This window comes from Panulirus ornatus, chromosome 50, assembly GCF_036320965.1.
Source record: "Panulirus ornatus isolate Po-2019 chromosome 50, ASM3632096v1, whole genome shotgun sequence".
In the NCBI taxonomy this organism is placed as follows: Eukaryota; Metazoa; Arthropoda; class Malacostraca; order Decapoda; family Palinuridae; genus Panulirus; species Panulirus ornatus.
The window spans coordinates 27,558,394-27,702,572 of record NC_092273.1 but is presented as its reverse complement, the minus strand read 5'-3'; the positions used below and the strand labels follow the sequence as shown (position 1 = coordinate 27,702,572).

Genomic DNA, 144,179 nt, shown 5'->3' with positions numbered 1-144,179 from the left:
TTGTTCACGGTGGAGTAGCTCGTGTTTCGGTGCTCCACTTCGTACGTTGGCCAGAACGGGATCAAGGTGTTCACTGCGACCTGTCGGAGGGGAGAAGTCAGGCGAGGGGGTTAGTGTTTTGTTTACCCACCAGAGGGCAGACAGGATATACGATACTAGCACACACACACACACACACACACACACACACACACACACACACAAATATAGAGCAATGAGCGCGCAATTCCACAGAACGCGTTAATGCCCTCTACCGGCAATGATTTGAACTACTACCAATAATTTGTTAACGTACCCAGCTCCCACACAAATGGTAAAGGTTCGAATCCTTGTTGATGGAGGGCATTATGTGATATATATTTACATATGAGCCAGCCTAATACTGTCACGTACTATGACACCATTACAGAAAAATATTACGTGCTTTGGCCCCAACTTAGACCCATAACAACTGGCTTTAAAAAGATATTGAAATATACATTCGACAATACATAAACCCACATGAAGCCCTGAAGATATGCCTGAGACAAACAAACAGTATGATAGGCTGCACTGAAAGCATTCACTTCATTCACTGCCTGAATTCACCGGGTCGGTCAATCGAGGTTGGTGTACACACGGTACCCACCGAATAATCCGTGGCTTTGTACAGGGTCTGGACGTACTGTGGACGGACCACTTCCGTGGGCGGCTTGGTCCTCTGTTGTTGTTCGGCCGTCAGCACGTGGGTTGGGGCTATCTCTTGCCCGCCCGCTGCCAGCACCATCGCGAACACCAAAGCCACAGCCGACCACATCTTTCCACTCTAGCAGAGCCTAAAAGTTAGAGAGAAAAGATCGTCACAATAAGCATCATATGCTCAATTAAAAATAAAAGGTCTGTTAATACTTTCAGTATTTGAGTGTGTATGTGTGTATATATACATATTTTTTATATCTTATCATACTTTGTCACTGTCTCCCGCGTTAGCGAGGTAAGTCAAGGAAACAGACGAAAGAATGGCCCAACCCACCCACATACACAAGTATATGCATACACGTCCACACACGCACATATACATACCTATGCATCTCAACGTATACATATATATACACACAGAGACATAAACATATATACACATGTACATACTTCATACTGTCTGCCCTTATTCATTCCCGTTGCCACCCCGCCACACATGAAATGACAACCCCCTCCCCCCTCATGTGTGCGAGGTAGCGCTGCCATGTATAATGCACCGAAACCACAGCTCCCTTTCCACATCCAGGCCCCACAAAACTTTCCATGGTTTACCCCAGACGCTTCACATGTCGACACCACGTCGACCCCGGTATACCACATCGTTCCAATTCACTCTATTCCTTGCACGCATTTCACCCTCCTGCATGTTCAGGCCCCGATCACTCAAAATCTTTTTCACTTCATCTTTCCACCTCCACTTTGGTCTCCCACTTCTCCTCGTTCCCTCCATCTCTGACACATATATCCTCTTTGTCAATCTTTCCTCACTCATTTTCTCCATGTGACCAAACCATTTCAAAACACCCTCTTCTGCTCTCTCAACCACACTCTTTTTATTACCACACATCTCTCTTACCCTTTTATTACTTACTCGATCAAACCACCTCACACCACCTATTGTCCTCAAACATCTCATTTCCAGCACATCCACCCTCCTCCGCACAACTCTATCTATAGCCCACGCCTCGCAACCATATAACATTGTTGGAACCACTATTCCTTCAAACATACCCATTTTTGCTTTCCAAGATAACGTTCTCGACTTCCACACATTTTTCAACTCTCCCAGAACTTTCGCCCCATCCCCCATCCTATGATTCACTTCCGCTTCCATGGTTCCATCCGCTGCCAAATCCACTCCCAGATATCTAAAACACTTTACTTCCTCCAGTTTTTCTCCATTCAAACTTACCTCCCAATTGACTTGTCCCTCAACCCTACTGTACCTAATAACCTTGCTCTTATTCACATTTACTCTCAGCTTTCTTCTTTCACACACTTTACCAAACTCAATCACCAGCTTCTGCAGTTTCTCACCCGAATCAGCCACCAGCGCTGTATCATCAGCGAACAACATCTGACTCACTTCCCAAGCTCTTTCATCCACAACAGACTGCATACTTGCCCCTATTTCCAAAACTCTTGCATTCACCTCCCTAACAACCCCGTCCATAAACAAATTAAACAACCATGAAGACATCACGCACCCCTTCCGCAAACCTACATTCACTGAGAACCAATCACTTTCCTCTCTTCCTACATGTACACATGCCTTACATCCTCGATAAAAACTTTTCACTCCTTCTAACAACTTGCATCCCATACTATACATTCTTAATACCTTCCACAGAGCATCTCTATCAACTCTTACCATATGCCTTCTCCAGATCCATAAATGCTACATACAAATCCATTTGCTTTTCAAAGTATTTCTCACATACATTCTTCAAAGCAAACACCTGATCCACACATCCTCTACCACTTCTGAAACCACACTGCTCTTCCCTAATCTGATGCTCTGTACATGCCTTCACCCTCTTAATCAATACCCTCCCATATAATTTACCATCCCCTTTGCCTTTGTACAATGGCACTATGCATGCATTACGCCAATCCTCAGGCACCTTACCATGAGTCATACATACATCAAATAACCTTACCAACCAGTCAACAATACAGTCACCCCCTTTTTTTAATAAATTCCTACGAGTCCACGGGGGAAATGAAACATGATAAGTTCCCAAGCGCACTTTAATAACCACATCACACATACACACGCATACATATTTTATATATATATCCAAAAAAGGCCCAGTCCTCTGTTCTTAGCGCTACCTCGCTAACGCGGGAAATGGCGAATAGTTTAAAAGAAAAGAAAGAAATATATATATATATATATATATATATATATATATATATATATATATATATATATAGATAGATAGATAGATAGATAGATATTTTTGACGATCTATGCGCGATTAGGGTAAAAATAGATGTCCTTATTCTTCTTTCCTTCAGTTCTAATATCACTTGGTTCTGAAGTTTCACACAGAGAGAGAGAGAGAGAGAGAGAGAGAGAGAGAGAGAGAGAGAGAGAGAGAGAGAGAGAGAGAGAGAGGGGGGGGGGGGGGAATCTAACCACAAGGCGGGGCTGGCGCAGTGGCGCTCACCGCAGGGACAATTTTGCGGTTTACGAAGACGAGTCATGTGAGTAACGTGTTGTTAAAAGTGTTTACGTGTGAAATCGAGAGAGAGAGAGAGAGAGAGAGAGAGAGAGAGAGAGAGAGAGAGAGAGAGAGAGAGAGAGAGAGAGAGAGAGAGAGAGAGAGAGAGAGAGGAGGGGGGTGAGGCAGAAGGAGGTGGGGGAGGGGGGGTTGAGGCAGAGGGAGGGGGGGAGACACCTTCCCACCTACCTGGGCCAAAAGGCAGAGTGTGACTTTGACAAGTCACACTCGAGACGCCGGCTAAGTGCGCAGCCGTCGCTGTAATCCTCCGGATCACCCAGGCAGGAGAGAGATACAAGAATGGTTTATAACGATTTATGATGGTCGAGCGGAGCGGAGGGCAGCGATGCATGAGTATGCGCATTTGAAGGGCAGATAACAAAGAGACCTGTTCGGTTTTATTACGAGGACATCAGACAGTAATGGAGATTATATATATATATATATATATATATATATATATATATATATATATATATATATATATATATATATATATATATATGTGTGTGTGTGTGTGTGTGTGTGTGTGTGTTTGTGGAAAGAGCATGGTAAGCATACGGGAGCAGTGCAAATGGCGACTAAAAAAGTCGACTGGAGAGAGAGAGAGAGAGAGAGAGAGAGAGAGAGAGAGAGAGAGAGAGAGAGAGAGTTGAGGGAGTGGTGTGAGGACTGCAAAAGGAGCCATATTAACTGGGGAGGCAAGAGGTCGGTGCTCGACCCCCCACTACCCCCACCCCCACGCAATTGTGGTATCACCCGCCTCACGTTTTCTCTTTCTTGCTGTTTTGTTTAAGGGGTTACTCAATATATACATACACACACACACACACACACACACACACACACACACACACACACACACACACACACACACACACATATATATATATATATATATATATATATATATATATATATATATATATATATATATATATATATATATATATAATTTTTTTTTTTTTTTTTGCTTTGTCGCTGTCTCCCGCGTTTGCGAGGCAGCGCAAGGAAACAGACGAAAGAAATGGCCCAACCCACCTCCATACACATGTATATACATACGTCCACACACGCAAATATACATACCTCAACAGCTTTCCATGGTTTACCCCAGACGCTTCACATGCCTTGATTCAATCCACAGACAGCACGTCAACCCCGGTATACCACATCGATCCAATTCACTCTATTCCTTGCCCTCCTTTCACCCTCCTGCATGTTCAGGCCCCGATCACACAAAATATTTTTCACTCCATCTTTCCACCTCCAATTTGGTCTCCCTCTTCTCCTCGTTCCCTCCACCTCCGACATATATATCCTCTTGGTCAATCTTTCCTCACTCATTCTCTCCATGTGCCCAAACCATTTCAAAACACCCTCTTCTGCTCTCTCAACCACGCTCTTTTTATTTCCACACATCTCTCTTACCCTTACGTTACTCGACCAAACCACCTCACACCACACATTGTCCTCAAACATCTCATTTTCAGCACATCCATCCTCCTGCGCACAACTCTATCCATAGCCCACGCCTCGCAACCATACAACATTGTTGGAACCACTATTCCTTCAAACATACCCATTTTTGCTTTCCGAGATAATGCTCTCGACTTCCACACATTCTTCAAGGCTCCCAGAATTTTCGCCCCCTCCCCCACCCTATGATCCACTTCCGCTTCCATGGTTCCATCCGCTGCCAGATCCACTCCCAGATATCTAAAACACTTCACTTCCTCCAGTTTTTCTCCATTCAAACTCACCTCCCAATTGACTTGACCCTCAACCCTACTGTACCTAATAACCTTGCTCTTATTCACATTTACTCTTAACTTTCTTCTTCCACACACTTTACCAAACTCAGTCACCAGCTTCTGCAGTTTCTCACATGAATCAGCCACCAGCGCTGTATCATCAGCGAACAACAACTGACTCACTTCCCAAGCTCTCTCATCCCCAACAGACTTCATACTTGCCCCTCTTTCCAAAAGCTCTTGCATTCACCTCCCTAACAACCCCATCCATAAACAAATTAAACAACCATGGAGACATCACACACCTCTGCCGCAAACCTACATTCACTGAGAACCAGTCACTTTCCTCTCTTCCTACACGTACACATGCCTTACATCCTCGATAAAAACTTTTCACTGCTTCTAACAACTTGCCTCCCACACCATATATTCTTAATACCTTCCACAGAGCATCTCTCTCTCTCTCTCTCTCTCTCTCTCTCTCTCTCTCTCTCTCTCTCTCTCTCTCTCTCTCTCTCTATATATATATATATATATATATATATATATATATATATAATGGGTATGTTTGAAGGAATAGTGGTTCCAACAATGTTGTATGGTTGCGAGGCGTGGACTATGGATAGAGTTGTGCGCAGGAGGATGGATGTGCTGGAAATGAGATGTTTGAGGACAATGTGTGGTGTGAGGTGGTTTGATCGAGTAAGTAACGTAAGGGTAAGAGAGATGTGTGGAAATAAAAAGAGCGTGGTTGAGAGAGCAGAAGAGGGTGTTTTGAAATGGTTTGGGCACATGGAGAGAATGAGTGAGGAAAGATTGACAAAGAGGATATATATGTCGGAGGTGGAGGGAACGAGGAGAAGAGGGAGACCAAATTGGAGGTGGAAAGATGGAGTGAAGAAGATTTTGTGTGATCGGGGCCTGAACATGCAGGAGGGTGAAAGGAGGGCAAGGAATAAAGTGAATTGGATCGATGTGGTATACCGGGGTTGACGTGCTGTCAGTGGATTGAATCAAGGCATGCGAAGCGTCTGGGGTAAACCATGGAAAGCTGTGTAGGTATGTATATTTGCGTGTGTGAACGTATGTATATACATGTGTATGGGGGTGGGTTGGGCCATTTCTTTCGTCTGTTTCCTTGCGCTACCTCGCAAACGCGGGAGACAGCAACAAAGCAAAAAAAAAAAAAAAAAAAAAAAATATATATATATATATATTATTTTTTTTCATTTAATTTTGCTTTATCGCTGTCTCCCGCGCTAGCGAGGTAGCGCAAGAAAACAGACGAAAGAACGGCCCAACCCACCCACATACACATGTATATACATACACGTCCACACACGCAAATATACATACCTATACATCTCAATGTATATATATATATATATATATATATATATATATATATATATATATATATATATATATATATATATATATATATATATATATAAATATATATATATACACACACACACAGACATATACATATATACACATGTACACAATTCATACTGTCTCCCTTTATTCATTCCTATCGCCACCCCGCTAAACATGGAATAACAACCCCCTCCCCCCTCACGTGTGCGAGGAAGCGCTAGGAAAAGACAACAAAGGCCCCATTCGTTCACACTCAGTCTCTAGCTGTTATGTAATAATGCACCGAAACCACAGCTCCCTTTCCACATCCAGGCCCCACACAACTTTCCATGGTTTACCCCAGACGCTTCACATGCCCTGGTTCAATCCATTGACAGCACGTCGACCCCGGTATACCACATCGTTCCAATTCACTCTATTCCTTGCACGCCTTTCACCCTCCTGCATGTTCAGGCCCCGATCACTCAAAATCTTTTTCAATCCATCTTTCCATCTCCAATATATATATATATATATATATATATATATATATATATATATATATATATATATATATATATATATATATATATATATATATATACATATATATACATATATATATATATATATATATATATATATATATATATATATATATATATATATATATATATATATATATATATTTGCTTTGTCGCTGTCTCCCGCGTTTGCGAGGTAGCGCAAGGAAACAGACGAAAGAAATGGCCCAACCCACCCCCATACACATGTATATACATACGTCCACACACGCAAATATACATACCTACACAGCTTTCCATGGTTTACCCCAGACGCTTCACATGCCCTGACTCAATCCACTGACAGCACGTCAACCCCGGTATACCACATCGATCCAATTCACTCTATTCCTTGCCCTCCTTTCACCCTCCTGCATGTTCAGGCCCCGATCACACAAAATCTTTTTCACTCCATCTTTCCACCTCCAATTTGATCTCCCACTTCTCGTTCCCACCACCTCCGACACATATATCCTCTTGGTCAATCTTTCCTCACTCATTCTCTCCATGTGCCCAAACCATTTCAAAACACCCTCTTCTGCTCTCTCAACCATGCTCTTTTTATTTCCACACATCTCTCTTACCCTTACGTTACTTACTCGATCAAACCACCTCACACCACACATTGTCCTCAAACATCTCATTTCCAGCACATCCATCCTCCTGCGCACAACTCTATCCATAGTCCACGCCTCGCAACCATACAACATTGTTGGAACCACTATTCCTTCAAGCATACCCATTTTTGCTTTCCGAGGTAATGTTCTCGACTTCCACACATTCTTCAAGGCTCCCAGAATTTTCGCCCCCTCCCCCACCCTATGATCCTCTTCCGCTTCCATGGCTCCATCCGCTGCCAGATCCACTCCCAGATATCTAAAACACTTTACTTCCTCCAGTTTTTCTCCATTCAAACTTACCTCCCAATTGACTTGACCCTCAACCCTACTGTACCTAATAACCTTGCTCTTATTCACATTTACTCTTAACTTTCTTCTTTTACACACTTTACCAAACTCAGTCACCAGCTTCTGCAGTTTCTCACATGAATCAGCCACCAGCGCTGTATCATCAGCGCACAACAACTGACTCACTTCCCAAGCTCTCTCATCCCCAACAGACATCATACTTGCCCCTCTTTCCAAAAGTCTTGCATTCACCTCCCTAACAACCCCATCCATAAGCAAATTAAACAACCATGGAGACATCACACACCCCTGCCGCAAACCTACATTCACTGAGAACCAATCACTTTCCTCTCTTCCTACACGTACACATGCCTTACATCCTCGATAAAAACTTTTCACTGCTTCTAACAACCTGCCTCCCACACCATATATTCTTAATACCTTCCACAGAGCATCTCTATCAACTCTATCATATGCCTTCTCCAGATCCATAAATGCTACATACAAATCCATTTGCTTTTCTAAGTATTTCTCACATACATTCTTCAAAGCAAACACCTGATCCACACATCCTCTACCACTTCTGAAACCACACTGCTCTTCCCCAATCTGATGCTCTGTACATGCCTTCACCCTCTCAATCAATACCCTCCCATATAATTTACCAGGAATACTCAACAAACTTATACCGCTGTAATTTGAGCACTCACTCTTATCCCCTTTGCCTTTGTACAATGGCACTATGCACGCATTCCGCCAATCCTCAGGCACCTCACCATGAGTCATACATACATTAACTAACCTTACCAACCAGTCAATAATACAGTCACCCCCTTTTTTAATAAATTCCACTGCAACACCATCCAAACCTGCTGCCTTGCCGGCTTTCATCTTCCGCAAAGCTTTTACTACCTCTTCTCTGTTTACCAAATCAATTTCCCTAACCCTCTCACTTTGCACACCACCTCGACCAAAACACCCTATATCTGCCACTCTATCATCAAACACATTCAACAAACCTTCAAAATACTCACTCCATCTCCTTCTCATACCACCACTACTTGTTATCACCTCCCCATTTGCGCCCTTCACTGAAGTTCCCATTTGCTCCCTTGTCTTACGCACTTTATTTACCTCCTTCAAGAACATCTTTTTATTCTCCCTAAAATTTAATGATATATATATATATATATATATATATATATATATATATATATATATATATATATATATATATATATATATATATATTCCTATGAGTCCACGGGGAAAATGAAACACGATAAGTTCCCAAGTGCACTTTCGCATGTTTACCAAATGGCGTCCTATCTTCGTCTCTTCGATGTATATCAACTGACTGTTATATTTCTCTCTTGTGTCTCCCCTGATGATGTGATTATTACACGAAAGTGCACTTGGGAACTTATCCTGATTCATTTTTTTCCCGTGGACTCGGAAATATGTTGATCACGCGGAAAATTGTGATCCTTTCCAATATATATATATATATATATATATATATATATATATATATATATATATATATATATATATATATTGGAGTTGGGGTGAGAGAGTATCATTAAATCGTAGGGAGAATGAAAATATGTTTTGGGAGGAGGTGAATAAAGTGCGTAAGACAAGAGAACAAATGGGAACATCGGTGAATTGGGCTAATGGGGAGGTAATAACAAGTAGTGGTGATGTGAGAAGGAGATGGAGTGAGTATTTTGAAGGTTTGTCGAATGTGTTAAATGATAGAGTGGTCGAGCTAGTGTGCGAAGTGAGAGGGGTCAGGGAGAATGATTTGGTAAACAGAGGAGAGGTAGTGAAAGCTATGCGGAAGATGAAAGTCGGCAAGGGGGCGGGTTTGGATGGTATTGCAGTGAAATATATCAAAAAAAGGGTGTGAATGTGTTGTTGACTGGTTGGGAAGAATATTCGATGTATGTATGGCTCATGGTGAAGTGCCTGAGGATGGGCGGAATGCAAGAATAGTGCCACTGTTCAAAGGCAAAGGGGATAAAGGTGGTGTGTACAAATTACAGAGCTATAAGTTTGTTGAGTATTCCTGGGAAATTATATGGGAGGGTATTGACTGAGAGGGTGAAGGCATGTATAGAGCATCAGTTTGGAGAAGAGCAGTGTGTTCAGAAGTGGTAGAGGATGTGTGGGTCAGGCGTTTGCTTTGAAGAATGTATGTGAGAAATACTTAGAAAAACAAATGGATTTGTACGTAGCATTTATGGATCTGAAGCAGGGATATGATAGAGTTGATATAGATGCTCTGTGGAAGGTATTAAGAGTATATGGTGTGCGAGGCAAGTTGCTGGATGCAGTGAAAAGTCTTTATCGAGGATGTAAGGCATGTGTACGAGTAGGAAGAGAGGAAAGTGATTGGTTCTCAGTGAATGTCGGTTTGCGGCAGGGATGCGTTGTGTCTCCATGGTTGTTTGATTTGTTTAAGGATGGGGTTGTTAAGGATGTGAATGCAAGAGTTTTGGAGAGAAAGGCAAGTATATAGTCTGTTGTGGATGAGAGGGCTTGGGAAGTGAGTCAGTTGTTGTTCGCTAACGATACAGCACTGGTGGCGACTGAGTTTGGTAAAGTGTGTGTAAGAAGAAACCTGAGTGTAAATGTGAATAAGAGCAAGGTTATTAAGTACAGTAGGGTTGAGAGACAAGTCAAACGGGAGGTAAGTTTAAGTGGAGAAAAACTGGAGGAAGTGGAGTGTTTTAGATATCTGGGAGTGGATTTGGCAGCGAATGGAACCATGGAAGCGGAAGTGAGTCACAGGGTCGGGGAGGGGGCGAAAGTTCTGGAAGCGTTGACGAATGTGTGGAAGGCGAGAACATTATCTCGGAAAGCAAAAATGGGTATGTTTGAAGGAATAGTGGTTCGAACAATGCTATATGGTTGCGAGGCGTGGGCTATACATAAGATTGTGCGGAAGAGGGTGGATGAGTTGGAAATGAGATGTTTGAGGAGAATATGTGGTGTGAGGTGGTTTGATCGAGCAAGTAATGAAAGGGTAAGAGATGCGTGGTAATGAAAAGAGTGTGGTTGAGAGAGCAGAAGTGGGTGTACTGAAATGGTTTGGTCACATGGAGAGAATGATTGGGGAAAGACTGACAAAGAGGATATATGTGTCAGAGGTGGATGGAGATCAAATTGGAGGTGGAAGGATGGAATGAAAAATATTTTGAGCGATCGGGGCCTGAACATGCAGGAGGGTGACAGGCGTGCAAGGAATACAGTGAATTGGAACGATGTGGTATATCGGGGTCGACGTGCTGTCAATGGATTAAACCACGGTATGTGAAGCGTCTGGGGTAAACTATGGAAACCACGCCCCCTTTTCCCACATCCAGGCCCCACACAAATTTTCCCCAGGGTTTTTAACCCCCAGCCCCTTTCCCACATGCCGGGGTTCAACCCATTGACGGGCACGTCAAACCCCGGTTTAAAACCACATCTTTCCCAATTCACCCCTATTCCTTCCCCCTTTTCACCCTCCGGCATGTTAAGGCCCCGATCATTTTCAAAATCTTTTTCAATCCACCCTTTCCATTTTTCCCAAAAATATTATTTTTATATATTATTTTATTTTATATATATATAAAATTTAAAATTTTAATAAAAATTTAATATTACTATTAAAATATAAAATAAAAAAAAAAGTATAAAAATATTTTTTTTTTTGCTTTGTCCCCTGTCTCCCGCTTTTTGCGGGGGTAGCGCAAGGAAAAAAAACGAAAGAAATGGCCCAACCCCCCCCATAACATGTATATAATACGCCACAAAACCGGCAAATAACTTTACCTAAAACAGTTTTCCAGGGTTTTAAAACCCCCAGCCCTTTTTACATGCCCTGACTAATCCACTGACAGCACGTAAACCCCCGGTATACCACATCGATCCAATTCACTCTTTTCCCTTGCCCCCTTTTCACCCTCCTGCTTTTCAGGCCCCGACCCACAAAAAAATCTTTTTCACCCCAAACTTTCCAACCCCAATTTGATCTCCCATTTTCTCGTTCCCACCTTTTTCCGGGGGGAAAAATATACCCCTTTTGGGTCAATCTTTCCTCACTCATTTTTCTCCTTTGGTGCCCAAAACCTTTAAAAAACACCCTCTTCTGCCTATCAACCAGGGCTTTTTTTTATTTCCACAAAATCTCTCTTACCCTTAGGGTTACTTACCGATCAAACCCCCCTCAAACCACACTTTTGTCCTCAAAATCTCTTTTTCCCCCGGGAAAACATCCTTTCCTCCTGCCAAAAACTCACCCATAGTCCAAACCCCCTTTCGCAACCATAAAAACATTTTTTTGGAAACCAAAAATTCCTTAAAGGGCATACCCAATTTGTTTTCCGGGGTAATGTTCTGACTTCCCCCACATTTTTCAAGGGCTCCCAAAAATTTTCCCGCCCCCTCCCCCCCCATGACCCTCTTCCGTTTCCCATGGCTCCCAATTCCGTGCCAGACCCACTCCCAGTTTCAAAAAAACATTTTAATTTTCCCCCGTTTTTCTCCATTAAAATTTACCCCCCAAATTAAACTTGCCCCCAAAACCCTACTGTCCCTTTAATAACCTTGTTTCCTTAAATTTCCATTTCTTTAATTTCTTCTTTTACAACCTTTCCCAAAACCCCCAGTCACCAGCTTCTCCAGTTTTTTTTCAAATAAAATCGGCCACCAGCGCTGTATCATAGCGACAACAACTGCTCACTTTCCCAACCCCTCCCACCCCCAACAAAACTTCATATTTTCCCCCTCTTTCCAAAAGTCTTGCATTCCCTTCCCTAAAAACCCCATCCATAAGCAAATTAAAAACCATGGGGGACACACACACCCCCCCGCAAACCTACATTCACTGAAAAACCAAACCCATTTTTCCTTTCTTTTCACGTACAAACCCTTTTAAAATCCCCCTTTTTAAAAAACTTTTAAACTGCTTTTTCAACCTCCCTTTCCCAAACCCCTTTTATATTCTTAATACCCCACAGAGCCTCTATCAACTTTTTAAATATGCCTTCTCCAGACCCAAAAAATTGCAATTACAAACCCATTTGCTTTTCTAATTTTCCCCTTTCTTTCTTCAAAGCAAACCCTGACCCCACAAAATCCTCCCCAAACTTCTGAAAACCAACCCTTTTCCCCCAAATTGATGTTTCTTTCTCCTTCCCCCTTCCAAAATCAATCCCCTTTCCCTTTTAAAATTTTTCCCGGGAAATACCAACAAATTTTATACCGCTGAAATTTTTAAAGGCATTTAAATCTTATCCCCTTTCCCTTTGTACAAGGGAAAATTTTGCCCCTTTTTCCCGCCAATCCCAGGCACCCCCACCTTGAGTCATCCCATACTTTAAAACAAACCCTTCCCAAACCCCGGTCAAAAATTTCAGTCACCCCCTTTTTTTTAAAAAAAATTCCACTGCAAACCATCCAAACCTGCTGCCTTCCCGGGGCTTTCATTTTCCGCAAAGCTTTTATACCCTTTCTCTTTTACCAAATTTTTTTCCCAAAACCCCTCTAAATTTGCACACCACCCGCCCAAAAAAAACCCTATATCTGAACTTATCATAAAACACATTCACAAACCTTCAAAATACTACTCCATCCCCTTCTCAACCACCACAAAACTTGTTAAAAACCTCCCTTTTTTGCCCCCCTTAAACGAATTTCCCCCATTTGCCCCCTTGTTTTTACGCATTTATTTACCCCCTTTAAAAAACTTCTTTTTATTCCCCCTTTAAATTTAATGATTATTTTAATAAAAAATTATTATATATATATATATATATATAAATATAATATAAATATATATTTATAAAAATAAAATCCTAGGGATCCACGGGGAAAATAAAAACACGAAAAGTTCCCAATGCACTTTCGAAATTTTTAAAAATTTGGGCGCCCTTTCTTGCTCTTCGTTGATATAAATTTGATTTTTAAATTTTTTCTCTCTTGTGTCTCCCCGGGATGGGGTAAATTAAATTACACGAAAGTGATTGGGAAACTTATCCTGTTTTCTTTTTTTTCCCGTGGACTGGAAAATATGTTATCACGGGGAAAATTGTAAACCTTTTCCCCAATTTTTTTAAAAAATTTTAATTTTTAATTTTTATAAATATATATATTTTATATAAAATTATATATATATATATTGGGGGTTGGGGGGTGGAGGTATAAATTAAATTAGGGGAATGAAAATATTTTTTTGGGAGGGGGTGAAAAAAGGGTGCGAAAGAAAGAGAACAAAGGGGAAAAAACATCGGTGAATTGGGCAAATGGGGAGGTAATAAAAAGTAGGGGGTGATGTGAGAAGGAGTGGGTGGTATTTTGAAGGTTTGTCGAAGGGTTTTAAAATTTGATAGAGGGGTCGAGTAGTTTTCAAAGTGAGAGGGGCCCGGGGGGAGAATGATTTGGTAAAAAAGAGGAGAGGTAGTGAAAGCTATGGGAAGATAAAGTCGGGGGGGGGGCGGGTTTTTGGAGGGTTTGCAGGGGAAATATAACAAAAAAAGGGTTTTGAATGTTTGTTGAGGGTTTGGGAAAAGAATATTCGATGTATTTTATGGTATGGTGAATCCCTGGGGAGGGGCCAAAATTGAAGAATAGGGCCATGTTCAAAGGAAAAGGGGAATAAAGGTGGTTTTAAAAAATTCCCGGGGCTATAATTTTGGGTTGAGTATTTGGGAATTTATAGGGGAGGGAAATTTGACTGAGAGGGAAGGAATGTATAGAGCATCAGTTTTGGAGAAGAGCAGTGTGTTCAAAAAGGGGTAGGGGTTTTGTTTTGGGTTTTTTCAGGGCTTTTTGCTTTGAAGAAGTTTGAAAAAATATTTAGAAAAAAAAAAATGGATTTGTACTTTAGCTTTTAGGGATTTTGAAGCGGGGTTTATGATAGGGGTTAAATTAGATGCTTGGGGAAAGGTATTAAGGGGTATATGGTTTTTGGGAGGCAAGTTGCTGGATGCAGTAAAAAGTTTTTTTTCGAGGATGAAAGGATGTGTAGAGAGGTGGGGGAAATGTTTGGGTTTCGTAAAATGTTTTTTTTGGGGAAGGGATGGTTGGGGTCTCCAGGGTTTGTTTGTTTTGGTTTAAAGGATGGGGTTTAAAAAAGGTGGAATGAAAAAGAGTTTTGGAGAGAAAAAAGTATATAGTCTTTTGTGGTTTGAGAGGGCGGGGGAAGTGAGTCAGTTGTTGTTCCTAACAAAATACGAACGGGTGGGGGATGATTTTTTGGTAAAGTGTGTGTAAGAAAAAAAACCTGAGTGTAAATGTGAATAAGGCAAGGTTTTTAAAGTACGTGGGGTTGAAGACAAGTCAAACGGGAGGAAAGGGTTTAAGTGGAGAAAAACGGGGAGGAAGTGGAGTTTTTTTAGATACTGGGAGTGGTTTTTGGAGCAAAGGGAAACCCGGGAAAGCGGAAGTGAGCACGGGTGGGGGGGGGGGGGCGAAATTTTTGGGAAAAGCTTTTGACAAATGTTTTGGAAGGCGAGAAATTATCTCGGAAAGCAAAAAGGGGTTAATTTTTGAAGGAAAAAGGGGTTCAAACAATGCTATAGGGTTTTTGCGAGGCGTGGGCTATACAAAGATTGTGGGGAAAGAGGGTGGTGATTTGGAAAATTGAATGTTTTGAGGAAAATAGGGGTTTTTGGAGGTGGTTTAAATCGAGAAAGAAAGGAAAAAGGGTAAAAAGATGCGTGGTAATAAAAAGAGTTTTGGGTTGGAGACGGGAAAAGTGGGTGTACTGAAAGGGTTTTTGGTCCATGGAAAAATTGATTGGGGAAAGACTGCAAAGGGGATATTTTGTGTCAGAGGGGGTTGGAAAACAATTGGAGGGGGAAGGTTTGGAATGAAAAAAAATTTTAAAGCGTTTGGGGGGTTTGAACAGGGAAAGGGGGTGACAGGCGTGAAAGGGAATACGGGAAATTTGGAAGGGATGTGGGTATTTTTGGGTTGGTTTTTCCGACGTGCGTCAATGGTTTTAAACCACGGTATGTGAAGGGTCGGGGGTAAACTTTGGAAATTTTTTGTGGCCCCTGGAGGGTGGAAAGGGGGGCTGGGGTTTCGGTGATCTACATGACAGCTAAAAACTGACTGTGAACGAATGTGTCTTTTGTTGCCCATTTCCTAGCGCTACCTCGCGCGGGGTGGGGGGAGAGGGGGTTTTTTATTTCATGTGTGGGGGGGACGGGAATGAAAAAAGGGCAGAAACCCTTTCTGAATTTTTTCCCTGTGTATTTTTGTATATGTCTTGGTTGTATTTTAAAATTTTTAAATGTAAAACTTTTAAATTTGGGTTTTTGGGGTATGTATATGTGGTCTGGGGGGGAGTGCAGTATATAATGGTTGTAGGGGGGGTTGGGGCCATTTTTCTTTTCTGTTTCCTTGCGCAAAACCTTTTGTTTAAAAGGGACCAGGAAAATTTATAAAAAATAAAAATTTAAATTAAAAAAAAGTATATATAAAACCCCCCTCCCACGAATATCAAACTCTCCCAATGACCCCCGGGCTTGGGTTTAAATTCCATGCACTAAGTTTCTGAAATTTTTTTGATTATTATTTCTTTTTTTTTATCATTTTTAAAATTTTATCTTATTATTTTTATTCCTTTTATTATTTTCATTAATATATCATTGCTGTTTTTTTAAATGTTAGCTAAACGCACGGGAATTTTATGGCGGGGGGGAAACGGGAATTTGGATGAAGGAAAGAAAGTATAAATTTATGTACATGTGATTTTAGGGTGTCTGTGTAGTAAAAGTGTAAAATGAGTGGTTGGGTCATTTTTTGCCCTTTTTCCCCGGGGTCAAACCTCGCTGCCCGCAAAAACCCGGTTTAAATTTATAACAAATAACAAAATTTAAATTTTATTATATATTATATTTAAATAAATATATATAAAATTTTAATAATATTTTAAATTTTATATATATTTATATATATATTCTTTTTTTTTCCTTTCATACCTTTTTCCCCATTTCCGCATTAGCGAGGTAGCTTTTAAGAAAAGGGGGGACGGGGCCCTTTGGGGGAAAAACCCTCACCGGGCCCCCCTTTCTCTTTTCCCTTTTTTTTGGAATTTTTAAAAAAAAAAATGAGGGGGGGGGTTTTTCCACCCCCCGCCCCCTTCCCCCTTTTAGTCGCCTTAAACGACCGCGGGGAATTTACGGGGGAATATTTTTTTTTCTCCCCTTTTCCCGGGGGAAATTAATATATATAAATAAAAATATTATATAAAATATATATATATTATTTATATATTTAAAAATATAAAAAAATTCCCTGGTAAAGGGGAAAGGGAAGAATACTGCTCACGTATTCCATACATGTCGTAGAAGGTGAGCGAGGAGCTGGAAATCCTCCCCTTCTGTATCACTGTGCAAAAAAAGGAACAGAGGAAGGAGCCAGGTGAGGATTTTTAAATTTTTTCCCCCGGGGGCTCAGTCATTTTTTTGGGCCGACCTCTTTTAAGCAGGAAATGAAATAAAAATATATTTTGGTGTGAAACCCAAAGTCCCTTTTTCGTTGATAAAAAACCCTATGAGGGATGAACTGCTGGGTTGACTGTGAACCGACCGCCAAAATCAAGATTCGAACCTATGCGATCGGAACCTGTCACGAGCATCATCGCCATCTGCTACACCACGGCCTTGAGGCAAATCAAGGGGGCGAAATCCCCCCCCCTGTTTTGGGGAACCCAAACCCCCAAAAAAACAGAGAAAAAAACCCAGACGCGCCCCCTGAAGTAAACAGGCTGGGTAAGAGAACCTAAATTTCCTTTTGGGGGGCTCGTACCAAAACCTAAAAGCATTTTCCCCACTTTTAAAACAAAAACACAGCGAATTAAGGCTTGACTAATTAACTCGTTAATTAAACCCCAAAATTAAAACCGTTTTTAATTTTTAAATTTAAGGGTTTACTGGGGCCCAAAGATCGGGGGCGAGGCGTGGCCTACCAAGATCCAAATTGGGACATTTAAACCCTCTTTTCCATTTTTAGAAAAGGACGCAAACGCAGGTCAAAGATTATCCCCTTGGTCGGTGTTGGAGGTTATCTACTTAAAAAATTGACGTAAAGTGTAAGTAATGTCAAGTCCTTCAGTACACTTTAGGTATTCGCCCATTGTAAAAGTGTCATTTCTCAAGGTGTAAGAGACTTGGCATTATTTTACACCTGAATTTACGATTTACACTTTACGTACAACACCACAAGTCCCCGAAAATTATTTAAAATTAACTACCCAAAAACAGTAGGCTAAAAACCAAGACAGGTTTTTAGTCACCAATAAGCAAAACCCCAAAGAAGGGAAAAGTCACCATTTAAGCTATAACCAAGACGGGTGTAGCCCACCCTTTAAGGGCTTAACCAAGACAGGGTATTTCCCCCCAATAATTTTATAACCAAGGGACAGGGGTGTCCCCATAAGTTTTAAAACCAAAAAAGGGTGAATCCCCCATAAGCATAACCAAGACAGGTGTAGTCACCAGTAAGCTATAACCAAAAACAGGTTTTAGTCCCCATAATTTTTAACCCCAAGCCCAGGTGTAGTCCCCAGTAAGCTATAACCAAGACGGGTTTTTTGTAGTAAAACCATTTTCCCCTTAAAACCCAAACAAGGTGAAGTCCCAAGAAAGCTAAAAACCAAAAACAGGTGTATCCCCCAGAAAAGCAAAAACCAAGACGGGTGAGTCCATAAGCTAAAACCCAAGACAGGTGTTGTTGTCCCGCCCTTGTAAGCAAACCAAACCAAGGGAACAGGTGTAGCCCACCAGTAAGCTAAAAACCCCAAAAACAGGTTTGGGCCCACCAAAAGTTTAAAACCAAGCCCGGGGGTGCACCGAAGCAAAAACCCTGACAGGTTTTGGGGGGGGCCCCCCCCGAAGTTTAAACCCAAAAGGTGAAAGCCCCAAAAGGGCATCCCCGACAGGTGGCCCCAAAAAAAACTATAAAACCCCGGGAAGGGGGTGGCCGAAAGCTTAAAAACCAAATCAATTCCCCGTAACATCCGACGGTTTTTCCCCAACACAACCAAAATTTTCCCCCCCCAAGGGTTAAAAACCGACGTCTACAATATATTCAATTTAGTTTCAAACCAAACCCAAACTTAAAATGTTATTAATTTTTAAACGTACGAAAAAAAAAAAGTTCATATTTATGAACTGTGACGAGAATAATATTAAAGTATAAATATTGAAAGTATATTCCCGTATACCTTTTCCTCAAAGCTGAAAGTATAAAATTCCCGTATATTATCCAGCAATGCTAAAGTTTAAAACCCTATAAATTAAACCACAATGGGGTGAAAGTATATACATTAAAACTTATCCAACCTGTGAAGTTTTACCCGTTACTTATCCAGCAATGCTTAAAATTATTTCAGTATACTTATCCGCAATGCGAAAATTTTTCCCGTATACTTATCCAATTTTTGAAAGTATATACAGTTTTTAAAAAATTCCCCCCCAATTGGGTGAAAATATATCAGTATACTTATCCCGCCCAAAGCTAAAAATATATCCAGTATACTTAAACCAGAAAAACTGAAAAATTTTATCCCGTATTCTTTTCAGCAAGCTAAAGTATATACAGTATACTTATCCACAATGGGAAAATATATCCCTTTTATTAAACCCGCAATGCTGAAAATATTACAGTATACCCTTTTGCAGCAATGCTGAAAATATAATATAATTTTTCTACGCAATGTGAAAGTATACCCCGTATACTTTTCCGCAAAGAGAAAAAAGTATACTTTTTCCAGAACCCCTGGGAAAGATTTATAAATATAATCAGTCCCTTTAAATTTTTGCTGAAAAAAAAATTAATTTCGATTAAAGGGGGGGGGGGGGGGGGGGGATTATCAAAACTGCATGGCATTCTGGAAAATTTTAGTCTCTCGATTTACTCGTGTGTGGTGCAGGTGAGTGACTGGGCCCCGCTATTGGGGAACAGAAGGCGGCAAACTACCCCGGTGACGGTGTGGGGGGGGTGAAAAATAGTTCTGCTGTAGAAATTTTAATTTTCTTCCCCCCGTTTATAGCGAAGCCCAAAAACACGTTTTTTACAGTGGATATATATATGTAAAGTAAAATTATAAAAATTAAAAAATAAAAATTTTATATATATAATTTTTAAAAAAATATTATATAGTTTCATTTTTTTAATTTTATTTCACTTTGGGCGCTGGGCTTTTTGCGGGTTTGGGGAGGGGGGGGGCAAGGGGAAAAGACGGAGAAAATGGCCCAACCCACCCACAACACTTTATTTACATACCTTTCCCCACACCCACATATACATACTATTTTACCCTTTTTCAACTCAAAATATACATATTTAAAATACACCCAGGACATTTTTAAAAATATACACAAAGTACATAATTCAATGTCTGCCCCTTTTTCATTTCCCCTCGCCACCCCCCACACTGAAATGAAAAACCCCCCCCCCCCCACAAAGTGCGCGAGGGAGCACTAGGAAAAAAAACAAAAGGCCCAATCGTTCCACCCCAATCTTAGCGTCTTGTTATGACCGAACCACAGCCCCCTTTCCAAATCCGGCCCCACAAAATTTCCATGGTTTATCCCAGACCCTTTTTTACTATTCCCCATTTCCCGCGTTAGGACGCAGCGTTAGAACGCGAAAAAACTGAGCTTTTGGGGAAAATTCCTCATTTGGGCCCCCCTTTCTTGTTCCCTTTAGGAAAGCAAAAAAAAAAACGAGAGGGGGAGTTTTTTCGGCCCCCCCCTTCCCCCTTTTAGTCGCCTTTCTACGCACGCGGGGGGAAATTTGGGGGAAGTATTCTTCCACCCTCCCCGGGATAATATATATATAATATATATATATATTTATTTTAAAATATATAAATTTATATTTATTAAATCCATCGCCCCAAATTCGCTCTTTTCCTTTGCACAAACAGGACGTATTTTGGGCCCCCAAAACACTCGGAAGTATTATCGCTTCATCCTTCCACCCCCCCTTCGAGCCCCATTTCCCTTTTTCCACTTTAACACTTCCCCTCTCCATTTTTTAAACCTTTTCAGCAATTTTCTACGCCCCAGAAAACCTCCCCCCTTTTATACCACATCTCTATTTTTTTTCTTTTTTGGGTCAAACCTTCCACACACAAAAACAATTGGAAAAATTTCCCTTTTTAAATTACTCCCCCTCTCGTACTTTACATTTGGAAATTTCCGTTCTCCCCATACAACCCTTTTGGGGAAAATATCCCCATAAAACAAACAACATTTCGCTCTTTTTAGAGACCTCTCTCTCTCTCTCTCCTCTCTCTCTCTCTCTCTCTCTTCTCCTTTTTTTCCCTCTCTCTCTCTCTCTTTTCTCTTTTCTCTTTCCCATGCAGCTAAGCCTTCCTCCTCACCCAGCGTTAACTCATTTTTTTTAAACCCCCAGGGCTCCATTCAATACCTGTCCCATCCAAGGTAACGAGAAAGCCATTTTCTCCAAGGTCTTTTTTTTAAACACAACCCCACTAACTTGTTCTGTCCACGGTTTTAAAACTTTTTGTAATTTTTGTTGTTTTATTTTACTTTATTAAAAAAACTACCTTTTTTCACAACACAAAAACTCAGAACACATTTTCTGCATTTCTCACCGAACTCCCACCAGCACGTGTCACAGCAAATATTCGATCCCCCCTTTCCCCCCCACACCCCGACAGACCGAAAAAACCCTGGCGTTACTCCCCACCCCCCATTCATAAAAGATTAAAACCCATGATGCATCACACACCACAACAACAACACACAACACACACAAAACCAAAACCACCCATGCAGACTCATTCCCCGGGGGACACCTTCCCTCTCCCCCTTTTCGCAACATGCCGTCTGCCCAAATCCACACACAAAAACAATGAAAGCAACTATGTATCGTGTATTAAAGATCAAATGATGTCTTTAGTACTAAAAAGATAGTTTGTCAAGGATGAGCAAAAAATTTAAAAAAAAACTTCAACGTTCTTGCATTACGGTTCTTAAAAACACACCCGTGTGCCTTTGTTATGGGGTTTGAGAAAAGGTGGTGAGGGGAAATGTGTAGACGCAAGGGGGGCCCAGGGAGGGGGATGGGGGGCGGAGGCCAGTGGGGTGGGAAGAAAAAAATGCGAATGACAGGGAGGAGGGGAGCGAGGAGGCCAATGAATGACGGTATGGAAAAGGGTACGGGGGAGGAGACAGAGTTTGGGAAAGTAAAACCCTAAACTATAAAGGTCTTTCACGAACCCCAGCCTGGGATGATGGAACCGAGTGAATCCAGCTGGCATGAGGAACCGAGTGAAACCCCGCCTGGCATGATGGAACCGAGTGAACCCGCCTGGGGATGGAAAAAAGAGTAAAATCAGCCTGGCATGAAGGAACCAGAGTGAACCCCAGCCTGGGATATGGAACCAGATGAACCCCACCTGGATATGGAACCAGAGAGAACCCCAGCCACCATGAAGGAACCAGAGTGAACCCCCAGCCCCGGGATGAAAGGAACCCGAATGAACCCACCAGCCTAATTTAAGGAAAACCCCGAAAAGAACCCCAGCCCGGCATGAAGGAACCGAGCATGAAAACCCCCGCCTGCAGAAGGAACCAGAGTGAACCCCGCCTACCCTGAAGGGAACCCGAGTGAACCCAATGGCATGAAGGAACCCCAGTGAACCCCCCCTGGCTTTAAGGAACCAGAGTGAACTCCAACGGCATGAAGGAACCAGATTGGGAAACCCAACCTGGGAAAGGGCCCGAGTGAACCCCCCCTGGTAAGGGAACGAGTGAAAACCCAAATGGCTGAAAAAACCAAGTGAACCCCCCCTGGGATGAAGGGAACCCGAGTGAACCCCCTGGAGAAGGAACCCCAGTTTAACTCCCAAACCCGGCATGAAGGGAAACCCGAGTGAACCAAACCATGAAGGGGCCGAGTGAACCCCAACCTGGCTGAAGGAACCCGAGTGAACCCCAGCCTGGCAAAATGGAACCAGGGGGGAACCCCAACCTGCTGAAGGAACCCGGTGAACCCAACCTGGCGATGGAACCCCGTGAACCCCCCAACCTGGCATGAGGAACCCGATTGAACCCCAACCCGGCAAAGGGGCCAGGTGACCCCCCCCTGGCATGATGGAAAACCCGAGTAACCCCCAAACCCGCATGAAGGAACCAAGTGAACCCCCCCCTGGCATGATGGAAACCCGAGTGAACCCAACCTGGCAGAAGGAACCCGAGCGGGGTAATACCTCATTGATATCCTCTCTGGGTCCTGGTCTCTCTTCGCCTTTTCCCCGCGTTAGCGGGAGCGTTAAAACGGAAAAACTGGCTTTTGGGGAAATTCCCCGGGGCCCCCTCTCTTTTCCCTTTAGGAAAAATAAAAACGAGAGGGGGATTTTTCCAGCCCCCCTCCCCCCCTTTTAGTCCCTTTCTACGCCGCAGGAAACTTGGGAAGTATTCTTCCACCCCTATCCCCAGGGATAATATAATAAACAAAAATATTAAAATAAAATAAAATAACAAAAAAACCCATTGCTCCTTTCGCTCTATCCTTTGCACACAACGGCCACTTGTATGTTCAGGCCCCAAACACTCGGAAGTATCTATCGCTTCATCCTTCCACCTCCTCCTTCGAGTCCCCATTTCCCTTGTTCCTGCCACTTGTAAAACTCTCCTCTCCTTTTTTAATCTTTTTACAATCTTCTACAGCCCTCAGATACCTCCTCCTCTTACTACCACACCTCTCTATTTTTTTTCTTATTTGGTCAACCTTCCACACACAGAACAATGTCGGCAAACATTCCATTTTCCCAAAATCCACCCTCTCTTTAAATCAACATTTGGGGAATCACGTCTCTCATCCATACAACACCGTCGGGAGAAATATACCATCAAACATAACAACCACCTTCGCTCTCTCAGAGACCTCTCTCTCTCTCTCTCTCTCTCTCTCTCTCTCTCTCTCTCTCTCTCTCTCTCTCTCTCTCTCTCTCTCTCTCTCTCTCCAATGCAGCTAAGACCTTCGCCTCCTCACCCAGCGTATAGCTCACTTTTTTTCAACTCCCAGGGCTCCATTCAATACCATGTCCACTCCAAGGTAACGAGAACACGCCATTTTCTCCAAGGTCTTTTCATTTAAACACAACCCCACTAACTTGTCTCTGTCCACGGCTAAACTTAGTAATGTTGCTTTTATTTTACATTTATTAATAACTACCTTCTTTTCACAACACTAAAACTCAGAACACATGTTCTGCAGTTTCTCACTCGAATCTGCCACCAGCGCCGTGTCATCAGCAAATATTAATCGACTCACCCCTTCCCCCACACACCGACAGACCGAAGACCCTGGCGTTCATCTCCCTCACCAACCCATTCATAAACAGATTAAACAGCCATGATGACATCACACACACACACACACACACACACACACACACACACACACACACACACACACCTCATGCAGACTCACTTCACCTGGGACACCTTCCTCTCTCCCTGTTCGCACACATGCCGTCTGACCAAAGCTCCACACACATAAAACAATGAAAGCAACTATGTATCGTGTCATTAAAGATCAAATGATGTCTTTTAGTGCTAAAAAGATAGTTAGTCAAGTGATGAGCAAAATATAAAGAACAACTTCACCACTGTTTTTGCATTACGGTTCTTAAAATCACACCCGTGTGCCTCTGTTATGCTGTGGTGGTATGAGAGAACAGGTGGTGAGGGGAAATGCTGTAGGCGACAAGGGGAACCCAGGGAGGAGGGATCGGGTGGCGGAGGCCAGCTGGTGGATGACAAAGTGCGAATGACAGGGAGGAGGGAGCGAGGAGGCCAAGTGAATGACGGGTATGGAAAGGATACGATGGAGGAGGAGACAGACGTTTGGAAAGGTAAACATACACTATACTAGCGTCTTATACACGAACCCCAGCCTGGCATGATGGAACCAGAGTGAACCCCAGCCTGGCATGATGGAACCAGAGTGAACCCCAGCCTGGCATGATGGAACCAGAGTGAACCCCAGCCTGGCATGATGGAACCAGAGAGAACCCCAGCCTACCATGAAGGAACCAGAGTGAACCCCAGCCTGGCATGAAGGAACCAGAATGAACCCCAGCCTGGCATGAAGGAACCAGAATGAACCCCAGCCTGGCATGAAGGAACCAGAATGAACCCCAGCCTGGCATGAAGGAACCAGAGTGAACTCCAGCCTGGCATGAAGGAACCAGAGTGAACCCCAGCCTACCATGAAGGAACCAGAGTGAACCCCAACCTGGCATGAAGGAACCAGAGTGAACCCCAGCCTGGCATGAAGGAACCAGAATGAACCCCAGCCTGGCATGAAGGAGCCAGAGTGAACCCCAGCCTACCATGAAGGAACCAGAATGAACCCCAGCCTGGCATGAAGGAACCAGAGTGAACCCCAGCCTACCATGAAGGAACCAGAATGAACCCCAGCCTGGCATGAAGGAACCAGAGTGAACCCCAGCCTGGCATGATGGAACCAGAGTGAACCCCAACCTGGCATGAAGGAGCCAGAGCGGGTAATACCTCATTGCATACTCCTCTCTGGTCCTGGTCTCTCTTACGTTTGGATGTGAACTGGACATTGCCAGGACCAAAGGTGACACACATTACTACTTCAGTCTCCTTTTCAACATCCCTGCTCCTCTGATGTCCCACACTCGAAAACAGACTGAACACAATTCTGATCAAGCCACACATGCCTATAAAGTAATCACATTCAGCTACTCCTACATGTGAATTTCTCACCGAAAACGATAGGTACATAAATCTTGGAAGAGACTTTTCAAGAACTATCAAACCTACAATCCAACCATAGTTTCCAATCCCATTATCGTCTACGTATCTAGGTATACTACTGCATAGGTGTGTGAGTACTTATTCTTCTATAATGACAAAGACAACAACCAAGCTTTATACTTCAGCCCCAGCGTTATCAATACTACTTCCAAGTGTCTTCTGCTTGAGCTGTTTGTAGCATCTGATAGCCTAACCACTCGCCCAATCCTCTCAACCGTTACTGTAAGCCTTCCAGTTCATCTTGCATAACACGGAGTCCTCCGCTCGCCTCATCCCTTTCATCTATCGTCCATATATATATCGCTCAAAACCAGTTTAATGTCATTTTTTTAACCACTTGACACAGCATTCTTAGCACACATCCCCTTCTAACATAGCCTCTTTCGACGTGAAGCATATTCTTCGTGACACATCAGAATATATACATATATATATATATATATATATATATATATATATATATATATATATATATATATATATATATATATATATATATATATATATCCCATATATATTAAGTATAATAATAATAATAATATATATATATATATATATATATATATATATATATATATATATATATATATATATATATATATATATATATATATATATATGTTCAAGAAGTGCAAACCTGTAGAGTATATACACCTGGAGTGTTTGGGGAGAGCAGTGCTCGAAAGGGTGTTGACATGACCAGAACAACTGACTACGAAGGAGTACTGTGGCTTCAGGAAAGGTGAAAGTTGCGTGGACTAGTGTGTCTTGCTTCGAACTCTCCTCATAATCACCCATGACCATGTCTCATAATCATCCATGTCTTGTCCTCATAATCACGCATGATCTATCCTCATAATCACCCATGACCATGTCTCATAATCATCCATGTCTTGTCCTCATAATCACGCATGATCTATCCTCATAATCACCCATGACCATGTCTCATAATCATCCAAGTCTTGTCCTCATAATCACGCATGATCTATCCTCATAATCACCCATGACCATGTCTCATAATCATCCATGTCTTGTCCTCATAATCACGCATGATCTATCCTCATAATCACCCATGACCATGTCTCATAATCATCCAAGTCTTGTCCTCATAATCACGCATGATCTATCCTCATAATCACCCATGACCATGTCTCATAATCATCCATGTCTTGTCCTCATAATCACGCATGATCTATCCTCATAATCACCCATGACCATGTCTCATAATCATCCATGTCTTGTCCTCATAATCACGCATGATCTATCCTCATAATCACCCATGACCATGTCTCATAATCATCCAAGTCTTGTCCTCATAATCACGCATGATCTATCCTCATAATCACCCATGACCATGTCTCATAATCATCCATGTCTTGTCCTCATAATCATCCATGACCTTGTCACATAATCATCCATGTCTTGTCCTCATAATCACCCATGACCTTGTCTCATAATCATCCATGTCTTGTCCTCATAATCACGCATGATCTATCCTCATAATCACCCATGACCATGTCTCATAATCATCCATGTCTTGTCCTCATAATCACCCATGACCTTGTCACATAATCATCCATGTCTTGTCCTCATAATCACCCATGACCTTGTCTCATAATCATCCATGTCTTGTCCTCATAATCACCCATGATCTATCCTCATAATCACCCATGACCATGTCTCATAATCATCCATGTATTGTCCTCATAATCACCCATGACCTTGTCTCATAATCATCCATGTCTTGTCCTCATAATCATCCATGATCTATCCTCATAATCACCCATGACCATGTCTCATAATCATCCATGTCTTGTCCTCATAATCACCCATGACCTTGTCACATAATCATCCATGTCTTGTCCTCATAATCACCCATGATCTATCCTCATAATCACCCATGACCATGTCTCATAATCATCCATGTCTTGTCCTCATAATCACCCATGACCTTGTCTCATAATCATCCATGTCTTGTCCTCATAATCACCCATGACCTTGTCTCATAATCATCCATGTCTTGTCCTCATAATCACCCATGACCTTGTCACATAATCATCCATGTCTTGTCCTCATAATCACGCATGATCTATCCTCATAATCACCCATGACCATGTCTCATAATCATCCATGCCTTGTCCTCATAATCACCCATGACCTTGTCTCATAATCATCCATGTCTTGTCCTCATAATCATCCATGATCTATCCTCATAATCACCCATGACCTTGTCTCATAATCATCCATGTCTTGTCCTCATAATCATCCATGATCTATCCTCATAATCACCCATGACCATGTCTCATAATCATCCATGCCTTGTCCTCATAATCACCCATGACCTATCCTCATAATCACCCATGACCATGTCTCATAATCATCCATGTCTTGTCCTCATAATCACCCATGACCTTGTCACATAATCATCCATGCCTTGTCCTCATAATCACCCATGACCTTGTCTCATAATCATCCATGTCTTGTCCTCATAATCATCCATGATCTATCCTCATAATCACCCATGACCTTGTCTCATAATCATCCATGTCTTGTCCTCATAATCACCCATGACCTTGTCACATAATCATCCATGTATTGTCCTCATAATCACCCATGACCTTGTCTCATAATCATCCATGTCTTGTCCTCATAATCATCCATGATCTATCCTCATAATCACCCATGACCATGTCTCATAATCATCCATGTCTTGTCCTCATAATCACCCATGACCATGTCTCATAATCATCCATGTATTGTCCTCATAATCACGCATGATCTATCCTCATAATCACCCATGACCTTGTCTCATAATCATCCATGTCTTGTCCTCATAATCACCCATGACCTATCCTCATAATCACCCATGACCTTGTCTCATAATCATCCATGCCTTGTCCTTATAATCACCCATGACCTATCCCTATAATCATAAATGACCTATCCTCATTATCAACTATGACCTATCCTCATAATCATGAACTCTAATCAACTATGACCTATCCCCATAATCACCCATGACCTCTCTCCATAATGAACCGAGTTTAACTCTTCCATTAACTACCGCTCAGGTCACGTGAAACTCCTGCGTCGCCTTCGTCAGCTAAAGCCAGTCACAGCTCTGGGGAAACGTTCACGTAGAGGTAGGGCAGGTATTTCTTGGTACGTTCATATTTAGAAGAATCTATCAATTTCGTGTTCATATATGCTTATGTAGAGGATCACAAATGTCTTAACTCTGAAGTTGCTTTTTCAGATTTCTTGGGGGGCGGGGGGGGCCTCACAGCGCCATGGTTACCAAGTCGTATCTTCACGAGACCCGTGGTGGGCAGGCGGTGAGGGGCGTCAGGTGTTCAAGGTGCTGAGGAGAAAGGCCAATATGCCTGTACAGTTCCGGGTGGGCGTCGCCCCCACACACACCTGCCGATCTCGGCTGGCAGGCCAGGTTGACACACATGAGACATTATGTTGTTACCCGAGACGCAGCAAGTAACTGCATGCCCTCACAAAGGCCATACCATTGATGATAGCTATCTATATATCTATCAGTCAATCTATCCATCCATCTATCTATATATATATGTTGGGGTATAAAAATCAAGAGTGTGTCATTACTCGTTACCTGGTAGTTGAGGATCAAGTAAGATTACCATGGGGGCCCGTGAGCCATGGTGTAAGTCAGACCCCGTAACGAGAACATTAATGACCCAACTAAGCTGATGGACTGCCAAGCATACTGTGCTAACCACTCAGGATGAGAGGCCGCGAATATTCTTAACATTAAATATCTAATCGTAACAACAATTGAAGAAATAATGTGACATGCATCCTAACACACCTGCTAATGATCATTAAAACACTGTAACTTACAGGTGTAATGGGAGTTTAGTTAATGAACCGCAAACACTTCAAAACATGCAGTTCACTTATTCCTAAAGCACAGCTGACTAGCGGCTCCGCTTAGTCTCGGGTGGTTAAAGTTCACTTGAGGCAACACATCAACTGGTTTTACCCGTCCTTAGAGTACGGTCTTAGCTATATAGACAACAGGGTGCATGGGAGTCCCAGCTTGTGGGAATCCTTGCTTGGTGACGAGCCACATCCTTCCCGTCAAGTCGGTCTGTACGTACACAGGGGATCCGGGCGTGCGGCAGTCCTCGCTAAGCGTTGGCCAACGTCCCCCACGTCAGGGCGGCTTGTACGTGCACTATTCACATGCATCATGGTGCACCCAGCGTACGTCCTTGGTACAAGTCACTGTTTCCCTCTACACACCACTGCTAAGATTCGTTCCGGACTCATGGACCCTGTAGAAGGCGACATCGCCAGCGAAGGAGAGCTAGGGTTCGAGACAAGGAAAGCAACACCAGTAAGACTTTCCTCCAGCTATGGAAATCCCTGGAAGACCTGGACGCAAACCTGTGCTCGGAAATCATTCCGGACTCTGGAGCGACCAGCATGGAAGACCATGAAACAGCACCTGTACGTTCCACCTTCTCCACTCAAGGATTCAAAGGCTCTCTCAACCGCTAACGTACTGGACTATAATACTTCTCCATAAATAGCCAAACTTACTCGCCTGAGCCCGTAAAACTTTTACACTTTCCATGTGGTAATCCAGATATCACTATATAACCATGATGCTTTCTTCACTGTAACACCAAGGGATTATTTGGGAAGACTCTTTGGCGATAAGTGGTTGAGCGTGCTCGGAGTATAGTGGTGAGGGCTTGGGCAAGACAGGCTATGTGAACATTTCAGTTCGTGGCGAGCACTCTAGATGCATTTCGAATGCTGACTGGATAAAGAAGCGCCAGTTCTAAGGAGAAGAAACACCAAGCAATGAATGTACAGTAAACGTTACGCAGTGTTGAATACCTCCTTCTGAAATGACTGCAAAATATCCAAAATTCTGTAAGCAACTGCGGTCCATATCTCTCCTTCATTTCCAGTTTCCTGGACCTGCTTTCCAGACGAAAATGTTCCACTGACCAAGTCCTGTCATACAGAAATCGCACAGGTTCCAATCTCAAAAAAACTGATCGGTCACCCCTTAATTCCTCAGAAAACGATATACTACATCCCTAGTAGATATATTAAAGGAAACATAATATTTTCCCCCATTCATCATCTTGGTATGTTTCATCACTAAAGCCAGATTATATCTTTGGACATTGTACTGTCAGAGAGTTTTCCAACTTTGGAAGAAATCTTCCTTTTTATATGTACATAAAAAATGGAAATTTGACTTCAAGGGAATTCCAGGACATCCAATGCCCACCAAACGCGTCAGTTCACCATCTCATCAAAGGCAGCCTGTACACAGGTCTGTTATCACTAGGTTTTACTGTTTGCTGCTGTTAGACTCGCCAGGAGACTAAGGGGTCACTGCCACACCCACGACCCAACCTCAGTCCATGGTGAGCTGCAGGGCATCAACCCTGGAAAGAACATGCAAGTCATGAAATGCATCATTACCATATGGAGCTTTTAATGGTCACGCACACATTCTCCTTCCTCCCCTCACCCCAAGACCATTCCTTTACTGACTCGCCTTGCGAGGTTTAATAACACTGCCGGGCTGTTTCAACAAGGAAGGCAACTGCAACATTATAAGGAAGGATGGACTTCAGAATATGTAAACCCCACTGTCAGTGATGTCATGACTGCTGCACAAGTCTATCGCATCTATCCCTTCAAGTGCATCCCAATAACTCGGGTAACGGAGTACCTCTTGATCAAAGTCTGGTTGTATTTGCAGCATCTACCACTCCGTGAAATTTATAAGGCACAAGTAAATAATGTCACGTATCTTTTGATATTCTGAAAACGCCTCCTTGCCAAATGTTTTCCAACGCCAAATACCAACCTCTCCATTCCAGTGTCACTGTATTACTTAATCTGAAAATTATTACTGGTAAAGTACTAAACCAAGATTGGGTTGGCCATATTTTAAAGAGACTCGACAAAAGCCTTGTGTGGAGAACTTCAAGGTCTACAGCGTACAAAGATACAGTGTCTGAAGATGATGATAAAGTGCCCCATTCTGCAAGTGCTTATATTTAGTCTTACCTGGTTTTCTCCTCATATGCAGCAGTATAAAGGACACCTTCATGCTGAAACTAATAGGATATGACAATACATTTCTCGATTATATTGGATTATAGAGTTTAGGCTTATAAGCCAAGCACTGGAGCCCCTAAGGCTATTCATCGTTCTTATACCATCCTCGATCCACATACACTGACGGCAGAGATGCCTTGTCTTCTGGAGCTGTTGATGGCGACTTTGGACTTGAGAATACTGAGCAGTTCTACACGGCAAAATACCAATGAGGTACAAACGATGGTTTTAATAAGCAAGTGTCTCGTAGTACACAAACCTATACAGACATGAAAACTGGCAACAGTTTTGATTGTGTGGATCATACTGACCTAAAACAATGTTATTTGTAATTGCTGTACAACTGGTGAACACATGGTGAGGTTTTCGGCGGGGTCTTCTACCCACCTCAGTTCCAGATGGTCCCCAGACTGCTGGGTAGGGTCTTTGGTCGACCAAGATTTTGGAAGCCTTACCTCACAGGGCCACACGTAGCTTCTGATGATATCTTTCTTCCAACTGGCAGAGACTGAATTCATCTAATATCACATGTGTGCCTCTTTCATACTCGCATATACGAGTCGGACGGACACTGCCACACACAAGACGGCTTCCACAAAGGTTCACTAGTTCCCATCGAACACCTACAACGAACAATAGCTAACTGAGCAACACACACACACACACACACACACACACACACACACACACACCTGATGCACAGCTCTTCCAGATCACCGAGTCTCTGGCGAGTCGACCCCGCGAAGCACTTGCAAGACAACACAAAGAACGATGGTGAGGGGTGTGTGTGTTTTTGGGGTGGGGGAGGGATAATTCTTAAGAAAAATTACTTTTTCTGGAAAAATCAGAGAGAGAGAGAGAGAGAGAGAGAGAGAGAGAGAGAGAGAGAGAGAGAGAGAGAGAGAGAGAGAGAGAGAGAGAGAGAGTTAATTATAGAAATAAGGGACACAGGAATCCTTGAGAGGCTAACAGGTGAAGCACTGAAAGGCCTCGTTACGGCGCACGCGCGGCTGGAATTTGAACTTCCCCGAGTCGTCTCCTCCACCACCAACGGCCACAGCCGCCCCAGTGGACGGACCGGTCTGCCCGGGAGTGTTCGTTGCTTCACATTGTATTGGTGACGGTTGATGCATACGATGACTTGTGTCTGGGTCGTGGGGAGGGAGGGACCATTTGGTTAACACCCTCTCCCCCTAATCCAGCGATATTCCCCGTGTGTCCGACTTGCAAATTAACCCTCGAAACATTCATCGGGTTGTACTGTGATTAATGTATACGGATGATTAGTGTGTCTAATCTGTCTTGGTGGATTGGTTGAGGATTAGGTCCAGTAATGATTGGGTTGGGTGGGGTGTTTGGAGGGTGGAGCTTTCTGGTTACGGGGGGAATGATTAGGTTAAGTAATGATTGGGTTGGGTGAGGTGATTGGAGGGTGGGGCTCCCTGATTAGGGGGGATGATTAGGTTGAGGTTAGTTTTTCTGTTGACCAAATCACCCGGTCTCACATTTTCTTCTGGGCTTCTAAAGACATCCAAATTTGGTCAGCTGAACGCTGTTAAAACCTTCTGATCTTTTTCGAAGTATCCATATCGGGGTGTATAAGCGTCTTCTACTTAATTCTAATACGTTTTCAGTCGTAAAAAACTGGATCTTGCTGACAGCGGGAGACCAAAAACAGACAGGCAAAAGGTCTCAGAACACGAAAGTCACACTGTTCCAACACGTTCCACCTACTGGAGCCACAGTGACACCGTGTGAAATACAGGGGAGACAGCGTGTCATTATCTAACTGTATCCTTACTTTCACTTCGTCAGTCACAGCGTCGCGTGCGAAATCGAAAGGACACAGGCGTGTCCAAATGGGTTTAAACGATCATAATTACCATAACGAAGGCCATGGAAAAGAGAAAATTATTTCCTTTCACATGAGCGGTGCTACGCCCTAATTTTGGAGCCCAGAGTTGATCCGCTGCTCAACACCCGCCACTTGGGCAAGCTTTCAATTGTTCCTTCTTGATCTCTCTCTCTCTCTCTCTCTCTCTCTCTCTCTCTCTGGGAAATGCCAGTGACTGGTAGCAACTTAAGAGCAAACGCGACACAAAAGTTTTACCAAAACCCATCACAGCTATAGATTTTTCACCCTATTCTCCGTCAACCAAGGATTTGACACCCAAGAGATGAACGGCTGGTCATGCAGGGCCTGTTTGATGAACGGCTGTTACCGCCTAGGACCACTGTGAGGCATTCTCAACCGCCCATGCTAGAAAGCTAGTATAAATATACCGTCACCTGACGAGTACATGTTATTTCGTGCATCGTATTTTAGTATAAGATTAGAATCAGTTGACTGGGGGTTTTCCAGATATATACTACATTTAATTCATCTTTACTTCAGTAACGTAAACTTTCCATTCAACTTCACGATGGAAGAAACACGTTCGCGTTGAAGGATATGAATGTAAGGAAGAGAACTATTTCGCATGATGTCCTCGTTTCTAAACAACAACTACAAAAACCACCCTGCCATCTTTTACAGCTACAGCCTCGTCTGTTGGGTATGTACACTCGCTTCCCACACAACTCGAGGTCTTTTCCTCTTCTAGAGAACAGTTCCATGCGACTCTGGTGCCTGTATCTTCTTTGTCAAGACGTGTAAACACGAATGTAGAAAAAAAAAAAAAACCACCCACCACGGGTGTCCGTTCTCGTGTGTGAGTCCTGACTACTTCCTTGGTCAAACGGGTCCATTGCTAGACTACCTTGAGCAGTCTCTCCCCCACCCTACCTTCTGGAGCACGTCCTGGCAGGCGACTGGCGACTTCCGTTACCCCGAAATTCAGGGAAATAATCTGCGTCCATTAGTCGACGAACGACCAGCACACACACAGAGAGAGAGAGAGAGAGAGAGAGAGAGAGAGAGAGAGAGAGAGAGAGGGGGGGGTGGAAGGAGGGAGAGAGAGAGCTCAATGCCGCAGCTAATAATACCGTAATGAGACCCTGGGCGTCGGTCGCCTGCTTGGTTTAGGAGCGTGCACTGTTTATATATATACTGACCAAACAGGTGTATGTCACAATGCGGGAACTGGTTCATCACCCATAACGTCTGGAATACATTCATGGCGGATGATGTGTGAATCTGGGACGTGGGTTTGTTGAGAAAGGGTTTCTGTGGTGGAATAAGGAAGTTTAGCTGACAGTCAGAAAAAAAGAGATACACAAACGGTAGCACCAGGGAAGGTAAGCAAGTGTCTGGGAGCCATACAAGAGGAAGCGGGAGAGGAGCAAGAGTGCAAACGGGTTTAAAAATGGAACAAACGGGAAAGGGTGAGAGGAGAGAGAGAGAGAGAGAGAGAGAGAGAGAGAGAGAGAGAGAGAGAGAGAGAGAGAGAGAGAGAGAGAGAGAGAGAGAGGCAAACCTCAGGAAGAATAAGGAAATTTTTGGAAGGAGGATGAACAGTGTCAGAACAAGAAAATGAATTGGAGCTACAGTGGGGGAAGCTGACACGAAAATGGAAATAGGTAAAAAAAAGCGATGAAAGAAATGGAGTGAATAATGTGAAGGACTGCTGAAGGTGCCTGACTGCATGATGGTAGATGTGGTGTGTTTGGGATCAGGTGGTATGAGGGGCAAAAGAATCATGGCGAGTGGTTTAGCGAAAACAAATGTTGAAAGCTTTGTGTACGATGAAGTGCGGCAAAAGAAGATAAGGATTGCTGCTAAGCTCAAGAAAAGGGGTACCTGTTTTGGTCACGGGTTAATCTGGTATTTCATCGTGCATATGGCCCAAGATGAAGTGCCTGAGGACTGGCAGATTGCACATATAAAACCACTATCTATAGGCAAGGGGAGGCGGGAGCGAATGCTCAAATCTAAGAGATATATGACTTGAGTATTCTAGTAAGATGTGTAGAAGCGTGATTGAAAGGATGGTGCTCCACACAGCAACAGACTGGGGAGGAACAATGTGGCTTCATCAGCGGCAGCAAATGATGGACAGAGTGTTTGTTCTAAAACAAAAATGCATCAGAAATATTTAGAGAGAGGGATCTGCATATAGTATATAAGGACCTGGTAAAGATGCATTGATTAAGATGTCTTGTGAACGGTGTTAGGAACACATGGTGTTGGAGGAAAGCCACTTAAAATGCAGTAAGGAGTTGTTCTCGGAGTGCTGCCAGTGGGTGAGTAGGAAGGGAGGGCGAGTGATTGCAAGCGAGTACGAAGGGAGGGTGAGTGATTGCAAGCGAGTCGGAAGAGCGAGTCACGCTACATCATATCATACGTTCACGGACGGGGTGGTAAGGGGAGTGCGATGGAGGTGAGGCGAGGGGAAAGCTCAGGATGTTGGTCGCCGCTGGACGGATGACACGACCCTGGCGGCAGACTTGAGGGAGAAATTCTAGAAGCAGGTGTCTTGAGATTGGAAGAGTGATAGTTCATATGAACAAACGCCAGGTAACTAGGTGTAGCGTGGGAGTTGGGGAGAAGAGTGTGTTTGAGAGGAAGACCGAGATAAAGCTGGGAGCTTTAGGTACTGTGGGAGGGCCTTGGTAATGCATGGGAGGTGAAGCGAGTCATAAGAAGGGAGAGGGGACTGATTAAGGCCCATGGTGTATTTAGGAGAGGTCTCCGCTTGGGCAGTGATGGTGAAGTTAGTTCCGACGGTACTGTACAGGTGCGAGTCTTGAGCACCTGAATGAAAAAGGACTTACGACACACACACACACACACACACACACACACACACACACACACACACACACACACATATATATATATATATATATATATATATATATATATATATATATATATATATATATATTTTTTTTTTTTTTTTTTTATACTTTGTCGCTGTCTCCCGCGTTTGCGAGGTAGCGCAAGGAAACAGACGAAAGAAATGGCCCAACCCCCCCCCCCCCATACACATGTACATACACACGTCCACACACGCAAATATACATACCTACACAGCTTTCCATGGTTTACCCCAGACGCTTCACATGCCTTGATTCACTCCACTGACAGCACGTCAACCCCTGTATACCACATCGCTCCAATTCACTCTATTCCTTGCCCTCCTTTCACCCTCCTGCATGTTCAGGCCCCGATCACACAAAATCTTTTTCACTCCATCTTTCCACCTCCAATTTGGTCTCCCTCTTCTCCTCGTTCCCTCCACCTCCGACACATATATCCTCTTGGTCAATCTTTCCTCACTCATTCTCTCCATGTGCCCAAACCATTTCAAAACACCCTCTTCTGCTCTCTCAACCACGCTCTTTTTATTTCCACACATCTCTCTTACCCTTACGTTACTTACTCGATCAAACCACCTCACACCACACATTTTCCTCAAACATCTCATTTCCAGCACATCCATCCTCCTGCGCACATCTCTATCCATAGCCCACGCCTCGCAACCATACAACATTGTTGGAACCACTATTCCTTCAAACATACCCATTTTTGCTTTCCGAGATAATGTTCTCGACTTCCACACATTTTTCAAGGCTCCCAAAATTTTCGCCCCCTCCCCCACCCTATGATCCACTTCCGCTTCCATGGTTCCATCCGCTGACAGATCCACTCCCAGATATCTAAAACACTTCACTTCCTCCAGTTTTTCTCCATTCAAACTCACCTCCCAATTGACTTGAACCTCACCCCTACTGTACCTAATAACCTTGCTCTTATTCACATTTACTCTTAACTTTCTTCTTCCACACACTTTACCAAACTCAGTCACCAGCTTCTGCAGTTTCTCACAAGAATCAGCCACCAGCGCTGTATCATCAGCGAACAACAACTGACTCACTTCCCAAGCTCTCTCATCCCCAACAGACTTCATACTTGCCCCTCTTTCCAGGACTCTTGCATTTACCTCCCTAACAACCCCATCCATAAACAAATTAAACAACCATGGAGACATCACACACCCCTGTCGCAAACCTACATTCACTGAGAACCAATCACTTTCCTCTCTTCCTACACGTACACATGCCTTACATCCTCGATAAAAACTTTTCACTGCTTCTAACAACTTGCCTCCCACACCATATATTCTTAATACCTTCCACAGAGCATCTCTATCAACTCTATCATATGCCTTCTCCAGATCCATAAATGCTACATACAAATCCATTTGCTTTTCTAAGTATTTCTCACATACATTCTTCAAAGCAAACACCTGATCCACACATCCTCTACCACTTCTGAAACCGCACTGCTCTTCCCCAATCTGATGCTCTGTACATGCCTTCACCCTCTCAATCAATACCCTCCCATATATATATATATATATATATATATATATATATATATATATATATATATAATAGAAGATTCAATGATATTTCTCGTGGTAATAGAGTTAATAACCGAGATGGCATTACTCCAGTCAATACAATTATCATAGTTTTTAACGTGATTAAACAAGGCATTTGATTCTTGTCCCGTTCTTGTACTATATTTAAGTGGCTTACGTCGAACAGAAAGATCCTTACCAGTCTGCCCAACATAAAACTTATCAATTTAACTTATCATTAATTTCTACAAGGCACTTGATAGATGCACCAAGGAGAATTTTCTGGTGAATTCTTGACTTTCTTTATAGTATTATTGTTGTTGAATGCAACATTTACATTAAAGGATCTAAGGAACATGGGAAGTAAAATTATTGTTAAAAGGGAGAACTAAAAGATTCTTGGTGTCACTGGGAGGTTTGGGCTCAACTCTATAAAATGATTTCTTTGCTAACTTGAGGGATTTCTCAATGAAAGATCTAGGGTACTTTAACTTTGATCCAATAGAATATATCTTCTCAAACTCATCATCAATATACTCTGGACTGCAAATACGTAATGCCCTTAGGAACATAGATTGAAATGAAGATAATTTAACTGTCATGTTGAGATGAGTAATAATGGATATGTGAGCATATATTGGTAGGTTTTCTGTATATGCTATACTTAAACTTGTATCCTTGCCTATGGATCATGCAAACTAAAAATGGTAACGTACCATTATTTTCATTTTCTACAGTAAATTTGATGGAAGGTACTAAATTGTTAAATAAGGGGAGAAATATTTGAGGTTCTTTGTGTTTGGCCAACAAATAGAAATTTACAAATATTTCTCCCCTTACTTAGTAATTTAGTACCTTCCATCCAAACTTGTAAAATTTGTAAACAATTCACCTCCTTGTCCACATAATAAGTTTATGATACGCTCGTCCTAGCTACGTTTCTTCGTTGTATATCAACTGACTTATATTTCTCTCTTGTGTATCCCCCGATGAGGTTATCATTACACGAAAGTGCACTTGGGAACTTATCGTGTTTCATTTTCCCCGTGGGCTCACAGGAATATACACGATCATGCGTAAAATTTTAATTCTTTCCAATATATATAATAATAAAAAAAAAAAATATATATATATATATATATATATATATATATTTTCTTTTTTTTCATACATATTCGCCTTATCCCGCGTTAGCGAGGTAGCGTTAAGAACAAGAGGAGTGAGCCTTAGAGGGTATATCCTCACTTGGCCCACCTCTTCGTTCCTTCTTTTGGAAAATTATAAACGGGAGGGAAGGATTTTATTTGCTGTACACGTAACAAACACTACTGCTTATGCATGGTGAGGGATACGATGCAAGACGTTATAAGACGGTTCTCTGGGTGTGGCGAGCATGTTGGGTGTGGCTGGGTGTGGCTGGGTGTAATCGTGCATGTTGGGTGTGCTTGCAGGGCGCCACCTGTGAGCCATTTTGAAAACCACTGCTGTTATTTATGGACCTGGGGGGAAGTTACGAAACGTCGGCAGCTTTTCCGTGACGTGTTGACGTTGACCCCGATTTCACGTGACCTGACGTGACCTGCTACTGTTTTGTACTCAGTCGGATCCGGCGGTGGGTTCGAACCCACGCGTCTATCACTGACACCCCCATGAGGGCGTGCTGAACCGACTAGGGGTCATGAGGTTGGCATGGGTGAACACATGCCACTGTAAGGTACCGTGGCTGAGGGGTGAGGCTGCATGGTGTTTGGGGAGTCTTGTGTCGCTGTTGTAAGTGTGGTGAGGGTGTGTCACACCTGGCTTTCTTTTCCCTCCCTCACGTCTTTCCCGTGTTGCAAGCCATCCACTGCCGTAGCCAGTGGGATGGGGGTAGAAGTTGCACCCACCGCTTGGCCAAGCACAACTACTTACTTTCCAGTGGTTGATGTACAGCGCTTCGTGTCAGTTATCAAGCAGATTGCAGTTGGAATTACATATATCCACTGGATAATAAACCCGTAGCCACTGTGAACCGTGTTACGAACATACAATTACATGCATCCACTGGATAATGTAACCAGATCCACTGTGAACTGTGTTAGGAGCACATATAATTATATATATATATATATATATATATATATATATATATATATATATATATATATATATAAATATATATATATATATATATATATATATTTTTTTTTTTTATACTTTGTCGCTGTCTCCCGCGTTTGCGAGGTAGCGCAAGGAAACAGACGAAAGAAATGGCCCAACCCCCCCCCCCCATACACATGTACATACACACGTCCACACACGCAAAATATACATACCTACACAGCTTTCCATGGTTTACCCCAGACGCTTCACATGCCTTGATTCAATCCACTGACAGCACGTCAACCCCTGTATACCACATCGCTCCAATTCACTCTATTCCTTGCCCTCCTTTCACCCTCCTGCATGTTCAGGCCCCGATCACACAAAATCTTTTTCACTCCATCTTTCCACCTCCAATTTGGTCTCCCTCTTCTCCTCGTTCCCTCCACCTCCGACACATATATCCTCTTGGTCAATCTTTCCTCACTCATTCTCTCCATGTGCCCAAACCATTTCAAAACACCCTCTTCTGCTCTCTCAACCACGCTCTTTTTATTTCCACATCTCTCTTACCCTTACGTTACTTACTCGATCAAACCACCTCACACCACACATTGTCCTCAAACATCTCATTTCCAGCACATCCATCCTCCTGCGCACAACTCTATCCAGCAGGTTTGGATGGTATTGCAGTGGAATTTATTAAAAAAGGGGGTGACTGTATTGTTGACTGGTTGGTGAGGTTATTTAATGTATGTATGACTCATGGTGAGGTGCCTGAGGATTGGCGGAATGCGTGCATAGTGCCATTGTACAAAGGCAAAGGGGATAAGAGTGAGTGCTCAAATTACAGAGGTATAAGTTTGTTGAGTATTCCTGGTAAATTATATGGGAGGGTATTGATTGAGAGGGTGAAGGCATGTACAGAGCATCAGATTGGGGAAGAGCAGTGCGGTTTCAGAAGTGGTAGAGGATGTGTGGATCAGGTGTTTGCTTTGAAGAATGTATGTGAGAAATACTTAGAAAAGCAAATGGATTTGTATGTAGCATTTATGGATCTGGAGAAGGCATATGATAGAGTTGATAGAGATGCTCTGTGGAAGGTATTAAGAATATATGGTGTGGGAGGCAAGTTGTTAGAAGCAGTGAAAAGTTTTTATCGAGGATGTAAGGCATGTGTACGTGTAGGAAGAGAGGAAAGTGATTGGTTCTCAGTGAATGTAGGTTTGCGGCAGGGGTGTGTGATGTCTCCATGGTTGTTTAATTTGTTTATGGATGGGGTTGTTAGGGAGGTAAATGCAAGAGTCCTGGAAAGAGGGGCAAGTGTGAAGTCTGTTGGGGATGAGAGAGCTTGGGAAGTGAGTCAGTTGTTGTTCGCTGATGATACAGCGCTGGTGGCTGATTCATGTGAGAAACTGCAGAAGCTGGTGACTGAGTTTGGTAAAGTGTGTGGAAGAAGAAAGTTAAGAGTAAATGTGAATAAGAGCAAGGTTATTAGGTACAGTAGGGTTGAGGGTCAAGTCAATTGGGAGGTGAGTTTGAATGGAGAAAAACTGGAGGAAGTGAAGTGTTTTAGATATCTGGGAGTGGATCTGTCAGCGGATGGAACCATGGAAGCGGAAGTGGATCATAGGGTGGGGGAGGGGGCGAAAATTTTGGGAGCCTTGAAAAATGTGTGGAAGTCGAGAACATTATCTCGGAAAGCAAAAATGGGTATGTTTGAAGGAATAGTGGTTCCAACAATGTTGTATGGTTGCGAGGCGTGGGCTATGGATAGAGTTGTGCGCAGGAGGATATATATATATATATATATATATATATATATATATATATATATATATATATATATATATATATATAAGCTACTTAGAATGGAGTGAGGGCTTGTTACCAGAAGGGTGATGCTTGTGCCAGAGCAGGAAGGGAGGATGAGTGATTCCAAGTGAGTAGAAAGGAAGGATGAATGATTCTAAGTGAGTAGGAGGGGAGGATGAGTGATTCCAAGTGAGTAGGAAGGGAGATGAATGATTCCAAGTGAGTAGGAAGGGGGAATGAATGATCCCAAGTGAGTAGGAAGGGGGGATGAGTGATTCCAAGTGAGTAAGAAGGGAGGATGAGTGATTCCAAGTGAGTAGAAAGGAAGGATGAATGATTCCAAGTGAGTAGGAGGGGATGATGAGTGATTCCAAGTGAGTAAGAAGGGAGGATGAGTGCTTCCAAGCGAGTAGGAAGGGGGGATGAGGATTCCAAGTGAGTAAGAAGGGAGGATGAGTGATTCCAAGTGAGTAGGAAGGGAGGATGAGTGATTCCAAGTGAGTAAGAAGGGAGGATGAGTGATTCCAAGTGAGTAGGAAGGGAGGGTGAGTGATTCCAAGTGAGTAGGAAGGGAGGATGAGTGATTCCAAGTGAGTAAGAAGAGAGGATGAGTGATTCCAAGTGAGTAAGAAGGGAGGATGAGTGATTCCAAGTGAGTAAGAAGGGAGGGTGAGTGATTCCGAGTAGGCAGGGAGGTGAGTGATTCCGAGTAAGCACGAAGGTGAGTGATTCTGAGTAGGAAGAGAGGGGGGGGGGGAGGTGAGTAAGAGCTCACATCTACGTCTTATCTACATGATAATCGCATGGCCTTTTTGTTGTTGTCTTTGTTGTAGCCATAAATATATATCTATATATATATATATATATATATATATATATATATATATATATATATATTATATATATATATATATATATATATATATATATATATATATATATATACATATATATTGTCAGTCATAACTTGAGGAAATTTATTTAAGACAATTCGAGGTCTCCAAACTGATTAGCCCAGCAAGGTTTTGCTTACATGAATAAAACATATTCTTTACGTATGACAACTGTGACCCCAGACTGACCCAGCGTGGGGGTCGAGCTGGGTGGAATATCCAGAGTGGAAGGGAGAGGAGGCTTTCGGTACCGTGACGCAAGCCTTCTCGACTGACCACACCAGATTCCCCCCCCCCCCCACTAATCCGGTCAGTACCAACCCTTCCACGCTCGATCAACTTCACCAACTTGACGATTTAACTTAATAAAAAACTTTATAAGACCTTTAACATCAATCAGCAGTCAGTCAAATTTACCGATTTTTCGTTATTGATCATTCAAATGCTCCTGTATAATGGTATGACCTGCGACCAAGCCAGCGGTTCTTTAACCCGTCAGCCCTGCGAGTACCGAGAAACATTGGTTTACTTTATCTTCGTAAAAATATAGACATACGAGGCCCCACTTATACTTACAGCTTTTACGTTCCTTAAAAACCTCGATGAGCTCTTCTGTGTCAACAAAAGGACCCGCTATCACAGCAAAACAGCCGAAGTTTAGTTCAGAATACAAAGCGGACGTATCTCTTCACACTACGTTTTGTTGTTATACTAAGCTCGAGCACAGCGTGACGTCAAGACGGTGCGCACTGAGTCTGCGCGGGAAAGAGCTCACATGAACGCAGGATATTTAAAAACGAGGCAATTATTCTACGAAGTCTTCGAAATTCCTACCAATTAGAACACTTCCCTCATGTATTAAATAGATGTATATTTGTTTGGTATACATGATATTGCACAGTTATAAGTCTTATTATCCTTCAAAGAGACAACGCTTCATTTGAGAACTGGCAACTATTCAGAAGGGAACCTTGAACTCAGTTTCCAAAGGCTGCTACGCGCGCAATTTTCGTCGGGTACCCCTCTTTTAAATGTCACATTAGTAATGGAATTTCATCATAAGATTTGATATCTAAATATTTCACAATGTCTTTAAAAGATTTGTAAGCAGGTTTTTGCAATTCATATATAAAAAGATGTCTAAAATGTACATAAGAAACCAAAGGCATTAGTCATTTCCGGCTTCCTTTACGGTAAAACGTATTTAACGAGATTTCAACTTTTGGAGTTAATGTAGAGTCTATATGGGCCGTTGTTTATAACTTTACCTTTCGTTTAGATCAGAAAGATTACAGATTGGTACTCTGATAACGAAAAGAACACATCTTAGGTCCACTTTAGGCGAGTGGTGTTATGCAGGAGGTGACATGTGGTCCCTTGGTAAACCTATTCCTTTGAGCAATATTTTTGCTTGGTATGAACTACCTTCTTTTTCAAAAAAATATATATATGCATATACCTAATATTATTTTTTTTTCAAAATATCTAGTGATTAGGGGAGTAAGTAGAACCCGTTAAGGCGTCTGAATCCATGACGTTCACACACAAAAAAAAATTAATCCAGGAAAGAGCCTCTCTTTCTCTTCTAGTGTGGTGCAACAACAGCAAGTCAGCATGTCCCGCCATTTTTTCTTCTTCTTTTCTCTTCTCTTTCTCTCCGCTTCAGATGAAAACGCCTCTGTCTTCACGACAGTCAGAGGTGTGTGGCACTGGTCATACAGGGTTGTAATAAGGGAGTGTAACTCTGCCATTCCCCAACAAAAGCATTTGCATTCATGGCGTGTGGCATTCAACTAACCAACCCGCGCTTGCATTTCTGAGCACGTCAATATGATAAAAAAAAAAAAGATGGAGGGCTCCTATCTATCCATTAGTTTCTTTTTCATGGTTTGGGTAATAGATAATTGTGACGTGTTCACTACAAGCTTGCCTGATGGCAATTAAGGTCGTAATAATATGACTCATTTTGAAAAGGTAAGTTTATCCCCAAGAGAAACTTTCTTAGACTATATATATATATATATATATATATATATATATATATATATATATATATATATATATATATATTTATATTTTTTTTTTGTGCTTTGTCGCTGTCTCCCGCGTTAGCGAGGTAGCGCAAGGAAACAGACAAAAGAAATGGCCCAACCCACCCCCATACACATGTATATACATACGTCCACACACGCAAATATACATACCTACACAGCTTTCCATGGTTTACCCCAGACGTTTCACATGCCCTGATTCAATCCACTGACAGCACGTCAACCCCGGTATACCACATCGATCCAATTCACTCTATTCCTTGCCCTCCTTTCACCCTCCTGCATGTTCAGGCCCCGATCACACAAAATCTTTTTCACTCCATCTTTCCACCTCCAATTTGGTCTCCCACTTCTCCTCGTTCCCTCTACCTCCGACACATATACCCTCTTGGTCAATCTTTCCTCACTCTTTCTCTACATGTGCCCAAACCATTTCAAAACACACTCTTCTGCTCTCTCAACCACGATCTTTTTATTTCCACACATCTCTCTTACCCTTACGTTTCTTACTCGATCAAACCACCTCACACCACACATTGTCCTCAAACATCTCATCTCCAGCACATCCATCCTCCTGCGCACAACTCTATCCATAGCCCACGCCTCGCAACCATACAACATTGTTGGAACCACTATTCCTTCAAACATACCCATTTTTGCTTTCCGAGATAATGTTCTCGACTTCCACACATTCTTCAAGGCTCCCAGGATTTTTGCCCCCTCCCCCACCCTATGATCCACTTCCGCTTCCATGGTTCCATCCGCTGCCAGATCCACTCCCAGATATCTAAAACACTTTACTTCCTCCAGTTTTTCTCCATTCAAACTCACCTCCCAATTGACTTGACCCTCAGCCCTACTGTACCTAATAACCTTGCTCTTATTCACATTTACTCTTAACTTTTTCTTTCACACACTTTACCAAACTCAGTCACCAGCTTCTGCAGTTTCTCACATGAATCAGCCACCAGCGCTGTATCTTCAGCGAACAACAACTGACTCACTTCCCAAGCTCTCTCATCCCCAACAGACTTCATACTTGCCCCTCTTTCCAAAACTCTTGCATTCACCTCCCTAACAACCCCATCCATAAACAAATTAAACAACCATGGAGACATCACACACCCCTGCCGCAAACCTACATTCACTGAGAACCAATCACTTTCCTCTCTTCCTACACGTACACATGCCTTACATCCTCGATAAAAACTTTTCACTGCTTCTAACAACTTGCCTCCCACACCATATATTCTTAATACCTTCCACAGAGCATCTCTATCAACTCTATCATATGCCTTCTCCAGATCCATAAATGCTACATACAAATCCATTTGCTTTTCTAAGTATTTCTCACATACATTCTTCAAAGCAAACACCTGATCCACACATCCTCTACCACTTCTGAAACCACACTGCTCTTCCCCAATCTGATGCTCTGTACATGCCTTCACCCTCTCAATCAATACCCTCCCATATAATTTACCAGGAATACTCAACAAACTTATACCTCTGTAATTTGAGCACTCACTCTTATCCCCTTTGCCTTTGTACAATGGCACTATGCACGCATTCCGCCAATCCTCAGGCACCTCACCATGAGTCATACATACATTAAATAACCTTACCAACCAGTCAATAATACAGTCACCCCCTTTTTTAATAAATTCCACTGCAATACCATCCAAACCTGCTGCCTTGCCGGCTTTCATCTTCCGCAAAGCTTTTACTACCTCTTCTCTGTTTACCAAATCATTTTCCCTAACCCTCTCACTTTGCACACCACCTCGACCAAGACACCCTATATCTGCCACTCTATCATCAAACACATTCAACAAACCTTCAAAATACTCACTCCATCTCCTTCTCACATCACCACTACTTGTTATCACCTCCCCATTAGCCCCCTTCACTGAAGTTCCCATTTGCTCCCTTGTCTTACGCACTTTATTTACCTCCTTCCAGAACATCTTTTTATTCTCCCTAAAATTTAATGATACTCTCTCACCCCAACTCTCATTTGCCCTCTTTTTCACCTCTTGCACCTTTCTCTTGACCTCCTGTCTCTTTCTTTTATACATCTCCCACTCAATTGCATTTTTTCCCTGCAAAAATCGTCCAAATGCCTCTCTCTTCTCTTTCACTAATAATCTTACTTCTTCATCCCACCACTCACTACCCTTTCTAATCAACCCACCTCCCACTCTTCTCATGCCACAAGCATCTTTTGCGCAATCCATCACTGATTTCCTAAATACATCCCATTCCTCCCCCACTCCCCTTACTTCCATTGTTCTCACCTTTTTCCATTCTGTACTCAGTCTTTCCTGGTACTTCCTCACACAAGTCTCCTTCCCAAGCTCACTCATTCTCACCACCCTCTTCACCCCAACATTCACTCTTCTTTTCTGAAAACCCACACAAACCTTCACCTTAGCCTCCACAAGATAATGATCAGACATCCCTCCAGTTGCACCTCTCAGCACATTAACATCCAAAAGTCTCTCTTCCGCGCGCCTGTCAATTAACACGTAATCCAATAACGCTCTCTGGCCATCTCGCCTACTTACATACGTATACTTATGTCGAGAACATTATCTCGGAAAGCAAAAATGGGTATGTTTGAAGGAATAGTGGTTCCAACAATGTTGTATGGTTGCGAGGCGTGGGCTATGGATAGAGTTGTGCGCAGGAGGATGGATGTGCTGGAAATGAGATGTTTGAGGACAATGTGTGGTGTGAGGTGGTTTGATCGAGTAAGTAACGTAAAGGTAAGAGAGATGTGTGGAAATAAAAAGAGCGTGGTTGAGAGAGCAGACGAGGGTGTTTTGAAATGGTTTGGGCACATGGAGAGAATGAGTGGGGAAAGATTGACCAAGAGGATATATGTGTCGGAGGTGGAGGGAACGAGGAGAAGTGGGAGACCAAATTGGAGGTGGAAAGATGGAGTGAAAGATTTTGTGTGATCGGGGCCTGAACAGGCAGGAGGGTGAAAGGAGGGCAAGGAATAGAGTGAATTGGATCGATGTGGTATACCGGGGTTGACGTGCTGTCAGTGGATTGAATCAGGGCATGTGAAGCGTCTGGGGTAAACCATGGAAAGCTGTGTAGGTATGTATATTTGCGTGTGTGGACGTATGTATATACATGTGTATGGGGGTGGGTTGGGCCATTTCTTTCGTCTGTTTCCTTGCGCTACCTCGCAAACGCGGGAGACAGCAACAAAGCAAAAAAAAAAAAAAAAAAAAGAAAATATTCCTTTGAGTCCACGGGGAAACTTAAACACGAAAAGTTCCCAAGAGCACTTTCGTGTAATAATCACATCATCAGGGGAGACACAAGAGAGAAATATAACAGTCAGTTGATATACATCAAAGAGACGAAGCTAGGACGCCATATATATATATATATATATATATATATATATATATATATATATATATATATATATATATATATATATGGGAGCGGGTGGCTGGAAATTTTCCCCTCTCGTTTTTTTTAATCTTCCAAAAGAAGGAACAGAGAAGGGGGCTAGGTGAGGATATTCCCTCAAAGGCCCAGTCCTCTGTTCTTAACGCTACCTTGCTAACGCGGGAAATGGCGAATAGTATGAAAGATAAGATATATATATATATATATATATATATATATATATATATATATATATATATATATATATATATATATATATATATATATTTATTTATTTTTTTTTTCAAACTATTCGCCATTTCCCGCATTAGGGGGGGTAGCGTTAAGAACAGAGGATTGGGCCTCTGAGGGAATATCCTCACCTGGCCCCCTTCTCTGTTCCTTCTTTTGGAAAATTAAAAAAAGTAATGAGAGGGGAGGATTTCCAGCCACCCGCTCCCTCCCCTTTTAGTCGCCTTCTACGACACGCAGGGAATACGTGGGAAGTATTCTTTCTCCCCTATCCCCAGGGATATATATATATATATATATATATATATATATATATATATATATATATATATATATATATATATATATATATATATATATATATATGTATATATATATATGGTGTGGGAGGCAAGTTGTTAGAAGCAGTGAAAAGTTTTTATCGAGGATGTAAGGCATGTGTACGTGTAGGAAGAGAGGAAAGTGATTGGTTCTCAGTGAATGTAGGTTTGCGGCAGGGGTGTGTGATGTCTCCATGGTTGTTTAATTTGTTTATGGATGGGGTTGTTAGGGAGGTGAATGCAAGAGTTTTGGAAAGAGGGGCAAGTATGAAGTCTGTTGGGGATGAGAGAGCTTGGGAAGTGAGTCAGTTGTTGTTCGCTGATGATACAGCGCTGGTGGCTGATTCATGTGAGAAACTGCAGAAGCTGGTGACTGAGTTTGGTAAAGTGTGTGAAAGAAGAAAGTTAAGAGTAAATGTGAATAAGAGCAAGGTTATTAGGTACAGTAGGGTTGAGGGTCAAGTCAATTGGGAGGTGAGTTTGAATGGAGAAAAACTGGAGGAAGTGAAGTGTTTTAGATATCTGGGAGTGGATCTGGCAGCGGATGGAACCATGGAAGCGGAAGTGGATCATAGGGTGGGGGAGGGGGCGAAAATTCTGGGAGCCTTGAAGAATGTGTGGAAGTCGAGAACACTATCTCGGAAAGCAAAAATGGGTATGTTTGAAGGAATAGTGGTTCCAACAATGTTGTATGGTTGCGAGGCGTGGACTATGGATAGAGTTGTGCGCAGGAGGATGGATGTGCTGGAAATGAGATGTTTGAGGACAATGTGTGGTGTGAGGTGGTTTGATCGAGTAAGTAACGTAAGGGTAAGAGAGATGTGTGGAAATAAAAAGAGCGTGGTTGAGAGAGCAGAAGAGGGTGTTTTGAAATGGTTTGGTCACATGGAGAGAATGAGTGAGGAAAGATTGACCAAGAGGATATACGTGTCGGAGGTGGAGGGAACGAGGAGAAGAGGGAGACCAAATTGGAGGTGGAAAGATGGAGTGAAAAAGATTTTGTGTGATCGGGGCCTGAACATGCAGGAGGGTGAAAGGAGGGCAAGGAATAGAGTGAATTGGATCGATGTGGTATACCGGGGTTGACGTGCTGTCAGTGGATTGAATCAAGGCATGTGAAGCGTCTGGGGTAAACCATGGAAAGCTGTGTAGGTATGTATATTTGCGTGTGTGGACGTATGTATATACATGTGTATGGGGGTGGGTTGGGCCATTTCTTTCGTCTGTTTCCTTGCGCTACCTCGCAAACGCGGGAGACAGCGACAAAGCAAAATATATATATATATATATATATATATATATATATATATATATATATATATATATATATATATATATATATATATATATATATATATATATTATCCCTGGGGATAGGGGAGAAAGAATACTTCCCACGTATTCCCTACGTGTCGTAGAAGGCGACTAAAAGGGAAGGGAGCGGGGGGCTGGAAATCCTCCCCTCTCGGGTTTTTTTAATTTTCCAAAAACAGGGAACAGAGAAGGGGGCTAGGTGAGGGTATTCCCTCATGGGCCCAGTCCTCTGTTCTTGACGCTACCTCGCTACGCGGGAAATGGCGAATAGTATAAAAAAAAAAAAAAAAATATATATATATATATATATATATATATATATATATATATATATATATATATATATATATATATATATATTTCTCTCAATGTTTATTTCCCCGCTTATATTTCCCACGGGGAACTGAGAGGGAAAAATATTCCACCTGGGCGCAGGTGGCTGCGGCAATCGCTTGCGGGAGGAGCCCGGGCGATCAGTGACCACTCCCAACCCTCAGTTCCACCCACCGTCAGTCAGTTCCACCCACCATCAGTCAGCAGTCAGTTCCACACACCGTCAGTCAGTTCCACACACCGTCAGTCAGTTCCACCCACCGTCAGTCAGTTCCACACACCGTCAGTCAGTTCCACCCACCGTCAGTCAGTTCCACACACCGTCAGTCAGTTCCACCCACCGTCAGTCAGTTCCACACACCGTCAGTCAGTTCCACCCACCATCAGTCAGTTCCACCCACCGTCAGTCAGTTCCACCCACCATCAGTCAGTTCCACCCACCGTCAGTCAGTTCCACCCACCGTCGGTCAGTTCCACCCACCGTCAGTCAGTTCCACCCACCGTCAGTCAGTTCCACCCACCGTCAGTCAGTTCCACCCACCATCAGTCAGTTCCACACACCGTCAGTCAGTTCCACCCACCGTCAGTCAGTTCCACCCACCATCAGTCAGTTCCACCCACCATCAGTCAGTTCCGCCCACCGTCAGTCAGTTCCACCCACCGTCAGTCAGTTCCATCCACCATCAGTCAGTTCCACCCACCGTCAGTCAGTTCTACCCACCGTCAGTCAGTTCCACCCACCATCAGTCAGTTCCACCCACCGTCAGTCAGTTCCACCCACCGTCAGTCAGTTCCACCCACCGTCAGTCAGTTCCACCCACCGTCAGTCAGCTCCACCCGCCGTCAGTCAGTTCCACCCGCCGTCAGTCAGTTCCACCCACCATCAGTCAGTTCCACACACCGTCAGTCAGTTCCACCCACCGTCAGTCAGTTCCACCCACCATCAGTCAGTTCCACGCACCATCAGTCAGTTCCGCCCACCGTCAGTCAGTTCCGCCCACCGTCAGTCAGTTCCACCCACCATCAGTCAGTTCCACACACCGTCAGTCAGTTCCACCCACCGTCAGTCAGTTCCACCCACCGTCAGTCAGTTCCACCCACCGTCAGTCAGTTCCACTCACCGTCAGTCAGTTCTACCCACCATCAGTCAGTTCCACACACCGTCAGTCAGTTCCACCCACCGTCAGTCAGTTCCACCCACCATCAGTCAGTTCCACCCACCATCAGTCAGTTCTGCCCACCGTCAGTCAGTTCCACCCACCGTCAGTCAGTTCCACCCACCATCAGTCAGTTCCACCCACCGTCAGTCAGTTCCACCCACCGTCAGTCAGTTCCACCCACCGTCAGTCAGTTCCACCCACCGTCAGTCAGTTCCACCCACCGTCAGTTAGTTGCACCCACCGTCAGTCAGTTCCGCCCACCGTCAGTCAGTTCCACCCACCGTCAGTCAGTTCCACCCACCATCAGTCAGTTCCACCCACCGTCAGTCAGTTCCACCCACCGTCAGTCAGTTCCACCCACCGGCAGTCAGTTCCACCCACCGTCAGTCAGTTCTACCCACCATCAGTCAGTTCCATCCACCATGAGTTCCACCCACCGTCAGTCAGTTCCACCCACCGTCAGTCAGTTCCACCCACCGTCAATCAGTTCCACCCACCATCAGTCAGTTCCACCCACCGTCAGTCAGTTCCACCCACCGTCAGTCAGTTCCACCCACCGTCAGTCAGTTCCACCCACCGTCAGTCAGTTCCACCCACCGTCAGTCAGTTCTACCCACCATCAGTCAGTTCCACACACCGTCAGTCAGTTCCACCCACCGTCAGTCAGTTCCACACACCATCAGTCAGTTCCACCCACCATCATTCAGTTCCGCCCACCGTCAGTCAGTTCCACCCACCGTCAGTCAGTTCCACCCACCATCAGTCAGTTCCACCCACCGTCAGTCAGTTCCGCCCACCGTCAGTCAGTTCCACCCACCGTCAGTCAGTTCCACCCACCGTCAGTCAGTTCCACCCACCGTCAGTCAGTTGCACCCACCGTCAGTTAGTTGCACCCACCGTCAGTCAGTTCCGCCCACCGTCAGTCAGTTCCACCCACCGTCAGTCAGTTCCACCCACCATCAGTCAGTTCCACCCACCGTCAGTCAGTTCCACCCACCGTCAGTCAGTTCCACCCACCGTCAGTCAGTTCCACCCACCGTCAGTCAGTTCTACCCACCATCAGTCAGTTCCATCCACCATGAGTTCCACCCACCGTCAGTCAGTTCCACCCACCGTCACTCAGTTCCACCCACCGTCAATCAGTTCCACACACCGTCAGTCAGTTCCACCCACCATCAGTCAGTTCCACACACCGTCAGTCAGTTCCACCCACCATCAGTCAGTTCCACCCACCATCAGTCAGTTCCACTCACCATCAATCAGTTCCACTCACCGTCAATCAGTTCCACACACCGTCAGTCAGTTCCACCCACCATCAGTCAGTTCCACACACCGTCAGTCAGTTCCACCCACCATCAGTCAGTTCCACCCACCATCAGTCAGTTCCACCCACCATCAGTCAGTTCCACTCACCGTCAGTCAGTTCCACACACCGTCAATCAGTTCCACATACCGTCAGTCAGTTCCACCCACCATCAGTCAGTTCCACACACCGTCAGTCAGTTCCACCCACCATCAGTCAGTTCCACCCACCATCAGTCAGTTCCACCCACCGTCAGTCAGTTCCGCCCACCATCAGTCAGTTCCACCCACCATCAGTCAGTTCCACACACCGTCAGTCAGTTCTACCCACCGTCAGTCAGTTCCACCCACCGTCAGTCAGTTCCACCCACCATCAGTCAGTTCCACCCACCATCAGTCAGTTCCACTCACCGTCAATCAGTTCCACACACCGTCAGTCAGTTCCACCCACCATCAGTCAGTTCCACCCACCATCAGTCAGTTCCACCCACCATCAGTCAGTTCCACTCACCGTCAGTCAGTTCCACACACCGTCAGTCAGTTCCACTCACCATCAGTCAGTTCCACACACCGTCAGTCAGTTCCACCCACCATCAGTCAGTTCCACCCACCATCTGTCAGTTCCACCCACCATCAGTCAGTTCCACTCACCGTCAATCAGTTCCACACACCGTCAGTCAGTTCCACTCACCATCAGTCAGTTCCACACACCGTCAGACAGTTCCACCCACCATCAGTCAGTTCCACCCACCATCAGTCAGTTCCACCCACCATCAGTCAGTTCCACCCACCATCAGTCAGTTCCACCCACCATCAGTCAGTTCCACTCACCGTCAATCAGTTCCACACACCCTCAGTCAGTTCCACACACCGTCAGTCAGTTCCACCCACCATCAGTCAGTTCCACACACCGTCAGTCAGTTCCACCCACCATCAGTCAGTTCCACACACCGTCAGTCAGTTCTACCCACCGTCAGTCAGTTCCACCCACCATCAGTCAGTTCCACCCACCATCAGTCAGTTCCACTCACCGTCAATCAGTTCCACACACCCTCAGTCAGTTCCACACACCGTCAGTCAGTTCCACCCACCATCAGTCAGTTCCACACACCGTCAGTCAGTTCCACCCACCATCAGTCAGTTCCACACACCGTCAGTCAGTTCTACCCACCGTCAGTCAGTTCTACACACCGTCAGTCAGTTCCACCCACCATCAGTCAGTTCCACCCACCATCAGTCAGTTCCACTCACCGTCAATCAGTTCCACACACCGTCAGTCAGTTCCACCCACCGTCAATCAGTTCCACACACCGTCAGTCAGTTCCACCCACCATCAGTCAGTTCCACCCACCATCAGTCAGTTCCACCCACCATCAGTCAGTTCCACTCACCGTCAATCAGTTCCACACACCGTCAGTCAGTTCCACCCACCATCAGTCAGTTCCACTCACCGTCAGTCAGTTCCACCCACCATCAGTCAGTTCCACACACCGTCAGTCAGTTCTACCCACCGTCAGTCAGTTCTACACACCGTCAGTCAGTTCCACCCACCATCAGTCAGTTCCACCCACCATCAGTCAGTTCCACTCACCGTCAATCAGTTCCACACACCGTCAGTCAGTTCCACCCACCATCAGTCAGTTCCACCCACCATCAGTCAGTTCCACCCACCATCAGTCAGTTCCACTCACCGTCAATCAGTTCCACACACCGTCAGTCAGTTCCACTCACCATCAGTCAGTTCCACACACCGTCAGTCAGTTCCACCCACCATCAGTCAGTTCCACCCACCATCAGTCAGTTCCACCCACCATCAGTCAGTTCCACTCACCGTCAATCAGTTCCACACACCGTCAGTCAGTTCCACTCACCATCAGTCAGTTCCACACACCGTCAGTCAGTTCCACCCACCATCAGTCAGTTCCACCCACCATCAGTCAGTTCCACACACCATCAGTCAGTTCCACCCATCATCAGTCAGTTCCACTCACCGTCAATCAGTTCCACACACCCTCAGTCAGTTCCACACACCGTCAGTCAGTTCCACCCACCATCAGTCAGTTCCACACACCGTCAGTCAGTTCCACCCACCATCAGTCAGTTCCATCCACCATGAGTTCCACCCACCATCAGTCAGTTCCACTCACCGTCAATCAGTTCCACACACCGTCAGTCAGTTCCACCCACCATCAGTCAGTTCCACCCACCATCAGTCAGTTCCACCCACCATCAGTCAGTTCCACTCACCGTCAATCAGTTCCACACACCGTCAGTCAGTTCCACTCACCATCAGTCAGTTCCACACACCGTCAGTCAGTTCCACCCACCATCAGTCAGTTCCACCCACCATCAGTCAGTTCCACCCACCATCAGTCAGTTCCACTCACCGTCAATCAGTTCCACACACCGTCAGTCAGTTCCACTCACCATCAGTCAGTTCCACACACCGTCAGTCAGTTCCACCCACCATCAGTCAGTTCCACCCACCATCAGTCAGTTCCACCCACCATCAGTCAGTTCCACCCACCATCAGTCAGTTCCACTCACCGTCAATCAGTTCCACACACCCTCAGTCAGTTCCACACACCGTCAGTCAGTTCCACCCACCATCAGTCAGTTCCACACACCGTCAGTCAGTTCCACCCACCATCAGTCAGTTCCATCCACCATGAGTTCCACCCACAGTCAGTCAGTTCCACACACCGTCAGTCAGTTCTACCCACCGTCAGTCAGTTCCACCCACCATCAGTTCTGCCCACCGTCAGTCAGTTCCAGCCTCCACGTTTCTCAGGGTTATATGTAGCGTCCTGAGACTTGCCACCCCCCCCTCCCCCCCAGCACCTCCTTCACTGATGTCAAAATGTTTCGTCTGCAGGTAGACTTGTGTCTATTTTGCCGACGTGCAAGTCTTTTGAGAAGCCAGATTAAAAAGAAATGGATGGTTCAGCTTTCCTTTTAAAGTCGAGCTGGTGGAGCATTAGGTATTTTGCCGGGCGGAGGAGCGTGGAAAGCTGGTATTTTGCCGGGCAGAGGAGGAGCGTGGAAATCTGGTATTTTGCCGGGCAGATGAGCGTGGAAAGCTGGTTGCCTGCTTGTAGGTTTGGACTGACGGTTTTGCTTCCGAGGAACCATTTTTGAACTCTAGAATGTTCCCCCCCCCTCTCTCTCTCTCTCTCTCTCTCTCTCTCTCTCTCTCTCTCTCTCTCTCTCTCTCTCTCTCTCTCTCTCTCTCTCTCTCTCCCTGGTGTCTGTCTGTGTCCCTGGTGTCTGTGTCCCTGGTGTTTGTCTGTGTCCCTGGTGTCTGTCTGTGTCCCTGGTGTCTGTCTGTGTCCCTGGTGTTTGTCTGTGTCCCTGGTGTTTGTTTGTCTGTGTCCCTGGTGTTTGTTTGTCTGTGTCCCTGGTGTTTGTTTGTCTGTGTCCCTGGTGTTTGTCTGTGTCCCTGGTGTTTGTTTGTCTGTGTCCCTGGTGTTTGTCTGTGTCCCTGGTGTTTGTCTGTGTCCCTGGTGTTTGTTTGTCTGTGTCCCTGGTGTTTGTCTGTGTCCCTGGTGTTTGTTTGTCTGTGTCCCTGGTGTTTGTCTGTGTCCCTGGTGTTTGTCGGTGTTTCCTGGTGTTTGTGTCCCTGGTGTTTGTCTGTGTCCCTGGCGTTTGTCTGTGTCCCTGGTGTTTGTTTGTCTGTGTCCCTGGTGTTTGTCTGTGTCCCTGGTGTTTGTCTGTGTCCCTGGTGTTTGTCTGTGTCCCTGGTGTTTGTCTGTGTCCCTGGTGTTTGTCTGTGTCCCTGGTGTTTGTCTGTGTCCCTGGCGTTTGTCTGTGTCCCTGGTGTTTGTCTGTGTCCCTGGTGTTTGTCTGTGTCCCTGGCGTTTGTCTGTGTCCCTGGCGTTTGTCTGTGTCCCTGGTGTTTGTTTGTGTCCCTGGTGTTTGTTTGTCTGTGTCCCTGGTGTTTGTTTGTCTGTGTCCCTGGTGTTTGTCTGTGTCCCTGGTGTTTGTTTGTCTGTGTCCCTGGTGTTTGTTTGTCTGTGTCCCTGGTGTTTGTCTGTGTCCCTGGTGTTTGTCTGTGTCCCTGGTGTTTGTTTGTCTGTGTCCCTGGAGTTTGTCTGTGTCCCTGGTGTTTGTCTGTGTCCCTGGAGTTTGTCTGTGTCCCTGGTGTTTGTCTGTGTCCCTGGTGTTTGTCTGTGTCCCTGGTGTTTGTCTGTGTCCCTGGTGTTTGTCTGTGTCCCTGGTGTTTGTCTGTGTCTCTCTGGTGTTTGTCTCGCCTGAGGTGACCTTTGACTGGGGCACGTTTCACCCGATGCTGTGTCCATCGCGACACAGAGACTAAGTGTTTGAGATGCTCTGTGTCCCATCATGTGTTTGTCTCCCTAATTGCGTATACCTCCATCTGTGTGTGTGTGTGTGTGTGTGTGTGTGTGTGTGTGTGTGTGTGTGTGTGTGTGTGTATGTGTGTGTGTGTGTGTGTGTGTGTGTGTGTGTGTGTGTGTGTGTGTCCCTGTTTTTGAACACGTCTGTGTGTCCTCTGTATTTATATGTGCCCTTCTGGTTGACGATTATCATTGTGTATATGTATACTTTGTGTTGGAGTGTATTCTGTGGTCTGTTTTCTGTGTATACCATACACCCAGTGTTGGAGTATATTATTTGGATCTGTTCGTCTCTTTATATATTCATATACCATACACCCCGTGTTGGAGTGAATTCTTTGGATCTGTTCGTCTCTTTATATACCATATATCCCGTGTTGGACTGTATTCTATGGTCTGTTAGCCTCTTTATATACCATACACCCCGTGTTGGAGTGTATTCTATGGTCTGTTAGCCTCTTTATATACCATACACTCCGTGTTGGAGTGTATTCTATGGTCTGTTAGTCTATTTATATACCATACACCCCGTTAGGAGTATTTTCGTAGGTCTGTGCGTACGTAGACCCCGGTTGGAGCGTATTCGTAGGTCTGTGTGTACGTAGACTCCGTGTTGGAGTATATTCGTAGGTCTGTGTGTACGTAGACCCCGTGTTGGAGCATATTCGTAGGTCTGTGTGTACGTAGACCCCGTGTTGGAGCATATTCGTAGGTCTGTGTGTACGTAGACCCCGTGTTGGAGCATATTCGTAGGTCTGTGTGTACGTAGACCCCGTGTTGGAGCATATTCGTAGGTCTGTGTGTACGTAGACCCCGTGTTGGAGTATATTCGTAGGTCTGTGTGTACGTAGACTCCGTGTTGGAGTATATTCGTAGGTCTGTGTGTACGTAGACCCCCTGTTGGAGTATATTCGTAGATTTGTGTGTACGTAGACCCCGTGTTGGAGCATATTCGTAGGTCTGTGTGTACGTAGACCCCGTGTTGGAGCATATTCGTAGGTCTGTGTGTACGTAGACCCCGTGTTAGAGCATATTCGTAGGTCTGTGTGTACGTAGACTCCGTTTGGAGTATATTCGTAGGTCTGTGTGTACGTAGACCCCGTGCTGGAGTATATTCGTAGATTTGTGTGTACGTGGACCCCGTGTTGGAGTATATCCGTAGGTCTGTGTGTACGTGGACCCCTGATGTGTGTCCGTGTCCTTGATTGTCACAGTGGCGTACGTACGTGCTTGAGTTCCGTCAGTATACAATGGAAATTCGTTCTTTTTCCACAATATTGATTTCTTTTGGGTTCAGGCCGATCCATTTTATCCACTGGGGCACGAAATAACAGCAGTGGTCACCTCTGCGCTGGGTGGAGCAGCGGGGTACCGGAACGGGGCTGCTGCTGCTGCTGTGCCCCGGCCCCGCTCGTCACCTTGCCCCAGGCAGGGTAGAGTCGCCTCGCTTCAGGAAGCGATGATATTGTATCCTGGGTTGGGTAGACTAATCTGATGGGGATCGTATTGCTTTGTATATTGCTTTGTCTTATGAAGGTAAGGAAGTAAATAATAATAATAACAATAATGATAATAATAATGATAATAATAATAATGATAACAATAATAATAATAATAATAATAATAATAATAATAATAATAATAATAATAATAATAATAATAATAATAGTAATAATAATAATAACTATGATGATGATGATGATGATTATTATTATCATTATTATTATTATTATCATTATTATTATTATTATTATTATTATTATTATTATTATTATTATTATTATTAAGAGTAAATGTGAATAAGAGCAAGGTAATTAGGTACAGTAGGGTTGAGGGTCAAGTCAATTGGGAGGTAAGTTTGAATAGAGAAAAACTGGAGGAAGTAAAGTGTTTTATATATCTGGGAGTGGATCTGGCAGCGGATGGAACCATGGAAGCGGAAGTGGATCATAGGGTGGGGGAGGGGGCGAAAATCCTGGGAGCCTTGAAGAATGTGTGGAAGTCGAGAACATTATCTCGGAAAGCAAAAATGGGTATGTTTGAAGGAATAGTGGTTCCAACAATGTTGTATGGTTGCGAGGCGTGGGCTATGGATAGAGTTGTGCGCAGGAGGATGGATGTGCTGGAAATGAGATGTTTGAGGACAATGTGTGGTGTGAGGTGGTTTGATCGAGTAAGTAACGTAAGGGTAAGAGAGATGTGTGGAAATAAAAAGAGCGTGGTTGAGAGAGCAGAAGAGGGTGTTTTGAAATGGTTTGGGCACATGGAGAGAATGAGTGAGGAAAGATTGACCAAGAGGATATATGTGTCGGAGGTAGAGGGAACGAGGAGAAGTGGGAGACCAAATTGGAGGTGGAAAGATGGAGTGAAAAAGATTTTGTGTGATCGGGGCCTGAACATGCAGGAGGGTGAAAGGAGGGCAAGGAATAGAGTGAATTGGATCGATGTGGTATACCGGGGTTGACGTGCTGTCAGTGGATTGAATCAGGGCATGTGAAGCGTCTGGAGTAAACCATGGAAAGCTGTGTAGGTATGTATATTTGCGTGTGTGGACGTATGTATATACATGTGTATGGGGGTGGGTTGGGCCATTTCTTTCGTCTGTTTCCTGGCGCTACCTCGCAAGCGCGGGAGACAGCGACAAAGCAAAAAAGAAAAAGAATTATTATCATTAAGGTAAGTAAATAGTTATATAGTATTATCATTACAACATTATCATTGATATCTTTATTATAGTTATTGTTATGAAAGTAAGTACATACATAGTTACACAGTATTATCATTACAATATTATCATTATTATTCTCTTATTATAGTTATTGTTATGAAGGTAAGTACATACATAGTTACACAGTATTATCATTACAATATTATCATTATTATTCTCTTATTATAGTTATTATTATGAAGGTAAGTACATACATAGTTACACAGTATTATCATTACAATATTATCATTATTATTCTCTTATTATAGTTATTATTATGAAGGTAAGTACATACATAGTTACACAGTATTATCATTACAATATTATCATTATCATTCTCTTATCATAGTTATTATTATGAAGGTAAGTACATACATAGTTACACAGTATTATCATTACAATATTATCATTATTATTCTCTTATCATAGTTATTATTATGAAGGTAAGTACATAAATAATTGGTCGCTATGGTAAGAAGGTCGGCTACGACTCTGTTCTAGTGGCTACGACCCTGTTGTAGTGGCTGTCATCTCTTGACGTAAGACAGAACAGCGTAACCAGTCGTAGGCTAAGATATATAATATGTTCGAAGAACACCGTCCCCTGTCGTAGGCTAAGATATATAGTATGTTCGAAGAGATATATTCACCAGTGACATATCTGAGGTAGAAATCTGCTCTTGGTAAACAAATAATACGATTGTTTGCTTTGTTATGATAGATGTGTTTGCATGTGTAGTTGTAGTTTGCTTGCTGTTATGGTAAATGTATTTGCATGTTTTTTTCTCTTGGGTTTACTTGCAACTTCATTTGTTTTGCTGATTGCTATAATATTTTGCTGTTTTACTGTAAACATGAATTTTTCACTTTTATACATTTTTTCTTTGTTATATCGGTGTTTACATGTCCCTATAATGTTTACTTGTCTCTTTGTTTGTCTTTAGGTGCGAGTTTTTTCTTTTCTTATTTGTGATTTATTTACATGCATGTGTTTTTACGATTCACTGCTTGATTGCAGTGCAAGTACAGAGTCTTCTGTTGTCCGTACCTTACCCACCACAAATATGGATGACGTAATTTTATATCACACGGAGGATTATCAATTAAATGAATTTCTTTTCTGATCTTGATGAGAGCCCATGTTTGAATATGAATTATTTCCTCAAGTTAATCGGAGAACGAACATGGCAGAGAAACTTTATCATTTAATATAACAAATTCGTTTATCTACTTGTAATGATAACTCACAAAAATCATAAGAAGTTTACTTATTTGAAGCTTAAACACTGGATGTTATTATAGATAACTAGAGATGTTAAAAAATTTAAGAACAAATGTTAAGAATTTAAAAACATTTTTAGAAAGTTATCAAAATGAACCAAATCCTTGATGCTTCACGTAAGCATAACAGTGAAACACATTTTCTGTGAGGTTCTATTCCATTGTTACCTTAGGGTACGACAAATATTCTCTACAACACGTTTTCCTTGAGGTTTTGCTATACAACACGTTTTCCTTTACAAGTTACTTGCTTACCGAGAAGATGGCGCTAGTGGTAAATTTTTGGCGACTCTTCCTAAGTGATGGTAGTCGCGGGGTGTAGTAGTTACACTTCCTAGTAAGCGATGGTATTCATGGGGTTGGTGTATAAGTTACACTTCCTAGTAACACTCTGCCTTGTTCAATCAATCATACAATGACGTGGAACTTCAGTTAACCCAGAGCACTGGCAGCCTGTGGATGTAGTCAGTGTATCTGTGTTTGTACAATTTTTTTTTTCTAACTCTTCTTACGCTGTGTTACCTCGGTGCTGTGTTCTGGAGAGTGTTTTCATGCGTGTGAGTGTTAGAATAGTCGCTGATAACCGTGAAATACGTAGGTACGTGCGTTCTGCACGCCTTCAGAAAGTGTAAACATTCAGTTGCTGATGCCAAATGAGAATAGCGTGGTGCTACCCATCTGGTCACCGAAGTCAGACAAAGGGTGTTGGATACTCTAAGTCATACAAAGGATGTTGGATGACCCAAGTCATACAAAGGATGTTAGGCGACCTAAGTCATACAAAGGATGTTGGATGACCTAAGTCATACAAAGGGTGTTGGATGACCTAAGTCATACAAAGGGTGTTGGATGACCCAAGTCATACAAAGGATGTTGGATGACCTAAGTCATACAAAGGGTGTTGGATGACCTAAGTCATACAAAGGGTGTTGGATGACCCAAGTCATACAGAGGATGTTGGATGACCTAAGTCATACAGAGGGTGTTGGATGACCCAAGTCATACAAAGGATGCTGGATGACCCAAGTCACACAAAGGATGTTAGGCGACCTAAGTCATACAAAGGATGTTAGGCGAACTAAGTCATACAAAGGATGCTGGATGACCCAAGTCATACAGAGGATGTTGGATGGCCCAAGTCACACAAAGGATGCAGGATGACCCAAGTCATACAAAGGATGCAGGATGACCCAAGTCATACAAAGGATGCTGGATGACCCAAGTCACACAAAGGATGCAGGATGACCCAAGTCACACAAAGGATGCAGGATGACCCAAGTCATACAAAGGATGCTGGATAACCCAAGTCACACAAAGGATGTTGGGCGACCTAAGTCATACAAAGGATGGTGGGCGACCTTGACGGGTAAGTAGTTTTTCGTTCACTCTGTTGACATGTTTGGCTGTAGTAGTGCTTGGAATATAACCGAGCCAAATTCCCAGACGCAGTGCACAAGTAAGTGGAGTTGTATCTGCATTATTCATCCTCGTATCATTATTCATTCTTCATTGTTACGTTTTCTATAGATTTCATATGTTATGCATATTCGAAAAGATATCATATCGTGATTTCCTACATAGTAACTCCAGGAGAACGAGTTTTTCATGATCATTTTGGTGAAAAAAGAAAGAAAATGGTTTTTATGTCATTTAGAAAGAAATTTATCAAGAATTATGTGAACGTGTTTGTCGATGGCGTGAAGCACACCGAGTCCCCGAAGTCTTTATCGGGTGGGAGTAAAGTGCGTGGAGGGATAGAGCAAAAAAAGCTTCGAAGCAAGGAGTCGAGTCGGATCGTCGAAGAGGTTTATATAATTCGAAAATTTTGAGTTGGTGAAATGCGTTGGAAAAGACCAGTTTATGAACGCTGAGAGTGGAAAGACAACTGAAGACATGGAACAAGAAGAAAACATTCGTAGATCAGACTTTCTTATTATTGATTGCCTAAAGAAAACCAGTGTGTAAACAACACTGAAGCCTCGATCATCCGCTTCACTTTAAGATGTCGGTACGATCGGCCATTTGACTGAAATGATTCGGGGAAACCTCATTTCAGAGCTCAGTTCAACATTGTTTATTATTTAGGTTTAAATGCTATTTTCCTGTTTTGGCTGTATCGGAGGAAAGAAAATGCCTGAACGACAGTATGAACGACTATAATGAAATCCTTGTTTTCCTGTTTTAAGCGAATTTGGAGAAACGAAACCGGAACGATTCGGTCTGAGCGGATTTTCATTTAGGGGTATTGTCTCCCGCACCCCATATAGCATTGTGGGTTTGTTGTGTTTTTGCACCACTCTTTCTTAGTCTGCACATTAAGGCCTCAGAGTTAGATAGACACAACTTTTTAAACGTTATAAGCTTTTTACGTATGAACCCCAATTTGTCATATTAGTATTATCATTATCATTATCATTATTATTATCATTATTACATATATATTTTTGTTTTCGTTGAATATGATCGCCGTTCCCCGCGTAAGGGAGGTTGCGCCAGAAAACATACGAAGAAAACACCCATCCACTCATATACAGGCACATACACGTACATATACATATCAACATATACACGTACACATGCATACACATTCACAGACATATATACACATGTACATATTCGCTTACCTTCATCCTTTCTTGGTGCCACCCCGCCTCGTAGAAAAGAGCATCGCCAACCCTTGCATCAGCGAGGTAACGCCAGGAAAACAGACAGAAAAGGCTGCATTCGTTCACACTCAGTCTCTAGCTCTCTTGTGTAATGCAGCGAAATCATAGTTCCTTATCCACATCCAATCCCCACTGACCTTTCCATGGTTTACCCCAGAGACGTTTCACATGCCCTGGAACAGTCCATTGATAGCACGTCGGCCCCGGCATAACCACATCGTTCCAAATCAATTTATTCCTTGCACGCCTCTCACATTTCTGCATGCTCAGGCCCCGATCGCTCGAAAATATTTTTCACTCCATCCTTCCACCTCCAATTTGGTCTCCCGCTTCTCCTTATTCCCTCCACCTCTGACATATATATCCTCTTTGTCAACCATTTCTCACTCATTCTCTCCTTATGTCGAAACCATTTCAACACACCCTTTTCTGCTTTCTCAACCACACTTTTTATTTCCACACATCTCTCTTGCTCTTTCATTACTTACTCGATCAAACCACCTCACAGCACATCCGACACATCCACCCTCCCCCGTACAGCCGTATCTACTGCCCCTGCCTCGCAACTATATAACATTGTTGGAACCACTATTCCTTCAAACATACCCATTTGTTCTCCGAGATAACGTTATCTCTTTCCACACATTCTTCATCGCTCCCAAAACCTTCTCCCCATCCCTCACTCAATAACACTTCCATTTCCATGATTCCATTCCCTAAGTCCACTCCCATATATCAAAAACACTTCAATTCCTCCAATTTTTCTCCACAATCTCACATCCCATCTAACTTGTCCCTCGACCCTGCTGAACATAATGACCTTCCTCTTATTCACATTTTCTCTCAACTTTCTCCTTTCACACACTTTACCAAACTGCCACCAACTAATGCAATTTCTCACTCGAATCAGCAACTAGTGCTGTATCATCGGCGAACAACTGACTCACTTCGTAGGCCCTCTCATCCCCAACAGACTGCATACTTGCCCCTCTCTCCAAAGCTCTTGCATTCACCTCCCTAACCACCCCATTCATAAACAAATTAAACAACCATGGGGACATCACACACCCCTGCCGCAGACGACCTTCACTGGGAACCAATCTCTCTCCTCCCTTCTTACTCGTACACATGCATTACACTGTTGATGAAAACTTTTCATTGTTCCTAGCAGCTTACCTTCCACACTGTATACTCTTAAGACCTTCCACAAAGCATCTTTATCCAACCTGTCATATGCTTTCTCCATATCTATATATGCCACATGAAATCCATCTGTTTCTCTAAATATTTCTTTAACACATTCTTCAAAGCAAACAACTTATCCACACATCCTCTCCCACTTCTGAGGTCCACACTGCTCCTCCCCAATCTAATGCTCAGTACATGCCTTGACCCTCTCAATCAATAACCTCCTATATATTTTTTCCAGGAATACTCAACAAACTTATGCCTCTGTAGTTTGAACGCCTACCTTTATCCCCTTTGCCTTTGTACAATGGCACTATGCAAGCATTCCGCCAATCTTCAGGCACTTCACCGTGATCAGTACATATACTGAATAATCTCACCAACCTATCAACAACACAGTCACCCATTTATTAATAAATTCAACAGCAAAACCATCCAAACTTGCCCGCCATGCCGGATTTCATCTTCCGCAAGGCTTTCATCACCTCTTCTCTCTTCACCAAATCACTCTCCCTGACTCTCTCCCTTCGCACACCACCCCGACCAAAACACCCTACATCTGCCAATCTATGATCAAACACATTCAACAATCCTTCAAAATACTCACTCCGTCTCCTCCTCATTTCATTTCTGCCTGTTATCACTTCCCCCTTACCCCCTTCACCGATTTTTCCTCGTCTCGCGCATGTTATTTACCTCCTTCCAAAGCATCATTTTATTCTCCCTAAAGCTTAATGATACTCTCTCACCCCAATTCTCATTTGCCCTCTTTTTTAACCCTTGCATCTTCCTCTTGACCTCCTGCTACTTTTTCTTATACATCTCCCAGTCATTTGCACTCCTTTCTATCAAGCATCTTCCAAACGCTTCTCTTCTCTTTCACTAAGAACTTTACGTCTTCATCTCACCTTCCACCTTTTTCATACTGCATGCATCTTTACTTATGCCATCACTGCTTCCCTAAATACATCCCATTCCTCACCCACTCCCCTCACGTCCTTTGCTCTCTCCTTTTGCCATTCCACACTCGGTCTCTCCTGGTAATTCCTCACACAAGTCCTACTTTCTAAGCTCACTTAATCTCACCACTGTCTTCTCCCAGACATTCTCTCTTCCTCTTTGAAAACCTCTGCAAATCATCGCCTTCGCCTCCACAAGACAACGATCAGACATCCCATCAAGTGCCCTTGTCTGCTTATTAGCATCCAAAAGTCTTTCTTTTACACGCCTATCAATTAACATGTAATCTAATAATGCCCTTTGACTATTTCTCCTACTCACATACGTATACTTGTGTATATCACTCTTAAACAGGTATTCCTATTCACCAAGCTTTTTTCACCACACAAATCCACAAGCTCCTCTCCATTTCCTTTCACAACACTGAACACCTTATGTACACCAATTATACCCTCAACTGCCACATTACTCACCTTCGCATTTAAGTCACCCATCACTACCCGATCTCGTGCACCAAAACTCGTGGCACACTCACTCAGCTGCTCCCAAAACACTTGCCTTTGAAGATGTTTCTTCTCATGACCAGGTGCATAATCACTAATAGTTACCCATCTTTCTCCATTCACATTCAGTTTTACCCACATCAATCTTGAATTTACTTCATTGCACTATCAAACACTCCCACAGCTTCTGCTCACGGAGTAGTGCTACGTCTTCCTTAGCTCTTGTTTTCTCACCAATTTTACTCCCAAGACGTTTCCAAGCCATTGTCCCCCTTATCCACGAGCTTCGTTTTATTCAGACCCAGAACATCCAGGTTCCTTTCTTCAAACATACAACCCATCTCTCTTCTCATCTTGGTTACATCGACACACATTAAGACACCACACACATTCAGCTTTTGAGGAGGATATAGGGGATAGGGGAGAAAGAATACTTCTCACGCATTCCTCACGTGTCATAGAAGGCGACTAAAGGGGACGGGAGCGGGTAGTTAGAAACCCTCCCCTCCTTGTATTTTAACTTTCTAAAAGGGGAAATAGAAGGAGTCACGCGGGGAGTGCTCATCCTCCTCGAAGGCTCTGATTGAGGTGTCTAAATGTGTGTGGATGTAACCAAGATGAGAAAAAAGGAGAGATAGGTAGTATGTTTGAGGAAAGGAACCTGGATGTTTTGGCTCTGAGTGAAACGAAGCTCAAGGGTAAAGGGGAAGAGTGGTTTGGGAATGTCTTGGGAGTAAAGTCAGGGGTTAGTGAGAGGACAAGAACAAGGGAAGGAGTAGCACTACTCCTGAAACAGGAGTGGTGGGAGTATGTGATAGAGTGTAAGAAAGTAAACTCTAGATTGATATGGGTAAAACTGAAAGTTGATGGAGAGAGATGGGCGATTATTGGTGCATATGCACCTGGGCATGAGAAGAAAGATCATGAGAGGCAAGTGTCTTGGGAGCATCTGAATGAGTGTGTTAGTGGTTTTGATGCACGAGACCGGGTTATAGTGATGGGTGATTTGAATGCAAAGGTGAGTAATGTGGCAGTTGAGGGAATAATTGGTATACATGGGGTGTTCAGTGTTGTAAATGGAAAATGGTGTAGAGCTTGTGGATTTGTGTGCTGAGAAAGGACTGGTTATTGGAAATACATGGTTTAAAAAGCGAGATATACATAAGTATACGTATGTAAGTAGGAGAGATAGCCAGAGAGCGTTATTGGATTACGTGTTAATTGATAGGCACGCGAAAGAGAGACTTTTGGATGTTAATGTGCTGAGAGGTGCAACTGGAGGGATATCTGATAATTATCTTGTGGAGGCTAAGGTGAAGATTTGTAGAGGTTTTCAGAAAAGAAGAGATAATGTTGGGGTGAAGAGAGTGGTGAGAGTAAGTGAGTTTGGGAAGGAGACTTGTGTGAGGAAGTACCAGGAGAGACTGAATACAGAATGGAAAAAGGTGAGAACAAAGGAGGTAAGGGGAGTGGGGGAAGAATGGGATGTATTTAGGGAAGCAGTGATGGCTTGCGCAAAAGATGCTTGTGGCATGAGAAGCGTGGGAGGTGGGCAGATTAGAGAGGGTAGTGAGTGGTGGGATGAAGAAGTAATATTATTAGTGAAAGAGAAGAGAGAGGCATTTGGACGATTTTTGCAAGTGGGAGATGTTTAAAAGAAAGAGGCAGGAGGTCTATAAAAGAAAGAGGCAGGAGGTCAAGAGAAAGGTGCAAGAGGTGAAAAAGAGGGTAAATGAGAGTTGGGGTGAGAGAGTATCATTAAATTTTAGGGAGGATAAAAAATTGTTTTGGATGGAGGTAAATAAAGTGCGTAAGACAAAGGAACAAATTGGAACTTCAGTGAAGGGGGCTAATGGGGAGGTGATAACACGTAGTGGTGATGTGGAGATGGAGTGAGTATTTTGAAGGTTTGTTGAATGTGTTTGATGATAGAGTGGCAGATATAGTGTGTTTTGGTCGAGGTGGTGTGCAAAGTGAGAGGGTTAGGGAGAATGATTTGGTAAACAGAGAAGAGGTAGTAAAAGCTTTGCGGAAGATGAAAGCCGGCAAGGCAGCGGGATTGGATGGTATTGAAATGGAATTTATTAAAAAAGGGGGTGACTGTATTGTTGACTGGTTGGTAAGGTTATTTAATGTATGTATTTAATGTATGTATTTAATGTATGATTCATGGTGAGGTGCCTGAGGATTGGCGGAATGCTTGCATAGTGCCATTGTACAAAGGCAAAGGGGATAAGGGTGAGTGCTCAAATTACAGAGGTATAAGTTTGTTGAGTATTCCTGGTAAATTATATGGAAGGGTATTGATTGAGAGGGTGAAGGCATGTATAGGGCATCAGATAACGGAAGAGCAGTGTGGTTTCAGAAGTGGTAGAGGATGTGTGGATCAGGTGTTTGCTTTGAAGAATGTATGTGAGAAATACTTAGAGAAGCAAATGGATTAGCATCTATGGATGTGGAGAAGGCATATGATAGAGTTGATAGAGATGTTCTGTGGAAGGTATTAAGGATATATGGTGTGGGAGGCAAGTTGTCAGAAGCAGTGAAAAGTATTTATCGAGGATGTAAGGCATGTGTACGTGTAGGAAGAGAGGAAAGTGATTGGTTCTCAGTGAATGTAGGTTTGCGGCAGGGGTGTGTGATGTCTTTAGTTGTTTAATTTGTTTATGGATGGGGTTGCTAGGGAGGTGAATGCAAGAGTTTTGGAAAGAGGGGCAAGTATGTAGTCTGTTGTCGATGAGAGAGCTTGGGAAGTGAGCCAGTTGTTGTTCGCTGATGATACAGTGCTGGTGGCTGATTCATGTGAGAAACTGCAGAAGCTGGTGACTGAGTTTGCTAAATGTGTGAAAGAAGAAAGTTGAGAGTAAATGTGAATAAGAGTAAGGTTATTAGGTACAGTAGGGTTGAGGGTCAAGTCAATTGGGAGGTAAGTTTGAATGGAGAAAAACTGGAGGAAGTGAAGTGTTTGAGATATCTGGGAGTGGATTTGGCAGCGGATGGAACCATGGAAGCGGAAGTGAATGAAAGGGTGGGGGGGGGGGGGGGGGGGGGGGCGAAAGTTCTGGGAGCCTTGAAGAATGTGTGGAAGTCGAACAACATTATCTCGGAAAGCAAAAACGGGTATGTATGAAGGAATAGTGGTTCCAACAATGTTGTATGGCTGCGAGGCGTGGGCTAGAGTTGTGCGCAGGAGGGTGGATGTGCTGGAAATGAGGTGTTTGGGGACAATATGTGGTGTGAGGTGGTTTGATCGAGTAAGTAGTAATAGGGTAAGAGAGATGTGTGGTAATAAAAAGAGTGTGGTTGAGAGAGCAGAAGAGGGTGTTTTGAAATGGTTTGGTCACATGGAGAGAATGAGTGAGGAAAGATTGACCAAGAGGATATATGTGTCGGAGGTAGAGGGAACGAGGAGAAGTGGGAGACCAAATTGGGGGTGGAAAGATGGAGTGAAAAAGATTTTGATTGATCGGGGCCTGAACATGCAGGAGGGTGAAAGGAGTGCAAGGAATAGAGTGAATTGGAACGATGTGGTATACCGGGGTCGACGTGCTGTCAGTGGATTGAACCAGGACATGTGAAGCGTCTGGGGTAAACCATGGAAAGTTCTGTGGGGCCTGGATGTGGAAAGGGAGCTGTGGTTTCATTGCATTATTACATGACAACTAGAGACTGAGTGTGAATGAATGGGGCCTTTGTTATGTTTTCCTAGAGCTACCCCGCACACATGAGGGGGGAGGGTGTTGTTATTCCATGTGTGGCGGGGTGGCCATAGGAATGAATAAAGACAAACAGTATGAATTATGTACATGTGTATATATGTATATGTCTGTGTGGGTATATATATGTATACATTGAGATGTATAGGTATGTATATTTGCGGGTGTGGACGTGTATGTATATACATGTGTATGTGGGTGGGTTGGGCCATTCTTTCGTCTGTTTCTTTGCGCTATCCGCTAACGCAGGAGACAGCGACAAAGCAAAATAAGTGGTTTGGGAATGTCTTGGGAGTAAAGTCAGGGGTTAGTGAGAGGACAAGAACAAGGGAAGGAGTAGCAGTACTCCTGAAACAGGAGTTGTGGGAGTATGTGATAGAGTGTAAGAAAGTAAATTCTCGATTGATATGGGTAACACTGAAAGTTGATGGAGAGAGATGGGTGATTATTGGTGCATATGCACCCGGGCATGAGAAGAAAGATCATGAGAAGGCAAGTGTTTTGGGAGCAGCTGAATGAGTGTGTTAGTGGTTTTGATGCACGAAGACCGGGTTATAGTGATAGGGTGATTTGAATGCAAAGGTGAGTAATGTGGCAGTTGAGGGAATAATTGGTATACATGGGGTGTTCAGTGTTGTAAATGGAAAATGGTGAAGAGCTTGTAGGATTTGTGTGCTGAGAAAGGACTGGTTATTGGAATACCTGGTTTAAAAAGCGAGATATACATAAGTATACGTATGTAAGTAGGAGAGATAGCCAGAGAGCGTTATTGGATTACGTGTTAATTGATAGGCACGCGAAAGAGAGACTTTTGGATGTTAATGTGCTGAGAGGTGCAACTGGAGGGATATCTGATAATTATCTTGTGGAGGCTAAGGTGAAGATTTGTAGAGGTTTTCAGAAAAGAAGAGATAATGTTGGGGTGAAGAGAGTGGTGAGAGTAAGTGAGCTTTGGGAAGGAGACTTGTGTGAGGAAGTACCAGGAGAGACTGAATACAGAATGGAAAAAGGTGAGAACAAAGGAAGGTAAGGGGAGTGGGGGAAGAATGGGATGTATTTAGGGCAAGCAGTGATGGCTTGCGCAAAAGATGCTTGTGGCATGAGAAGCGTGGGAGGTGGGCAGATTAGAGAGGGTAGTGAGTGGTGGGATGAAGAAGTAATATTATTAGTGAAAGAGAAGAGAGAGGCATTTGGACGATTTTTGCAAGTGGGAGATGTAAAAGCAATGAGGCAGGAGGTCTATAAAAGAAGAGGCAGGAGGTCAAGAGAAAGGTGCAAGAGGTGAAAAAGAGGGCTAAATGAGAGTTGGGGTGAGAGAGTATCATTAAATTTTAGGGAGGATAAAAAAATGCTTTTGGATGGAGGTAAATAAAGTGCGTAAGACAAAGGAACAAATTGGAACTTCAGTGAAGGGGCGCTAATGGGGAGGTGATAACAAGTAGTGGTGATGTGGAGATGGAGTGAGTATTTTGAAGGTTTGTTGAATGTGTTTGATGATAGAGTGGCAGATATAGTGTGTTTTGGTCGAGGTGGTGTGCAAAGTGAGAGGGTTAGGGAGAAATGATTTGGTAAACAGAGAAGAGGTAGTAAAAGCTTTGCGGAAGATGAAAGCCGGCAAGGCAGCGGGATTGGATGGTATTGAAATGGAATTTATTAAAAAAGGGGGTGACTGTATTGTTGACTGGTTGGTAAGGTTATTTAATGTATGTATTTAATGTATGTATTTAATGTATGATTCATGGTGAGGTGCCTGAGGATTGGCGGAATGCTTGCATAGTGCCATTGTACAAAGGCAAAGGGGATAAGGGTGAGTGCTCAAATTACAGAGGTATAAGTTTGTTGAGTATTCCTGGTAAATTATATGGAAGGGTATTGATTGAGAGGGTGAAGGCATGTATAGGGCATCAGATAACGGAAGAGCAGTGTGGTTTCAGAAGTGGTAGAGGATGTGTGGATCAGGTGTTTGCTTTGAAGAATGTATGTGAGAAATACTTAGAGAAGCAAATGGATTAGCATCTATGGATGTGGAGAAGGCATATGATAGAGTTGATAGAGATGTTCTGTGGAAGGTATTAAGGATATATGGTGTGGGAGGCAAGTTGTCAGAAGCAGTGAAAAGTATTTATCGAGGATGTAAGGCATGTGTACGTGTAGGAAGAGAGGAAAGTGATTGGTTCTCAGTGAATGTAGGTTTGCGGCAGGGGTGTGTGATGTCTTTAGTTGTTTAATTTGTTTATGGATGGGGTTGCTAGGGAGGTGAATGCAAGAGTTTTGGAAAGAGGGGCAAGTATGTAGTCTGTTGTCGATGAGAGAGCTTGGGAAGTGAGCAGTTGTTGTTCGCTGATGATACAGTGCTGGTGGCTGATTCATGTGAGAAACTGCAGAAGCTGGTGACTGAGTTTGCTAAATGTGTGAAAGAAGAAAGTTGAGAGTAAATGTGAATAAGAGTAAGGTTATTAGGTACAGTAGGGTTGAGGGTCAAGTCAATTGGGAGGTAAGTTTGAATGGAGAAAAACTGGAGGAAGTGAAGTGTTTGAGATATCTGGGAGTGGATTTGGCAGCGGATGGAACCATGGAAGCGGAAGTGAATGAAAGGGTGGGGGGGGGGGGGGGGGGGCGAAAGTTCTGGGAGCCTTGAAGAATGTGTGGAAGTCGAACAACATTATCTCGGAAAGCAAAAACGGGTATGTATGAAGGAATAGTGGTTCCAACAATGTTGTATGGCTGCGAGGCGTGGGCTAGAGTTGTGCGCAGGAGGGTGGATGTGCTGGAAATGAGGTGTTTGGGGACAATATGTGGTGTGAGGTGGTTTGATCGAGTAAGTAGTAATAGGGTAAGAGAGATGTGTGGTAATAAAAAGAGTGTGGTTGAGAGAGCAGAAGAGGGTGTTTTGAAATGGTTTGGTCACATGGAGAGAATGAGTGAGGAAAGATTGACCAAGAGGATATATGTGTCGGAGGTAGAGGGAACGAGGAGAAGTGGGAGACCAAATTGGGGGTGGAAAGATGGAGTGAAAAAGATTTTGATTGATCGGGGCCTGAACATGCAGGAGGGTGAAAGGAGTGCAAGGAATAGAGTGAATTGGAACGATGTGGTATACCGGGGTCGACGTGCTGTCAGTGGATTGAACCAGGACATGTGAAGCGTCTGGGGTAAACCATGGAAAGTTCTGTGGGGCCTGGATGTGGAAAGGGAGCTGTGGTTTCATTGCATTATTACATGACAACTAGAGACTGAGTGTGAATGAATGGGGCCTTTGTTATGTTTTCCTAGAGCTACCCCGCACACATGAGGGGGGAGGGTGTTGTTATTCCATGTGTGGCGGGGTGGCCATAGGAATGAATAAAGACAAACAGTATGAATTATGTACATGTGTATATATGTATATGTCTGTGTGGGTATATATATGTATACATTGAGATGTATAGGTATGTATATTTGCGGGTGTGGACGTGTATGTATATACATGTGTATGTGGGTGGGTTGGGCCATTCTTTCGTCTGTTTCTTTGCGCTATCCGCTAACGCAGGAGACAGCGACAAAGCAAAATAAGTGGTTTGGGAATGTCTTGGGAGTAAAGTCAGGGGTTAGTGAGAGGACAAGAACAAGGGAAGGAGTAGCAGTACTCCTGAAACAGGAGTTGTGGGAGTATGTGATAAAATGTAAGAAAGTAAATTCTCGATTGATATGGGTAACACTGAAAGTTGATGGAGAGAGATGGGTGATTATTGGTGCATATGCACCCGGGCATGAGAAGAAAGATCATGAGAAGCAAGTGTTTTGGGAGCAGCTGAATGAGTGTGTTAGTGGTTTTGATGCACAAGACCGGGTTATAGTGATAGGTGATTTGAATGCAAAGGTGAGTAATGTGGCAGTTGAGGGAATAATTGGTATACATGGGGTGTTCAGTGTTGTAAATGTAAATGGTGAAGAGCTTGTAGATTTATGTGCTGAAAAAGGACTGGTGATTGGGAATACCTGGTTTAAAAAGCGAGATATACATAAGTATACATATGGAAGTAGGAGAGATGGCCAGAGAGCGTTATTGGATTACGTGTTAATTGACAGGAGCGCGAAAGAGAGACTTTTGGATGTTAATGTGCTGAGAGGTGCAACTGGAGGGATGTCTGATCATTATCTTGTGGAGGCTAAGGTGAAGATTTATATGGGTTTTCAGAAAAGAAGAGTGAATGTTGGGGTGAAGAGGGTGGTGAGAGTAAGTGAGCTTGGGAAGGAGACTTGTGTGAGGAAGTACCAGGAGAGACTGAGTACAGAATGGAAAAAGGTGAGAACAATGGAAGTAAGGGGAGTGGGGGAGAATGGGATGTATTTAGGCAATCAGTGATGGAGTGCGCAAAAGATGCTTGTGGCATGAGAAGCGTGGGAGGTGGGTTGATTAGAAAGGGTAGTGAGTGGTGGGATGAAGAAGTAAGATTATTAGTGAAAAAGAAGAGAGAGGGGTTTGGACGATTTTTGCAGGGAAAAAATGCAATTGAGTGGGAGATGTATAAAAAAGAGACAGGAGGTCAAGAGAAAGGTGCAAGAGGTGAAAAAGAGGGCAAATGAGAGTTGGGGTGAGAGAGTATCATTAAATTTTGGGAGAATAAAAAAATGCTTTGGAAGGAGGTAAATAAAGTGCGTAAGACAAGGGAGCAAATGGGAACTTCAGTGAAGGGCGCTAATGGGGAGGTGATAACAAGTAGTGGTGATGTGAGAAGGAGATGGAGTGAGTATTTTGAAGGTTTGTTGAATGTGTTTGATGATAGAGTGGCAGATATAGGGTGTTTTGGTCGAGGTGGTGTGCAAAGTGAGAGGGTTAGGGAAAATGATTTGGTAAACAGAGAAGAGGTAGTAAAAGCTTTGCGGAAGATGAAAGCCGGCAAAGCAGCAGGTTTGGATGGTATTGCAGTGGAATCTATTAAAAAAGGGGGTGACTGTATTGTTGAGTGGTTGGTAAGGTTATCTAATGTATGTATGACTCATGGTTAGGTGCCTGAGGATTGGCGGAATGCGTGCATAGTGCCATTGTACAAAGGCAAAGGGGATAACAGTGAGTGCTCAAATTACAGAGGTATAAGTTTGTTGAGTATTCCTGGTAAATTATATGGGAGGGTATTGATTGAGAGGGTGAAGGCATGTACAGAGCATCAGATCAGGGAAGAGCAGTGTGGTTTCAGAAGTGGTAGAGGATGTGTGGATGAGGTGTTTGCTTTGAAGAATGTATGCGATAAATACTTAGAAAAGCAAATGGATTTGTATGTAGCATTTATGGATCTGGAGAAGGCATATGATAGAGTTGATAGAGATGCTCTGTGGGAGGTATTAAGAATATATGGTGTGGGAGGCAAGTTGTTAGAAGCAGTGAAAAGTTTTTATCGAGGATGTAAGGCATGTGTACGTGTAGGAAAAGAGGAAAGTGATTGGTTCTCAGTGAATGTAGGTTTGCGGCAGGGGTGTGTGATGTCTCCATGGTTGTTTAATTTGTTTATGGATGGGGTTGATATGGAGGTGAATGCAAGAGTTTTGGAAAGAGGGGCAAGTATGCAGTCTGTTGTGGATGAGAGAGCTTGGGAAGTGAGTCAGTTGTTCGCTGATGATACAGCGATGTTGGCTGATTCGGGTGAGAAACTGCAGAAGCTGGTGACTGAGTTTGGTAAAGTGTGTGAAAGAAGAAAGTTGAGAGTAAATGTGAATAAGAGCAAGGTTATTAGGTACAGTAGGGTTAAGGGTCAAGTCAACTGGGAGGTAAGTTTGAATGGAGAAAAACTGGAGGAAGTATAGTGTTTTAGATATCTGGGAGTGGATCTGGCAGCGGATGGAACCATGGAAGCGGAAGTGAATCATAGGGTGGGGGGGGGGGGGGGGGGGGGGGGGGGGGGGCGAAAATCCTGGGAGCCTTGAAAAATGTGTGGAAGTCGAGAACATTATCTCGGAAAGCAAAAATGGGTATGTTTGAAGGAATAGTGGTTCCAACAATGTTGTATGGTTGCGAGGCGTGGGCTATGGATAGAGTTGTGCGCAGGAGGGTAGATGTGCTGGAAATGAGATGTTTGAGGACAATGTGTAGTGTGAGGTGGTTTGATCGAGTAAGTAATGTAAGGGTAAGAGAGATGTGTGGAAATTAAAAGAGCGTGGTTGAGAGAGCAGAAGAGGGTGTTTTGAAATGGTTTGGGCACATGGAGAGAATGAGTGAGGAAAGATTGACCAAGAGGATATATGTGTCGGAGGTGGAGGGAACGAGAAGTGGGAGACCAAATTGGAGGTGGAAAGATGGAGTGAAAAAGATTTTGAGTGATCGGGGACTGAACATGCAGGAGGGTGAAAGGCGGGCGAGGAATAGAGTGAATTGGAGCGATGTGGTATACCGGGGTTGACGTGCTGTCAGTGGATTGAATCAGGGCATGTGAAGCGTCTGAGGTAAACAATGGAAAGTTGTGTGGGGCCTGGATGTGGAAGGGAGCTGTGGTTTCGGGCATTATTGCATGACAGCTAGAGACTGAGTGTGAACGAATTTGGGCCTTTGTTGTCTTTTCCTAGCGCTACCTCGCTCACATGAGGGGGGAGGGGGATGGTAATTCATGTGTGGCGAGGTGGCGATGGGAATAAATAAAGGCAGACAGTGTGAATTGTGTGCTTGGGTATATATGTATGTGTTTGTGTGTGTATATATATGTGTACATTGAGATGTATAGGTATGTATATTTGCGTGTGTGGACGTGTATGTATATACATGTGTATGGGGGTGGGTTGGGCCATTTCTTTCGTCTGTTTCCTTGCGCTACCTCGCAAACGCGGGAGACAGCGACAAAGCAAAATAAATAAAAATAATATATATATATATATATATATATATATATATATATATATATATATATATATATATATATATATGTATATATATATATATATATATATATATATATATATATATATATATATATATATATATATATATATCCTAGCCTGAGTTTGGTACCCATTTTATCGACTAACCCTCAGGGATGGATGAACAGCTGGGATGACTGCCGTAACCAGGATTCGAACCTATGCGGTCGACACTGTACTAGCTACATATGAACGGAAAGAAATCTTTTCCACAGGACAATATTATGAATCATTCAAGAGTTGAAGAAAATGGTTTGGATGATAAACGAGCAGAACTGATTGTTCTTCCCGATGCATTTTATTGTCCGGGCGATGTGTTCTCTGGACAAGTTGGCATAGTTAGCATATTCCATCATCTGCATTTGTTCTCTCTCTCTCTCTCTCTCTCTCTCTCTCTCTCTCTGCCTCCTTCTTCTGTGTACTGCAGCAAATGTGTGTTTACGATTATGTACTGAAAGGACAGGTCGGGTGTCGTAAGCAAACGATACCACATCTTCAGGAGTGAAGTCCTACCTATCGCAATTAGAATACAGACTTTGATGAATTGAAATGTACACTCCGCTTTTTCTCCCAGTTGCTTGTGATGTAAAATTAAGGTGAATGAAATAATGAGGGGATGATATAGAAAACATATTTATGAGAAATAGTAGAGTTAGTGAAGTTTTGAAAGATGTAGAGAAACAAAAAACAACTGAATTGGGCATTTCAAGATATATGGCACATATTGAAGGCGTCAGCATCAATATGTAAAAAAAAAGAATGTATTATTCAAAAAACTTAGTATCTTACAGGAGTTAGTAAGGCCAACGCAGATTTTGCTCAGTGACTCAAGTAATTTAAGTGTACAAATTGATTCACCCTTGATAATCTTTATGGAAAGAGTATGCATACACACGTTTAGTGTGTGTGTGTGTGTGTAACTTATGGTTTTTAATTCTGTAAGAAAAAAAGTTCCGTAAGCTTAAAGATTCCTGTTTCTCATGTTGTATAGCCTATCCATCAGACCTGATGTGTGTGGTTGTTTTTCCCGTGGCTAGTCAGTCAGTTTCTCGATTGGTTTTTGGTAATTTTTCTGTATATTTTGATTTGTAACTCCGAAAAAAAAAATTATTTTATGATCCCCGCCACATTTTTTATTTAATAGCTTAGCATTTTCATTTAATAGCTTAATGTTTTCATAGCCTAGCCAAAGCGACTTTATATAATCCCTGTCATGATTCAATAACCTAGCCTATAACTCCGCCTCCATAGCTATATTTAATAGCATTATTTATGACGCTCGCATATAATCTCTGCCTCTATCATGTCTTCGAAGGTGTCTAACAACCTATCCTTGAGAGCACTTCCAGCGCGTTGGCTCATTCGTACAAATTTCTGCTGCCGATCTTTTGAGAAGGTATCCATGTTGTCGTCGGTTATATCTTCAAGACGCACCACATCATCGTCCTCACTCAGTGCAGTGGGAACTAGAAATATCGCTGACAAACAGCCGAACATCATATTATCATTGAACTCCCGGCGGAGTTCTTCGTAAGTGAAGGGCACTGGAGCCCCTCCAGCTTCCAGAACACTCTTGAAAGAGTCGTAGTAAGTGCTCAGAAAGGCCTGGAAGTTGGTCTTGCGGTCATGGCCGTCAAAGCTCGAGTACAAGAAGTAGTTAAGATCCAACACAGGTGAGACTTGGCGCATATACTGAAGATCGACCAACATTACTTCGATGGGAACTCCAGCGGCATCGTACCTGAAAAAGATATTATTTCTTTATTCATATATTATTTGACGAGTGTACGTTTGGGTATAATCAAGAGTATATTGCTATATAAACACGATAAAAGATGGATTTACTGAAGCAACTTGAGGATGTGCGGTATATGGTTTCAGTGAGAAGAAAGCAATAAGTAGTAGCAGAGGATTTGGAAGGGTTTACAGGAGGATATAGGGAGTCAAGTCATTTTATGCTAAGGGAATGTTTGACAAGAAAAAATTAAATGAGGATATGCAATTCTACAGATCATTACGCATTATGCCTTATGGGATTTTTGTTCTGAAAATATCTAGGGTTACAGCTTGCATAACGCCACATTATGATATTAAAATCAGCTGTGTTAGATTCCTGTCATTCCCAACACAGACAGAAATTTGCTGATGTGATCTGTTAGTGACTGGTGTTGTTGTCAGGACAAAATTTCGCAAACGTACCTGAAAAGGAAGTTGTTGGTCCAGCAGTCTCCGTGGATGAGGACTGAAAATTTAGTGTTGAGGGTGAGTAGGCTATCGAAATACGTTTCCACGGCCTCGTCTTTGATGTTGCGGATCCATTTCACCACATGTTCGTAGTTCGGTACCTGTGGGCATATGGTAAGGTTTAATTCACATCCCAGTTACCTGATTATTTGATTAATGTTTATGAATCAAGGCTAGACATTAGCTAATGTTATACTGACTGTGGCATTATAGATAACGTCATCACTTGCAGAATCGTCTAGGCTCTTTCAGGTTGATGTACTTTTGTCTAAGAAAACACTGGACGCTAGACAGTACAGGTTTCATGTAATGAGGAGCATGTCACAGAACTTATTCGAATTGAACAACGCTAACCGCTGCACCACGGAGGCATCCACTACCAGATCCTTCTTTGCCACAGTGGTACTGGATCCCCGTTTAAAAGATTGAGCATCCCTAATCCGAAAACCCGAAATCGCAAATGCTGAAAAGTTCGATATTTTTTTGACGTTAGTTTGTTACCAACCATTGTCGCCGCTAGACCTACATGCATTACTCATTGTGTTTTATTGCATATTCTCTGCTCTGTGATACAAAGATGTTGAAAATATCAAAAAGGCCTGTAGATAATGATGCTCCAGTTGTTCATTTACTGATCGACAGTGAAAATGGTCTTGAATCAAGGTGAAAGTGATAAGAGACGTTGAAGATGACATTGTTAACACTTTACATCATGCAAGTCTCAGCACGATGTAAACAAAGCGGAACTCGTCGCTGCAAATCCTTGTAGTGGGACGAGGCGAGAATACTGCACGAGGGCTTACAAATTACGAAGATATTTGAAGCGGTTTACATCGCTACCAAAGACAACGTTAACACAAGGTCTGGGTTCATCTGCTGGTCTCGTCAGGCAGCAGAGATCGCTTTGAACGAGTGAAGGCAGCAGAACAAGCTATCCAATCAGAGCGCGACACGCCAAGGCGTCCGTCCGGATGACCATGACTTGTTGGGGAATATGGTCCTACCGATTCCTGGAATAAGTATCTTCTGAGGAAGACCTTTGAACGGTCGAAACGTTGGGGTATGTCTCAGCTCTAACCCATTTGTTTGCATACCATCCTGTTTTCCATAACTCATGTATATGGAAATATTCCAAAATCCGAAAAATCCAAAATCCGAAACACTTCTGGTCCCAAGCATTTCGGATAAAGGATACAACCTGTAAACACATTCTTAGACTGCGTTAGTTTTTAAATTTTCTAACTACCGGGCATATTTCAATATTGTGCCTACAGTTCTTTTATTAGAATTATAAGCATATCTCAATAAATTTTGCTTACTTAATAAATTGTCAAAAAAAAAAAGCACACCTTTTCCACTATCTCTGCTGCTCCCTCTAGCTGGTTGGAGACCATAGACTGAAACATCTTTCTGACGTTCTCATCTTCCAGCCAAGGCTCTGAGAAGACGTCCCAAGTCTTGTTTAGGCTACGGTTCGGGAGACTCCTCTCCAGCAGGATCGAGGCGGCGTGCATCCTCCCCAGCTCCTGCAGCACCAACGTAGCGTGTGGCACGTCAAGACCCCGTCGCCTGTCGTACATCCGGAAACCCTTGGCGCGAAGGTCCTCCAGCAACAACACCTCCTTGCCCTTTTCGTAGCTACCGTAATAGGCCTTGGGGATTCTGGAAAAAGGAAACTCGACAGTGGTTTGCGTTGATCCTAGGAAAAGAAACTCGGTATTCATTTTATTTATGGAAATTCAAGATGACATTTCTTGTTTTTTTTTTTTTTTGGGGGGGGGAATTCTTGGAAAAGGGAACTCGCAGTGATTGTGGCATTGGGGATCCTGGAAATGAAGCTGAGTAACGTTTTTGGCTCAGGAATCCAGTGAAAAGAAGTTCGATCCTAGAGTGATTTAATGCTACACACACACACACACACACACACACACACACATATATATATATATATATATATATATATATATATATATATATATATAGGTACAGTAGGGTGGAGGGTCAAGTCAATTGGGAGGTGAGTTTGAATGGAGAAAAACTGGAGGAAGTGAAGTGTTTTAGATATCTGGGAGTGGATCTGGCAGCGGATGGAACCATGGAAGCGGAAGTGGATCATAGGGTGGGGGAGGGGGCGAAAATCCTGGGGGCCTTGAAGAATGTGTGAAGTCGAGAACATTATCTCGGAAAGCAAAAATGGGTATGTTTGAAGGAATAGTGGTTCCAACAATGTTGTATGGTTGCGAGGCGTGGGCTATGGATAGAGTTGTGCGCAGGAGGATGGATGTGCTGGAAATGAGATGTTTGAGGACAATGTGTGGTGTGAGGTGGTTTGATCGAGTAAGTAACGTAAGGGTAAGAGAGATGTGTGGAAATAAAGAGAGCGTGGTTGAGAGAGCAGAAGAGGGTGTTTTGAAGTGGTTTGGGCACATGGAGAGGATGAGTGAGGAAAGATTGACCAAGAGGATATATGTGTCGGAGGTGGAGGGAACAAGGAGAAGAGGGAGACCAAATTGGAGGTGGAAAGATGGAGTGAAAAAGATTTTGTGTGATCGGGGCCTGAGCATGCAGGAGGGTGAAAGGAGGGCAAGGAATAGAGTGAATTGGAGCGATGTGGTATACCGGGGTTGACGTGCTGTCAGTGGATTGAAGCAGGGCATGTGAAGCGTCTGGGGTAAACCATGGAAAGTTCTGTGGGGCCTGGATGTGGAAAGGGAGCTGTGGTTTCGGTGCATTACTACGTGACAGCTACATTCACAGAGAACCAATCACTTTCCTCTCTTCCTACACGTACGCATGCCTTACATCCTCGATAAAAACTTTTCACTGCTTCTAACAACTTGCCTCCCACACCATATATTCTTAATACCTTCCACAGAGCATCTCTATCAACTCTATCATATGCCTTCTCCAGATCCATAAATGCTACATACAAATCCATTTGCTTTTCTGAATATTTCTCACATACATTCCTCAAAGCAAACACCTGATCCACACATCCTCTACCACTTCTGAAACCACACTGCTCTTCCCCAATCTGATGCTCTGTACATGCCTTCACCCTCTCAACCAATACCCTCCCATATAATTTCCCAGGAATACTCAACAAACTTATACCTCTGTAATTTGAGCACTCACCTTTGTCCCCTTTGCCTTTGTACAATGGCAATATGCAAGCATTCCACCAATCCTCAGGCACCTCACCATGAGTCTTACATACATTAAATAACCTTACCAACCAGTCAACAATACAGTAACCCCCCTTTTTTACAAATTCCACTGCAATACCATCCAAACCCGCTGCCTTGCCGGCTTTCATCTTCCGCAAAGCTTTTACTACCTCTTCTCTGTTTACCAAATCATTTTCCCTAACCCTCTCACTTTGCACACCACCTCGACCCAAACACACTATATCTGCCACTCTATCATCAAACACATTCAACAAACCTTCAAAATACTCGCTCCACCTCCTTCTCACATCACCACTACTTGTTATCATCTCCCCATTAGCCCCCTTCACTGAAGTTCCCATTTGTTCCCTTGTCTTACGCACTTTATTTACCTCCTTCCAAAACATCTTTTTATTCTCCCTAAAATTTAATGATACTCTCTCACCCCAACTCTCATTTGCCCTCTTTTTCACCTCTTGCACCTTTCTCTTGACTTCCTGCCTCTTTCTCTTACACATCTCCCACTCGTTTGCATTATTTCCCTGCAAAAATCGTCCAAATGCCTCTCTCTTCTCTTTCACTAACAATCTTACCTATTCATCCCACCACTCACTACCCTTTTTAATCTGCCCACCTCCCACTCTTCTCATGCCACAAGCATCTTTTGTGCAAGCCATCACTGCTTCCCTAAATGCATCCCATTCCTCCCCCACTCCCCTTACCTCCTTTGTTCTCACCTTTTTCCATTCTGTACTCAGTCTCTCCTGATACTTCCTCACACAAGTCTCCTTCCCAAGCTCTCTTACTCTAACCACTCTCTTCACCCCAACATTCTCTCTTTATTCTGAAAACCTCTACAAATCTTCACCTTCGCCTCCACAAGATAATGATCAGACATCCCTCCAGTTGCATCTCTCAGCACATTAAGATAAAATAAGATAAGATACTTTATTCGTCAAATTGTTATACAAAATGTAATAGAAAATGAAATTCGTTTTGGCTTTAGAGCTCCTTAGTAGTTGTAAAAAAAGACATTAAAATATTAACAAGAAATATTGCATAGGTTATTTCATATAAAATGTTACTTTGCTATTGTGTACATGCGATATCAGCTTGTCACCATCCCTATCATGAACCATCACCTACAGTTATCATGAAGCTTAAAGCTAGAAGTTATAGTGATGATAGATGATTGAAAAGCAGAATGCTTTTAGGTACAAACGACTTTTTGTATCTATCAGTGCGCAGCTTGGGCAGAGCTAGCCTTCTACCAGATTTAAGATACGTGTAACAATCATGTAGCGGATGCGTTACATCTTTCATCATTCTGTCTACTTGTTTCATTGTACCTTCTTGATAAAGCTCACTCAGGGATGTGGTCTCTGCACCTAGTTTTCTTGCTTTCTTAACAATCCTTCCCAACTTCTTTTTATCTTTGCAAGTAAGTTTTACATACCAGGCAGTGATTGAAAAATTTATAACTGATTCTAAAATTGATTTGTAAAATAGGCTAATTACCATTTTATCTACATGTAGGTTATGCAAGATACGTACAAAGTGTAATCTTTGGTTACATTTCCTTGTATTAACACTTCCCTTCAACTGGTCATCAGTCATAAAGCCCAAATACTTATACTGGTTTACTCTTTCTACGTTTTCCTCCTCAATTGTTAATAGGTCTGGTACGTGTTTATTTTTAGTTCTGAAATCAAATATCATCTCTTTCGTTTTCTTTACATTAAGCTCCAAAAAATTTTGTTTACTCCAGTCAACGAATTTTTTAACTTGAGTTAAATAGCCTTCATAATTATTATTTACAATTTTTCCTAAGATAACTGTATCGTCAGCATATTTTATAATAGTACAATCATCAATTTCACTTCTACAATCATCTGTATACAAGGTGAAAAGAGCTGGGGACAATACACAACCTTGGGGGGCTCCTGTGTTGGTGACTATCACATTAGACTTAACATTATTTACATTGGTATATTGGGGTCTCTGGGTTAAAAAGCTAAAAATCCATGTTAAGATATTTCTATTTACACCCAATTCTAGCATTTTATTGAGCAAAATATGAGGTTGCATTGTATTAAATGCTGAACTAAAATCAATGTATAGTGCTCTAATTTGTGATTTGGGCTTATCTAAATGCTTATTAATATCATTTCATAGTACAAGTGTTGCATCCTGTACACTCCTATTATTACGATAAGCAAATTGCATAGGGTCTTTTAAATTATTTGTTTTTTCATAGATATAGTTTTTCACAATGCTTTCTAAACATTTCATAATATTAGATGTTAGTACTACAGGTCTGAAGTCTTTATGATCTTTTGGGTGATTAATTTTTGCAATAGGTTTCACTTCAGATTCTTTCCATTTATAAGGCACCAGTCCCTGATCCAGCGAGTCCTGAAATAATGTGGTCAGTACGGGTGTCAATTGTTTTGCACAGCATTTAAGTACCCTAGCAGGTATCCCGTCTGGCCCTGTAGCTTTACCTGCCCGAATATTCTGCAGGGACTTCTGTACGTCTTCTTGCCTAATTATAATTCTTTCATCATTGTTAGATTGAATTTCTGTCATTACCTCATTACACGCATCACTGAAATCATGTCTTTCAAATCTCGCAAAGAACGCGTTCATTTCATTTACATATGTGTTGATATTTTCCGGTTCAGGCACACTTTGTTTCTTCTTGTGCCCGCACAGGGTTTTAAGTCCTTTCCAAGCGTCTTTTACTCTGTTTTAAACAAGCCTTCAACTTTTTCTTTGTATATTCTTTTCGATTCAGTAATTTTTTTTATCAATATTACTTTGCAATGTTCTTCTTTCAACATCACTTCCATTTCGCATGAGTCTGTGTTTTTCATTTAGCATAGATTTTAGTTCTTTTTTAATCCATGGTTTATTGTTTGGGTATATCTTTATTGTTTTTGTAGGTACGATCATATCAAAGTAAAAGTGAAAGTATTCATTGAAAATATCTAAGTTAGTGTTGATATCAGTCCTGTTTTCTATCAGGACAGACCAGTCTGTACAGTCAAAACACGCTTGTAATCGTTGTCTCTTGTTATCGTCCCATTCTCTAATTTCAATTTCTTTCGATTTGACTCTTTTCAGTAATTGTTTATATGTAGGTACACAGTATAGCATGTTATGGTCTCCATTTCCAATGTTTGCTCGTTTAAAAACTTTATATCCATCTTTAATATTACAATACATCTTATCCAGTGTCGCCTTACCTCTTGTGGGACACTTTACTGTTTGTTCGTACGTACGGACTTTTCCTTGAAAATCACAATGATTAAAATCTCCTAAAATAATTATTGCACTGTTCGGGCTCTCATTTTCACAGTTTGTAACACAATTTTCTAGTATATCAGCTGCTATAACTTCGTTCGCATCCGGGGGTATATATACAAGTACTAGGATTATCTTATTAAATTCACGTGGTAGATAAAAGGGTCGACAGGTGAACGCTAAATACTCGATGTTGTTGTCACAGTAGCTCTTCTTAACATTAATTTGTGAACACCATCTGTCATTCACGTAAGCGGCAACCCCACACCCTCGGTCCTTTTGGGCGCCTATCAATTAATACGTAATCCAGTAACGCTCTCTGGCCACCTCTCCTACTTACATACGTATACTTATGTATATCTCGCTTCTTAAACCAGGTATTCCCAATCACCAGTCCTTTTTCAGCGCATAAATCTACAAGCTCTTCACCATTTCCATTTACAACACTGAACACCCCATGTATACCAATTATTCCCTCAACTGCCACATTACTCACCTTTGCATTCAAATCACCTATCACTATAACCCGGTCTCGTGCATCAAAACCACTAAGACACTCATTCAGCTGCTCCCAAATCACTTGCCTCTCATGATCTTTCTTCTCATGCCCAGGTGCATATGCACCAATAATCACCCATCTCTCTCCATCAACTTTCAGTTTTACCCATATCAATCTAGAGTTTACTTTCTTACACTCTATCACATACTCCCACCACTCCTGTTTCAGGAGTAGTGCTACTCCTTCCCTTGCTCTTGTCCTCTCACTAACCTCTGACTTTACTCCCAAGACATTCCCAAACCACTCTTCCCCTTTACCCTTGAGCTTCGTTTCACTCAGAGCCAAAACATCCAGGTTCCTTTCCATAAACATACTACCTATCTCTCCTTTTTTCTCATCCTGGTTACATCCACACACATTTAGACACCCCAATCTGAGCCTTCGAGGAGGATGAGCACTCCCCGCGTGACTCCTTCTGTTTCCCCTTTTAGAGAGTTAGAAATATATATATATATATATATATATATATATATATATATATATATATATATATATATAGTAACACTATATTTGGTCTTTGCGGAGGCAATATTTAGTGTCTTTCGAGGCAGTATGTGGTCTTTTTTGGCGGCAATATTTTGTATTTTTGAAGTTGATATTTAGACTTTTTTTTTAGTCTTTTTGGAGGCAATATTTTGTCTTTTAGAGGTAATATTTGATCTTACGGAGGCAATATTTAGTCATCTGGGGGGTAATATTTAGTCTCTTTCGTGGCAATGTGTGTTCTTTTGGAAGGCAAATTTATCTTTTTGGAGGCATTATTTTAAGATGAATTGCTCCGTGGTAACAGGACATTACCTAACAAGACGCAGTTAGAAATGATTTTTGATTTGATTCTTCTCAAAGGCATCGAAGAAGAGAAACTACATTGACCTTTGGATTGGATACCTTTACTGCGCGAATACTTTCCATGCAAAGTACCGCCTGTAACTTAACATTACTGTTGATGTAATGGCGCTAATACGCCACACTATACGTATCCTCTTCGTCTTATTTAATCCTAATCTTAAAGGAACTGGACACAGTTCACTCACCTGATTCCGTGATGCCCATATCGTTCCAGGATTTCGCTCATCCTGGGGAAGATCTCGAGGTAGCAGGTCCCTTCCCTGACAAAGTAGGTCTGCATCATGCCCAGAAATTGCCCCGAGCCGTAGACGCGGTTCATTTTCGCCACGTAGGTCTTCTCCCGGGGTACCCCATCCACAGCGTACTGGACCACGACGCTGGTTACCTCGCAGGCATAGTTATCGCCCTTCTTGGTGAAGTTTTTGATCTGCCAGGAGAGCAGTTGGGCCTCGCTGCCCTTGTCGATCTCCAGAGTTTTTCGCACACTCTCCTCCGTCAGGATTGTACGAGCTGCGTCCTGAGGAGCCTCTCCTTCTTCTTGCCCAATCTTGTTCGTCAGGTGGGTCTTAGCTGCGCCCTGGGGAACCTCGCTCACTTCTTGCGTGCTCTTCTCCATCAGGTTTGTCTGAGCTGTGTCCTGAGGAACCTCCTCATCTTTTTGTACACTGTCCTCCGTCAGATGGGACTTAGCCTCGCCCTGGGGAACCTCTCCCAGTTTTCGCACCGTCTCCTCCGTCAGGTGGGTCTTACTTTCACCGTGGGGAACTTCAACTTTTTGCACACTCCCCTCCGTCATGTGGGTCTGAGCTTCGCCCCCAGGAGCCTTTCTCACTTCCTCCACTGCGAAGAAAACGCTTATTCAGTTACTTCTCAAACGTCAGAGATAAAACGTTGTGCTGGGAAGGTTTGATTTGAATTGATACAAATATTTTTCCCTCGTAGAGTATATAACAAAAAAAAATCTTAACCTAAATTTTTAGTGATAAAAGTCATGTGTCAAGGCCGTATACCATACCGTCCTACCCCAGGAGTCCTTTCTGTCCTTATGACTTTCCCTCAGCAATCAGAAAGCTGGCCACGTCCATCGGTTGAGTCGTAAATGATTCGCGTCTTCCCTCTGGTAGTTAAATTGTTGGCATGAAGGGTTTTAGGACGTGTTGAAACGTCGTTCGTTCTTGTTGTAGTGAAGGATGATGTCCAGGAGCGTAAGTGGGAGAGTGTGACTCGTGTTTATCTGGGGAGTGTAACTCGTGCTTGTCTAGGAAGTGTGGTTTATGAAGGGTGAAAGTCTGATGGGTTGAGTTTAAGACCGAGCTGGGAGGTCGGTTGTTTAATGCTTGACGGGTTATTTTAATGTTTTGTCAGTGTTTTGATGGTTAGAGATGGGCGATCTGTGCATAGAGGTTACCTGAAATGTGAAGAAGGAGTAAGCTTTTTATTTCTTATTGCAGATTAGAAGTTAGTTCTTGAGAGCTTACGTTCGGAGGAGTCTAATGCTGTTGTATGAGTAACTGAGTGACAAGCATGTTAAGGTGGGATGTTTATTTCACTGTGAAGGTGTTGAGGGCTTATGGTTGCTAGGTAGCTAGTGATTGGTCCAGGTGGTTGACAGCTATATATTTGCTTGTAAGAGGATGGAAGACCCGGCAGGTAAGGCATAGTTTGAAGATGAGCGGATGAATTGTTTGTATAGGATGTTGAAGATTTTTTTTTCTTGCCCAAATCCGGTGCCAGTTAGTGTTCTGAGGCCAATTATTTTGAACGTTGTTTTTGTGTTGTTATTAGTGTGGGGAGTGAATGTCATATGTGCGTCGTATGTAGCGCCTAGAATAGTTGATATATAGTTCAGAGGGAGTGACTGTCCATTTCAAGGTAACTTCAGGTGTGCGCTGAATTCATATTTGTCTAAGGTTAATAGAGCGATTGAGGATTTCTTTGGTGATCCTGACATTCTGTTCTGGGAGAACTAATGTTCCAACTGTGTGATGTACATCTGCATTGATTGCTACTGCTACCGTGGTGTCGAGGTGGTGTGATATACGACTTTGAGGTCGTCTGCATACGTAAGGACCTTCACAGCAAGGTTTGCTTGAGGCAATGGGATGTCATGTATGAAGAGACTGAAGAGAGCTGCAGAAAGTACTGCTCCTTGGGAAGTCCATCATAAAATTTAAGTGTTTTCGAGGAGAGGCTGTTGTGATTCACTCTGGCCTGGCGGCTGGCTCTCATATTGGTCAACAATTTTTTTGTAATTGTTGTGGAGGGCGGTGACAAGCATTCTTTATGTGAGGATGTGCAGGAACACGGGTCAAATGCTTTGTAGGTGTCTATAGCCACTCGTACTGCACGGGAGGGGGTTGTGGGTTGTGGCTGATTCAATCTATCGAGGATGTTTTTTGTGAGTGCATTATATATATATATATATATATATATATATATATATATATATATATATATATATATATATATATACATATATATATATATATATGTAAATATATATATTATACTTTGTCGTTGTCTTCCGCGTTAGCGAGGTAGCGCAAGGAAACAGACGAAAGAATGGCCCAACCCACCCACATACACATGTATATACATACACGTCCACACACACAAATATACATACCTATGCATCTCAACGTATACATATATATACACACACAGACATATACATACATACACATGTACATGATTCATACTGTCTGCCCTAATTCATTCACGTCGCCACCCTGCCACACATGAAATGAAAACCCCCTCCCCCCGCATGTGCGCGGAAAGACAACAAAGGCCACATTCGTTCACACTAAGTCTCTAACTGTCATGTATAATGCACCGAAACCACAGCTCCCTTTCCACATCCAGGCCCCACAGAACTTTCCATGGTTTACCCCAGACGCTTCACATGCCCTGGTTCAATCCACATTACATCGACCCCGTTATACCGCATCGTTCCAATTCACTCTGTTCCTTGCACACCTTTCACCCTCCTGCATGTTCAGGCCCCGATCACTCAAAATCTTTTTCACTCCATCTTTCCTCCTCCAGTTTGGTCTCCCACTTCTCCTCGTTCCCTCCACCTCTGACACATATATCCTCTTGGTCGATCTTTCCTCACTCATTCTCTCTATGTGACCAAACCATTTCAAAACACCCTCTTCTGCTCTCTCAACCACACTCTTTTTATTACCACACATCTCTCTTACCTTTTCATTACTTACTCGATCAAACCACATCACACCACATATTGTCTTCAGACATCTCATTTCCAGCACATCCACCCTCCTCCGCACAACTCTATTTATAGCTCACGCCTAGCAACCATATGACATTGTTGGAACCACTATTCCTTCAAACATACTCATTTTTACTTTTAGGATGACGTTCTCGACTTCCACACATTCCTCAACGCTCCCAGAACTTTCGCCCCCTCCCCCACCCTATGATTCACTTCCGCTTCCATGGTTCCATCCGTTGCCAAGTCCACTCCCAGATATCGAAAACACTTCACTTTCTCCATTTTTTTTTTCCGTTCAACCTTACCTCCCAGTTGACTTGTCCCTCAACCCTAATGTACCTAATAAACTTGCTCTTATTCACATTTACTCTCAGCTTTCTTCTTTCTCACACTTTACCAAACTCATTCACCAGCTTCTGCAGTTTCTCACCCGAATCAGCCACCAGCGCTGTATCATGAGCGAACAACAACTGACTCACTTCCCAAACTCTCTCATCCGAAACAGATGGCATACTTTCCCCTCTTCCCAAAACTCTTGCATTTACCTCCCTAACAACCCCATCCGTAGACAAATTAAAAAACCATGGATACATCACGCATCACTGCCGCAAATCAGCATTCACTGAGAACCAATCACTTTCCTCTCTTCCTACACATACACATGCCTTACATCCTCGATAAAAACTTTTCACTGCTTCTAACAACTTACCTCCCACACCATATATTCTTAATTCCTTCCACAGAGCATCTCTATTAACTCTATCATATGCCTTCTCCAGATCCATAAATGCTACATACAAATCCATTTGCTTTTCTAAGTATTTCTCATACATTTTTAAAGCAAATACCTGAACCACACATCCTTTACCACTTCTGAAACCACACTGCTCTTCCCCAATCTGATGTTCTGTACATGCCTTCACCCTCTCAATCAATACCCTCCCATATAATTTCCCAGGAATACTCAACAAACTTATACCTCTGTAATTTGAGCACTCACTTTTATCCCCTTTGCCTTTGTACAATGGCACTATGCACGCATTCCGCCAATCCTCAGGTATGTCACCATGAGTCATGCATACATTAAATATCCTTCCCAACCAGTCAATAATACAGTCACCCCCTTTTTAGATAAATTCCACTGCAATACCATCCAAACCCGCTGCCTTGACAGGCTTTCATCTTCCGGAAAGCTTTTACTACCTCTTCTCTGTTTACCAGATCATTCTCACTAACCCTCTTACTTTGCACACCACCTCGACAAAACACCCTATATCTGCCACTCTATCATCAAACACATTCAACAAACCTTCAAAATACTCACTCCATCTCCTCACTTCACCACTACTTGTTATCACCTCACCATTTGCCCCCTTCACTGATGCTCCCATTTGTTCCCTTGTCTTACGCACTTTGTTTATCTCCTTCCAAAACATCTTTTTATTCTCCCTAAAATTTAATGATACTCTCTCACCCCAACTCTCATTTCCCCTCTTTTTCGCCTCTCGTACCTTTCTCTTGACCTCCTGCCTCTTTCTTTTATACATCTCCCAGACATTTGCATTATTTCCCTGCAAAAGTCGTCCATATGCCTCTCTCTTCTCTTTCATTAATAATCTTACTTCTTCATCCACCACTCACTACCCTTTCTAATCTGCCCACGTCTCACGCATCTCATGCCACAAGCATCTTTTGCTCAAGCCACCACTGCTTCCCTAAATACATCCCATTCCTCCCCCACTCCCCTTACGTCCTATGCTCTCACCTTTTTCCATTCTGTACTCAGTCTCTCCTGGTACTTCCTCACACAAGTCTCCTTCCCAAACTCACTTACTCTCACCACTCTCTTCACCCCAACGTTCTCTCTTCTTTTGTGAAAACCTCTACAAATCTCTCCACTTGCACCTCTCAGCACATTAGCATCCAAAAGTCTTTCTTTCGCGCGCCTATCAATTAACACGTAATCCAATAACGCTCTCTGGCCATCTCTCCTACTTACATACGTATACTTATGTATATTTCTCTTTTTAAACCAGGTATTCCCAAACACCAGTCCTTTTTCAGCACATAAATCTACAAGCTCTTCACCATTTCCATTTACAACACTGAACACCCCATGTACCCCAATTATTCCCTCAACTGCAAAATTACTCACCTTTGCATTCAAATCACCCATTACTATGATCCAGTCTCATGCATCAAAACTACTAACACACTCACTCAGCTGCTCCCAAAACACTTGCCTCTCATGATCTTTCTTCTCATGCCCAGGTGCATATGCACCAATAATCACCCATCTCTCTCCATCCACTTTCAGTTTTACCCATATCAATCTAGAGTTTACTTTCTTACACTCTATCACATACTCCCACCACTCCTGTTTCAGGAGTAGTGCTACTCCTTCCCTTGCTCTTGTTCATTACTAACCCCTGACTTTACTCCCAAAACATTCCCAAACCACTCTTCCCCTTTCCCTTGGCTTCGTTTCACTCAGAGCCAAAACATCAGGTTTCTTTCCATAAAACATAATTCTATCTCTCCTTTGTCTCATCTGGTTACATCCACACACATTTAGACACCCCAATCTGAGCCTTCGAGGAGAGAGCACTCCCGCGTGACTCCTTCTGTTTCCCCTTTTAGAGAGTTAGAAATATTTATATATATATATATATATATATATATATATATATATATATATATATATAATATATATATATATATCTAGTAGTAATCACTATATTTGTCTTTGCGGAGGCAATATTTAGTGTCTTTTCGAGGCAGTTGGTGTCTTTTTTGGCGGCAATATTTTGTTATTTTTGAAGTTGATATTTAGACTTTTTTTTTAGTCTTTTTGGAGGCAAGTATTTTGTCTTTTAGAGGTAATATTTGATCTTACGGAGGCAATATTTAGTATCTGGGAGGGTATATTTAGTCTCTTTCGTGGCAATGTGGTGTTCTTTTGGAAGGCAAATTTATTCCTTTTTGGAGCATTCTTATAAGATGAATTGCTCCGTGGTAACAGGACATTACCTACATGAACGCAGTAGAAATGATTTTTGATTTGATTCTTCTCCAAGCCTCCGAAAGAAGAGAAACTACATTGACCTAGTGGATTGGCTCCTTTATGCGCGGAATACTTTCCCTGCAAAAGTTACCGGCGGTAAACTTAACATTACTGTTGATGTAATGGCGCTAATAGCCACACGATACGTATCTCTTCGTCTTCTTTAATCCTAATCTTAAAGGAACTGGACACAGTTCACTCACCTGAAGTTCCGTGATGCCCATATCGTTCCAGGAGTTCGCTCTCCTGGAAGATCTCGTGGGTAGCGGGTCCTTCTGACAAGTAGGTTGCATCATGACCAGAAATTGCCCCGAGCCGTAGGACGCGGTTCATTTTCGCCACGTAGGTCTTCTCCCGGGTACCATCACAGCGTACTGGACCACGACGTGGGTACTCGCAGGCATAGTTATCGCCCTCTTGGTGAAGTTTTTGATCTGCCAGGAGAGCAGTTGGGCCTCGCTGCCCTTGTCGATCTCCAGAGTTTTTTCGCACACTCTCCTCCGTCAGGATTGTTCGAGCTGCGACCTGAGGAGCCTCTCTTCTTCTTGCCCAATCTTGTTCGTCAGGTGGTCTTTGCTGGCCCTGGGGAACCTCGCTCACTTCTTGCGTGCTCTTCTCACATCAGGTTTGTTCTGAGCTGGTCCTGAGGAACCTCCTCTTTTTTTGTTACACTGTTCCTCGTCAGATGGGGACTTTGCCTGCCTGGGGAACCTCTCCCAGTTTTCGCACCGTCTCCTCCGTCAGGTGGGTCTTACTTTCCCGTGGGGAACGTATCAATTTTTGCACACTCCCTCCGTATGTGGGTTGAGCTTCGCCCCAGGAGCCTTTCACACTTCTCCACTGCGAAGAAAACGTTATTCTGTTACTTCTCAAAACCGTCAGAGTAATGAAACGATGTGCTGGAAGGTTTGATTTGAATTGAAAAGATTTTTCCCTCCCTAGAGATATAAAAAAAATATCATTAACCTAAATTTTTAGTGATAAAAGTCATGTGTCAAGGCCGTTACCATAGTCTACCCCAGGAGTCCTGTCTGTCCTTATGACTTTCCCTCAGCAATCAGAAAGCTGGCCAACGTCCTTCGGTTGGTCGTAAATGATTCGCGTCTTCCCTTGGTAGTTAAATTGTTGGCATGAAGGGTTTAGGAGTGTTGAAAAATTGAAAAAAGTCGTTGTTCTTGTTGTAGTGAAGGAAGATGTCCAGGAGGTTAGTTGGGAGAGTGAGACTCGTGTTTATCTGGGGAGTGTAACTCGTGCTTGTCTAGGAAGTGTGGTTTATGAGGGTGAAAAGTTGATGGGTTGGCGTGTTTTAAGACCGAGCTGGGAGGTCGGTTGTTTAATGCTTGACGGGTTATTTTAATGTTTTGTCAGTTTTTTGTGGTTTAGAGATGGGCGATCTGTGAATAGAGGTTACTGAAATGTGAAGAAGGAGTAAGCTTTTTTTCTTATTGCAGATTAGAAGTTAGTTCTTGAGAGCTTACGTTCGGAGGTGCTAATGTGTTGTCATGAGTAACTGAGTGACAGCATGTGAAGGTGGGATGTTTTTTTCACTGTGAATGTGATTTGAGGGCTTCTGGTGTCTAGGTAGCTAGTGATTGGTCCAGTGTGGTTTTACAGTATATATTTGTTGTTAAGAGGATGGAAGACCCGGCAGGTTAAGGCATAGTTTGAAGATGAGGGAGGAATTGTTTGTTATGGATGTTAGAAGATTTTTTTTCTTGCCCAAATCCGGTGCCAGTTAGTGTTCTGAGGCCAATTATTTTTGAACGTTGATTTTGTGTTGTTATTAGTGGTGGGCATGTGATGTCATATGTGCGTCGTATGTAGCGCCTAGAATAGTTGATATATAGTTCAGAGGGGAGTGACTGTCCATTTCAAGGTAACTTCAGGTTTGTGCGCTAATTCATATTTGTCTTAAGGTTAATAGAGCGATTGAGGATTTCTTTGGTGATCCTGACATTCTGTTCTGGGAGAACTTATGTTCCAACTGTGTGAGTACATTGCCATGATTGTACGGCTTCGGGGTGTGAGGTGGTGGATATACGCTTTGAAGGTCGTCTGCATACGTAAGGACCTTCACAGCAAGTTTGTTGCGGCATGGGATGTATGTATGAAGAGACTGAGGAGAGCTGCAGAAAGTATGCTCCTTGGAAGTCCATATAAAAATTTAGTTGTTTTCGGGAGAGGGGGGGGGGGGGGCTGTTGTGATTTCACTTGGCCTGGCGGCTGCTTCATATTGGTCATCAATTTTTTTGTATTTGTTGTGGAGGGCGGTGACAGCATTCATTTATGTCGAGGATTGTCAGGAACACGGGTCAACTGTTTGTAGGTGTCTATTGCCACTCGTACTGCACGGAGAGGGGGTTGTGGTTGTGGCTGATTCAATCTATCGAGGATTGTTTTTTGTGTTGAGGTGCATTTATATATATATATATATATATCTACTATATATATTAATATATATATATAGTATATATTATATATATATAAATATAATATATTTATATATATATATATGTAAATCTATATATTATACTTTTCGTTGTCTCCGCTGTTAGCGAGGTAGGGCGCAATGAAACAGACGAATGGAAAGGCCCAACCCACCCACATACACATTGATATACATACACGTCCACAACACAAAATATACATACTATGCATCTAACGTATACATATATATTTACACACACAGGACCTATACATACATACACATGTACATGATTCATACTGTCTGCCCTAATTATTCACGTCGACCCTTGCCACCATGAAATGAAAACCCCCTCCCCCGCATGGTGCGCGGAAGACAACAAAGGCCACATTCGTTCAACTAAGCTCTTAACTGTCATGTATAATGCCCGAAACCACAGCCCTTTCCACATCCAGGCCCCACAGAACTTTCCATGGTTTACCCACAGACGCTTCACATGCCCTGGTTCAATCCACTTACATCGACCCGTTATACCACATCGTTCCAATTCATCTGTTCTTGCACCCTTTCACCCTCCTGCATGTTCAGGCCCCGATCACTCAAAACTCTTTTTCACTCCATTTTCCTCCTCAGTTTGGTCTCCAACTTTATCATCGTTCCCTCACCTCTGACACAGATATCCTCTTGGCGATCTTTCCTCATATTCCTCCCTTATGTGACCCAAACCATTTTAAACACCCTCTTCTGTCTTCAACCACCACTCTTTTTATTACCACAATCTCTTTTACTTTTCATTATTACTCGATCAAACCACTCCACACCAATATTGGCTTCAGACATCTCATTTCCAGCACATCCACCCTCCTACGCAACAACTCTATTTATAGCTCACGCCGAGAACCATATGACATTGTTGGAACCACTATTCCTTCAAACATACTCATTTTTACTTTTAGGACGGACGTTCTCGAATTCCACACATTCCTCACAGCTCCCATAACTTTCGCCCCCTCCCACCCTATGATTCACTTCCGCTTCCATGGTTCCATCCGGTGCCACAGTCCACTCCGATATCGAAACACTTCCCTTTCTCCATTTTTTTTGCCGTTTCAAAACCTTATCCTCCCAGTTGACTTGTCCCTCACCCTAAAATGTACCATAATAAACATGCTCTTATTCACATTTACTCTCAGTTTCATCTTTCTCACACATTACCAAACTCATTCACCAGCGTCTGCAGTTTCTCACCCGATTCAGGACACCAGCGCTGTATAATTAGCGAACAACAACTGACTCACGTCCCAAACTCTCTCACTCGAAACAGATGGCATATTCCCCTCTCTCCCAAAGCTCTGTGCATTTACCTCCCTAACAACCCCATCCGTAAACAATTAAAAAAACCATGGATAACATCACGCATCACTGCCGCAAATCAGAATTCACTGAGAACCAATCACTTTCCTCTCTTCCTACACATACACATGCCTTACTTCCTTCGTATAAAAACTTTTCATGCTTCTAACTACTTACCTCCCACACCATATATTCTTAATTCCTTCAACAGGGATCTCTATTTATACTTTATCATATGCCTTCTCCAGAATCCATATATGCTAACATACAAATCCATTTGCTTTTCTAAAAGTATTTCTCATACATTTTTAAGCAAATACCTGGAACCTACACATCATTTAACCATTCTGAAACCACTTGCTCTTCCCCAATATGAGGTTCTGTACCTGGCCTTCACCTCTCAATCAATACCTCCCATATAATTTCCCCGGAATACTTCAACAAAACATTACTCTGTAATTTGAGCACTCACTCTTTATCCCCTGTGCCTTTGTACAATGGCACTATTGCACGAACATTCCGCCAATCCTCCCCCACCCCCCCCAGGGATTGGTCACCATGAGTCATGCATACATTAATATCCTTTTCCCAACCAGTCAATAATACAGTCACCCCTTTTTTTAGATAATTCCACGGCAATTACCATACAAACCCGCTGCCTTGCCGGCTTTCATCTACCGGAAACTTTACTCCTCTTCTCTGTTACCAGCTCATTCTCATAAAACCCTCTACTTTGCCACACCACCTCGACCAAAAACACCCTATTTCTGCCACTCTATCATCAAACATTCAACGAACCTTCAAATTACTCACTCCATCTCCTCTACTTCACCACTACTTGTTATCACTCTCATCATTTGACCCCTTCATGATGCTCCCATTTGTTCCCTTGTCTTACGCACTATGTTTATCTCCTTCCAAAACATCTTTTTATTCTCCCTAAAATTTAATGATACTTCTCTCTCCCCAACTTCATTTCCCCTCTTTTTTCGCCTCTTCGGACCTTTCTCTTGACCTCTGCTCTTTCTTTTATACCATCTCCAGACATTTGCATTATTTCCCTGCAAAAGTCGTCCATATGCCTTCTCTCTTCTCTTTCATTAATAATCTTATCTTCTTCATCCCACCAATCATACCCTTTCTCAATCTGCCCAAGTCTCACGCAGCTCATGCCACAAGCATCTTTTGCTCCAACGCCACCACTGCTTCCCTAATACATCCCATTCCATCCCCCACTCCCCTTACGTTTCCTATTGCTCTCACCTTTTTCCATCTGTACTCAGTCTCTCCTTGGTACTTCCTCACACAAGTCTCCTTCCCAAATCACTTACTCTCACCACTCTCTTCACCCAACGTTCTCTCTTCTTTTGTGCAACCTCTGAACAAAATCTCTCACTTGCACTTCAGCACATTTAGCATCCAAAAGTCTTTCTTTCGCGCGCCCTTATCAATTAACACGTAATCCAAATTAACGCTTCTCTGGCCATATCTCCTACTTACATAAGTTATACTTATGTATAATTCTCTTTTTAAACCAGGTATTCCAAAACACAGGTCCTTTTTAGCCATAATCTACAAGCTATTTCACCATTTCCATTAACCAACACTGAACACCCCATGTACCCCAATTATTCCCTAACTGCAAAATTTACCAACATTTGCTTTAAATCACCCATTACTATGTCCAGTCTCATGCATCAAAAACTCTAACACACTCACTTCAGCTGCTCCCAAAACAATTGCCTCTCATTGATATTTCTTCTCATGCCCAGGTGCATATGCACCAATAATCACCATCTCTCTCCCCACTTTCAGTTTTACCATATCAATCTAGAGTTTACTTTCTTACGTCTAATCACATATCCACACTCCTGTTTCAGGAGTAGTGCTATCCTCCCTTGCTATTGTTCTTTACTAACCCCTGACTTTACTCCAAAACATTCCCAAACCACTTTCCCCTTTACCCTTGAGCTTCGTTTCACTAGAGCCAAAACCTCCAGGTTCCCTTTTCCTCAACATTACTACCTATCTCTCCTTTTTGTCTCATCTTGGTTACATCCACACACATTTTGAACCCCAAGTTATATATACTCTATATTTATATTATATATATATTTTATATTATATATTATACTATATATATTCTGTTTTACTTTGTCGTGTCTCACGCGGGTAAAGAGGTTTAGCGCAAGGGAAAAACAGGCGAATGACAGCCCACCCACCCACATACACAGGTATATGGCATGAACGCAAACGCACGCGACATTACATCCTACGCCCTTTTATCGTATAATGCATGTACACACACAGACATATTATTTTTTTATTTTTTATTATACTTGTCGCTGGTCTCCCGCGTTTGCGAGTAGCGCAAGGAAACAGACGGGGAAAGGAAATGGCCCCCCCCCCCCCCCCCCCCAGCATACACATGTATACTACACACGTCCACCACACGCAAATATGCATACCTACACAGCTTTCCATGGTTTACCCCAGGACGCTTCACATGCCTTGATTCAATCCACTGACAGCAGTCACCCCGGTATAACCACATCGCTCCAATTCACTCTATTCCTTGCCCCCTCCTTTCACACCTCCTGCAAGTTCAGGGCCCCGATCACACAAAATCTTTTTCACCCATCCTTCACCTCCAATTTGGTTCTCCCTCTTCTCCTCGTTCCTCCCCCTCCGACACATATATCCTCTTGGTCAATATTTCCTCTACTCATCTCTCAACTGTGCCCAAACCAACTTCAAAACCACCACTTTCTGCTCTCTCAACCACGTGCTCTTTTTATTTCCACACATCTCTCTTACCCTTAGTTACTCACTCGATCAAACCACCTCACACCACACATTGTCCTCAAACATCTCATTCCAGCACCTCCATCTCCTGCGCAAAACTCTATCCATAGCCCACCGACTCGAACCATACACATTGTTGGGAACCACTATTCCTTCAATAATTACCCATTTTTGCTTCCGAGATAATTTTCTCGACTTCCACACATTCTTCAAGGCCACCAGATTTTCGCCCCTCCCACACCCCTATGATCCACTTCCGCTTCCATGGTTCCATCCGCTGCCAGATCCTCTCCAGTTTATCTAAAAACACTTCACTTCCTCCAGGTTTTTCCATTCAAAACTCCCTCCCTATTGACTTGACCCTTCAACCCTACTGTAAAACCTAATAACCTTGCTCTTATTCACATTCTACTCTTAACTTTCTTCTTTCCACACACTTTACAAACTCAGTCACCGCTTTCTGCAGTTTCTCCAAGATCAGCCACCAGCGCTGTATCATCAGCGAACACAACAACTGACTCACTTCCCAAGCTCTCTCTTCCCCAACAGACTTCATACTTGCCCTCTTTCAAAACTCTTGCATTTACTCCCTAACACCCCATCCATAAACAAATTAAACAACCATGGTGACATCACACACTCTGCGCAAACCATACATTAACTGAGTAACCAATCCTTTCTCTCTTCCTACCGTCCACATGCTCTTACATCCTCTTTACATTCACTCTTCTTTTCTGAAAAACCCTACAAAATCTTACCTTAGCCTCCACGAGATAATTGATCAGACATTCCTCCAGTTGGCACCTCTCAGCATTAACATCCAAAAGTCTCTCTTTCGCATGCCTGTCAATTAACACGTAATCCAATAACGCTCTCTGCCTCTCTCCTTACATACATAAGTATTACTTATGTATTATCTCGCTTTTTAAACAGGATTCCCATCATCAGTCTTTTTCAGCCCTTAATCTACAAGTCTTGTCACCTTTTTCCATTTACATCATGAAACAGGTTATACCATTTTCCCTCAACTGCCACAATACTCACCTTTGCATTCAAATCACCCTTCACTATATACCCGGTCTCGTGCATAATACCCACTAACACACTCATTCAACGCTCCCAAAACACTTGCCTCTCATGTCTTTCTTCTCATGCCCAGGTGCATATGAACCAATAATCACCAACCTCACTCCATTCAACTTTCAGTTTTTACCCTTTAATCGAAGAATTTACTTTTTTACACTCATCCATACTCCCACAACTCCTGTTTCAGGAGTAATGCTTCTCCGTTCCCTTGCTCTTGTCCTCTCACTAACCCCTGACTTTACTCCCAAGACCATTCCCAAACCACTCTTCCCCTTACCCTTGAAGCTTCGTTTCACTCAGAGCCAAAACATCCAGGTTCCTTTCCTCAAACAGTACTACCTATCTTCCTTTTATAGACATATATATATATATATATATATATATATATATATATATATATTTATATATATATATATATCATATGTACAGATTCACATATACTGCCTTCATCCATTCTTGCCGCCACCCCACCCCACACACATTGAAATGGCAACACCCTCCCTCTCCACGTTGCGCGCGAGGTTGCGCTGGAATAAGACCAGCAAAAAGGCCCACTTTCTGTCACACTCAGTCGCTAACTGTCATGTGTACTGCACCGAAACACAGCTCCCTTTCCACATCCAGGTCCCCACAAACCTTCCATGGTTTACCCAGGGACGCTTCACATCCCTGGTTCAAATCCATTGACGCATGTCGACCCCGGTATACATACCGTTCATTCACTTCCTTGCGCACCTTTCACCCTCCTGTCTGTTCAGGGCCCGGATCGCTCAAAATTTTTTTCACTCCATCCTTCCACCTCCAATTTGTCTTCACTTCTTCTTGTTCCTCCACCCTCTGACACATATAATCTTCTTTGTCATCTTTCCTCATTCTTTTCTCTCAAGTAACAACTATTTCATACACCCTCTTCTGCTTTCTCACACCACTGTCTTTACACAATCTCTTTTACCCTTTATTGTTTTAGATTATATTTATGGTTGGGGGTTGTTAAGGAGTGAATATGCTGTTTCGGGAAGAGGGGAAGTATGCAGTCTGTTGTGGATGAGAGGGCTTGGGCAGTGTCAGTTGTGTTCGGTGATGATACAGGCTGGTGGTGATTCGGGTGAGAATTGCAGGAAGTTGGGGACTGGTTTGGTAAAGTGTGTGAAAGAAGGACGCTGGGAGAGTAGTAAATGTGAATAAGAGTAAGGCTATTAGGTTCGTAGGGTGAGGGACATGTTATTGGAGGTACGTATTGAATGGAGAAAAAACTGGAGGAAGCGACGTATTTTAGATATCTGGGAGCAGGATTTGGCAGCGGATGGAACCATGGAAGCGGAAGGAGTCACAGGGTGGGGGAGGGGACGAAGGTTTAGGAGCGTTGAAGAATGCGTGGAAGGCGAGACGTTATCTCGGAGAGCAAACAAAGGTGGGTATGTTGAAGAATAGAGGCCTCCAACAAATGTTATATGCGTCGCGAGGCTGGGCTATAGGATAGGTTGTGCGGAGGAGGGTGGACGTTTTGTTGGAAAATGAGATGTTTGAGGACTTGTGGTGTCAGGTGGTGTTGATCGAATATAGAATGAATATTATCATTGTTATTTACTTTGTCACTGTCTCCCGCGTTACCGATGGTTAGAGCAAGGACAAACAGACGAAAAGAATTGCCTAACCCACCCACATACATACACACACACGCACACACACACACACACACACACACACACACATTACCACACACACACACACACACACCACACACACGCACGCACGCACACACACAACACACACACACACACACACACACCACACACACACACACACACACACCAATAATATAGATATATATATATTATATATATATATATATATATATATATATATTTAGTCTCCATGGTTGTTTGATTTGTTTATGGATGGGGTTGGTTAGGGAGGTTAAATGCAACGAGTTTTGGAAAGAGGGGCAAGTATGAAGTCTGTTGGGGATGAGAGAGCTTGGGAAGTGAGTCAGTTGTTGTTCGCTGGTTGATGACATCGCTGGTGGCTGTTCATGTGAGAAACTGCAGAAGCTGGTGATGAGTTTGGTAAAGTGTGTGGAAGAAGAAGGGTGTTAAGAGTAACTGTTGCATAAGAGCAAGGTTTTAGGTACAGTAGGGTTGAGGGTCAAGTCAATAGGGAGGTGAGTTTGAATGGAGAAAAACTGGAGGAAGTGAAGTGTTTTAGATATCTGGGAGTGGATCTGGCAGCGGATGGAACCATGGAAGCGGAAGTGGATCATAGGGTGGGGGAGGGGGCGAAAATTCTGGGGGCCTTGAAGAATGTGTGGAAGTCGAGAACATTATCTCGGAAAGCAAAAATGGGTATGTTTGAAGGAATAGTGGTTCCAACAATGTTGTATGGTTGCGAGGCGTGGGCTATGGATAGAGTTGTGCGCAGGAGGATGGATGTGCTGGAAATGAGATGTTTGAGGACAATGTGTGGTGTGAGGTGGTTTGATCGAGTGAGTAACGTAAGGGTAAGAGAGATGTGTGGAAATAAAAAGAGCGTGGTTGAGAGAGCAGAAGAGGGTGTTTTGAAGTGGTTTGGGCACATGGAGAGAATGAGTGAGGAAAGATTGACCAAGAGGATATATGTGTCGGAGGTGGAGGGAACGAGGAGAAGAGGGAGACCAATGGGTGGTGGAAATGATGGAGTGAAAAGATTTTGTAGTGACGGGGGCCTGAACATGCAGGAGGGTGAAAGGAGGGCAAGGAAAATAGAGTGATTGGAGCGAATGAAGTATACGGGGTTGACGTGTGCTGTCAGTTGGATTGAATCAAGGCATGTGAAGCGTCTGGGGTTAACCATAGAACGGCTGTGTAGGTTTTATATTTGCGTGTGTGGAGTATGTATATACATGTGTTATGGGGGGGAGTTGGGCCATTTTTTCTTGCGTCTGTTCCTTGCGCTACCTCGCAAACGCGGGAGACATCGACAAAGTATATATAAAAAAAAATTAATATATATTATATATATATATATATATATATATTTATATATTTATATATATAGTATATATATCACACCAAGTCACACAGCACATATACTACCTATACATTTCAACGAATACCAAACACACACACAGAATTATATTATTTATAGATATATATATATATATATATATTATATATATTATATATAGATATATATATATATTTCAAAATAACTCCCTCTTCTGCTTCTCTCAACCACGCTCTTTTGTATTTCCAACAACGCACGTTACTTCTCGACCAAACCAACCTCAAACACACACATTGTCCTCAAACATCTCATTTCCAGGCACATCCATCTCCTCGCACAACTCTTTCCATAGCCACGCCTCGCAACCATACAACATTGTTGGAACACTTATTCCTTCAAACATTCCCATTTTTGCTTTCCAAGATAATGTTCTCGACTTCCACACATTCTTCAAGGCTCCCAGAATTTTCGCCCCTCCACAACCTATGATCACTTCCGCTTCCATGGTTCCATCCGCTGCCAGATCTCACTCCCAGATATCTAAAAACACTTTACTCTTCTATAGGTTTCCGCCCATTCATAATAGTTCTTACCTCTCCTAAAAACACACACAAACCCACACACAGATAGAACACAGACAACAACAAACCGACTTGACCTCAACCCTTACTGTACGCATAATACTCTGCTCTTTTATTCACATTTATTTAACTTTCTTCTTTCACACACTTTACAAACTCAGTCACCAGCTTCTGCAGTTTCTCACATGAATCAGCACCAGCGCTTGAATCTTCAGCGAAAACAACTGAATCACTTCCAAAAGCTCTCTCATCCCACAGACTTCATAACTTGCCCTCTTTCCAAAAGACTTCTTGCATTCACCTCCCTTACAACCCATCCATAAACATTTAAACAACCATGGAGACATCACACACCCCTGCCGCAAACCTACTGCACTTGAGAAACCATATCACTTCCTCTTTCCTACACTACAATGGCCTACATCTCGTAAAACTTTTCATGCTTCTAACAAACTTGCCTCCCACACCATTATTCTTTTTACCTTCCAATGAGCATCTCTATCAATGTATCATAGCCTTCTCCAGATCCATAATGCTACATACAAATCCATTTGAGCAAATGGATGAGAATGAGTGAGGAAAGATTAACCAAGAGGATATATGTGTCGGAGGTGAAGGGAACGCGGAGAAGTGGGAGACAAATTGGAGGTGGAAAGATGGAGTGAAAAGATTAGGATTTTGTGTGATCGGGGCCCTGAACATGCAGGAGGGTGAAGGAGGGCAATGGAAATTGAGTGAATTGGCTCGATGTGGTTATACGGGCGTTGAGTGCTTGTCAGTGGGTTGAATCAGGTGGCATGTGAAGCGTATGGGGGTAAACCATGGAAAAGCTGTGTAGGTATGTATATTTGCGTGTGTGGTCGTATGTATATACATGTTGTATGGGGGTGGGTTGGGCCATTTCTTTCGTCTGTTTCCTTGCGCTACCTCGCCAAAACGCGGGGGGATGACAGCGACAAAGCAAAAAAAAAAAAAAAAAAAAAGAAATATATTTATATAGAAATATATAATTATATATATATTTTATATTTTATATATATATATATGTATTTATATTATATATATATATATAATATATATATTATATATATATATATACTAGACATATACATATATACGTTGTATATCATTCATACCTGCAGTCTTTATTTCTAATAATTCCTGTTCGCAACACGCCACATATGAAATGACAAACCTCTCCCCCTGCTATGCGCGCGAGGTAGCGCTTGGTAACGACAACTAAGGCCACATTCATTCACCACTGTCTTTAGCTGTCATGTATATGCCCGAAACCACAGCTCCTTTTCTACAACATAGGCCCCCAAACTTTCCATGGTGTACCCCAGACACTTCACATGCCCTGGTTCAATCCATGACAGCATTCGACCCCGGTATACCACATCGTTCCAATTCACTCTGTTCCTTGCACGCCTTGACCTCCACCAGAGAGGTTCAGTCTCCGATCGCTCAGAATCTTTTTCACCCCATCTTTCACTCCAATTTGGTCTCCACTTCTCGTTCCCTCCACTCTGACCACATATATCACTCTTTGTCAATCTTTCTACTCATTCTATCCTTGGGACCAAACTATTTCAAAATACCCTTTCTGCTCTCTCAACCAACTTTTTTATTACAGAAATCTCTCTTGCCCTTCCATTACTTATCCGATCAACACCTCCACACACTCATTTTCCTCAAAATTCATTTCCTACAGTCCACCCTCCTCCGCACAACTCTATTATAGCCCACGCCTCGGTTGCAACCATATAACATTGTTGGCAGGTATATTCCTTGAAACATACCCATTTTTGCTTTCCGAGATAATTTTCTCGACTGCCACACATTCTTCAAGGCACCAGAAAATTCGCCCCTCCACCACCCTTGATCCACTTCGCTTCCATGGTTCAATACGCGCCAGATCCATCCCTGATATCTAAAACACCTTCAACTTCCTCAGTTTTTTCCAATCATAACTCACCTCCCAATTGACTTGACCCTGTCACCTACTGTACACTAATAAAACCTTGCTCTTATTCACATTTACTCTTAACTTTCTTCTTCCACACACTTTACCAAACTCAGTCACCAGCTTCTGCAGTTTCTCACATGAATCAGCCACCAGCGCTGTATCATCAGCGAACAACAACTGACTCACTTCCCAAGCTCTCTCATCCCCAACAGACTTCATACTTGCCCCTCTTTCCAAAACTCTTGCATTTACCTCCCTAACAACCCCATCCATAAACAAATTAAACAACCATGGAGACATCACACACTCCTGCCGCAAACCTACATTCACTGAGAACCAATCCCTTTCCTCTCTTCCTACACGTACACATGCCTTACATCCTTACATTCACTCTTCTTTTCTGAAAACCCCTACAAATCTTCACCTTAGCCTCCACGAGATAATGATCAGACATCCCTCCAGTTGCACCTCTCAGCACATTAACATCCAAAAGTCTCTCTTTCGCATGCCTGTCAATTAACACGTAATCCAATAACGCTCTCTGGCCATCTCTCCTACTTACATAAGTATACTTATGTATATCTCGCTTTTTAAACCAGGTATTCCCAATCATCAGTCCTTTTTCAGCCCATAAATCTACAAGCTCTTCACCATTTCCATTTACAACACTGAACACCCCATGTATACCAATTATTCCCTCAACTGCCACATTACTCACCTTTGCATTCAAATCACCCATCACTATAACCCGGTCTCGTGCATCAAAACCACTAACACACTCATTCAACTGCTCCCAAAACACTTGCCTCTCATGATCTTTCTTCTCATGCCCAGGTGCATATGCACCAATAATCACCCACCTCTCTCCATCAACTTTCAGTTTTACCCATATTAATCGAGAATTTACTTTCTTACACTCCATCACATACTCCCACAACTCCTGTTTCAGGAGTATTGCTACTCCTTCCCTTGCTCTTGTCCTCTCACTAACCCCTGACTTTACTCCCCAGACATTCCCAACCACTCTTCCCCTTTACCCTTGAGCTTCGTTTCACTCAGAGCCAAAACATCCAGGTTCCTTTCCTCAAACATACTACCTATCTCTCCTTTATATAGACATATATATATATATATATATATATATATATATATATATATATATATATATATATATATATACATATGTACAGATTCACATATACTGCCTTCATCCATTCTTGCCGCCACCCCACCACACATGAAATGGCAACACCCTCCCTCCACGTGCGCGCGAGGTTGCGCTAGGAAAAGACAGCAAAGGCCACTTTCTTTCACACTCAGTCGCTAACTGTCATGTGTACTGCACCGAAACCACAGCTCCCTTTCCACATCCAGGCCCCACAAAACCTTCCATGGTTTACCCCAGACGCTTCACATCCCCTGGTTCAATCCATTGACAGCATGTCGACCCCGGTATATCATATCGTTCCAATTCACTATTCCTTGCGCACCTTTCACCCTCCTGTATGTTCAGGGCCCGATCGCTCAAAATTTTTTTCACTCCATCCTTCCACCTCCAATTTGGTCTCTCACTTCTCCTCGTTCCCTCCACCTCTGACACATATATTCTCTTTGTCAATCTTTCCTCACTCATTCTCTCCATGTAACCAAATCATTTCAATACACCCTCTTCTGCTTTCTCAACCACAGTCTTTACACACATCTCTTTTACCCTTTCATTATTTTAGATTTGTTTATGGATGGGGTTGTTAAGGAGGTGAATAAAGTGTTTTCGAGAGAGGGGCAAGTATGCAGTCTGTTGTGGATGAGAGGGCTTGGGCAGTGAGTCAGTTGTTGTTCGGTGATGATACAGAGCTGGTGGCTGATTCGGGTGAGAAACTGCAGAAGTTGGGGACTGAGTTTGGTAAAGTGTGTGAAAGAAGGAAGCTGAGAGTAAATGTGAATAAGAGTAAGGCTATTAGGTTCAGTAGGGCTGAGGGACATGTTAATTTGGAGGTAAGTTTGAATGGAGAAAAACTGGAGGAAGCGAAGTATTTTAGATATCTGGGAGTGGATTTGGCAGCGGATGGAACCATGGAAGCGGAAGTGAGTCACAGGGTGGGGGAGGGGACGAAGGTTCTAGGAGCGTTGAAGAATGTGTGGAAGGCGAGAACGTTATCTCGGAGAGCAAAGGTGGGTATGTTTGAAGGAATAGTGGCTCCAACAATGTTATATGGTCGCGAGGCATGGGCTATAGATAGGGTTGTGCGGAGGAGGGTGGACGTGTTGGAAATGAGATGTTTGAGGACATGTGGTGTCAGGTGGTTTGATCGAATAAGAAATATTATCATTGTTATTTACTTTGTCACTGTCTCCCGCGTTACCGAGGTAGAGCAAGGAAACAGACGAAAGAATGGCCTAACCCACCCACATACATACACACACACGCACACACACACACACACACACACACACACACATACACACACACACACACACACACACACACACACACGCACGCACACACACACACACACACACACACACACACACACACACACACACACACACACATATATATATATATATATATATATATATATATATATATATATATATATATATATATATATGTCTCCATGGTTGTTTGATTTGTTTATGGATGGGGTTGTTAGGGAGGTAAATGCAAGAGTTTTGGAAAGAGGGGCAAGTATGAAGTCTGTTGGGGATGAGAGAGCTTGGGAAGTGAGTCAGTTGTTGTTCGCTGATGATACAGCGCTGGTGGCTGATTCATGTGAGAAACTGCAGAAGCTGGTGACTGAGTTTGGTAAAGTGTGTGGAAGAAGAAAGTTAAGAGTAAATGTGAATAAGAGCAAGGTTATTAGGTACAGTAGGGTTGAGGGTCAAGTCAATTGGGAGGTGAGTTTGAATGGAGAAAAACTGGAGGAAGTGAAGTGTTTTAGATATCTGGGAGTGGATCTGGCAGCGGATGGAACCATGGAAGCGGAAGTGGATCATAGGGTGGGGGAGGGGGCGAAAATTCTGGGGGCCTTGAAGAATGTGTGGAAGTCGAGAACATTATCTCGGAAAGCAAAAATGGGTATGTTTGAAGGAATAGTGGTTCCAACAATGTTGTATGGTTGCGAGGCGTGGGCTATGGATAGAGTTGTGCGCAGGAGGATGGAGGTGCTGGAAATGAGATGTTTGAGGACAATGTGTGGTGTGAGGTGGTTTGATCGAGTGAGTAACGTAAGGGTAAGAGAGATGTGTGGAAATAAAAAGAGCGTGGTTGAGAGAGCAGAAGAGGGTGTTTTGAAGTGGTTTGGGCACATGGAGAGAATGAGTGAGGAAAGATTGACCAAGAGGATATATGTGTCGGAGGTGGAGGGAACGAGGAGAAGAGGGAGACCAAATTGGACGGTGGAAAGATGGAGTGAAAAAGATTTTGTGTGATCGGGGCCTGAACATGCAGGAGGGTGAAAGGAGGGCAAGGAATAGAGTGAATTGGAGCGATGTAGTATACCGGGGTTGACGTGCTGTCAGTGGATTGAATCAAGGCATGTGAAGCGTCTGGGGTAAACCATAGAAAGCTGTGTAGGTATGTATATTTGCGTGTGTGGACGTATGTATATACATGTGTATGAGGGGGGGGGGTTGGGCCATTTCTTTCGTCTGTTTCCTTGCGCTACCTCGCAAACGCGGGAGACAGCGACAAAGTATAATAAAAAAAAATAATATATATATATATATATATATATATATATATATATATATATATATATATATATACACACACACACGTCCACACACGCACATATACATACCTATACATTTCAACGTATACACACACACACACACACATATATATATATATATATATATATATATATATATATATATATATATATATATATATATATATATATATTTCAAAACACCCTCTTCTGCTCTCTCAACCACGCTCTTTTTATTTCCACACTCTACCCTACGTTACTTACTCGATCAAACCACCTCACACCACACATTGTCCTCAAACATCTCATTTCCAGCACATCCATCCTCCTGCGCACAACTCTATCCATAGCCCACGCCTCGCAACCATACAACATTGTTGGAACCACTATTCCTTCAAACATACCCATTTTTGCTTTCCGAGATAATGTTCTCGACTTCCACACATTCTTCAAGGCTCCCAGAATTTTCGCCCCCTCCCCCACCCTATGATCCACTTCCGCTTCCATGGTTCCATCCGCTGCCAGATCCACTCCCAGATATCTAAAACACTTTACTTCCTCCATTTTTTCTCCATTCAAACTTACCTCCCAATTGACTTGACCCTCAACCCTACTGTACCTAATAACCTTGCTCTTATTCACATTTACTCTTAACTTTCTTCTTTCACACACTTTACCAAACTCAGTCACCAGCTTCTGCAGTTTCTCACATGAATCAGCCACCAGCGCTGTATCATCAGCGAACAACAACTGACTCACTTCCCAAGCTCTCTCATCCCCAACAGACTTCATACTTGCCCCTCTTTCCAAAACTCTTGCATTCACCTCCCTAACAACCCCATCCATAAACATATTAAACAACCATGGAGACATCACACACCCCTGCCGCAAACCTACATTCACTGAGAACCAATCACTTTCCTCTCTTCCTACACTTACACATGCCTTACATCCTCGATAAAAACTTTTCACTGCTTCTAACAACTTGCCTCCCACACCATATATTCTTAATACCTTCCACAGAGCATCTCTATCAACTGTATCATATGCCTTCTCCAGATCCATAAATGCTACATACAAATCCATTTGAGCACATGGAGAGAATGAGTGAGGAAAGATTAACCAAGAGGATATATGTGTCGGAGGTGAAGGGAACGAGGAGAAGTGGGAGACCAAATTGGAGGTGGAAAGATGGAGTGAAAAAGATTTTGTGTGATCGGGGCCTGAACATGCAGGAGGGTGAAAGGAGGGCAAGGAATTGAGTGAATTGGATCGATGTGGTATACCGGGGCTTGACGTGCTGTCAGTGGGTTGAATCAGGGCATGTGAAGCGTCTGGGGTAAACCATGGAAAGCTGTGTAGGTATGTATATTTGCGTGTGTGGACGTATGTATATACATGTGTATGGGGGTGGGTTGGGCCATTTCTTTCGTCTGTTTCCTTGCGCTACCTCGCAAACGCGGGAGACAGCGACAAAGCAAAAAAAAAAAAAAAAAAAAAAAAATATATATATATATATATATATATATATATATATATATATATATATATGTATATATATATATATATATATATATATATATATATATATATATATATATATACTCAGACATATACATATATACGCATGTATATCATTCATACCTGCTGTCTTTATTAATTCCCGTCGCAACACCGCCACATATGAAATGACAAACCTCTCCCCCTGCATGCGCGCGAGGTAGCGCTTGGAAAAGACAACAAAGGCCACATTCATTCACACTGTCTCTAGCTGTCATGTATAATGCACCGAAACCACAGCTCCTTTTCTACAACTAGGCCCCACAAAACTTTCCATGGTTTACCCCAGACACTTCACATGCCCTGGTTCAATCCACTGACAGCACTTCGACCCCGGTATACCACATCGTTCCAATTCACTCTGTTCCTTGCACGCCTTTACCCTCCACCATGTTCAGTCTCCGATCGCTCAGAATCTTTTTCACCCCATCTTTCCACCTCCAATTTGGTCTCCCACTTCTCGTTCCCTCCACTCTGACACATATATCCTCTTTGTCAATCTTTCCTAACTCATTCTCTCCATGTGACCAAACTATTTCAAAATACCCTCTTCTGCTCTCTCAACCAAACTCTTTATATTACCAAAAATCTCTCTTGCCCTTCCATTACTTATCGATCAAACCACCTCACACAACTCATTTTCCTCAAACATCTCATTTCCAACACGTCCACCCTCCTCCGCACAACTCTATCTATAGCCCACGCCTCGCAACCATATAACAATGTTGCAGGTACTATTCCTTGAAACATACCCATTTTTGCTTTCCGAGATAATGTTCTCGCCTTCCACTCATTTTTCAACGCTCCCAGAACCTTCGCCCCCTCCCCCACCCTGTGCCTCACTTCCGCTTCCATGGTTCCATCCGCTGCCAAATCCACTCCCAGATATCCAAAACACTTCACTTCCTCCAGTTTTTCTCCATTCAAACTCACCTCACAATTTACTTGTCCCTCAACCCTGCTGAAAATGATAGCCTTGCTCTTATTCACATTTACTCTCAGCTTTCTTCTTTCACACACTTTACCAAACTCAGTCCCCAACTTCTGCAGTTTCTCACCCGAATCAGCCACCAGCGCTGTATCATCAGTGAACAACAACTGACTCACTTCCCAAGCTCTCTCATCAACAACGGACTGCATACTTGCCCCCTCTCTCCAAAACTCTTGCATTCACCTCCCTAACAACCCCATCCATAAACAAATCATACAACCATGGAGACATCACGCACCCTTGCCACAAACCGACATTCAGTGAGAACCAATCACTTTCCTCTCTTCCTACTCGTACACATGCCTTACATCCTCGTTAAAAACTGTTCACTGCTTCAAACACCTTGTCTCCTATACCATATATTCTTAATACTTTCCACAGAGCATCTCTATCAACTCTGTCATATGCCTTCTCCAGATCTATAAATGCTACATACAAATCCTTTTGCTTTTCTAATTATTTCTCAGAAACATTCTTCAAAGGAAACATCTGATCCACACATCCTCTACCACTTCTGAAACCACACTGCTCTTCCCCAATCTGATGCTCTGTACATGCTTTAACCCTCTCAATCAATACCCTCCCATATAATTTCCCAGGTATACTCAACAAACTTATACCTCTGTAATATTGAGCTCTGTGGAAGGTATGAAGAATATATGGTGTGGGAGGTAAGTTGTTAGAAGCAGTGAAAAGTTTTTATCGAGGATGTAAGGCATGTGTACGTGTAGGAAGAGAGAAAAGTGATTGATTCTCAGTGAATGTTGGTCTGCGGCAAGGGTGCGTGATGTCTCCATGGTTGTTTGATTTGTTTATGGATGGGGTTGTTAGGGAGGTGAATGCTAGAGATTTGGAGAGAGGGGCAAGTATGCAGTCTGTTGTGGATGAGATAGCTTGGGAAGTGAGTCAGTTGTTGTTCGCTGATGATACAACGCTGGTGGCTGATTCGGGTGAGAAACTGCAGAAGCTGATGAATGACTTTGGTAAAGTGTGTGAAAGAAGAAAGTTGAGAGTAAATGTGAATGAGAGCAAGATTATTAGGTACAGTAGAGTTGAGGGACAAATCAACTGGGAGGTAAGTTTGAATTGAGAAAAAATGGAGGAAGTGAAGTGTTTTAGATATCTGGTAGTGGATTTGGCTGTGGATGGAGCCATGGAAGCGGAAGTGAATCATAGGGTGGGGGAGGGAGCAAAAGTTCTGGGAGCGTTGAAGAATGTGTGGAAGTCGAGAACGTTTCCTTGGAAAGGAAAAATGGGTATGTTTGAAGGAATAGTGTTCCAACAACGATATATGGTTGCGAGGCGTGGGCTGTCGATAAATTTGTGCGGAGGAGGGTGGATGTGCTGGAAATGAGATGTTTGAGGACAATATGTGGTGTGAGGTGGTTTGATCGAGTAAGTGATGAAAGGGTAAGAGAGATGTGAGGTAATAAAACGAGTGTGCTTGAGAGAGCAGAGGAGGGTGTTTTGAAATGGTTTGGTCACATGGAGAGAATGAGTGAGGAAAGATTGACCAAGAGGATATATGTGTCAGAGGTAGAGGGAACGAGGAGAAGTGGGAGACCAAATTGGAGGTGGAAAGATAGAGTGAAAAAGATTTTGAGTGATCGGGGCCTGAACATGCAGGAGGGTGAAAGGCGAGCAAGGAATAGAGTGAATTGGAACGATGTGGTATACCGGGGTCGACGTGCTGACATTGGATTGAACTACGGCATGTAAAGCGTCTGGGGTAAACCATGGGAAGTTCTGTGGGGCCTTGAAGTGGAAAAGGAGCTGTGGTTTCGGTGCATTATACATGATAGCTAGAGACTGAGTGTGAACGAATGTGGCCTTTGTTGTCTTTTCCTAGCGCTACCTCGCTCACATGCGGGGGGAGGGGGTTGTTATTTCATGTGTGGCGGGGTGGCGACCGGAATGAATAACGGCAGACTATGAATTGTGTACATGTGCATATATATATATATATATATGTGTGTGTGTGTGTGTGTGTTTATATGTATACGTTGAGATGTATAGGTATGTATATATGCGTGTGTGGACGTGTATGTATATACATGTGTACATGGGTGGGTTGGGACATTCTTTCGTCTGTTTTCTTGCGCTACCTCGCTAACGTGGGAGACGGCGACAAAGTATGATAAAAATGATATTATTGTGGTGTCTTGACTGTATGCGGGTGTAACCAAGATGAGAAAAGAGAGAGATAGGTAGTATGTTTGAGGAAAGGAACATGGATGTTTTGGCTTTGAGTGAAACGAAGCTCAAGGGTAAAGGGGAAGAGTGGTTTGGGAATGTCTTGGGAGTAAAGTCAGGGGTTGGTGACAGGACAAGAGCAAAGGAAGGAGTAGCACTTCTCGTGAAACAGGAGTGGTGGGAGTATGTGACAGAGTGTAAGAAAGCAAACTCTAGATTGATATGGGTAAAACTGAATGTGGATGGAGAGAGAAATGGGTGATTATTGGTGCCTATGTACCTGGTCAAGAGAAGAAAGAACATGAGAGGCAAGTGTTTTGGGAGCAGCTGAGTGAGTGTGTTGGCAGCTTTGATGCACGAGACCACGTTATAGTGATGGGTGATTTGAATGCAAAGGTGAGTAATGTGGCAGTTGAGGGTACAATTGGTGCATATGGGGTGTTCAGTGTTGTAAATGGAAATGGTGATGAGTTTGTAGATTCGTGTGCTGAAAAGGACTGGGTGACTGAGAATACCTAGTTTAAAAAGAGAGATATACATAAGTATACGTATGTAAGCAGGAGAAATGGCCAGAGAGCGTTATTGGATTAAGTGTTAACTGATAGGCGCGCGAAAGATAGACTTTTTGGATGTTAATGTGCTGAGAGGTGCAAGTGGAGGGATGTTTGATCATTATATTGTGGAGGCTAAGAATAAGATATGCAGAGGTTTTCAGAAAAGAAGAGAGAATGTTAGGGTGAAGAGAGTAATGAGAGGAAGTGAGCTTGGAAAAAAGACTTTTCTAAGGTAGTACCGGGAGAGATTGAGTGCAGAATGGTAAAAGGTGAGAATAAATGCCGTAAGGGGAGTTAGGGAAGAATGGGATGTATTTAGGGAAGCAGTGATGGTTTGCGCAGAAGAAGCTTGTGGCATGAGAAGCGTGGGAGATGGGCATATTAGAAAGAGTAGTGAGTGGTGGGATGAAGAAGTAAGATTGTTAGTGAAAGAGAAGAGAGAGCCATTTGGACGATTTTTGCTGGGAAATAGTGCAAATGACTGGGAGATGTATAAAAGAAAAAGGCTATATGTAAAGATAAAGGTGCAAGAGGTGAAAAAGAGGGCAAATGAGAGTTGGGGTGAGAGAGTATCATTAAGTATTAGTGAGAATGAAGAGATGTTTTGGAAGGAGATAAATGAAATGCGTAAGACAGGCGAACAAATTGGAACATCGGTGAAGAAGGCAAATATGGAGGTAATCATAAGTAGTGGTGAAGTGAGAGGGAGATGGAGTGAGTATTTTGAAGGTTTGTTGAATGTGATGGATGATAGAGTGGCAGATATAGGGTGTTTTGGTCGAGGTGGGGTGCCAAGTGAGAGGGTCAGGGAGAATGATTTGGTAAACAGAGGAGAGGTAGGCGGCGGGTTTGGATTGTATTGCTGTAGAATGTGTTAAAAAATGGGGGTAACTGTTGTTGACTGGTTGGTGAGGATATTCAGTGTATGTATGGTTCATGGCGAAGTACTTGAGGATTGGCGGAATGCATGCATAGTGCCATTGTACAAAGGCAAAGGTTATGAAGGTGAGTGCTCAAATTACAGAGGTATAAGTTTGTTGAGTATTCCTGGGGAAATATATGGGAGGGTATTGATTGACAGAGCATCAGATTGGGGAAGAGCAGTGTGGTTTCAGAAGTGGTAGAGGATGTTTGGATCATGTGTTTGCTTTGAAAAATGTATGTGAGAAATACTTAGAAAAGCAAATGGATTTGTATGTAGCATTTATGGATCTGGAGAAGGCATATGATAGAGTTGATAGAGATGCTCTGTGGAAGGTATTAAGAGTATATGGTGTGGAAGGTGTGGAAGGTAAGTTGCTGGAAGCAGTGAAAAGTTTTTATCAAGAGTGTAAGGTATGTGTACGAGTAGGAAGAGAGGAGAGCGATTGGTTCCTAGTGACGGTCGGTCTGCAGCAGGGGTGTGTGATGTCACCATGGTTATTTGATTTATTCATGGATGGGATTGTTAGGGAGGCAAATACAAAGAGTTTTGGAGAGAGGAGCGAGTATTCAGTCTAATAGGCATTAGAGGGCTTGGAAAGTGAGTCAATTGTTATTTGCCGATGATATAGGACTGGTGGCTCATTCGAGTGACAAACTGCAGAATTTGGTGACTGAGATTGGAAAAGTGTATGAAAGGAGAAAGTTAAGAGTAAAATGTGAAAAGATCAGGGTTCAGCAGGGTTGAGGGACAATTTAGTTGGGATGTGAGTTTGAATGGAGGAAAACTGGAGGAAATTAATTGTTTTATGTATCTCTGAGTGGACTTAGCAGTGAATAGAACCATGGAAGTGGAAGTGGGTCATAAGGTTGGGGAGGAGACGAAGGTTCTAGGAACGATGAAGTCTTGGAAAAAGAGAACGTTGTCTTGGAGAGCGAAAATGGGGGTGTTTGAAGGAATGGTAGTTCCAACAATGTTATATTGTTGTGAGATATGGGCGATAGACAGGGTTGTGCGGAGGAGGGTGGATGTGTTGTAAATGAAATGTTTGAGGATAGTATGTGGTGTGAGGTGGTTTGATCGAGTAAGTAATGAAAGAGTAAGAGATATATGCGGTAATAAAAAGATTGTGGTTAAGAGAGCAGAAGAGGGTGTGTTGAAATGGTTTGGACATATGGAGAGAATGAGTGAGGAAAGGTTTACATATGTATACATGAGTCATATATGGACGGAACAAGAAGCAGGAGACCATATTGGAGGTGAAAGGATGGAGTGAAAACTATTTTGATGGATCGGGGCCTGAACATATAGGAAGGTGAGAGGCGTGTAAGGAATAGAGTGAATTTAAAAATTGTGGTAGTCCGGGTTCGACGTGCTGTCAATGGACTGAACCAGGGCATGTTAAGCGACTGAGATAAACTATGGAAAGTTCTGTGGGCCTGGATGTGGATCGGGAGCGGTGGTTCCGGTGCATTATACATGACAGCTAGAGACTAAGTGTGAACGAATGCGGCCTTTTTTGTCTGTTTTCCTGGCGCTACCTCTCTGACGCATGGGGTGGCGATGCTGTTTGCTGTTGGGGGGGGGGGGGGGGGGGTGGCGCTGATAATGGATGAAGGCAAGCGAGTATGAATATGCACATGTATATATATATATATATATATATATATATATATATATTTTTTTTTTTTTTTTTTTTTATACTTTGTCGCTGTCTCCCGCGTATTGCGAGGTAGCGCAAGGAAACAGACGAAAGAAATGGCCCAACCCCCCCCATACACATGTACATACACACGTCCACACACACAAATATACATACCTACACAGCTTTCCATGGTTTACCCCGGACGCTTCACATGCCTTGATTCAATCCACTGACAGCACGTCAACCCCTGTATACCACATTGCTCCAATTCACTCTATTCCTTGCCCTCCTTTCACCCTCCTGCATGTTCAGGCCCCGATCACACAAAATCTTTTTCACTCCATCTTTCCACCTCCAATTTGGTCTCCCTCTTCTCCTCGTTCCCTCCACCTCCGACACATATATCCTCTTGGTCAATCTTTCCTCACTCATTCTCTCCATGTGCCCAAACCATTTTAAAACACTCTCTTCTGCTCTCTCAACCACGCTCTTTTTATTTCCACACCTCTCTCTTACCCTTACGTTACTTACTCGATCAAACCACCTCACACCACACATTGTCCTCAAACATCTCATTTCCAGCACATCCATCCTCCTGCGCACAACTCTATCCATAGCCCACGCCTCGCAACCATACAACATTGTTGGAACTACTATTCCTTCAAACATACCCATTTTTGCTTTCCGGGATAATGTTCTCGACTTCCACACATTTTTCAAGGCTCCCAAAATTTTCGCCCCCTCCCCCACCCTATGATCCACTTCCGCTTCCATGGTTCCATCCGCTGACAGATCCACTCCCAGATATCTAAAACACTTCACTTCCTCCAGTTTTTCACCATTCAAACTCACCTCCCAATTGACTTGACCCTCAGCCCTACTGTACCTAATAACCTTGCTCTTATTCACATTTACTCTTAACTTTCTTCTTCCACACACTTTACCAAACTCCGTCACCAGCTTCTGCAGTTTCTCACATTAATCCGCCACCAGCGCTGTATCATCAGCGAACAACAACTGACTCACTTCCCAAGCTCTCTCATCCCCAACAGACTTCATACTTGCCCCTCTTTCCAAGACTCTTGCATTTACCTCCCTAACAACCCCATCCATAAACAAATTAAACAACCATGGAGACATCACACACCCCTGCCGCAAACCTACATTCACTGAGAACCAATCACTTTCCTCTCTTCCTACACGTACACATGCCTTACATCCTCGATAAAAACTTTTCACTGCTTCTAACAACTTGCCTCCCACACCATATATTCTTAATACCTTCCACAGAGCATCTCTATCAACTCTATCATATGCCTTCTCCCGATCCATAAATGCTACATACAAATCCATTTGCTTTTCTAAGTATTTCTCACATACATTCTTCAAAGCAAACACCTGATCCACACATCCTCTACCACTTCTGAAACCACACTGCTCTTCCCCAATCTGATGCTCTGTACATGCCTTCACCCTCTCAATCAATACCCTCCCATATAATTTACCAGGAATACTCAACAAACTTATACCTCTGTAATTTGAGCACTCACTCTTATCCCCTTTGCCTTTGTACAATGGCACTATGCACGCATTCCGCCAATATATATATATATATATATATATATATATATATATATATATATATATATATATATATATATGTGTGTGTGTGTGTGTGTGTGTGTGTGTGTGTGTGGCTGTGTATATGTACGTGTATGGGCGTATATGTATATATGTGTGTATATAAGTGGATGGGTCATCTCCGTTTCTCTCGTCAGCGAGGTGGTTCCAGGAAACAGACGATCAGGGATAATAGATAATGATTATATATATTCTCTCTCCCCTGTCCATGGGGATGTGAGAGAAAGAATAACATCTTGGTGTTCGCAGCATTTAGCACTCCACAAAAAGCGGGAGGTCGGGTGAAAACTCATTCCTCCTGGTATTTAAGTTTATATAAGATGAAACAGAAGGAGGCGAGCTCGGGTTGGGATGTCTGAACGCGCGTGGATGTCACCAGGATTAGACTAGAGAGAGGGTATGTTTGACGAGAGGAGCCTGAATGGTCTGTCTCTAAATAAAATAAAGCTTATGGGTAAAGGGGAAGTAATGGTTTGGGAATGTCTCAGAGGTTAAGTCTGGGGTTGGTGAGAGTAGCGGAGGAAGGGATATCATATCTACTGAAGGAGGAGTTGTGGGAATATGTGAAGGAGTGGGAAGAAGTAAGTCCTTGACTGTTGTGGTAAAAACGAAAGTAGATTACAAGAGGTGCGATAATTATTGGTGCTTATGTACCTGGTAAAGATAGGAGTGAGGAAGAGGGGAGGGTTTCAGGAAGAGCCGAGAGAGTCAAAAATTTTGATGCAAGGGATCGAGTAATAGTAATGGGTGTTTTGAAATCAAGAGTGAGTGATGAGTGTATAATTAGGGAACATGGGGTACCCGGCGTTAAGAATGAAAATGTGAACAACTTGTGGAGTTGTGTGCTGAATAAGGACTGGTGATTGGCAACACTTGGTGTCAAAGATAAGGACGTACACAATCATACGTTGGTGATTTGGGTCTAATAGTGAGCTGGCATTATTGGATTATACGTTCATCAACAGGCGAGAGACTTGTGAATGTAAATTCTGAGAGAGGCAGCTGGTAAGATGTCTGACTATTGTCTTGTGAAGGTGAAATTCTGTCGAGGCTTTAGGAAAGGTGGAAATGATATAGGTGGGAAGACGGGGACGAAGGTGAGCGAGTTTGGAATAGAGGCTTGTGTGAGAACCTACCAGGAGAGACTGGCTTAGGAACAGCAAGAAGTGAGACTCATCAATCCCAAAGCCTTTTCATGCCGACGATGCAACTGCCACACTGGAGACACCAAAGACATCTACTGCCCATTTACACTGCTGTCTCTCTCCCCACACGCACACAGACCCCGAAGACATCTACTGCCCGTTTACACTGCAGTCTCCCCCCTCCACACACACACAGACCCCGAAGACATCTACTGCCCGTTTACACTGCAGTCTCCCCCCTCCACACACACACACACACACACACACACACACACACACACACACACAGAGCATCACTGTACCGTATGACCTGTGTTCCCAACCGGTGGACTTGGCCTACTTCTTGAGCGCTGCAGGAACCTTATATAGAAGGGACTCCTCGGGTGTAAGCATGATGTACCATGAATACATAGATTTTTCTCTTTTTTTGTATCTAAATTCACATGTCGGGGAAACACTTTTTATCATTAGCACTGTGATGTCCGAACACTTGAGATTTTCGTGTATTTCTTATTCCAGAAGAATGATAGTCTGGGACGGTGGCAAATCCATCATTCAGACTGTGGAAAGCAGTACAGTATGAAACAGGACGAATTACACCAGACTTTTTAAGTACAAACGCACTTCTTGCCTTCAAACGACCAGCTGGCCAAGAGGTTTAATACTGCCATGTGTCGGGGATGGACTAATCTTATCGGACGACTTATCTCAGTGACCATTATCCCCCTCGATTCCCTCCTTGCGTGAAGCACCCGCTGTGCACAACGTTCACCGATCACGAACCCGTGATGCATCAGTACTGGGCCAGACAGACGGGGGAGATGTGTGACTTGCGTGCAGGAATGTCAACAATAGAATAGGGATCTTAAACGACAAGTTTGGGTCATCCACTGACCAGGCTATCATGGCCATCTTTATTACTCATCTTCGTCAGTCTGTATTTAGATAGATAAAAGCACCTAAGAAAGGCAAGGCGGCGTATTTGAACAATAGTGCTGTTGAATTTACCAATAAAGGGGATGACTGTGTTGTTCATTGGTAGTTAAGGATATTCGTGTGTGTATGGATCATGGTGAAGTGCCTGAGGATTGGCGCCGAATGCATGTATAGTGCCATTGTACAGAGGCAAAGGGGATAAAGGTGAGTGTTCAAATTAAAGAGGTATAAGTGTGTTGAGTATTCCTGGCAAATTATATGGGAGGGTATTGATTTAGAAGGTGAAGGCATGTACAGAGCATCAGATTGGGGAAGAGCAGTGTGGTTTCAGAAGTGGTAGAGGATGTTTGGATCAGGTGTTTGCTTTGAAGAATGTATGTGAGAAATACTTAGAAAACAATTGGATTTGTATGTAGCAATTATGGATTAGAAGAAGGATTATGATAGGGTTGATGGAGATGCTTTGTGGAAGGTCTTGAGAATGTGGGAGGTAAGATGCTGTAGCATTACGAAATTTGTATCAAGGGTGTAAGGGATGTGTACGAGTAGGAAGAGAGGAGAGCGATTGGTTCCCAGTGAAGACCGGTCTGCGGAAGCGGTGTGTGATGTCTCCATGGTTGTTTATTTTGTTTATGGATGGGGTGGTTAGGGAGGTAAATGCAAGAGTTTTGGAGAAAGGTACGAGTATGCAGTCTGTTGGGGATGAGAGGGCCTGGGCAGTGTCATTTGTTGTTCGCCGATGATACAGCATTGGTGGCTGATTCGAGTGAGAAACTGCAGAAGTTGATGACTGAGTTTCGAAAAGTGAGTGAAATGAGAAAGTTGAGAGTAAATGTGAATAACAGCAAGGTTATTAGGTTCAGCAGGCTTAAGGGAAAAGTTAGTTGGGTTGTGAGTTTGAATGGAGAGAAATTGGAGGGAATGGTTTTAGATATCTAGGGTTGGACTTGGCAGCGAATGGAACCATGAAAGTGGAAGTGAGCCATCGGGTGAGGAGGGGAGCGAAGGTTCTGGAAGCAATGAAGAATGTGCGGATAGAGAGAACGTTATCTCGAAGAGCGAAAATGGATATGTTTAAAGGAATAGTAGTTCCAACAATATTATATGATTGCGAGGCATGGGCTTTAAATAGAGTTGTACGGAGGAAGGTGGATGTATTGGAAATGGAATGTTTGAGTACAATATGTGGTGTGAGGTGGGTTGATCGAGTTAGTAATGAAAGGGTAAGAGAGAGGTGTGGTAATGAATAAGAATTTGGTTGAGAGAGCAGAAGAGGGTGTGTTGAAATTGTTTGGATATATGGAGAGAGTGAGTGAGAAAGTTGTCAAAGAAGAGATATGCGTTACAGGTTGAGAAAACAAGAAGCTGGAGACAAAATTGAAGGTGGAAGGATGTAGTGAAGAAGATTTTGAATGATCGGAGCCTAAACATGCAGGAGGGTGACAGGCGTGCAAGGAAGAGAGCGAATTGGAACGATGTGGTATACCGGGATCGACGTGCTGTCAGTGGACTAACCCAGGGTATGTGAAACGTCTAGGGTAAACCATGGAAAGGTCTGTGGGAGTTGTGGTTTCGGTGCATTACACATGACAGTTAGAGACTGAGTGTGAACGAATGTGGCCATTGTTGTCTTTTCCTAGCGCTACCTCGCGCTCATGTGTGGCGGGGTGGCGGCGGAATGGAGTAAGGCAGCATATATGAATATGAACAAGTGTATATACGTATTTGTATGTATACTTTGAAATGTATAGTATGTATATGTGCGTGTGTGGGCGTTTATGTATATCCATGTGTATGTGGGTGGGTTGGGCCATCCTTTCGTCTGTTTCCTTGCGCTACCTCGCTAACGCGGGAGACAGCGACAAAGTATGATAATAATTAATAGATGAATAAATAATATATATATATATATATATATATATATATATATATATATATATATATATATATATATATATATATATATAATATAATATATATATATATATATATATATATATATATATATATATATATATATATATATATATATATATAATATAATATATATATATATATATATATATATATATATATATATATATATATATATATGTTATCATTATTATTATACTTTGTCGCTGTCTCCCGCGTTAGCGAGGTAGCGCAAGGAAACAGACAAAAGAATGGCCCAACCCACCCACATACACATGTATATACATACACGTCCACACACGCACATATACATACCTATACATCTCAACGTATACATATATATACACACAGACATATACATATATACACATGTACATAATTCATACTGTTTGCCCTTATTCATTCCCGTCGACACCTCGCCACACATGAAATGACAACCCCCTCCACCCGCATGTACGTAAGGTAGCGCTAGGAAAAGACAACAAAAGCCACATTCGTTCACACTCAGTCTCTAGCTGTCATGTATAATGCACCGAAACCACAGCTCCCTTTCCACATCCAGGCCCCCCTAAGCTTCACATGCCCTGGTTCAATCCATTGACAGCACGTCGACCCGGTATACCACATCGTTCCAATTCACTCTATTCCTTGCACACCTTTCACCCTTCTGCTTGTTCAAGCCCCGACCACTCAAAATCATTTTCACTCCATCTGTCCACCTCCAATTTGGTCTCCCACGTCTCCTCGTTCCCTCCACCTCTGACACACATATCTTCTTTGTCAATCTTTCCTCAGTCATTCTCTCCATATGACCAAACCATTTCAAAACACTCTTTTCTGCTCTCTCAACCACACTCTTTTTATCACCACATATCTCTCTTACCCTATTAATATTACTCGATCAAACCACCTCACACCATATAGTGTCCTCAAACATCTCATTTCCAGCACATCCACCCTCCTCCGCACAACTCTATCTATAGCCCACGCCTCGCAACCATATAACATTGTTGGAATCACTATTCCTTCAAACATACCCATTTTTGCTTTCTAAGATAACGTTCTCGACTTCCACACATTCTTCAACGATCCCAGAACTTTCGCCCCCTACCCCACCCTATGACTCACTTTCGCTTCCATGGTTCCATCCGCGGCCAAATCCACTCCCAGATATCGAAAACACTTCACTTTTTCACCATTCAAACTTACCTCCCAGTTGACTTATTCCTCAACCCTACTGTACCTAATAACCTTGCTCTTATTTACATTTACTCTCTGCTTTTTTCTTTCACACACTTTACCAAACTCAGTCACCAGCTTCTGCAGTTTCTCACCCGAATCAGCCACTAGCGCTGTATCATCAGCGAACAACAACTGACTCACTTCCCAAGCTCTCTCATCCACAACAGACTTCATACTTGCCCCCCTCTCCAAAACTATTGCATTCACCTCCCTAACAAGCCCATCCATAAACAAATTAAACAACCATGGAGACATCGCGCACCCCTGCTGCAAACCGACATTCACTGAGAACCACTCACTTTCCTCTTTTCCTACTCGTACACATGCCTTACATCCTCAATAAAAACTTTTCACTGCTTCTAACAACTTGCCTCCCACACCATATATTCTTAATATCTCCCAAAGAGGATCTCTATCAACCCTATCATATGCCTTCTCCAGATCCATAAATGCTACAAACAAATCCATTTGCTTTTCTAAGTATTTCTCATATACATTTTTCAAAGCAAACACCTGATCCACACATCCTTTACCACTTCTGAAACCACACTGCTCTTCCCCAATCTGATGCTCTGTACATGCCTTCATCCTCTCAATCAATACCCTTCCATATGATTTACCAGGAATACTCAACAAACTTATATTTGTAATTTGAGCACTCACCTCTATCCCCTTTGCCTTTTTGTACAAATCCTCAGGCACCTCACCATGAGTCATACATACATTAAATAACCTTACGAACCAGTCAACAACACAGTCACCCTCTTTATATATATATATATATATATATATATATATATATATATATATATATATATATATATATATATATATATATATAAACGTTAAGTTGGATGGTTTTGATTAGGTCCTCAGCTGCCCGTGCCGTCCCTGTTGTAAGACCCTCAACATTGATTACGATTCAGTTGTTGTTGGAACGGTGGGAGGAAAATCCGATAAAATAAGACCATTCCTACGATCGTAATGAGGCGAGGGCTTATATGTTAAAACTTAATGCCGACTGCTACTTGTATTGAAGGGTAGATTGAGACGGTACGGGCGACTGAATCCCTAAACGAGGTGGCGTTCGTATACTAACATGTAGATTTATCATTACTTACAAATGTACTTTCATGCACTTATGCTTCTCTTGCCTTAGTAAGGTGGCTTAAGGAAACGGACGGGATACGCCCTCATTTACACCAGAGTCTACTCCCAGCAGCCAAGATCGAAAGACAAATGGCATAGTTCGCTCTCCATACGTTCTGTTGTCCTCTGACACTACGTCACGATCGAAAAGCTCTGGGGAAAATACCAGCCTCGCCTTCGTGTGATTTTTCAGTGTGATAGAGAACCTGTCTTAAGAAAAGCAATGGGGAATGGTTTTGCGCACCAGGGTAAGAAGAGAAGGCATTATAACGACAGCCAACGTAGAAAAACAATGTCTCGGTGGAAGGATGTCATCTGCTGGCTTCACTAATGCAATCTGAAAATCTTGGAATAATATTCACAGAAGAATTAAACAGACTTAAACTCACTTGATTTCCGATTACGTTACTTACTGCTATCTGCTCTGGATCACGTAGTGTCTGCAGATACCGAAGCGGTGCGTCCTTTCCACACACACATGCACACACACATACACACTGCAAGCACTACAGTGCCACTGATGACGTGAGGAGAGGACAATCTAAAGTGCCGGTTATCTTATGAAGTCTCACAACAACTGCGTTTCACGAGCTAGTTTGAAGTGAGGAGAGATAAGAAGTGTGATTGTGAAAGAAACCTGGATGTTATGGCTCTAAGTGAAACGATGCTCATGGGTAAAGGGGAAGAGTGGTTTGGAAATGTCTTGGAATTAAAGTTAGGGGTTGGTGAGAGGACAAGATCTAAGGAATTAGTAGCACTATTCCTGAAGCTGGAGTTATGGGAGTGTGTCATAGTGTAAGGAAATAAATTCTAGATTGATGTGGGTAAAACTGAAAGTGGATGGAGAGAGATGGGTAATTATTGGAGCTTATGCACCTGGCAATGAAAGGCAAGTGTTTTGGGAGCAGCTGAGTGAGTGTGTCAGCAGCTTTGGTGTACTAGACCGGGTATTATGATGGGTGATTATAATGCGAGAGTGAGTAATGTGGCAGTTGAGGATATAATTGGTGTACATAGGGTATTCAGTGTTATGAATGGAAGTGGCAAAGAGCTTGTGGAGTTGTGTGCTGCTACAAAGACTGGCGTGTTAAAGAAAGAATTTTGGGTGTAAATGTGGTGAGAGAGGCGGCTGGTGGAATGTCTGATCACAATTTTTTGGAGGCGAGGTTGATAATTTGTGAAGGTTTTCAGAAAAGAAGAAACAATTTTGGGGAGAAGACAGTGGTGAGAGTAAGTGAGCTTGGAACGGAGACTTGTGTGAGGAAGTACCTGGAGAGACTGAGTACAGAATGGCAAAAGGAGAGAGCAAAGGACGTGAGGAGAGTGGGTGAGGAATAGGAGGTATTTAGGGAAGCAGTGATGGCTTGCAGGAGAGACGCATGTCGCATGAGAAAGGTGGGAGATGGACAGATTAAGAACACCGTTCTTAATTGGTGGGAGGAAGGAGTGAAGTCGCTTGTGAAAGAGAGAAGAGAGTCGTTTGGACAGTACTTACTAGGAAGGAGTACAAATGATTAGGAGATGTATAGGGGAAGGCGACAGGAGGCCAAGACGAAGATGCAAGGGTTGAAAGAGAGGGTAAATGAGAGTTGGGGTGAGAGAGTATCCTTATTTAGGGAGAGTAAAAAAAGACTTTTGGAAGGAGGAAAATAATGTGCAAAAGACAGAACAAATGGGCACATCGGTGAAGGGGGAAAGGGGGAAAGTGATAACAGGTAGTGATGGAATGAGGACATGGAGTAAGTGTTGAAGGATCGTTGAATGTGTTTGATGACACGGTGGCAAATATAGGATGTTTAGGTCGGGGTGGTATGTGTAGTGAGAGAGTCAGAAAGAGGGGTTGGTGAAAAGAGAAAAGGTGGTGAAAGCGTTGGGGAAGATGAAATCCGGCAAGGCGGTGGGATTGAATGGTATTGCAGTTGAATTCATTAAGAAAGGGAGTGACTCTGTTGTTGATTGGTTGATAAGGATATTCATTGTATGTATGGATCATGGTGGTGTGACTGAGGAGTGGAGGAATGCATGTATAGTGCCATTGTATAAAGGCAAAGGGGATAGAGATAAGTGTTCAAACTACAGAGACACTTGGGACAGAAGATTTCTAAGGACGGACCATAGACAGACCTACTGTAACTCAGTTGATCACATGGGGCAAAGATAGATGACGAAATACATAACAGGTTGATTTACATCTCTGTCTTTCCCAATATTACTCCTGAAAGACAACAGATACTCGAATGTCACTGTAATTCAGAAGTGTCATAATCATCGTACATCTTATACTGAATATACGATCAATTTTGAGGCAACAGCTTTATGATAAAGCCGAAATTCCTCTCCTGCTAACAATATCGCTCAAAGTTTAGCAGTTTGATGTTGTAGGAGGCAGTGGTCCAAGGTTAGCACCCTAACCAGTCACAGACCCCAGTCGAATTGTGATAGACGTGTTATAACTCCGCTGCCTCACTGCTTGGCCGTCACCAGCCCTCTCGATACCCAGGTGGACGGTACTCCTCATCGGTGGTTATCTGCGTCTTTACCCGAGGAACAGGTGTCCAGCGACCCACTGATGATATTAGGGAAAAGTAGTCTACAAACGTTTCGAGAAAGTTAGTGTAGGTGAGAGTGAACATGTGTCACAACTTTCCTGGGTAGTAAACATGTTAACTTTCGCCTCACTCTTGTCTTGTAATGTGGTGACTCCACGCCACAGGGACTCCCAAGGCAGGGTCCAGCTTTACAGCAGGGATACATAGTTGATGGCGAGGCCAGAGGCTGGGATGGCAAATCTATCTACGCTGTGGTTCCAATCATGTTATGTCGAGGGTTCAGTCTTAAAGATGCCTGAGTTGTGAACTGTGCTCACAGACTAGCAGGGTTACTGATGTCGGTGAAGAGCTTCGTCCTTTCAAACGTCTGACCCAGGGTTACAAAGAATATACGAGGCATATGTTGCATACTCAATGGTCTGAGTTATCCGAAAGTGATTGCAGTGCGTACCTATTCCATAAGAACGATCCGTCTTGATCTTAGTTCGACTAGCTGGTTGAGGTGGTAGGGAGGAATGTATACACTGACAGGAGGAACACCACGAACTGACGCTGTATCAGCAGGAGCATCTGACGGTGCTCTCAACTCTCCCTTACACATAATCGATAAAGTTATAAAATGATAAGGCAATCATTAAACATTAAACCGACAAGCCAACATTTCTGTGACAGGGAGAGGCAAGCTTGTCTTTATAACTTTATTCTAGGGTGCATAGGAAAAGTAGACACTTTTCCTTAAAAAGTAAAAACACCATCAGAATTACCTTAAATCTCTTGTGTGTGTGTGTGTGTGTCTATGTGTGTGTGTGTGTGTGTGTGTGTGTGTGTGTGTGTGTGTGTGTGTGTGTGTGTGTGTGTATATATATATATATATATATATATATATTATCCCTGGGGATAGGGGAGAAAGAATACTTCCCACGTATTCCCTGCGTGTCGTAGAAGGCGACTAAAAGGGGAGGGAGCGGGTGGCTGGAAATCCTCCCCTCTCGTTTTTTTTTTTTTTTTTTTCCAAAGAAGGAACAGAGAAGGGGGCCAGGTGAGGATTTTCCCTCTAAGGCCCAGTCCTCTGTTCTTAACGCTACCTCGCAAACGCGGGAAATGGCGAATAGTATGAAAAAAAAAAAAAAAAAAAAAAAAAAAAAAAAAATATATATATATATATATATATATATATATATATATATATATATATATATTTCTTTTTCTTTCAAACTATTCGCCATTTCCCGCGTTAGCAAGGTAGCGTTAAGAACAGAGGACTGGGCCTCTGAGGGAATATCCTCACCTGGCCTCGTTCTCTGTTCCTTCTTTTGTAAAATCAAAAAAAAAAAAAAAAACGAGAGGGGAGGATTTCCAGCCCCCCGCTCCCTCCCCTTTTAGTCGCCTTCTACGACACGCAGGGAATACGTGGGAAGTATTCTTTCTCCCCTATCCCCAGGGATAATATATATCTCCTTCTCACATCACCACTATATGTTATCATCTCCCTACTGATGTTCTCATTTGTTCCCTTGTCTTACGCACTTTATCTACCTCCTTCTAAATCATCTTTTTATTCTCCCTAAAATTTAATGATACTCTCTCTCCCCAACTCTCATTTGCCCTCTTTTTCGCCTCTTGCATCTTTCTCTTGACCTCCTGCCTCTTTCTTTTATACACCCTCTCACTTTGCACACCACCTCAACCAAAACACCCTATATCTGCCACTCTATCATCAAACACATTCAACAAACCTTTAAAATGTTCACTCCATCTCCTTCTCACATCACCACTACTTGTTATTACTTCCTCATTAGCCCCCTTCACTGAAGTTCCCATTTGCTCCCTTGCCTTACGCCCTTTATTTACCTCCTTCCAAAATATCTTTTTATTCTCCCTAAAATTTAATGATATTCTCTCACCCCAACTCTCATTTGCCCTCTTTTTCACCTCGTGCACCTTTCTTTTGACCTCCTGCCTCTTCCTTTTATACATCTCCCACTCATTTGCATCCCTTCCCTGCAAAAATCATCCAAATGCCTCTCTCTTCTGTTTCACTAATAATCTTACTTCTTCATCCCACTACTCGCTACCCTTTCTAATCAACCCACCTCCCGCGCTTCTCATGCCACAAGCATCCTTTGCGCAAGCCGTCACTGCTTCACTAAATACATCCCATTCCTCCCCCACTCCCTTTACCTCCTTTGTTCTCACCTTTTTCCCTTCTGCACTCAGTCTCTCCTGGTACTTCCTCACACAAGTCTCCTTCCCAAGCTCACTTACTCTCACCACTCTCTTCACCCCAACATTCTCTCTCCTTTTCTGAAAACCCCTACAAATCTTCACCTTCGCCTCCACAAGATAATGATCAGACATCCCTCCAGCTGCACCTCTCAGCACATTAACATCCAAAAGTCTCTCTTTCGCGCGCCTATCAATTAACACATAATCCAATAACGCTCTCTGGCCATCTCTCCTACTTACATACGTATACTTATGTATATCTCGCTTTTTAAACCAGGTATTTCCAATAACCAGTCCTTTCTCAGCACACAAATCCACAAGCTCTTCACCATTTTCCATTTACAACACTGAACACCCCATGTATACCAATAATTCCCTCAACTGCCACATTACTCACCTTTGCATTCAAATCACCCATCACTATAACCCGGTCTTGTGCATCAAAACCACTAACACACTCATTCCACTGCTCCCAAAACACTTGCCTCTCATGATCTTTTTTCTCATGCCCAGGTGCATACGCACCAATAATCTCCCATCTCTTTCCATCAGCTTTCAGTTTTACCCATATCAATCTAGAATTTACTTTCTTACACTCTATCACATACTCCCACAACTCTTGTTTCAGGAGTAGTGCTACTCCTTACCTTGCTCTTGTCCTCTCACTAACCCCTGACTTTACTCCCAAGACATTTCCAAACCACTCTTCCCCTTTACCCTTGAGCTTCGTTTCACTCAGAGCCAAAACATCCAGGTTCCTTTCCTCAAACATACTACCTATCTCTCCTTTTTTCTCATCTTGGTTGCATCCAAACACATTTAGACACCCCAATCTGAGCCTTCGAGGAGGATGATCACTCCCCGCGTGACTCCTTCTTCTGTTTCCCCTTTTAGAAAGTCAAAATACAAGGAGGGGAGGGTTTCTGGCCCCCCTTTCCCGTCCCCTTTAGTCGCCTTCTACGACACGTGAGGAATGCGTGGGAAGTATTCTTTCTCCCCTATCCCCAGGGATGAATCATGAATCATACATACATTAAATAACCTTACCAACCAGTCAACAATACAGTCACCACCTTTTTTAATAAATTCCGCTTCAGTACCATCTAAACCTGCCGCCTTGCCGGCTTTCATCTTCCGCAGAGCTTTTACTACCTCTTCTCTGTTTACCAAATCATTTTCCCTAACCCTCTCACTTTGCACACCACCTCGACCAAAACACCCTATATCTGCCACTCTATCATCAAACACATTCAACAAACCTTCAAAATACTCACTCCATCTCCTTCTCACATCACCACTACTTGTTATCACCTCCCCATTAGCCCCCTTCACTGAAGTTCCCATTTGCTCCCTTGTCTTACGCACTTTATTTACCTCCTTCCAAAACATCTTTTTATTCTCCCTAGAATTTAATGATACTCTCTCACCCCAACTCTCATTTGCCCTCTTTTTCACCTCTTGCACCTTTCTCTTGACCTCCTGCCTCTTTCTTTTATACATCTCACAGTCATTTGCACTATTTCCCTGCAAAAATCGTCCAAATGCCTCTCTCTTCTCTTTCACTAATAATCTTACTTCATCATCCCACCACTCACTGCTCTTTCTAATCAACCTACCTCCCACGCTTCTCATGCCACAAGCATCTTTTGCGCAAGCCATCACTGCTTCCCTAAATACATCCCATTCCTCTCCCACTCCCCTTACCTCCTTTGTTCTCACCTTTTTCCATTCTGTACTCAGTCTCTCCTGGTACTTCCTCACACAAGTCTCCTTCCCAAGCTCACTTACTCTCGCTACTCTCTTCACCCCAACATTCTCTCTTCTTTTCTGAAAACCCCTACAAATCTTCACCTTCGCTTCCACAAGATAATGATCAGACATCCCTCCAGTTGCACCTCTCAGCACGTTAACATCCAAAAGTCTCTCTTTCGCGCGCCTATCAATTAACACGTAATCCAATAACGCTCTCTGGCCATCTCTTCTAATTACATACGTATACTTATGTATATCTCGCTTTTTAAACCAGGTATTCCCAATCACCAGTACTTTTTCAGCATATAAATCTGCAAGCTCTTCACCATTTCCATTTACAACACTAAACACCCTATGTATACCATGGGGTGTATATATATATATATATATATATATATATATATATATATATATATATATATATATATATATATATATATATTGGGGTGTCTAAATGTGTGTGGATGTAACCAAGATGAGGAAAAAGGAGAGATAAGTAGTATGTTTGAGGAAAGGAACCTGGATGTTTTGGCTTTGACTGAAACGAAGCTCAAGAGTGAAGGGTAAGAGTGGTGTGGGAATGTTTTGGGAGTAAAGTCAAGGGTTGGTGAGAGGACAACAGCAAGGGAAGGAGGAGCACTACTCCTAAAACAGGAGTGGTGGGAGTATGTGATACAGTGTAAGAAAGTAAACTCTGATATGGGTAAAACTGAAAGTGGATGGAAAGAGGTGGGTGATTATTGGTGCCTTTCTACCTGAGCATCAGAAGAAAGATCATGAGAGGCAAGTATTTTGGGAGCAGGTGAGTGAGTGTGTTAGTAGTTTTGATCCATGAAACCGGGTTATAGTGATGGGTGATTTGAATGCAAAGGTGAAGAATGCCAGTTGAGGGAATAACTGTTGTACATGGGGTGTTCAGTGTTGTAAATGGAATTGGTGAAAAATTTCTAGATTTGTGTGCCGAAAAAGGACTGGTGATTGGGAATACCTGGTATAAAAAGAGCGATATAATTAAGTATACGATATAAGTGGGAGAGATGGCCAGAGAGCGTTATTGGATTACGTGTTAATTGATAAGCACATGAAAGAGAGACTTTTGAATGTTAATGTGCTGAGAGGTGCAACTGGAGGGATGTCTGATCATTATCTTGTGGAGGCGAAGGTGAAGATTTGTAGAGGTTTTCAGAAAAGAAGAGAGAATGTTGGGGTGAAGAGAGTGGTGAGATTAAGTGAGCTTGGGAAGGAGACTTGTGTGAGGAAGTACCAGGAGAGACTGAGTACAGAATGGAAAAAGGTGAGAGCAAATGACGTAAGGTATGTTTGGAAGGAATGGGATGTATTTAGGAAAGCAGTGATGGCTTGTGCTAAAGATACTTGTGGTACGAGAAGCATGGGAGATGGGGAGATTAGAAAGGGTAGTGAGTGGTGGGATGAAGAACTAAGATTATTAGTGAAAGAAAAGAGAGGCATTTGAACGATATTTGCAGGGAAATAGTGCAAATGACTAGGAGATGTATAGAAGAAAGAGGCAGGAGGTCAAGAGAAATGTGCAAGGGGTGAAAAAGTGGGCAAACGAGTTGGGGTGAGAGAGTAGTATTAAATATCAGGGAGAATGAAAAGATGTTTTGGAAGGAGGTAAATAAAGTGCGTAAGACAAGAGAACTAATGAGAACATCGGTGAAGGGGGCTAATGGGGAGGTAATAACAAGCAGTGGTGATGTGAGAAGGGGATGGGGTGAGTATTTTGAAGGTTTATTTAATGTTTTAGATGACAGAGTGGCAGACATAGGGTGTTTTGGTCGAGGTGGTGTGCCAAGTGAGGTGATTAGGGAGAATGATTTGGTAAACAGAGAAGAGGTAGTGAAAGCTTCGCGGAAGATCAAAGCCGACAAGGTGGCGCGTTTGGATGGTATTGCAGTGGAATTTATTAAAAAAGGGGGTGACTGATTGGTAAGGATATTTTATGTATGTATGGCTCATGGTGAGGTGCCTGATGATTGGCGGAATGCATGCATAGTGCCTTTGTACAAAGGCAAAGGGGATAAAAATGAGTGCTCAAATTACAGGGGTACAAGTTCTTGAATATACCTGGGAAATGACATGGGAGGGTATTGATTGAGAGGGTGAAGATATGCACAGAGTATCAGATTAGGGAAGAGCAGTATGGTTTCAGAAGTGGTTGAGGATATGTGGATCAGGTGTTTGCTTTGAAGAATGTATGTGAGAAATACTTAGAAAAGCAAATGGATTTGTACGTAGCATTTATGGATCTGGAGAAGGTATATGATAAAGATGCTATGTGGAAGGTATTAATAATGTATGGTGTCGGAGGCAAGTTGCTAGAAGCAGTGAAAAGTTTTTATCGAGGATGTAAGGCATGTGTACGAGTAGGAAGAGAGGAAAGTGATTGGTTCTCACTGAATGTCGGTTTGCGGCAGGGGTGCGTGAATTTATTAATGATGGGGTTGTTAGGGAGGTGAATGCAAGAGTTTTGGAGAGAGGGGCAAGTATGCAGTCTGTAGGGCTTCAGAAGTGGGTCAGTAATTGTTCGCTGATGATACAGCGCTGGTGGATGATTCGGGTGAGAAACTGCAGAAGCTGGTGACTGAGTTTGGTACAGTGTGTGAAAAAAGAGAGCTGAGAGTAAATGTGAATAAGACCAAGGTTATTAGGTACAGTAGGGTTGAGGGACAAGTCAACTGGGAGGGAAGTTTGAATGGAGAAAAACTGGAGGAAGTGAAGTGTTTTAAATATCTGGGAGTGGCTTTGTCAGCGGATGGAACCATTCAAATCACCCATCACTATAACCCGGTCTTGTACATAAAAACTGCCAACACACTCACTCAGCTGGTCATAAAACATTTGCCTCTCATGATCTTTCTTATCATGCCCAGGTGCATACGCACCAATAATCACCCATCTCTCTCCATCCACTTTTAGTTTTACCCATATCAATCCAGAGTTTACCTTCTTACACTCTATCACATACTCCCACCACTCTTGGTTCGGGAGTAGTGCTACTCCTTATTTTGCTCTTGTCCTCTGACTTTCCTCCCATAACATTCCCAAACAACTCTTTCCCTTTACCCTTGAGCTTCGTTTCACTCAGAGCCAAAACATCCAGGTTCCTTTCCTCAAACATACTACCTATCTCTCCTTTTTTCTCATCTTGGTTACATCCACACACATTTAGACACCCCGATCTGAGCCTTCGAGGAGGATGAGCACTCCCTACGTGACTCCTTCTTCTGTTTCCCCTTTTAGAAAGTTAAAGTACAAGGAGGGGAGGGTTTTTAGCTCCCGCTCCCGTCCCTTTTAGTCGCCTTGTACGACACGCGGGGAATGCGTGGGAAATATTCTTTCTCCACTATCCCCAGGGTTTTATATCTATAATGGAAAAAGGTGAGAACAATGGAAGTAAGGGGAGTGGGGGAGGAATGGGATGTATTTAGGGAATCAGTGATGGATTGCGCAAAAGATGCTTGTGGCATGAGAAGAGTGGGAGATGGGTTGATTAGAAAGGGTAGTGAGTGGTGGGATGAAGAAGTAAGAGTATTAGTGAAAGAGAAGAGAGAGGCATTTGGACGATTTTTGCAGGGAAAAAATGCAATTGAGTGGGAGATGTATAAAAGAAAGAGACAGGAGGTCAAGAGAAAGGTGCAAGAGGTGAAAAAAAGGGCAAATGAGAGTTGGGGTGAGAGGGTATCATTAAATTTTAGGGAGAATAAAAAGATGTTCTGGAAGGAGGTAAATAAAGTGCGTAAGACAAGGGAGCAAATGGGAACTTCAGTGAAGGGCGCAAATGGGGAGGTGATAACAAGTAGTGGTGATGTGAGGAGATGGAGTGAGTATTTTGAAGGTTTGTTGAATGTGTTTGATGATAGAGTGGCAGATATAGGGTGTTTTGGTTGAGGTGGTGTGCAAAGTGAGAGGGTTAGGGAAAATGATTTGGTAAACAGAGAAGAGGTAGTAAAAGCTTTGCGGAAGATGAAAGCCGGCAAGGCAGCTAGTTTGGATGGTATTGCAGTGGAATTTTTTAAAAAAGGGGGTGACTGTATTGTTGACTGGTTGGTAAGGTTATTTAATGTATGTATGACTCATGGTGAGGTGCCTGAGGATTGGCGGAATGCGTGCATAGTGCCATTGTACAAAGGCAGAGGGGATAAGAGTGATTGCTCAAATTACAGAGGTATAAGTTTGTTGAGTATTCCTGGTAAATTATATGGGAGGGTATTGATTGAGAGGGTGAAGGCATGTACAGAGCATCAGATTGGGGAAGAGCAGTGTGGTTTCAGAAGTGGTAGAGGATGTGTGGATCAGGTGTTTGCTTTGAAGAATTTATGTGAGAAATACTTAGAAAAGCAAATGGATTTGTATGTAGCATTTATGGATCTGGAGAAGGCATATGATAGAGTTGATAGAGATGCTCTGTGGAAGGTATTAAGAATATATGGTGTGGGAGGCAAGTTGTTAGAAGCAGTGAAAAGTTTTTATCGAGGATGTAAGGCATGTGTACGTGTAGGAAGAGAGGAAAGTGATTGGTTCTCAGTGAATGTAGGTTAGCGGCAGGGGTGTGTGATGTCTCCATGGTTGTTTAATTTGTTTATGGATGGGGTTGTTAGGGAGGTGAATGCAAGAGTTTTGGAAAGAGGGGCAAGTATGAAGTCTGTTGGGGATGAGAGAGCTTGGGAAGTGAGTCAGTTGTTGTTCGCTGATGATACAGCGCTGGTGGCTGATTCATGTGAGAAACTGCAGAAGCTGGTGACTGCGTTTGGTAAAGTGTGTGAAAGAAGAAAGTTAAGAGTAAATGTGAATAAGAGCAAGGTTATTAGGTACAGTAGGGTTGAGGGTCAAGTCAATTGGGAGGTGAGTTTGAATGGAGAAAAACTGGAGGAAGTGAAGTGTTTTAGATATCTGGGAGTGGATCTGGCAGCGGATGGAACCATGGAAGCGGAAGTGGATCATAGGGTGGGGGAGGGGGCGAAAATTCTGGGAGCCTTGAAGAATGTGTGGAAGTCGAGAACATTATCTCGGAAAGCAAAAATGGGTATGTTTGAGGGAATAGTGGTTCCAACAATGTTGTATGGTTGCGAAGCGTGGGCTATGGATAGAGTGGTGCGCAGGAGGATGGATGTGCTGGAAATGAGATGTTTGAGGACAATGTGTGGTGTGAGGTGGTTTGATCGAGTAAGTAACGTAAGGGTAAGAGAGATGTGTGGAAATAAAAAGAGCGTGGTTGAGAGAGCAGAAGAGGGTGTTTTGAAATGGTTTGGGCACATGGAGAGAATGAGTGAGGAAAGATTGACCAAGAGGATATATGTGTCGGAGGTGGAGGGAACGAGGAGAAGAGGGAGACCAAATTGGAGGTGGAAAGATGGAGTGAAAAAGATTTTGTGTGATCGGGGCCTGAACATGCAGGAGGGTGAAAGGAGGGCAAGGAATAGAGTGAATTGGAGCGATGTGGTATACCGGGGTTGACGTGCTGTCAGTGGATTGAATCAGGGCATGTGAAGCGTCTGGGGTAAACCATGGAAAGCTGTGTAGGTATGTATATTTGCGTGTGTGGACGTATGTATATACATGTGTATGGGGGTGGGTTGGGCCATTTCTTTCGTCTGTTTCCTTGCGCTACCTCGCAAACGCGGGAGACAGCGGCAAAAAAAAAAAAAAAAAAAAAAAAAAATATATATATATATATATATATATATATATATACTATTTTATTTATTTATTTTGCTTTGTCGCTGTCTCCCGCGTTAGCGAGGTAGCGCAAGGAAACAGACGAAAGAATGGCCCAACCCACCCACATACACATGTATATACATACACGTCCACATACGCAAATATACATACCTATACATCTCAATGTATACATATATATACACACAGACATATACATATATACACATGTACATAATTCATAGTCTGCCTTTATTCATTCCCATTGCAACCTCGCCACACATGTAATAACAACCCCCTCCCCCCTCATGTGTGTGAGGTAGCGCTAGGAAAAGACAACAAAGGCCCCATTCGTTCACACTCAGTCTCTAGCTGTCATGTAATAATGCACCGAAACCACAGCTCCCTTTCCACATGCAGGCCCCACAGAACTTTCCATGGTTTACCCCAGACGCTTCACATGCCCTGGTTCAATCGATTGACAGCACGTCGACCCCGGTATACCACATCGTTCCAATTCACTCTATTCCTTGCACACCTTTTACCCTTCTGCATGTTCAGGCCCCATCACTCAAAATCTTTTTCACTCCATCTTTCCACCTCCAATTTGTTCTCCCACTTCCCCTCGTTCCCTCCACCTCTGACACATATATCCTCTTGGTCAATCTCTCCTCACTCATTCTCTCCATGTGACCAAACCATTTCAAAACACCCTCTTCTGCTCTCTCAACCACACTCTTTTTATTCCCACACATCTCTCTTACCCTTACATTACTTACTCGATCAAACCACCTCACACCACTTACTGTCCTCAAACATTTCATTGCCATATATATAATAATAATATATATATACATATATATATCATCATTATCATTATTATTATTATCATTATCATTAGTTTACTTTATTGCTCTCTCCTGCGTTAGCGAGGTAGCGCAAGGAAACAAACTAAACAATGGCCCAACCCACCTACATACACATGTATATACATACACGTCCACACACGCAAATATACATGCCTATACATCTCAACGTATACATATATATACACACACAGACATATACATATATACATATGTACATAATTCATATTGTCTGCCTGTATTCATTCCCATCGCCACCCCCCTACACATGAAATAACAACCACAAAACTTTCCATAGTTTACCCCAGTCTCCCACTTCTCCTCGTTCCCTCTGCATCTGATACATATAGCCTCTTTGTCAATCTTTCCTCACTCATTCTCTCCATGTGACCAAACCATTTCAAAACACCATCTTCTGCTCTCTCAACCACACTTTTTACCATCACACGTCACTCTTACCCTTTCATTACTTACTCGATCAAACCACCTCACACCACATATTGTCCTCATACATCTCATTTCCAGCACAGCCACCCTACTCCGCAAAACTCTATATATAGCCCACCCCTCGCAACCATATAAAAATACCCATTTTTGCTTTCCGAGATAACGTTCTCGACTTCCACACATTTTTCAACGCTCCCAGAACTTTCGCTCCCTCCCCCACCCTATGATTCACTTCTGCGTCCATGCTTCCATCCGCTGCCAAATCCACTCCCGGATATCTTAAACACTTCACTTCCTCCAGTTTTTCTCCATTCAAAATTACCTCCCACTTGACTTGTCCCTCAACCCTACTGTACCTAATAACCTTGCTCTTATTCACATTTATGCTCAGCTTTCTTCTTTCACACACTTTACCAAACTCAGTCACCAGGTTTTGCAGTTTCTCACCCGAATCAGCCACCAGCGCTGTATCATCAGCGAACAACAACTGACTCACTTCCCAAGCTCTCTCATCCACAACAGACTGCATACTTGCCCTTCTTTCCAAAACTCTTGCATTCACCTTCCTAACAACCCCATCCATAAACAAATTAAACAACCATGGAGACATCACGCACCCCTGCTGCAAACCAACTTTCACTGAGAACCAATCACTTTCCTCTCTTCCTACACCTACATATGCCTTACATCCTTGATAAAAACTTTTCACTGCTTCTAACAACTTGCCTCCCACACCACGTATTCTTAATACCCTCCACAGAGCATCTCTATCAAATCTATCACGTGCCTTCTCCAGATCCATAAATGCTACATGCAAATCCATTTGCTTTTCAAAGTATTTCTCACATACATTCTTCAAAGCAAACACCTGATCCACACATCCTATACCACTTTTGAAACCACACTGCTCTTCCCCAATCTGATGCTCTGTACATGCCTTCACCCTCTCAATCAATACCCTCCCATATAATTTCCCAGAAATACTCAACAAACTTTTTTCTTTGTAATTTGATCACTCACTTTTATCCCCTTTGCCTTTGTACAATGGAACTATGGAAGGATTCCGCCAATCCTCAGGCACCTCACCATGAGTCATACATACATTAAATAACCTTACTAACCAGTCAACAACACAGTCACCCCCCTTTTTTGCTAAATTCCACTGCAATATCATCCAAACCCGCTGCCTTTCAGGCTTTCATCTTCCGCAAAGCGTTTACAACCTCTTCTCTGTTTACCTAATCATTCTCCCTAACCCTCTCACTTTGCCCACCACCTCGACCAAAACATTCAACAAACCTTCCAAATACTCACTCCATCTCCTTCTCACATCACCACTACTTTTTATCACCTCCCCATTAGCCCCCTTCACTGATGTTCCCATTTGTTCCTTGTCTTACGCACTTTATTTACCTCTTTCCAAAACATCTTTTTATTCTCTCTAAAATCTAATGATACTCTCTCACCCCAACTCTCATTTGCCCTCTTTTTCACCTCTTGCACCTTTCTCTTGACCTCCTGCCTCTTTCTTTTATACATCTCCCACTCATTTGCATTATTTCCCTGCAAAAATCATCCAAATGCCTCTCTCTGCTCTTTCATGAATAATCTTACTTCTTCATCCCACCACTCACTACCCTTTCTAATCTGCCCACACTTCTCATGCCACAAGCAGCTTTTGCACAACCCATCACTGCTTTCCTAAATACATCCCATTCCTCCCCCACTCCCCTTACGTCCTTTGTTCTCACCTTTTTCCATTCTGTTCTCAGTGTCTGCTGGTACTTCCTCACACAATTCTCTTTACCAAGCTCACATACTTTCACTACTCTCTTCATCCCAATATTCTCTCTTCTTTTCTGAAAACCTCTACAAATCTTCACCTTCGCCTCTACAATATAATGATCAGACATCCCTCCAGTTGCACCTCTCAGCATGGTAAGATCCAAAAGTCTCTCTTTTGCGTGCCCATCTATTAACACGTAATCCAATAACGCTCTCTGGCCATCTCTCCTACTTACATCCGTATACTTATGTATATCTCTCTTTACAAACCAGGTATTCCCAATCACCAGTCCTTTTTCAGCACATAAATCTACAAGCTCTTCACCATTTCCATTTACAATGCTGAACACCCCACGTACACCAATTATTCCCTGAACTGCCACGTTACTCAAATCACCCATCACTATAACCCGGTCTCGTGCATCAAAACTACTAACACACTCACTCAGCTGCTCCCAAAACCCTTGCCTCTCATGATCTTTCTTCTAGATTTCTAAAAGAGGGAACAGAAGAGGGGGTCATGCGGGGAGTGCTCATCCTTCTCGAAGGCTCAGACTGGGCTGTCTGAATGTGTATAGATGTAACCAAGATCGAGAAAAGAGGAGAGATAATCAGTATGTTTTAGGAAACAAACTTGGATATTCTGGCTCTGAGTGAAACAAAGCTCAAGGGTAAAGGGGAAGTTTGCTTTGGAAATGTCTTGGGAGTAAAGTTAGGGGTTGGTGAAAGGACAAGAGCTAAGGAAGGAATAGCACCACTCCTGAAGCAGGATTTGTGGGTAAGTATTTTGGGAGCAGCTGAGTGTGTCAAGAGTTCTGGTGCACAAGACCGGGTATTGTGATGGATGATTTAAATATGAAGGTAAGAAATGTGGCAGTTGAGGGTATAAATGGTGTGCATTGGTATTCAGTGTTATGAATGAAAATGGTGAAGAGCTTGTGGATTTGTGTGCTGAAAAAGACTGGTGATTGGGAATACCTGGTTTAAAAAGAGAGATATACACAAGTATACATACATGAGTAGGAGGGATGGTCAATGGGCATTATTAGATTACGTATAAATTGATAGGCATGTATAAGAGACTTCTGGATGTAAATGTGCTGAGAGGGGTAGCTGATGGGATGTCTGATAACCATCTTCTGGAGGTAAGCATGAAAATTTGTAAAGGTTTTCAAAAAAGAGGAGACAGTGTTAAAAAAAAGAGTGATGAGAGTAAGTGAGCTTGGAAAGGAGACGTGTGAAAATACCAGGAAAAATTGAGTGTATAATGGCAAAAGGTGAGAGCAAATGAAGTGACAAGAGTGGGTGAGGAAGTGTAGGTATATAGGGAAGCAGAGATGGCATGTGGCATGCGAAAGGTCGGGGGTGGGGCATATTGAAAAAGGGTAGTGAGTGGTGGGCGAAGAAGTAAATTTGTTAGTGAAAGAGAAAAGAGAGGCGTTTGGGCATTACTTACATAGAAAGAGTGCAAATGACTGGCAGATGAGCAATAGAAAGAGGCAAGATGTTGAGAGAACAAATGAAAGTTGGGGTGAGGGAGTATCATTAAAAGAATAAAATGATGTTTTGGAAGGAGGTGAATAATGTGCAAACACAAAAGAATGAATGGGGACATCAGTGAAGGGAGCGAAAGGGAAAGTGATAAAATGCAGTGATGAAGTGAGGAGATGGAGTGAGTAATTTGAAGGATTGTTAAATGTGTTTGATGATAGAGTGGCAGATGTAGGGTGTTTGGGTCAGGGTGGTATGTAGAGGGAGAGGGTAAGGGAGAGTAGTTTGGTGAAAAGAGAAGAGTTGTTGAAAGCCCTGCCGAAGATGAAGTGTGGCAAGGTGGCAGGAGTGGATGGCATTGCGGTTGAATTTATTAAGAAAGGGGCTGACTGTGTTGTTGATTGGTTGGTAAGGATATTCACTGTTTGTATGGATCATGGTGAAGTGTCTGAGGATTGGAGGAATAACTGTATAGTGCTATTATGGAAAAGCAAACAGGATAAATGTGAATGATCAAACTACAGAGGCATGTGTTTGTTGAGTAAATGTGGCAAATCATTATGGGACAGTATTGATTGAGAGGGTGAAGGCATGTACAGAGCATTAGATTGGGGCAGAACAGTGGGGTTTCAGAAGTGGTAGAGGATGTGTGGATCAGGTGTTTGCTTTGAAGAATTTTTTTTTTTTTTTTTCATACTATTCGCCATTTCCCGCGTTTGCGAGGTAGCGTTAAGAACAGAGGACTGGGCCTTAGAGGGAAAATCCTCACCTGGCCCCCTTCTCTGTTCCTTCTTTGGAAAAAAAAAAAAAAACGAGAGGGGAGGATTTCCAGCCACCCGCTCCCTCCCCTTTTAGTCGCCTTCTACGACACG

General features: G+C 42.9%; 2 protein-coding genes across 2 annotated transcripts in view; both read right to left on the bottom strand.

The window, feature by feature from the left end:
- Window positions 1-43,614, bottom strand: part of LOC139764689 (uncharacterized) — a 44,613-nt gene extending 999 nt beyond the window's left edge. The window contains exons 1-3 of the mRNA XM_071691573.1: window positions 43,455-43,614; window positions 629-815; window positions 1-80 (exon numbers count right to left, since the gene is read on the bottom strand). The exon at window positions 1-80 is cut by the window's left edge and continues 999 nt beyond it. Coding sequence (XP_071547674.1) covers window positions 1-80; window positions 629-796 — 248 coding nt within the window. The 5' untranslated portion in view covers window positions 797-815; window positions 43,455-43,614. The remainder of the gene's footprint in view (window positions 81-628; window positions 816-43,454) is intronic.
- A 33,944-nt stretch (window positions 43,615-77,558) lies between these two features.
- Window positions 77,559-121,913, bottom strand: LOC139764688 (uncharacterized). Its single transcript, XM_071691572.1, has 5 exons — window positions 121,896-121,913; window positions 87,593-88,247; window positions 80,876-81,188; window positions 79,482-79,627; window positions 77,559-79,023 (listed from the first exon to the last, which is right to left on the bottom strand). Coding segments are annotated over exons 1-5 (1,590 nt in total). The 5' UTR covers window positions 121,897-121,913; the 3' UTR covers window positions 77,559-78,548.
- Window positions 121,914-144,179: the final 22,266 nt, after the last annotated feature.

Excerpts from the sequence above, each read along its gene's own strand:
- LOC139764688 (XM_071691572.1), bottom strand. Across the intron at positions 81,189-87,592 it reads TATGGGCATCACGGAATCAG|AATCCCCAAGGCCTATTACG; the intron begins GTGAGTGAACTG and ends TCCTTTTTCCAG. Across the intron at positions 79,024-79,481 it reads ACCAACAACTTCCTTTTCAG|GTACGATGCCGCTGGAGTTC; the intron begins GTACGTTTGCGA and ends TATCTTTTTCAG.